This window comes from Meles meles, chromosome X, assembly GCF_922984935.1.
Source record: "Meles meles chromosome X, mMelMel3.1 paternal haplotype, whole genome shotgun sequence".
NCBI lineage: Eukaryota > Metazoa > Chordata > Mammalia > Carnivora > Mustelidae > Meles > Meles meles.
Window position 1 is genome coordinate 72,360,783 of NC_060087.1, and position 144,179 is coordinate 72,504,961.

Below are 144,179 nucleotides of genomic sequence, written 5' to 3' on the forward strand. Positions count from 1 at the left end.
GGAAATCTGGACTTTAACCCATTTAGATCTTCTTGAAATTCATTTTTTTAAGAGTACTGAATTAACTTTTTTATGTCACTTTATTCTTGTTCTAAACAGTTCTGGAACGGTTTAGATATAGGCAGAGGCTTTAGAATTTTAAGTTTCATATATGATGCTGTGATATACATAATAGGAAGGAGCAGATTTTCCATACAGATTACATTTCAGTTTTTGTAGGTACAAACATTGAAATAAAAAATGGTAGACATATAATATTTGGGGAAATGTATTACTTAATATTTGTGGTCAAAGAACAAAGTTTATTAATATATACTTACTGCGTAGTTTGTGCATAGTATTCATGTGAAAATAAATGTTATTCTTAAAGCCTGTAGAGCAGAGAATCAGAATTTTAAGCATACTTAAAATGTAAGAAATATTTTCATATTGTTGCTTTACCTTTGTACATGATTTTGGAGTCTAGCATATGTTAGTAAATAGAGAAGTACACAAAATTTCTGGTTTGAAGTTGTCTTCCATTGACTCAACAGGAATCAAAAGTATTAAGATTTTATTTTTTTAATTTCTAAAAAGCCCTTTCTATAAAATAATTCAGCTGTTTTCTGTTTCCTCTTATTTAATTCTAGATTTCATATGCTAATTTGTTTTAGAAATATTGCTATTTTATTTAGAAATTGTTGCTTATGTGAGCTTATTTTATGAGTACTATGTATTTTATGTTTTGATTTTTTTCTGTTTATTGACTGGGTGTTAAGATTTAACTTAAAATGTTGAACGTAATGGAAGATGATTTAATCATTTCCCAAACTGTTTTAATTAAAACCCTATGGTTATTAAGTATTTCATATATAAATTAAAATTTCCAAATAAGTTTTTATATGGTTATGATCATGTAATGTATATGATCTCATATACTGGTTTTTTTTCATGAATCATATCACTTTCAATAGTTGCACAATAATTCATTAAGTGAATATAGTGGATAGGTGATTAACACATTCATGTTTCACTTATGCTTAACATCCACTAAATGTCAGTTGTACTTTTTGACTAAAATAGTTTCTTCTTTATATTTTACAGTGGATGATGTTGGGGAAAAATTAGAGCATATGGGGAACACACCATTAAAAATCGGAGGTGATGGTTCACAAGAAGATGTTAAAGAAGATGCATTTGGTTCAGAAGTAATAAAAGTGTATATATTTAAAGCTGAGGCTGAAGATGATGTTGAAATAGGTACAAATCTTAATTTATTTCTATAATAAAAATTAAAACTAATTCTTATCTTTACTGGCAACTATTCTAAAATTGTCTTTAAAGTGCAGATTTTTTATAGGTTTCTTTGGGGATGGAATATTAAAAAATTGTATATGAATAAAAAGGAATGCAGAATATGTCATTCTTGGATTCTCTCAGCATAAGTAGACTATTACAGTTGGAACTACAAAAACAAATGAGTGGAGAGGATTTGATTTAGAGTAGAAAGTAATACTGAGTGTTTAAGGGTATGCTAGAGGTAAGCTGCTTAGAAATCCTAGTTCTGCAATTTAGCTGAGTATTGGTGAGTTACTTAACCTCCTTCTGTCTCAGTTTCCTCATCCATGAAATGGCCATAATGATAGTAACTACCTCATAGGGCTATTGTGAAGATTAAATGGGCAAAACACATGTTAAAGGCTTATATAGTGCTTGGCATGTGTATAATGTGTTAACATTTGTTTTTATTTCTCAGTGGTTACTGAAATTTAGAGTGTTATTTTTAAGAAAATTCTCTTGACACTTGGAAATTTATATTGGAATATTTTGGGGAATACTTTTTTCTAAAGGAAATTGCTCCTTTTTAAAAAAATTTTTGAAGATTTTATGTATTTATTGGAGAGAGAGACAGAGAGTAAAAGAGAGAGAGCACTAGTGAGGTGAGGGGCAGAGAGAGAAGCAGACTCCCTGCTGAGTGGGTAGCCTGATGCAGGGCACCATCCCAGGACTCCGGGATCATGATCTGAGCCAAAGCACTTTAACCAACTGAGCCATCCAGGCACCCAGGAAAATATTTCTTATACATCATTCTTACTAATTTAGGAAATTATTCCATGATACTTCTCTATTTTGATATGTGATTTAATTTTTAAGGTGGAACAGAAATTGTCACAGAGAGTGAGTACACCAATGGACATTCTGTAGCTGGAGTGCTTGACCAGAGCCGAATGCAGCGGGAGAAGATGGTTTACATGGCAGTTAAAGATTCTTCTCAAGAAGAAGATGATATTAGTAAGATATCAGTACAAGGGCACTGTAGTGACTTGTCAGTAGCTATCATGAATTCTTTTAAAAAAATAGATTAGGCAGTCTTAGAAATACAAGCACTATATAGGAACTAAGTTCAATAAAAGAAGTCTGACCTTTGCTGTAATTATTTTAAAAGGAAATGGTCCTTTTGTCCAGTCATGCATACATGTATTGTTCAAATCAGCAAACATGAAATACTATGTCTCAGATTCCAGGGATACAGAGATAAATAACATATGGTTCCTGACTTCATTAGTCCCCACAGATATATATGGAATTATGGGAAATCTATTTTGTGTGTTATTGGATATGTTGCATACATGCTAACACTCACAACTCATCTCTGAGGTAGGTGGTATTATCTTTGTTTTATGGAAGGAAAAAATGCTCAGGGATATTAAATAACACAAGATAATTTCAATATTAAGTGAGGAATGTAGGATTTCAACTCATATCTGCCTAAATACTGCCAGTGTACTTTCCACATGGCAGTGAACACTGTTGGCCTCTCTCTGGATTTAGCAATGGAAGGGTTAACTGGTGGTTCTCCTGTCATTGAAGGATTGGATAAGTAAGTATTCTTCCAAATAGGTGAAGCTGCCAGAATATTTACTTATTATGCCTTTGATGGTCTCCAGGTAGTTGCTGTTTAAGGTTTCTTGGGGCTGAGTACCATAGGGTGAAAATAACTCTTCAGATTTCCTTTCCCGCCATGCTGCCCATTTCCTTACGAAGACATGTTACTCTCTGCCTGCTTTCTTTTCACCTCAGTGTAGGAATGCAGTCCTTCCCTAAGGCTTCTTCTGTCTTCTTGACATGCTGAGAAAAAAACTATTTTGTTTTGCCTTAGAAGGGCAAGAGCCTCCACTTCAGTACGTTACCTGGATGATACTCAGTTTTACCTATACTGTACTCTGATCTCCACTCCTCAGATTTCCTTCCCTAGAAGCCATGGGAAGCTGAATTCCAATCCCAAACATGAATAATACACCACAGTTGAAAATATAAGAACAAGTAAGTCTAGAGGATTTGATTGAAGAGGAAAATCATTTCTATTGGCCTCTAAATTCTTTATTATTATTTTTTTACTCATTGGTTGGTAAAGGGGCACAAGGGAAGGTGGGAGACTGAAGCTGAGGTTAGCTGATGCCAGAATTCCTTGGGCATGTGGCAAATTTTAATCAGTGTCTCTTTCTCATCAGTTGAAAGAAGGGAAACTTGGAAGAACAGGGATACTTTTTCTCCACATTTTTTCCCACATTTCTTCCATAGTGAATAGAAGATCCCAGGATGTGAGTCAAAGGAAAAGCATAAATTCAAGCCAATTTTTTTACTTAACAGCCTAAATCTAAGTGGGTTATATCACATAAAATACACTAAATGACCCTCTAGGTTTAAATTTTTTACACCAATACTATATTCTTTAAAAATGAGTCTCACTTAATGCTTTTTTTTCTCAGTAGGGTCTCTGAAAATCCTGCCTCTTAAAAGGTGTCCACATATTCGTGAGCACCAGCTTATATATGTATTGTGCGTGTGTGTGTGTGTGTGTGTATGGATATATATTACATATATATGTGATTTTAATTATTTTTATTTAATTTTTTTCAATTACTAGTATTTTTTACTACTTTTCTTTGCATGTACACTACTGCATTTAAGTTACAGAATGTGGGGTAGCAAGGACCACTTTCTAGTTTTGATTCTATGGGAAATGCTTTCTGAGTTCCAAAGAACAATCAGGCAGAATTATGGACTGCAACCTTTTTTTACAAATTTGTAATGCCCAATGGACTGTAAAATCAGTCGGTATATTTCAAGCGCACATGTTTTATATAACCTAAAAGTCCTTTTCATAGGCTAGGTTCTAAGAATAAGAGTTTTGATAAATGATTGTCTCCTAGTGGCACTAGTCTCCAAAGTGCCTAATGTCATTTTTAAATTAACCAAACTGAAATCTTGACAGTTGAAAGATTTAAATTGTTTGGAATTTTTACCCATTTATTAAATATTTGGGGTTATAAACAAGCAATTATTTCTAAAATTTAGGTTGCGCTGAAATAGCAGATGAAGTTTACATGGAAGTCATTGTAGGGGAAGAGGAAGGAACTTCTCTCCCTGAGACTCAGCTTGAGGACTCTGATGTTAATAAAACAATTGTCTCTGTTGTCTGGGCTGCGGCATATGGTAGGACACTGGTATTTTTTCACCTGATAAGTACATATATCTATTTGATCAGCCTTTAGGTCATTAAATATGCTGTGCTCATGCCCCCCCATGAGTTGACTAATATTATAAAATGTTTTGCTGTGGACTGATTAATATCTAGATACTTTTACATGATTTTCCTACCATATAGCTTGTTATTTAAAATAAACCTTGCTTAATGCATTGTTTTTCAGTAGGATTTATTTAAAATCCTACCTGCATAAGTGAGTACCATAAAAATTTTTATTTTCTAAAATAGGAATATCCTTTGAAAATTGGTCCTTCCCTTTTTTCAAAAACTTATTTCATGTTTTAGCAACACAAATAAGATTTTTGGGGTTTGAAAAACAGAAATCCAGGTATGCTCTTGTACAAAGTATCTAATGGAAGGTTAATTTATCAAGTTTTTTTTTCTATTTTACCTCATTCCTACTTAATTTACAAAAGGTCCAGGTATACTCTTTACTTTGAAAAATTTTGGTGTTCCAATTCATTATCTTATCTCGGTTTTTTCAAAGGTTCATTCGTTCAACAGTCGTTTATTGAGCATCTTCAATTTTGAGTGTATTCTGCAGAAGTATCTACTCAATTTTTTATTTAAAATGTAAGATTGTTCTGGATGTTAACAGTTCCAAGGATGCTAACAGTAGCCCTTATTTTCAGTGCGTGAAATTATATCTAATCTATGGGAGAGGAAGAACTCAACAAAAAAAAAATTTAATCCAAGGAACAGTGGTCAAAGTAAGATTTTTGTAGATTAAGATGTGATCCACTAGTAATCATTATACTCAGCATGTAAGTTTTTAATTAGTTTTTTTTTTTAGGAGATGAGAGAAGAGTTTCCCGGAGGTATGAAGATTGTCAAGCATCAGGTGAGAGAGCATTATATATGAGATATAAGTTAAATAACCAGTTTTATATACTGCTTGGAAAATAAGCAGTTACTGGTTTGTGTGTAAAGACACTCTGACTTGCCTGGTCATATCTTATCTAGTTAATTACATAGGAGTTTGCTGTTTGGGGCAGTTGATTTTTTTTACAGATGTGATGTGTTATTCTGTGAACACAGTTCATTTTAGATTTATCTCAAGGTAAAAATGTTGGGCAACTTACAACATGAATCATAAAAGGTTGTTATGGAGAAAATTATAAAATGGAAATTATTTTGAAAAAAAAAGTAAAAATTACCCATGATATAAACCCTTGTTAATGTCTTCCTTGGGACAGAACTATTTTCTTAATATCTGTGGCAACCAGTAGATGTACATAACTGTTAAATAAAACCAATGTGTCAGCTTCATTTTTCTTTTTAGTTATAATACATACTCCATATAGTGTTATTCCATGGTTGATAGTTCTTTTTATTTTCTTAAGCAAAGAGACTTTTTCTCATGATAAAATGTCTGACTCTTCTGTTTCTACCTTTAGGAGATACTTGACTCTAAATTTAAATGTAGATGTCAGAGGAAATGATGAGAGGCATACATCACAGCCTATAAGCTAAATGGCTTTGCAGGTCTACATTTTTTTTAGATATTTATTTATTTACTTATTTATTTATTTTTATTTATTTATTTGAGAGAGATCAGGGGGAGGAACAGAGGGAGAGGGACAAGCAGACTGCGCTCAGTGCAAAGCCTAACACAAGGCTTGGTGCAGGGCTCGATGGGGGGCTTAATCTCACAACTCTGAGATCCTGACCTGAGCTGAAATCAAGAGTCAGATGCTTAATGGACTGAGCCACTCAGGTGCCCCATGGGTCTACATTTTTAAACTAAATTGCATGGCATAACAGATTGGTGAGAACTGAGATTTTATTAAGTACTTTATTCTGTATACACTGATGCCACTGAAAGTGTGGTAAATTGCCTGCCACATCTATCTTAGTCTTTAATATCAGTCTTTTTTTTTTTTTAAAGATTTTATTTATTTATTTGACAGATAGAGATCACAAGTAGGGAGAGAGGCAGGCAGAGAGAGAGAGAGGAGGAAGCAGGCTCCCTGCCAAGCAGAGAGCTTGATGCGGGGCTCGATCCCAGGACCCTGGGATCATGACCTGAGCGAAAGGCAGAGGCTTTAACCCACTGAGCCACCCAGGCGCCCCTTTAATATCAGTCTTAATACATTTTACATTAATTAAATTATCATAAGGCATATATACAAGAGATATATTTTTTGTTATATATTACACATTGTCACCATGACTATATTGGTTCACTGACACATACATATTTCTTTGCTAAGTCTCTTTAACTTCATCAGCCTTCACTGGTGAGAAATTGATCTGATGCTAATATTTTGTTTTGGCCATAAAAGTCTCTCATGTTATATTCACCTTATTAGTTTATTGCTTTAGGATAAATAAATCGAGATATTTTAAAGTTAATTTCACATGATATCTTATGTATAGTGTTTACAGATTTTGTATGTGTGTGTAATTGTATGTGTGTGTATAAAGGTATAAAAGAGAGAATATGGATATACTTTGTGAAATTTAGCACCACAATGGCAACTTAATGCCATGTCATATCTAGTAATTCATCTAACCAGAAGCAAATAGTATAAATATTATGTAGTTTAATAGTGTATCAATTTTTTTCCAGGAAACGCCTTGGACTCAACATTAGAAAGCAGAAGTAGTACAGCAGCACAGTACCTTCAAATTTGTGATAGCATTAATACAAATAAAGTACTTAAACAAAAAGCCAAGAAGAGGAGAAGGGGAGAAACGAGGCAGTGGCAAACGGGTAAAATACTACTACTTTCTTTTATGAATATTGCCATGATTTGAAATGTGGAAGTCATTTTTTTTATAAGCAAAGGAAACAGAGTCAGTTTTTACAGTGTAGTCCCACTTCCATATACCTGTGTTTGATTTAAATAGTTGGTTTTTTTTTAAATACTTGACTGGTATATAAACTGTGTTTGTTTGCTCTTTACCCAGATGTGAATTTTCAGGTTGGTTTCACAATAAAGGGTGCCTATTTCTAGTTTACAAAATGTATATAAAATGTTGGTAGGTGAGTAATCTATAGTATAAAGATGCTTAGGACGTTTTAGTGAGTTATTTCATCATAAGTTGCTTTTAATGTACATTTTATCCTGCAAGATTTTATTCTACTAGTACAGTTCTCACATTGTGAATGCCAGCTAATTTTAGCACCTTTATTGTAAAACCCTTTAAAACATCTGGCCAAATGTCACAACTTCCTTTTTTTTTTTAAATGTAGCTGTTATAATAGGCCCTGATGGACAGCCCCTGACAGTATACCCTTGCCATATTTGCACAAAAAAGTTTAAATCCAGGGGATTCTTGAAAAGACACATGAAGAACCATCCTGATCATTTGATGAGAAAAAAATATCAGTGTACAGATTGTGACTTTACAACTAACAAGAAAGTGAGTTTCCATAACCACTTGGAAAGCCATAAGCTTATAAACAAAGTTGACAAAACCCATGAATTTACAGAATACACACGAAGATACAGAGAGGCTAGTCCACTGAGTTCAAATAAACTCATATTAAGAGACAAGGAGCCGAAGATGCACAAGTGCAAATACTGTGACTATGAAACTGCAGAACAAGGACTATTAAACAGACATTTACTGGCTGTTCACAGCAAAAATTTTCCTCATGTTTGTGTTGAGTGTGGGAAGGGCTTTCGACATCCTTCTGAACTCAAGAAACATATGAGAACCCATACTGGTGAGAAGCCATATCAGTGTCAGTATTGTGTCTTCAGATGTGCAGATCAGTCAAATCTGAAAACTCACATTAAGTCTAAGCATGGTAGCAATTTACCATATAAATGTGAGCATTGTCCTCAAGCATTTGGTGATGAGAGGGAGCTTCAACGCCATCTGGATTTGTTTCAAGGACATAAGACACACCAGTGTCCTCATTGTGACCATAAGAGCACCAACTCAAGTGACCTTAAGCGGCACATCATATCTGTCCATACTAAGGATTTTCCTCACAAATGTGAGGTCTGTGAAAAAGGTTTCCATCGTCCTTCTGAGCTCAAAAAGCATAGCGATATCCATAAGGGTAGGAAGATTCATCAGTGTAGGCACTGTGACTTTAAAACATCAGATCCATTTATTCTTAGTGGTCATATCCTTTCAGTTCACACAAAGGATCAGTCATTGAAGTGTAAAAGGTGCAAGAGAGGGTTCAGACAACAAAATGAGCTCAAAAAACATATGAAGACCCACACTGGAAGGAAGATTTATCAATGTGAGTATTGTGAATATAGCACTACAGATGCATCTGGCTTTAAACGACATGTGATATCAATACATACAAAAGACTACCCACACAGGTGTGAATTCTGCAAGAAGGGATTCCGAAGACCATCAGAAAAAAATCAGCATATTATGAGGCACCACAAGGAGGCTCTTATGTAATAAGGTCAATATAAAGAAGGAAGCTATTTCAAGAATATGATATGCTACATGGGAGGAAAATTTCATGAACTGTTTCATGTAGTTCCAAAGCTTGATAATAAATCATAACTTTACATTCTTTGTATTAGAGATCTTGAAATATTTGAATTGACGGGGGATCTCATAGCCCTTTGAAAATTACTTAAAGAATTTAAGAAGCACCATAGAATGGTTGCAGAAAAACTCTTAAGTGTCTATTTAATAGTATTATATGCATAATTAAACTACAGAAGGGAAAAGCAAAGACAATGACTTTATTTGGCTGATCACACTAGAGATAAATGTTTCCGAAGAAATCATAATCGAGTTTAGCAATGCTTTGCTGTGGCAAGCAAGTCTCACTTCAATGTGATTTTCGAAATGAGGTGGGGCAATAAAATGCAGTCATCCATCAGTCACTTAGTCATTGATCCTTTTTTACGGTATCTGAAAATTGAATTCCAGAAATGGCAAAAGTTTTGTGTATTCATTAAAAGAAATGTCACTGAAAAACAGCTTATATTAATTCAATGCTATTAAAAAGAATTTCAGAGCTGCTAAGATTTTATCACAGGATAGGATGTTTAAAATACAGCATTCTTTGCTGAAGTCTAAGGTGAAGTCTGAGATGAAAGTTCCCTTTTTTCTGATGTTGAAGTTGATTTTTCAGTATGGCATATATGACAAAAGTATTTGAGTCAAATGTGGCTTTCTAAAACAGATGCAGCAGTAGTGTTGCAAATAAAGTTAGCACTATATTTCTTAATGGTCTAAAGATTAAATTGAGAGAACACAGTTTTCTTAAAAAACAATGTTTAAAGTTTCTTTTTAGGTCAGTCTCAGCAAGTAGGGTTGGTTTAGTCTTGCTTGCTCTAATGTTTAATGGTGCAATTTTATGCCATTATTGAAAATTTTGATTTTTAAAATCTATATACCATATTATTAACATGCATTTTCAACGTGAGGCAGCATATATGCAGTATTTAACAAAACACTGTGTTGCCAATAGAGTTTGGAGGTGGATATTCAGTTTACAGTGTATAAATTTAAAATATGCATCCTTTTAACAACGCTTTGTGTTAGCATGCTGCAAATCAAAATGGCGCTTAATATAAAAAGCTGGTTTAGGGAAATTTAATGAAAATCTTGTTCATAAATGTAATGCATATGATGTGTACTTTTAAGTTATAGTTGCTTCATGTTTACACTCAGCTGTTCAACATAATTAAAATGTAATTTTACTTTATGCTATATTGTGGCTTTGTGTTTGAAATAATGTTCTCCTTTCTGTTTCTGCACCAATGAGAATCTGTTCCTTGAGAATAAATTTTTTATCTTTCTTCACTTCAGAATATTAAATTTGGAAAATTTAAAATAGTGTGTTATGTGGCTGTAAATGATGTACACGCTGTAAAATAAGATTGTCATTGTTATGTGGGATTATTATTTCTAAATGTTACTTATTGAAATGAGCATACAATAAAAAGCATTTATTGCACTTCAAGGGTTTATGAATTTATTTAAAGTTTGGTGTAGTGTTCACTCTTTATTAAAAGGCTTTCTTCCTAAAACTACTCTTAGGTAATTTGGTCCATAATTTAATGTCTTGTAGATTTTGTGCATTAACAACATGAGCTAGAAACTTAAACAATTATGATGACTATGGCATTATTATTCCTCAAAACTGTATATTTCTGCTAAAACTGTGATGAAATACTATAAAGGTTCTCATTTTAAGACTTGGGATTTAGTATTATAGAGAAAACTAGAAATTCCTTTCCTGCTTAAGTAACCCAAACCTGAGAAAATAATCTAATTATGTTCCAAATAGACCAATACACATTCAAAAGGAAAAGCATTAAATCAAGTGTTTAGGAAAGATTTCTGCAAATCAGCATAAAAATAATAGACTATATTCAAATCATTTAACATTCAATAGAATTCATGAACCTAGATATATATAGCCCTATTGCTTAAAACTGTCAATTGGGCTAATTATTCCTAAATGATCACTAACAGAAAAAGAAGAAATCTTTTAGCCACTATATGTTAGACCAGTGCTTTATAAGCTTTAAGGTCTATGGAGTTCACCTAGTAATCTCATTAAAATACATTTTTTTTTTGTTTCAGTAGGTGTGGGATGGGGCCCTCAATTCTGCATTTCTAGTAAGCTCCCATGTGTTACCACCATAGGATTAAAAATGTGTTAGACAAAATCCCCCAGTGTAATTCTGGTACACTTCATCAAGTTTGCTTAAACAGATAACTATGGCTAAGTGGATACAGGTGATCCATACTGAAGACATGGGAGGCATGAGTGGCAAGAAGAAGGCATATGAAGATCTTGTGGAAGAGCATTCAAGGCAGAGAAACATGCAAACACACATAACCTGAGATGGAACAAGCTTTGGCAGGACTTTGGTAAGGGAGCCTGACTGATAAGAGATGAGACCTGTAAGAATTTGGAATGGGAAACTCAGAGGATTTTAGGAAAGGGAGTAATGTGGTACAACTTACATTTTGAAAATCACTCTGGAGGCTCTGTGAGGAATGCATTGCAGAGAAGCTGAGGGAAACAGAACCATGTGAAGAGGCTATTCCAGTAGTTACAGTGTAGCTGGAGAGAAATAGATGGATTTTCTTTCTTTTACTTATAAATTGGGTCTAAGGGGCACCTGGGTGGCTCAGTCAGTTGAACCTCCAATTCTCAGGTTTTGGCTCTGGCCATTGTCTCATGGTTTGTGAGATTGGTCCTGCCGTCAGACTCTGTGCTCAGCACAAAGTCTGCTTGAAGATTCTCTCTGCCCCACCCCCACTCATGTGCACACTCATACGCAAGCTCTCTGTCTCTCTCAAATAAATAAATCTTTAAAAAAAAAGTAAATTGGGTCTGGAAAACCTCAGCTAAGATACAACAGATAAGAATTCAACCCATGTTACAAACAAAGATTGTCTTAAAAAATACAGATTTTTACCAGCAGGTCAAAGTGATGAAATAAGGAGAAATAATTTGGTAATTACTAAAAAAATTGTTTTTCCAGAACAGTTCACAGTCGTTATGTGGAGATGGATTTGTCTGGTTGTCACTTCTAAATGGCCTATACCACGATGGAGAGTAAATTATTTGAATTGTTACTCGCGTAGGGCTCTCAAATTCAACCCATGTCTCATACAGGACAACTACCAGTTTGGACCTTGAACTTCCCTTAAAGAAATGTATAGTATATATCCTATATATATCATATATAGATGATAGATAATATCTATTGCAGAAAAATTTTAATCATACAAAAAATATAATGAAGCCCATATAACTATCACCCAGCTTCAACAATCACTTTTTGGCCAATTTTGACTCATTTATATTCTTCCTCATTCTTCCCTTCACCCACCTACCCCTGATTGGCTTAATTTGAAGATCCCCTTCTCCCAATGGCTTTAATGTGAAGTAAATCCCTGACCTCCTTTTAAAACATTTTGAAGGAAAACAGCACAATTTTTAAATATGCCTACTTCCAGGAAAAAAATTAATCACTCCCTGTGAAGGTAGAGGAACAAAAGAATCCACTTATTCAGATCTTCCCATTTCCTCTGTGAGAATCAAGAAAAAAACTGGCTAGACTTGGAATTCTGTTCAGTAAGTTTCTTAAGACTAAGAAAAGACTTAGAGAAAATGCAGAACTAAATTAGAACCTTAGACTATCATTTGATTAGAGAATCTTCCTGGTTTTATTCAGCCCTATTCTATCATTCCAAAAGAATTAGCTTTGTAAATTTGATACTGCTTAAGAAAGTTCTCTTAGGGGGTGCCTAGTGGCTTAGTTGTTAAGCGTCTGCCTTTGGCTCAAGTCATGATCCCAGGGTCCTGGGATCAAGCCCTGCATCAGGCTTCCTGCTTACCGGGAAGCCTCCTTCTTCTCTCACTCCCCCTGCTTGTGTTCTCTCTCTCACTGTGTCTCTCTCTGTCAAATAAATAAATAAAATCTTTAAAAAATAATAAAGGTATCTTAGAATCTTGGATCCTAGAATAAGACTGGATATTGTTAATAGGAATATGGAGGCCTCACAGAAGAACTTGTATAATTTGTAGGGTCAAGGCTCTAGTACTACATATTTCAAGCAAAAAAATGTTTTCATATGCCTTGTTCCAGTTGCTATGCCTTTGTTTTAAGCATTGTCCAAGTAACTATTCCAAAGGGAACTCTGCTCCATTTTAAAATCTAGACCAATTGGCCATATTGAAACTATCTCTTTTAACCTATAATGTTATGTCCTAGTCACCATCCATTTGAGCCCAAAACCTTGTCATCCTAGATCCCAGCACCACCTACCCACCATACCCTGATGACTGGCTCATCAGAACCCTTTAGGAAACCGTCTGAAAAAGCTCATATATTCTCCCATTTTAAGAAATTGGTCTGCTTTGTTATATCTTGGCGCGTAGGAGCTAGGAGTGTAAGATGCTGATTGTATTAGCATACCAGGTACTGAATCAAAGCATATCGCAAAGGCTATCCCTTAATGTAAAGGATCTCTGGAACATAAACTTTAATAATGTAATTATTTTAATGTAATGGGAGGGGAAACCAATTAAGACCCTAGACTTAATATCTCATCTACAAGAGACCAATTCAAGATTACCAAGACTTCTGGTTATCATGTAGTTATGTTATATAACAGTTCCAGTGTTACTTTGTAGATGCAAAAGAACTATGTGTTATTTGTCACTAAATGTTAATGGTTTTATTAAGACAGACATAATTATTTATTAGAATCTTTACTTTCAAAAAGATTAGTATTTACTATTTTATTTTATTTTTTATTTATTCTAGGATGAACATGAAATATAGTTTTTATTGGATAAACGATACTATGGAAATCCAATAAATTTAATGATGATGTGGGGGAGAGGCACCTTGCTGAGAAGTCTTTTCACAGCATATTATTTACTTTCAAAAGAATTATGTCTACATGTCATCTCTGTAGATTACAATAATGGAAAGAAGTGAGAACGGCTTTTTGTTAGGGTGATATAAATTGGGTTGTGAGATAAAGATTTTAAGGCTTATTTTGTTCTTTTTGTACTGTTTGTGTTAAGAAAACGTATTACAGTTAAAGCACCATTCACTACAAGAGGGGAAGAATGATTCATGGAATCACATTTGAAACAATGAGTTATGGAACTCAGAAGACTAGGTTTATAATTTGTAAATTACATGTAATTTACACGCATCATGTAAAGCAGAGACCTGCATCAGCCAGAGGTCTATGTTACAGTGTTGTCTCTAGTAGTCTACATCAGGTATTTTTAAAAATGTTAGAGTGGTGCTTGGTAGTTAACATATAACTTCCTCATGAAAATACACAGCTAGGCTAAAAATATGTTTCCTACTAGCACTTTCACAAAAACCACACGAATACTTCACATATTTTATTTATTTATTTATTTATTTATTTATTTATGAGAGTAAGTAAGAGAAAGAGAGCACAGGAGCAGGGACAGAGGGAGAGGGAGTGGGAGAAGAAGACTCCCCTGATGAGCAGGGAGCCTGACAAGAGGCTCGATCCCAGGACCTTAGGATCATGACCTGAGCCAAAGGCAGATGCTTAAATGACTGAGCCACCCATGCGTCCCTTCACATATTTTATTTAGACACTTAAATTATCTTGCATGTAATTACAAGCCTCCATTTTATTTGATATCTAAAGCAAAAGATACTGGAACATAAATTAGATAAACAGGTATTTCTCACCTGATAATATCTTTGTAATTTTCAAAGATAAGCTGTCTGAAACTTGTGAGAGGGAAAAAATCACTACTATTTCTACTGATCTAAACCATACATTGGAAAAGGAATACATACATCTAAGTTTGTTAAGTATAATGAGCACCCTGTTCAAAACCCATTCATTATGCATGGATCAAGTGAGTCACTGAAGTATTAATTTTTTAACTGCCCCCAAATTTGGACATTGTTATTTTTATTTAAGAACATTTTGAGAAAATCACACTTGTTCTAATTTTCAAACAGTTATGGCCGCGATTTTCTATCAGGCTACTAAAAACTTCCATTTATATCAAATGGAATTTATATCAAACTTCCATTTATGTTCTACAGTGTCTGGAATTGATGTTTAAACAAGCAGGTTGTTACTATTGCATACTATTGAATACTATTGAATGCTATGGAAAAATGTGATAGAAAATCCTCATTAGTGGCTGGAGAAACTGTTATCTGCAGAAAAGTGTGGCATTATTTTGTTACATGTGTAGTTAGCAGGGGAGAAACTGTGCTGTTGTTCCTACACCAAGGGAAAAAATGTAAGGACGGTATAGCTTATGAAGAATATTAACATTTTTTATTACAAAATATTGATAAAATTGGAATTGTATTAATCCAATTATAGAGCTCATCATTTTAGTAAAAGTATTAAGATAATAACATAAAGCTCTTAGCTTCATATCAAGGACAATTTGAATATTTATATAAGAATATTAAAAGCATTTACCTCATTTGATATTTCACCAATTTTAACTTTAACCATAGGGGTTGAAATTAAGAAATTTCTTTCTTATTTACTAATGTATTTGGAAAATATTTTTTTTCATGTGGCAAAGTCATTAGAACCCAATTAATCAACCAACTTCTAAGTCCATTAAATACTATAAAATCTTTTTCTCCCAAATAGGATTCAGGTATCAAGTATTTGCTCTTGCTCTTTTTATTCCCAAAGCCTTAATGCAACAATTCAATATTACATGTTGTATACTTCTATTAAAAAGCCTGCCTTCCTTCTACCCACTCCTACAATATAGTATTACATATTTCTAAGGAAGTGGATGGACTCATTTGAAGATGATATGCTTTGAAAGAACAGATTTGCCAAGCCAAACCACTGATATGTTCTTAGAATCACAGTAGTATAATGTGTAACTTAGTGGATTTAGTTATTTTTAAAGATATTATCCTACTTCCCTGGTAAATGAAATTAACCATCACCTTTGATTTAATTATGTCTCTAAAAGGTATAAATAGCATGTAATAGAGCATCTCTTTTAGTCACAGAGTTTAATGTGAGAAAAGCAAATGTAAGCTGTATATACAATATAGTTAACTTTTAAAAAAATTCAATAGTTTTGCCTCTTTTTTTGGTTAAAAAACTGTATTTACTTTAAAACTTATAATGGAATAACTTGTAAAATCTCTACCCCAACAAATTAGTTCAGTGTCTAGGAAGTACCCTAACTGAAAAACAGTGCATTATGTTCTACAGTGTCTGGAATTGATGTTTAAACAAGCGGGTTGTTACTATTGCATACTATTGAATACTATTGAATGCTATGGAAAAATGTGATAGAAAATCCTCATTAGTGGCTGGAGAAACTGTTATCTGCAGAAATAATTCATTCCATTAAATTTACTGGGTAGTAGCATGGTTCAGAATTTTGATTGACCATTAGTTATGGAAAGTCACAAAGTACTTATGTAGATGCACAGAAAGCTCCTTTGAGTGGAGGATCCATTCATGGCTAGAAAAGGGAAAAAAAGTTAGTTTAAAACTGGTTCATAATTCATTTAAGATATTCTTGTTATATATACACAGTTATGGGAAATGATTTAAGTTGATATTCATAAAACCAAAGGAAATGTACTGCACTTTTGTGGTAATTTTTTTATATGTACATTCTGTGAAACGATGGTTTATCTGACTTTAGTTAAGATATATTTTTCAATGACTGAAGGGAAGGTTGAGTAAGTTTCTTCCTTGTGTCTTATTTAGAGGCTAAATATGTCTAAACATATCTGTTAATAAATATAAATCTACCATCTGTGAACTTATTAAAATATATTTTGAACTTCCTCTCAGTATCTAGTCCCTTCCAGATATCAAGTTTGATGTTTATTGCTGCACATTTTTAATGGAGAGAGAAATAATGACTATTATTCTGTAGACCCTTCATTTGGCAATTCCTCACATTGATGCACATGTGGTTAGTAGTCGCAGTTGCTTCCCAAACTTAAATTTCAGTATCAAATCTCTGAGTGACAAATTTTAAATCCTATGCTGACTTTCCCTTGCTGCCCATCTGGTTCTTGGGCCAAGTACCTTTATCATTTAGTTAGTAATAAATAATGATCAGCTAATGTCCTAAGAAATACAACACATGTCAATGCTAAAATTATTTTTGGGGAGAGGTTATCAAATGTTGGTTGCTTTCGTTGATGATAGACAACCATATAACCAAGATTGATGGCTTGATTGTAATTAAAGAAGGGGTTCGGATCTAAAAACATTTTGAATTTTTTTGTTTATTCAAATATTTGAGCTCTCAACTAAAAAATCATTTTTAGAGTGAGTTAACAGACTTAATTTTGTTAACTACACATCTACAGTAATTTATTAACAATATCTGTAATTTATAAACAATATCTTTTATTAACTATAAATCTGCAATTTAAAATTTCTTCAAAAGGTTCTGCAGAATAATTGACATTTGTATATTTATCTATTTTTCCTCATGGCATTCGTAGGCATTTTAAAACTTATTAAAGTATAGTAAATCTATAGGAAAAGTGCACATATAAGCATATAACAATATGAATTTTCCCAAACTGGACACACATATGCAACCATTACTCAAATCAAGCAACAACACATTAGTATCCTAGTAAACCTCCTTATACTCCCTTCTAATCAGTACCTGCCCTCAAGGATAACCACTTTCTGATTTTAATAACCATAGATTAGTTTTACCTGCTTTTAGTACTTAAGCAGTTTTTAACATAACAAAGGCTGCTGTTTTCAGTGTTAAAGTTAGATTCTGTGTGGTTTAGAGCTGCCATCTTCAACATTTTTTATGTCCATTACACTTGAGGGATATCATACATTCCCATCATTATCAATGGTTTCTGTTAGAATCTCTTAGCAGTAGTATAGGAGGATACAGTTAGGAAGAAAAGACCCCAAGGTGATTCTGTCATGTTAGAGTTTCTCAAACCTCAGCAGTATTAACATTTTGGGCTGGACAATTATTTTCTGTGGGAGACTGTCCTATTAATTGTAAGATCTTTAGAAGCATCTCTGGCTTTTAGTCACCAGATGCCAATAGTACCCATCCCCCAGTTGTGAAAACCAAAAATGTCTCCAAACATTGCTGAATGTCCCCTAGGAGGCAAAAATTGCCTGATAGAGGGCCACTACACTGAGGTGAATATATTCCCTATTTGATGTTCACTACTTTAAAGGTTAACAGGGCAATAAGTAAAAGTTTTAGTAAAGTAGCATTAAGTCCCTTATAAGAAGATGATTTTAGTAATCAGCACCACTTAGCAACATATTGGTCTTAAAAAGATGCTAAGGTCCATGTCACTTGGTCATCCTGGAGGATGTTATAGAAGGTAGATATTAGAATACATGACCTTCATCAGCCTCACTATAACTGTGGGATTTAAGGCTGGAGGATCTTAAAATCTGTTGAGAAAGACAGACATACCTCCTCACTTCTAAAATACCGAAAATTTTCTATCTATAGTAAAAAGTACCACATTCGAGACTGAAAGACAAATTCTATTAAAACATGCCTCTTCTCCATACACCACTCTTCTTCATAATTGTCTATAACATTTTCTACCTGCTTTAGAAAAAATTGGGATTTTTTTGGAAAATTTGAGTAGAATCAATTCAAAAACAATTATATTACCTGTGTATGAATCATTCTAAAGTTTCTTAATTCATACTACATATCAGTAAAGAAAACATGGGGAAATTTTGAAGAGAAAAAAATGAACTGCAAGATTTTAGTTCACTTTAATATTTTACCACAATTTCTGAGGGCTGTTATAAATAGAATATATATAAATTTCTATTCTTAATAGGACTAGAAATACACAAGGGAACTTACACAAGTCCATTTGTCTTCTGTTTTCTCAATCACAATAGTCTGTGTGTCACTACCTGGTGGTATATATTCATAGTCATCATAAAGGAGGCCTAGGATTGGATATTGTGTCCTGTACCTATACAGAAAAAAGTTAGTTTACTGCCTGCATAAGAAAATGACTCATTCTTTTTAAGTCACTCCTAGTTTGATTTTCCTTATTAAGTCAAGCTCTGAATGACTTTTAACTCTAAAAAGAAAATACTTACAAAGCTTTACTACCATTATTTTAAAAAGAGTAAGAGTACTGCTTCTGCAATAAGGGAGACTAGCAGCACAAGACAATGATCTTAGAGAAGGGAACCAAATGCCATGAGCCCTCTAAGTACCTACCTCACTACCTAGATATTTTCTTGGTCACAGGATAGAGAAAGTGGAGCCAAATAAATCCCTTCTCTCTCACAAAATTGAAGTGACAGAATTTCAAGTAAAGCTATGCCAAAGCACCTGGTGTGGGGCAGAATACCAGACAGAAGACAACTATATAGATAAAGGTCAAGAGTCCTGTAGAGGGTTCTCCACAATCTTTGGATGGCTACTGATTAGGGTAGGAATATGGAAAAACTACTGAAGCTGCAGAAAGAATCACTGGAAAGGAGGAGCCTGGAAATCCCTGGAGTTCACATAATGAAGTGAATAGCTTGTGTTTCACTAACCAGAGTGGAAAGACCTCCTAATGCAGGGGGGGCATCAGGAAGAAGCTACAGAAGAATACTGTGTTAGCACTAGGGTGATGTTAGTCCTATACTGCAGGTTTTAACAGTTTAAAAGTAAGACTTGAAAGTATTACAATGTATCCAGGCAATTTTGTCTCAGAATAAAACCACAGAACACTTGCAGTGAAATAAAAAAATCTAGAACTAAAGTATGTAAAATTACAATACATGGCATTGAATAAAAAAATTAGTAGTCATGGAAGCAAGAAGATATGACTGGTAATGAGGAGAAAAACAAATTAGTAGAAACAGAATAAGAAATGACAGATAAAAGAAATAAGTAGTCATGGTTGCATCTATTAAAATATGTATATTTTTAAATGTATACTCAAGAAATTAGAAGAAAGTATGAAAGCAATGAGGAGAACAATGGAGGATATAAAGATCTACTTCGGACTTCTAAAAATGAAAATTACATTGTATGGGATTAATAGCAGAATATGCCTGCAAAAGAAAATATTACTGAATTTTAAGACATGAAGAGAAATTATCCAAAATAAAACACAAGAAAAAAAACCTGGAAAAATATACAGAGTATGAGTTACCCATGGGGAATATTAGCTGCCCTCACATATGTGTAACTGAAGTCCTACATGATTGGCAGGAGACAAAACATAATTGGAAAAATAATGACCAAATTGTTTCTAGATTTTATGAAAACTTTTAACACACAGATCTAAGAAGTTCAGTGAACCTCAAGATAACGAATGATGAAGAAAAACAGGCAAAGAAAAAGGACCCAAGTAAATAATGAGATAAGAAAGAAGTAACACCTGACACCACAGAAATAAAAAGCATTATAAGAGAATACTGTAAACAAGATATATGCCAAAAAAATTGGACAACGTGGAAGAAAAAATACCTAGAAACATACAATCTTCCAAAAACTGAATGAAGAAGAAATAGAAAATCTGAATAGACTGATTACTAGTAACAAAATTGGATGAGTTGTCCAAAAAATAGCAAAAAATAAAGTCTAGGGAGCATCTGGGTGGCTCAGTCGGTTAAGATTCTGACTTTTGATTCCACTCAGGTCATGATCTCAGGGTTGTCCAATTTTTTTCAATTTTATTTTTTATTCTTTGTTTCCTCTCATCATATTTTATGTGTGTGTATATATATATATTTTTTCTTATTTTTGAATATAGTTTCTTTTAATAAGCAGACCAAAATAAACCCACAATCTAGTTTTGTTTGTTTGTTTTGTTGTTATTATTGTTATTTTTTTCTTTTTCTTTCTTCTTTTCTTTTCTGGACTAAATGATGAGATGAAGAAATTCACCCCCAAAAAGGAATAAAAGGTTTTACTCATAGTCAGGTATTTAATGAATACAGATATAAGTAAGATGTTTGGGCTAGAATTATAATTATATGGTTACTAGCTGCGTTTGAAAAGAGCATAGAAGACACTAGAGAATCCCCTATGGTAGAGACAAAGGAACTAAAATCTAATAAAGTTAAAATAAAAAAAGGTATAACCAAGATGCAGCCCCAAGAGGAGGCCATAAAAACAAGAATATATGAATCTGAAGAGCAAATCTGTAATATGGGAGATAAAATTGTGGAATATAATGAAGCTTAAAAGAAGAGGGAAAAAAATTATTAGATCATGAACACAGTCTTAGTGAACTCAGCAATTCCATAAAGTGAAATAATGTCAATATTAAAGGAGTCTCAGAAGAAGAGTGGGAAAAGGGGGAAGAAGTTTAATTTGAACAAATTATAGCTGAGAACTTCCTTAATGTGGGTAAGGAAACAGGCATACAAGTCCAAGAGGCACAGAACTTAACTCAAAATCAAGAAAAATAGGTCAACATCACAACATATTATAGTGAAACTTGCAAATTGCAAAGATAGAGACAATATTAGAAAGCAGTTTTGGAAAAGAGATCCTTAACCTATAGGGTTAAGCAGTAGACCTGTCCACAGAGACCTGGCAGGCCAGAAAGGACTGGCATGATATACTCAACATCCTAAATCAGAAAAATATGCAGCCAAGCATACTTTATCCAACAAAGCTATCATTCAGAATAGAAAGAGATGAAGAGTTTCCAGGACAAAGAAAAATTGAAGGAATTTATGAACGCCAAATCACCCCTACAGGAAATATTAAAGGAAACCCTTTTAGCAGAGAGAGAGACCAAAAGTAACAGACTAGAAAGGAACAGAGACAATTTATAGGAACTGCAAGTTCATAAGTAATACAATGCCACTAAATTCATATCTTTCAATAATGACTGTGAATGTAAATGGACTAAGTGCTCCAATAAAAGACACAGGATTACAGAATGGATAAAAAATAAGACCCATCAACATGCTACTTACAAGAGACTTATTTTAGACCCAAGACACCTCCAGATTGAAAGTAAGGAAGTGGAAAATCATTTATTATGCTAATGGACATCAAAAGAAAGCTGAGGTACCCATAGATTTTAAACCAAAGACTATAGTGAGAGATGAAGAAAGATACTGTATCATAATTAAAGGTCTATCTAACAAGAAGATCTAACAATTTTAAATATTTATGCCCCTAACTTGGCAGTAGTCAAGTGATAAACCGATTAATAATAAAACAAAGAAATTCATTGATAATAATACAATAACAGTAGGGGACTTTAATATCCCACTCACAGCAATGGACAGATCATCTAAACAGATCAACAAGGAAATAAGGGCTTTGAATGACACCCTGGAACAGATGGGCTTAACAGGTATCTTCAGAGCATTTCATCCTAACTCAGCAGAATACCTATTCTTCTTGAGTGAACATTGAACATTATTCAGAATAGATCACTTACTGGATCACAAATCAGGACTCAACTGGCAAGAAAAGACTTGCATAAAGACAGATGAAGAGATCAATGGAGAAAAACTGAGAATCTACAAATTTACCCTTACCTTTATGGTCTTTTGATTATCGACAAGGATGCCAAGTTAATTCAATAGGTGAAAGAATAGCATATTCCACAAAAGATATTGGGACAACCAGGTAGCCCCATGCACAAGAATGAACTTGCACTCCTACTTCACACCATAGAAAAAAATAACTCAAAATGGTTCGTAGATCTAAATGTAATAGGTAAAAATATAAAACTCAGGAAAGTACATGGGTGCAAATTGTCATGACTTTGGGTTCGGCAACAGTTTCTTAATATCAAAATGATATCAAAATGATATCAAAAGCACAGGTAAAAAAAGAAAAAAATAGGTGAATTGGACTTCCTCAACTTTAAAAACTTGTGCTGTGAATGATACTATCAAGACAGTAAAAAGGCAACCCATAGAATGGAAGAAAATATTTGCAAAATCATATCTCTGATAAGGGACTTGTATACGAATATATAACTATCTCTTGAAATTCAACAGTAAAAAAACAAATAATCTAATTTAAAAATGGACAAAGAATTTTCTCCAGAGAAGATCTATAGATGGTCAATAAGCACATGAAAAAATACTAAACATTATTAGAGAAATACAAGTGAAAACCACAGGAAGATGCCACCTCCCATTCTTAGGATGGCTATAATCCAAGAGATGTTGGGGAGGATGGAAATAAATTGGAACCCTCAATACACTGCTGGTGGGAATGTCAAATTGTGTAGCTGCTTTGGAAAACAGTCTAGCAACTCCTCAAAAAGTTAAACAGAGTTACTATGTGCCCCAGCAATCCCACTTCTAGGTGTATACATAAAGTGTTGCATATCTGTGAAATATAATATTATTTAGTAACAATAAGCAATGAAGTTCTGACACATGTTAAAACATGGAAGAATCTTGAAAACCTTATGCAAAGTGAAAGAATCCAGTCACAAAAGACCACATTTTGTATTACATTTATATGAAATGTATATATTTATATGTATCATTTATATGAAATATCCATAGTAGACTTTTGCTCAACCTATTCCTAAAGAGTCACTTTCTATTTCAGTTTGCTAAATAGCTGGGATGTAAAGCTGTGGTCAGATTGTCACTGTGAAGGGAGATGCCTAAGAATGATGTCTACATAGGAAAGAGCAGAGCCAAAGATAAAGAAGGACATATTTCTGAACATGTATTTTGAGTACACAAATCCATCTGGACATCAAAAAACAAGAATTAAGTGAATTAACTAATTCCCAGTTTAAGTTGGGTTTGTCATGTGCAACTGAGAGAATCTTAACTCAAATGATTGGGTAAACAATAAATTATTTGTTTTTCACATACATTGTATTTGATATATTGTAAATATGGGAAAGTTGTGCTACAGAATTTTATTTATCATAATAGCTATGTCTATATGTAAATATTCATCCTTCAGTAGATTTACTGTCCTGCAGAACAAACTCTGTCTTAGGGTATATATATCAATTAAACATGCTACAACTTGGATTAAATAATAACTAAAGCCATATTTGCAAATGACAATACAGACAAAAGGTTGATATCCAGGATCTATAAAGAACTCCTCAAACTCAACACACACAAAACAGATAATCTATCAAAAAATGGGCAGAAGACATGAACAGACACTTCTCCAATGAAGACATACAAATGGCTATCAGACACATGAAAAAATGTTCATCATCACTAGCCAGCAGGGAGATTCAAATTAAAACTACATTGAGATACCACCTTACACCAGTTTGAATGGCCAAAATTAGCAAGACAGGAAACAACATGTGTTGGAGAGGATGAGGAGAAAGGGGAACCCTCTTACACTGTTGGTGGGAATGCAAGTTGGTGCACCCACTTTGGAGAACAGTGTGGAGATTCCTCCAGAAATTAAAAATAGAGCTTCCCTATGACCCTGCAATTGCACTACTGGGCATTTACCCCAAAGATACAGATGTAGTGAAAAGAAGGGCCATCTGTACCCCAATGTTTAGAGCAGCAATGGCCACGGTTGCCAAACTGTGGAAAGAACCAAGATGCCCTTCAACGGACAAATGGATAAGGAAGATGTGGTCCATATACATGATGGAGTATTATGCCTCCATCAGAAAGGATGAATACCCAACTTTTGTAGCAACATGGACGGGACTGGAAGAGAATATGCTGAGTGAAATAAGTCAAGCAGAGAGAGTCAATTATCATATGGTTTCACTTATTTGTGGAGCATAACAAATAACATGGAGGACATGGGGAGATGCAGAGGAGAAGGGAGTTGAGGGAAATTGGAAGGAATGATGAACCATGAGAGACTATGGACTCTGAAAAACAACCTGAGGGTTTTGAAGGGGCGGGGGGTGGGAAGTTGGGGGAACCAGGTGGTGGGTAATAGGGAGGGCATGTATTGCATGGAGCACTGGGTGTGGTGCAAAAACAATGAATACTATTATGCTGAAAAGAAATTTTAAAAAGTGAAAAAAAATCATTTAAAAATTTGAAGGGGCAGGGGGTGGGAGGTTGGGGGAACCAGGTGGTGGGTAATAGGGAGGGCACATATTGCATGGAGCACTGGGTGTGGTGCAAAAACAATGAATACTGTTACGCTGAAAATAAATTTTAAAAAGTGAAAAAAATTCATTTAAAAATACATTACTTTTTAGTGGTAATAGTAGTCCTTCCACCACTGGAGGGTTGGTTATGAGATGAATATATTTCTTGTCTCAACTTTGAGAGTTCCTTACAAATAAAAGACAATACAATTATTTGAAAACAGTAGAAATATGGGGTAAGAAGTATGTTCGATCATTTAACAAGGTTACTAAGAATACTTTTTCACTTCCTGTTTAGCTTGGACATGAGAATGTTCTAATCATACCTGTTGAAAACTATATATTATTGCTTCATGGTACCTAATAAGTTACATAATATGCCTGGTCAAGAATTCACTAACTGGTATAGGATTTCTATATTTAAGGGATAACATGATATTGACCTGGCCTGATTCTCAAGATAAAGATGAAAAAGTTCTTTTCCTAGGAAGCTTGAAAAGTATAGTCATAGCAGAAAAGTACTGAACCTTCAGTATGGAAGCAGGTATTGTTTCCTAACAGAAGGTTTACCACAGATCATTACTGTAAGCACCATTAGTTCGATAACAGGGGTATAACATCAGCCACCATGTTTTGGTAGTTCCTTCCTTTAGTACCGATTTTATAACAGATCCTGGGCCATATGCTACAGATACAGAGAGGAATATAACACAGTCCTTCACTGAAGCAACTAATAATAAAGAGAAAAGACCTCATAGTCTTTCTGGGAGTTTCATTGCTAATGATATATATCATTAAAAATATTAAATTCATGGATGAGGACATGGAGATGCAACTGGGGGGTTAGGGGGACAGGAGAAGAATAAATGAAACAAGATGGGATTGGGAGGGAGACAAACCATAAATGACTCTTAATCTCACAAAACAAACTGGGGGTTGCTGGGGGGGAGGTGGGGTTGGGAGAGGGGGAGGGGGTTATGGACATTGGGGAGGGTATGTGCTATCGTGAGTGCTGTGAAGTGTGTAAACCTGGCGATTCACAGACCTGTACCCCTGGGGATAAAAATACATTATATGTTTATAAAAAAAAAAAATTGGAAGGGGAGGTGAACCATAAGAGACTATGGACTCTGAAAAACAACCAGAGGGTTTTGAAGGGTCGGGGGTGGGAGGTTGGGGGAACAGGTGGTGGGTAATAGGGAGGGCACGTATTGCATGGAGCACTTGGTGTTGTGCAAAAACAATGAATACTGTTACGCTGAAAAAATAAATTTAAATACTGAAAAAAATATATTAAATTCATGGGATGCCTGAGTGGCTCGGTTGGTTAAGGGTCTGCCTTGGGCTCAGGTCATGATCCCAGGGTCCTGGGATCAAGTCCTACATTGGACTCCCTGCTCAGCAGGGATTCTGCTTCTCCCACTCCCTCTGCAACACTTCCTCTTCATTCTCTCTCTTCTCTCTATCTCAAAAAATCTTTAAAAAATATTAAATGCCCGGGACGCCTGGGTGGCTCAGTTGGTTAAGCGGCTGCCTTCAGCTCAGGTCATGATCCCAGCATCCTGGGATCGAGTCCCACATCGGGCTCCTTGCTCGGCAGGGAGCCTGCTTCGCCCTCTGCCTCTGCCTGCAACTCTGTCTGCCTGTGCTCGCTCTCTCTCTCTCTCTAATAAATAAATAAAATCTTTAAAAAAAATATTAAATGCCCAATAACACTCTTTTTTTTTGTTTCAAGTCTTGGTTTCACTTAAATTATATATCCTAAAATATGAACCTTCCACTTCTTCACAGTCATTTATATTCTATTTCATGAATAAAGTGAGTTTTGGGAATGTGTCCTTCTCTAGTTCATGGGAAGTATTTATCATACTTAGCTGAGTTCTCTCCATCCCTACCACTTCCCTTCTTACCTCTGACTGACGCTTTATAAGGGAATCCTTCTCTTCCAGCAAGCTTGTCAGTTCATGAAGCTTGAATTGGAAATCACTGCAATTTCCTTCTCTTCTTGAAACATCTTTTTGGTACTGATTTAATTGAGTCTAGTGATTTATAAGAAAGGAGAATTATTATAAATCTGATTTATGAGATAGGTAATTGAGTTCCAAGAGGTTCAGTGACATAAAGTCATACACCAAGTTATGAAATGAAGAACAAAGTCCCAATTGTTGTAAACTTTTGTATAGTTTGATGAATATAAAATATGAATAAAAATGCCAATTAGGCATTTCTCATTTTTTAAAGATACCTTTTACTGTTGGGCTAGGCATTACTTAAGTAACAGTCCTAAGCCACAATAATTAAAATAAAGCTAAGAAAATAGGTACTTTAGATTTCTTCAAATACCAATTGAAGAAAACTCACTAGTAACTAATATTATATTGTGATTTGCATTTCACAAAATATTCCTCCTGCATGATTTATCTCAATTCTCACAGCAGCCCTGTGAAATATTATGAAAATCTTTATTTACAAAACAGGTAAATGAGATTACCAGAGAGAGGTTACATTATATACAGTCCCACAACTAGTCAGCAACATAACTGCAACTCCAACACAGGTATTCTGATTCCAAATCCTGCCCTTTTTCTTTTTTACTACATCATGTATGCATAGATGGCTGTTAAGTTAAAGTGTTATAAGTAAAGTTGGAATAAAAAAGAAACAAGTGAAGGAAAACTGCTAGAAAATATAGCAGGCTTTTGATCAGATTATATTTTATATCATTTTGGTTTTTGGAAAAAATTCTACAGTGGTATTTGGAGAGAAATCTATGGTTGGTTTTTCCATTAAATATTTTAGTATATTTAACTATATTTAGGGATCAGTAAATTAAGAGTTAGTCAATTTAATCTAGAATTATAAGGTAATATATACTTATTCTCACGAACATCACCCTAATTTTGATTAACCTAAATTAGAAAACAATTTAGCAATATTCTACACACAGTAATATATATTTAAACAAATGTTTCTATGTCATATTCCTGACTCTACCTTCAGTTGATTTTTCCTTGGAACTTTAAATTTGAAACCATCATTATCTTATTAGAAAATTTGTGCTGACCTGTGTATTTATGCACTGTAGGATCAACATACCCTTAGCTTGCAGATCTCTCTATCCTTTTCCATTCTTAAATTTTTTACCATCTCCATGTAATGGTTGCCAATCTCATCCATTTTTGTCTGCAGCATCGGGCCTGTGCAAGTCTCAGAAACCTACATAAGGCAAAATAACTTTCTGTAACTAGATTGTTATGAAGGACATACATATTATATTATAAGACTTATTATTAGATGAAAACTACATGATTAAATGAGACATTGAAATAATAAGAGTGATTTTTAGGAATTGCACTATACACCTCAAATGACAGTGAGATGAGACATAACTACATATAAGATCAACAGAAAGCAGTCCATGTGTTTTCTTTTTTTTTTTAAAGATTTTATTTATTTATTTGACAGAGAGATAGAGAGAAAGCATAAGTAAGCAGAGCGGCAGGCAGAGGGAGAGAGAGAAGCAGGCTTTTGGCTGAGCAGGGAGCCTGATGTGGGACTCGATTCCAGAACCCTGGAAACATGACCTGAGCCAAAGGCAGCCGCTTAAACAACTGAGCCACCAAGGCACCCCACCAGGTGTTTTCTTTTCTTTTCTTTCTTTTTTTTAAAAAAATATTTTGTTTATTTATTTGACAGATAGAGATCACAAGCAGGCAGAGAGGCAGGCAGAGAGAGAGGAAGGGAAGCAGGCTCCCCGCTGAGCAGTGAGCCCCATGTGGGCCTCAATCCCAGGTCTCTGGGATCAAGACCTGAGCCAAAGGCAGAGGCTTTAACCCACTGAGCCACCCAGGTGCCCCACCATGTATTTTCTTAAAAGGAATAAGAGTTACAATGGTGTAACTAAGGTAATAACATATATTTAAAACAAAATTTTAATACCTGTATTCTAAGATTTTTATTCTCTTGTTCTAAATTACGCTTACAGTATTCCAGTTCTTTTAGTCTATATTCCATGTCTGATAGTCTATGTCGAAGAGAGAGATTGTTTTCTTCCAATGCTTGGCATTTTGAGGTTGAATCTTGAAGTCCTTGCTATAAAGAAGACACAGGTAGGTAAGACAATGGGATTTTACTTTTTTGGAGGAGAGTGCTCTCTTAGTTGATTAATTCAATGAAATAAAGAAAATATTTTTCCATGCTCAGTTTTCTTATATATTTACCCTTAAATGGTAAGTTCAATCAACCATGAAAGTGATTCTTGCCCCTAGTCTGATATGCTTGAGTGAGAAGTCATCAAGACTGAATGAATTTTCAATGTTCCAATTTTGCAATCTGATCCTTGGTACTCTTCAACAATATTTTGCCTTCTAGTAGTCACTAATATGAGTATATACCTGATTATTTATGTGGAAACAGAAAAAAACTGAGACTGTCATGGGAATGAAGATTAGGAAGGGATCAGCCTTAGAGTCTCATTTCAATTTCTTGTAAGTCATCTTTGCTCAGACATCTGGAGAGTATTTCTAGGGTTAATTTTCTTATTCACTGCACAAACGTGTTAAGACCAACAAAACCTTTTTTATCAACACATTAGTAGATTAAATGAATGAATGAACTTAGCTTTTCATTATTTATACAATTCTTGTCACCCAACAGCACAGATAATTGTGGATTAGTATATACTTTATATCTAAAGTATACGAGGTTGTCTGTTTTTATGGGAGAGTTTTAAGTCAATGGAAATGATCCAAGCCACTCAATTCTTATATGAATAAATCGTTCCAGCTACTGTATTTTAGTTCTGTCTGGATTGTGTTTCATACTTCAGTGTGTCAGTAATTCTGCATTTGAAAAACTATTAATCTAGTTTATCATCGATGAAGATATCAACTTACCTGCTGCTGGCGGTTATTTGCTCTCACTGATGCTAAGAGTTCTTCATACTCTTTGATTTGAGTTTCTTTGAATGCCACATCTTTCTCAAGTCTTACCTTGTCATTTTCCAGTGACTAGAAGCAAAATCAGTTGTTAAGATTCAGAATTACAGAAACTTGTCAACAGTTACATAATACAAAGACTAGTTTACATTAGAGGGCTTAAATAAGCACTTCTTTCACTTGCAGTTTCCTGATAAAACAGAATTCTAATAAGTCAAGCAAAATATAGGATCCAAATGGATGAAACTTTAAAAACCTGCATTCTTAGAAACCTTTTTTATGAATTGACTCATTCTAAGTTCAATGAAACAAAACCTTCAAATATTTTAACGTTTTGCCTGAACCTACAGAGACTCCTTGTTAACTCCAGCAGGTGGTGAATTTTGAAATTAGATTCTAAAGGTTTTCATCCGAACCCAGAAATGAAATAACCCACTCCAGTTTTCAGGGAGTTATTTATTATATGGAAGGCATTCCAAATGTATTTAGCTTATGGCATCAAGAACACCAACAAAATGAAAAATTAAAAAAGTTAACTTCTTGGAGGAAGAGGTTGTCAAGTATTCACAGAAATTCAGAGTGTGCTTTATTATTACAGAAAAAAGTGAAATTCCCATTCAGTGAATTAGATTATTCTAATTTTCCAGGCTACGTCCTGGCTATAGGTATTAAATTACCTTAGTGGTAAACTAAATAAGTATATACCTAACTTTATTTTATTTTGATATTGGAGAGCTCTCATCTCCTCTTTCAACCTCCATTAACTGTTTCAAGAAAATAACTATATCTGGGTGAGCATATTATTGCATTGTATTAAATTTTGAAATTTAGACTAAATGACTTCATTTCTATGTTAGGAAGTTAGGAACTAGGAAGGCTTTGGAAAGAAAAATCAAAATAAATGTTACTGTCAAGTCATTTTGAAGATGTCCAAGCTCCTCCCGTAAGTTACTGAATGTGGACAGCACTAGCCGGAGTGATTTATCAGACATACCCCTCATCTGGAAGAAGAAAAGGATTGATGGTTTGTATTTACTAGCATTTATAAACAGTAGTATAAGTGAGAGTAATCTTATTTTTCCATTACCATAAGCAAACTTATTAAGTTTTATTTTTTGTATAGCAATATTAGAATAGTGATACAAGGCATTTTGTCAATAACATGCATAAGTAATCTAATCAGTATTTCTGAAGACATCATAACTATGTAATAGAAAAGAGTCTATTATTTTTTCATGATGAAGTATCTTTCTCATAAGGCAGAACTCTGTCAGCAAATTCTTAAATTTGCTTTTATTCTTTATTTAAAGATTAGAAAATATGAGGCAGTCAACCTTCAAATAATAAAATGTATATCTTTAAGTGTGCTGCCAAATGTATGGATTTTTCCTGAGATGGGAGGAATATAATACTAATTAGGTTTAACCTTGAAGTATAGAAACATCCCAGATTTTAAAGAGGAGTGAGCAAAGTGCTTTTACTAGATGAAACTCGCTTATTTAAAAAATGGTTTAAAAAACAGGCAACTTAATTTCTGGAAAGATGGAGTAGAAATACTTTCCCCTATTCCTTCTAAGTATAACTGAAAGCCCTGGACATTACTATGTATAAAACAAACATGAAGAGACTCAGAAAGTTGGAAAGAAGAGGGAATTCTGGTTAGGAACATTGTGACCCCCAAAATGACACAGAAGTGAGTTCCTGGGTTTTCTTTTTGCTTCATGTATCACACACTAGTGCTGGAGAAGTCAGTAACCCAGAAACACCACTGGATGCAGACAACAAAATTCTTTAGAAAAGCCTGCTCTCTCTAGTTAAAGGACCATGAAAATAGCAGCCCAGCAAGGCATAAAACTTTTAGATAGTAATCACTCTATTCCAACCAAACACCACAGAAAATAACCTTCAAATATATACTTCCACCCAAACCATCAAAGGCCAAGAAGGGAACCCTCACTAGGCTCTGAAAAGGTCCACCAACATCATTTACTAGGTTGTTGTTCAGGTTGGTGTTAGAGAAGGCAGAGTGGAGAGATAGGACTTTCACCCCCACCAGGAAGAAAAAATGAGACCCCAAGCACTGTAGCTCAGTTGAGAGTATGAAAGGAACCTAGGCTTTCACCTTATCCAGTAGTAATTATACACTGTTCTGTCTCCCTGCTGGGGTGATATCTGAGTTTTCTCAATGAAGAGTCAAGACTTTCATCACTGTACAACAGAAATGAGGCCACTCACCTTGCAGTGTCAGTGAAGGCCAACTCAGAAACAGTAAAAAGACACCCCTCTACATTCAAACCAGGGTGAAATCAGTGGGGTCCTCATAGAGAACCACAATTTCTACTCTTGCCCAGAAGGAAGAAGGAGCTCCTTCCCTGACTGGTGTCAACAGAGGCTGAAAGGGGAACCTGGACTTCCACCCCAGCTGGCAGTAACAGGCAGTGCCCCTATGTGCTCTTTTGTTTCAGTATCAAATCAGATCTACTAAAACAGAAGATTTTAATAAGATTCAGAGTCATAACATAATACTCAAAATGTCCAGGTTTCAATTTAAAAAAAATCACTAGTCATTCTAAGAAGCAGGAATATCTTACCTTGATAAGAAAAACAATTAATAGATGACAACATCAAGATAACAGAACTGTTAGAATAGTCTGACAAGGATTTTAAAGCAGCCATCATAAACATACTTCAATGAAAATTTACAAACAGACCTAACAATAGAATGTCTCAGCAACAAAACAGAAAATCTCAGAAAAGAAATAGATGTGAAGAATAACTAAATAGAAATTCTAGAATTGTAAAGCTTAATAACAAAACAAAACAAAAACAAAAACCTCAATGGATGGACTAAAAGGCAAAATGGAAAGAACAGAATGAAGAATCAGTAAACTTGAGGACAGAACAATAAGAAAGTTCTTCATCAGAACATCAGAGAGAAAATAGAGTGCAAAATAATTGAATGATCCTCTGAGACCTGTAAGAATATAAGGCATATCTAACATACATGTCATGAAAGTCCTAGAAGGAAAGAAGAAAGAGTCTGGAACTGAAAAAGTATTTGAAGAAATAATGTCTGTAAATTTCTCCAAATTAGCAAAAAGCACAAGTACAGATTCAAGAAGTTGATGAAATCCTGAACAGGATAAAACCCAAAGAAATCCATGCCCAGACAAATCAGTCAAACTTCTTAAAACTCAAGATCATTTTTAAATTCCAAAAGCAGCAAGATAAATCTTAACTATTGGTAATAACAATTCAAATGACAGTATATGTTTCATCAGAAATCTTAATGGCCAGAGGGACATAGGACACCATTTTTAGGTGCCACAAGAAAAGAATTGTCAACTACAAATTCTGTGTCTAATGAAAATACCCTTTAGAAATAAAGGGGAAATCACATTACCAGATGAAGAAAACAGACAAACAAAAAAAGTCACTAATAGACTTACCCTAAAAAAATGGGTGAAGGAAGTTCTCTGAAGAGAAAGAGGTGACAAAGGAAGGAATTTGGAGCATCAAGAAGAAATAGAATCATAAGTAATAATGTGAGAAAACAGAGTAAGTTTTCCTTCTCTTTCATTTTCTAAATTATATTTGATTGGTTGAAGCAAAAAACTGTAACAGTCGATCTCAATGCACAAAAAGGAAATATTTAAGAAAACTATGTTATAGTGTGGAAAGTAAAGAGTGATAAAGGAAGCAAAATTTTCTACAGTTCACTGAAACTTACAAAATGTTGAACACCAATACACTGGGATAAATTATGGGTATATAATGTAATTCTTAGAGCAACCACTAAAAAGGCTATACTAAGAGATACACTCAAAAGTACCAGAGAGAAATAAAAATGGAATACTAAAAACATTTTCAACTAATACACAGGAAAGCAAGACAAAGAAAACATGAAAAAAAAAACCCAGAACAAACAGAATACAAAAAATAAAAATAGCAGAGCTAGCCGCTATATATCAATAATTACAACTTGGTCTAAATACACCAGTTAAAAACAGATTTACAGAGTGAGAAAAAAATTTGATCCAACTGCAAGTGTTCTATAAGAATCTAACTTCAATTATAGTGAAAGTTTAAAAATATATAATGAAAGTAAATTTGGGGAAAAAAGATACCAGGCAAACATTAATAAAAGAAAGTAAAAGTGCTATATTGATATTAGATAAAAATGACTTTAGAGCAAAGAAAATTACCAAGAACAAAAAGGGACCATTACATAATGATAAAAGGGTCAATCCACCAAGAGAATATAGCAATCTAAACATTTATACACCAAACAATAGAACTGCAAAATGTATAGAACTGCAAAAACTGATAGAACTGAAAGGAAAAAAAGACAAGTCCACAGTTATAACTAAAGATTGGTATAATGCCTCTTTCAGCAGCTAATAACTATTTGGCAGAAAATGAGCAAGAATATAAAAGAACTCAGCAACCCCACTGACAAAAATGTCTAATCCTTTCATGTGCCCATGGAACATATGCCAAGATAGACCATGTCCTTGACCATAAAACAAAACTTAACTATTACAAAAAAATTGATCTCTTATAAAGTATGTTCTTACCATAGTGGAATTAAACTAGAAACCAGCAGTAGAAAGACAACAGGAAAATCTTTAAGCACTCAAAACTAAATAATATACTTCTAAATGATCCACAGGTCAAAGCAGAAGTCTAAAGGAAGTTAAATAGTACACAGAACTGAAAGAAAATGAAAATCATATCATAATTTGTGGGACACAGCTATAGCCATGCCGAGAGGATATTTATAGCACTAAATGCTTACATTAGAAAACGGAAAATGTCTTGAATCAATAACCTAAACTTCTACATCAAGAAACCAAAGAAAACAACATATGAAAAACAACAAAGGAAGGAAATATTACAGACAAGAGCAAAAATCAGTGGAAGTGTAAACAGGAAAATAATAGAGAATATCAATAAAACTGAAGTCTCTTTCTTTGGGAAAAAAAAGATAAAATTGAAAACCTCCAGCAAAGTGACAAAGAAAAAGGAAGACACAAATGACTAGTATCAAGAATTAAATAGGGGATAGTAATACAAACCCTGCAGACATCAAAAAGATAATAAGGGAATACTATAAACAACTATACACTATAAATTTGACAATATAGATGAAATAGACTACTTTCTTGAAAAATACAAGTTACTACAACTCATCCACTATGAAACAGATCATTTGAATAAACCTATACCTATTAAGGAGTTGAATTTGGAATTTTTTAAAACTCCCCCCAAAATCTCCAGGCCCAGATATTTTTACTAAAGAATTTTACCAAATGTTTAAAGAAGAATTAATACCAAATCTATATACATTCTAGAAAATATAAAAGAAGAAACACTTCCCAATTCATTTTATGAAGCTAGTATTCTCCTGATACCAAAACCAAAGAGAACACAAGAAAAGTATAGACCAATGTTTCTCATGAACTTAGATGTCAAAATCCTCTGAAGGAGTTTTTCAAAGAAATAGGCCTTGAATGCACTTTCAATAGAAATCCCACCACCTTGATATTAGAGATAATATCAAGGATGTCTCCAAGATTCAGATTCTGTGAAGCATATGTGTTTCCTACACCACTGTCTTCTTATAATACATACCGCATTCTACTAAAAATATTTTATTTAAATTTCATAAAAATGACATCAGGTCTAATATTGGACCTTTGTTGGATGACCAACAAAGGTTTAAGACAAATAATTTAGAAATTGGCTTCACTTAAATAGAGCTAGGTTATCTTTACAATCCTTTCTTGCAAAAAAGATGTACTCTTTAGCCATATTCCCTTAGCATCTATCTTCTTCTGTTTCTTCCTTCATTGTAAGGGAATTCACTGCTCCAGTAATCTCTATCATTCAGCAAATCAGAAAAAGCAAGGCATTGGCCTCTCCCATCTCTTACCACAAGGGGTGGCAGTGTGGGGGTAGAATGGAAAATAGAGAAGACCAGAGCAAAACTATAAATTAGAGTCAAGTTGTGCTATAGCAGTGAGGAGAGAATAAGGCCATTCCAGAGCAGGGAACAGTATTTCTAGAATGCTTACCTGAATGTTATTCAATGTAAGTGAAAGTCTGAACAAACCATAATGCAACACTTTTTTAATCAAAGTATAATCAACTTTTGTGAAACAGGATTTTTATTGAGAACTCTCTTTTCTTATTTAAGGGAAGCATCCTTGGCTAGTGGTTTGTCATTGTTGATCTCACACTCACTCTTGACCCCACCTTACCTGCAGAATATAACGAATTTGTTGTTTTGTAAACTCTGACAATCCTTTAGGAATCAAGGATTCAATGTCTTCTGGCTGTAAGAAAAGAGAAGGTTATACATTTAACAGATACATATTAGTATCATTATCATAGGACGAGTAGTTTATAGACTTCTGTGCAGCAGAGCATATTTTTAGGAGCATCAAAAGATTATTTCACTTTCTGGGCAATAGTTGCTACCAACTTCCTTTTTAGCCTTATCAGTTCTTACTTTTAAAAGTTAATTATACTATATACACTATGGAAAGAACCTTGATTTCCAGGCATTTTAGGGAAAAGTTTTGTGCAACCAACCAGATATTCCATTTCTACATTTTTAAAAAAGCAATTTAAAAAACAATAGGATGGTTCTCAAATCCCATTAAACACTTTATTTCAGTGTATCAGTCAACAACTGGAAGATTTGTTGGGTGGTAAATATGATATTTTAAAGGCTGTTGTTTTAAAATAATGTAAATTTGGAGAAATAAAATTGAGGACTTATTGATGACTTACACTGAACAATGATAACTTCTGAAAAATTAAGATGTTGCCACAACATTGAGAAGATTTAACTAATTTGGGGGGGTTGAAGAAACACAAATGTATTATCTCATAATTCTAGAGATTAGAAGTCAGTGGGCTAAAATTAACATGTCAGCAGGACTGCATTCTTTTGGTGGGCTCTAGGGAAGAATCTATTTCATTGCATTTTTGTTTCTACAGGCTGCCTAAATTTCGTGGCTGGTGGCCTCATCACTCCAACTTCAGCTTCTCTTGTCATATCTAACTCTGAACCCCTGTCTCCCTCCTTTAAAGATTAGTGATTACATTGGAGCCAACCACATAATCCAGGATAATCTCCTTACTTTAAAATCCTTAAATTAGTCACATTTGCAAAGTCTCTTTGCCATGTTAAGGTAACATATTCAAAGATTTCAGGGATTAGGATGTGGACATCTTTTGGGGGGGGCATATCCTATCTTCCAAGTCATCTTATTGCCCTCATTCTGAAGCTCATATCTATACAGTTCCCTTTGTGAGGTATAGATCCAAGAGAGGGAGATTCCAGTAGAGGCAGGACCTCCCCCTCCACTTCCTCCTTGGATGACTGACCGAGAATTCATATCCTCAGGCCATATCTTTCCCTCTTCCACAGGGAGTGACCTTTCTCTATGGCTGTTGCAAGACAAGTTCATTACAATATCATCCAGTACCTCTGACTTCAGTATCTCTCCTCCAAACCATAGGATGATGTCCTTACAAAAGCACAGATTGCTGGGCACCTGGGTGGCTCAGTTACTTAAGTGTCTGACACTTGATTTGGGCTCAAGCCATGATTTCGGCATCCTGGAATCAAGCCCCACCTTGGTCTCAGTGCTGAGTGCAGAGTCTGCTTAAGATTCTCTTTTTCCTTCTCCCTCTGCCCCTACCCCCACTCATACACATGCTCTCTTAAACAAATAAATAAATTAACACACACAGAGAGCCAAGTACTAAAGCTAAGATATCACAGTCACTTATCTCCACAAATCCCATGACTACCCCACCAAACATCATTGTCTCTCTTTTTTTTCATTTGAGTGCAATTAACACGCTGTTATGTTAGTTTCAGGTGTACAATATTCAACAGCTGTACACATTTCTCAGTGTTTATCAAATTAAGTGTACTCTTAAGCCCCTTTATCTATTTTATCTATCCCCCCACCAACCTCCCCTTTGGTTACAAGTTTCAACTACTTTTAAGTGAGAAGCTAAATTGAAGTCAGTGTTTCTTAATGGCAATCTAGGGCTTTCTGAATTATTGTAATGAATACAGTCTATCACTACATTGGAAATAAAGAAAAAAATAACACAAAGGAGGCCACTGTGGTTTTTTATTACATTGAAATCAGTTTTCTTTATTTGATTACTTATTCCATTAAAAGTAATTATTAACAAAAAGGACACATGTAATAGAATTAATACTTGAAAAAATGTACTTTAAGTTGTTCTCTATTTGGCATGGGTCATATAAGGTTTCAAAATATACTAAAACTAAATTTTTTTAAAGGTTTTATTTATTTATTTGACAGAGAGAGAGAGAGAGAGAGAGAGATCACAAGTACACAGAGAGGTAGGAAGAGAGAGAGGAGGAAGCAGGATCCCTGCTGAGTGGAGAACCTGATGCGGGGCTCGATCCCAGGACCCTGAGATCATGACCCCAGCTGAAGGCAGTGGCTTAACCCACTGAGCCACCCAGGTGCCCCCTAAAACTAAATTTGCTACTGATTTAGTTAATGTAGACTTAAATTTTCTAAAGCAGAGAGTATTTGGTCAATGAAATTTTAAATGTTTTGATAAGCAAAGACAAATTAAATCATAAATAACAGCTGATAAAACATTTTGCATGGGGGCACCTGGGTGGCTCAGTGGGCTAAGCCTCTGCCTTCAGCTCAGGTCATGATCTCAGGGTCCTGGGATCGAACCCCACATCGGGCTCTCTGCTCAGCAGGGAGCCTACTTCCCCCCTCTCTCTGCCTGCCTCTCTGCCTACTTGTGATCTTTCTCTCTGGCAAATAAATAAGTAAAATCCTTAAAAAAACTTCATAAAAAACATTTTGCATGAATAATTATTACTTTTATTATTATCATTTTAAAGATTTTGTCTGTTTATTTATTTTAAAGAGAGAAAGTCAGTGGTGGGAAGGGGAAGAGGGAGAGGGAGAACCTTAAGCAGGCACTACACTGAGCACAGAGCCCAATGTGGCTATCAATTCCATATCCTTAAGATCATGACCTGGGCTGAAACTATGAGTTCAAAGCTCACCAACAGCCACCCAGGCAACCCAGTGATTATTACTTTTTATAGCCATTACAAATATATAAATAGTTATATCATTTTCAAGGTAAAATAATCATGTTTTTCACTACTCTGTGTTTCCAGTCTAATAAAGTTACCAAACTAAAAAATATCATTAGTGAAAATATTATAATCTGCTTTGTTATCAACTATATTTGATTTTCAACTATTTTTGCACTTACTTCATCTGTAGACTCAAAGTCCTCTTTGCTGTAAGAGTGAAAAAAAGATAAACAATCTTAAGAAAGTGTATGTAATGATCACATATAAATGCTAATGTTCAAATTATTTTATCTTACTTTTTAATATATCATAATAGCAACATTTCAATTTATAATTCAAATAATAACTTTTAAGCTAACTAAATTGGAACTTGACAAAACTAAAGATAATTTTCCTGGAACTAGCTAATCTATTAAAAATAAACAATATCAAAACAACAAACCAAAAGAAAATAGAAAATCTGTTACTGCCACCCATTAGCACTTGTCCATTTGTGGATAGATGTACAAGTCCTTGACACTGGCAATAATGCTACCTGAGTGAATGAATAACAATAATAGTTGTTCTCTATTTCCACCTCCCGTTTCTCCTGTATTGCTCACTTTTAAGGCTGAGTCCAGCTTCTCTCCATAGAGTCTCAAAGTTATTCATACCCTTTTCATCAAAATCAAAACTTGCAAGACAAGGCTAACTCATTCAGTCTACACTACTATATATATATATATATTACTATATATATATATATATGCATATATATATATATATATATATTTATGGCAGTGAAGAAACTTAAAAGGTATCTGAATGTTTACATAGGTACAGAGCCTCAGAGAACATGACCAAAATTCTAGTGGGATAATAGAACTTCCAGGATCAAAATGAATGTTTGGGCACCAGGGTTGGAAGATCTTTTGTGAAGTCATGTTAAGTAGGCAAATGCTGCAAGAGAATTGTTAGTGATTATGCCAGTCTGGCACTTGCTCCTTTAGGGAATAATGAAAGTGGAAAAAGATACAGTTCTAGTGTCAGGGGCAAGAGACAGGCCTTTATTTCTGCCTACTTGCTCCATCTGGGCTTAATTGAAGTACTGGGCACAAAATATATGGTCAACACCTCAAACAACAGTACACATGTTCTGACAGCAAGGCAGAATATTTTAAAGATGGTCTTATAAAGTCAGAGGTATAGAAGTGCCATATGTTCAGTATAAGAGATAAGTTATCTTAGAGATATATTAGGACATTATCTCCTACCTTTACCTTCTAAGTAGGTGTTTATGAGTAAGATATTGCTTACAGAGATAAGAGGGTAATTCACTGTACAGAACATCTTGCATATGTTAAAAAAAAAAAAGACTAATGTGGAGGAATATAATGGCAGATTCAATTTCCAGAAGCATGACTACATATTTGCTGTTGTTTGATGTATGTATGTGGCATTCCTGTGTTGCCCAAAAGAGAAATTGTGGGGAGGTCCTAAGAAATATAAATAAATAAAGTATCATATACTTTTTGAATGTTTTACTAAAATAATGGCATGCATATACTGGGAGTTACAACAAGTTAAAAATATGAATCAATGCAGTTTTAGTCATCTTCCATTACTACTAACTGGAATTATCACAGTATTAATGGAACTTTATGTTAAAAACTTCACTTCCCGGGGCGCCTGGGTGGCTTAGTGGGTTAAGCCGCTGCCTTCGGCTCAGGTCATGATCTCAGGGTCCTGGGATCGAGTCCCGCATCAGTCTCTCTGCTCAGCAGCGAGCCTGCTTCCCTCTCTCTCTCTCTGCCTGCCTCTCTGTCTACTTGTGATCTCTCTCTGTCAAATAAATAAATAAAATTAAAAAAAAAACCTCCACTTCCGATGCCAAGATAGTACACATGTCCCTAGTCATTTCTTTCTACAAATAAGAAACCTGGTGGTGGGTATTAAGGAGAGCATGTATTGCATGGAGCACTGAGTGTTATACGTAAACAATGAATCTTGGAACACTACGTCAAAAATTAATGATATACTGCATGGTGACTAACATAAAACAATACAAATTTAAAAATAAAATAAATATTTTTATTAAAGTAAAGTAAAACAAAACAAAAGAAAGAAATAAAGCAATAAAAAATCAACAGTACTTAATACTGCAATGTTTTAAGGTAACCAGAATGGTTTTGTGAGACAACCTTCCCTAATTCTGACCCTGTACCCACTCATTGCTAAATCATAACATGGAAAAAGAAGAAAAATGGGGAAAAAAGGAGAGGAAAAGAGAGTGAAAACAAAGGCAGCAGAGCAAGGAAGTGGAGAGGCCAATGTGGCTCACATCTCCATTCTCACCAGGGGGTGGTGACTAGAATTACAATGAGTAGGGCAAAAAAATAAAAACAACAACAAAAAAAACAGTAGCAGGAGAGGAGGGGAACATGGCAGCAGAGTAGGAGGATCCATGAACAAAACTAGATTACCATCACATCATCCTAAACATCCTAGAAATCAACTTGAGGACTGACAGAACAGATTTCACAACTAAAGAGAGACAAGAGGTCGCATCAAAAAGGTAGAAAGTATGGAGATGTAGTTTAAGGGAGAAATGGATTCTGAGTGATATGGAGGGCCAAGCCATGGTCACAGAGAGGGGTGAGAGAGAGAAAAAAAAGAGAGAGATAGAGGGGAGCACACAGGGAAACCCACATGGAGAATATTTTCCCAAAGCCGTTGGCTTGGAAAATGAGAAGGGCTGAATTTAGTCAGACCTTACAACCAGCAGGGCTTAAAGCCTGGTTTTAAAGGACAGCAAGTTTGGCTGATCTAGAGCCCTGAGATTACTGCTCTGCTCCTGGAGAGAAGAGAGACAGACAACCTACAGAGCAGCTGGTATGGCAACAAAGATCTAAAGTAAGCCTGGGGCACACAGTAGGGAGATTATACACTCCTCTCAGAGCAAGTTTCTGAGAGGCAGCTTTCACATAGAGGCCTCTCTGTGAAGAAAGGAACAGGCTGACACCATTTCTTACTCCCACCCCAGCATAGACAGAGAACCACATATATATATAGAGAGAGAGTAAGCCTCTCAGCAAGAACACTGGTTGCCTAAATTGCTTATACCAAACTTATCTGCCTGCGTTTTGGTGGAAGTGCCCTTCTAAGTTAAGCATACCTCAGTACCAGCATTGAGGGCCTCTTCTCCAGAAGACCAACCTAAACCCCTGCTCACACCACATCTCTTAACAAGAGATAAGCAGGGCCTTATTCCTGGTAGAGTTGGTTCAGGTCTCATTTTATCAGCAGACCAGATCACACTGAGTAAAAACTCACCACATTCAGGCCAGGTACTAAACACTGTGCAGAGCAGTCAATGAGAGCCTATGCATATGACTGGCCTGAAGGATACCATAGCCAAAATATCACAGCAGAGTGCACACAGCATATAACAGAGACACTCCCTAAAGTGCTAGGTCTTGGGCACAAGAAAATCTCTTCTTCATAAGGCCAATAATTTCAGGAACAGGATACATAACTGGCTTTTCTAACACAAAGAAGGCAGACAGTTAGATGAAATGCCAAGACAGAGAAACTTATCCCAAATGAAAGAACAAGATAAGGTCACAGCCATAGATCTAAGTGAAACAGATATAAGTAACATGCCTGATAGAGACTTTAGAAAAGAATGCAGGACATCAGTGAGACCCTTACTGCAGAGATAAAAGAGTTAAGGAAGACTCAGTCAGAGATGGATAATGGAATAAATGAATTGGAAACAAGCCTGATGCAATCAACAGCAGGATGGAAGAAGCAGAGGAATGAATGTGTGACCCAGAAGGCAAAATAGTAGAAAATAATGAAGATGAACAAAAGAAAGAAAGAAGAATTAGCAGAATATGAAAATAGACTTAGGGAATTCAATTTCTCCATCAAATTAAATAACATTCATGTTATAGAAGTTACAGAAGAAAAAGAGAGAAAAAGGGGCAGAAAATGTATTTGAAGAAATAATAGCTGAAAATTTCCTTAATCTGCAGAAAGAAACAGACATCCAGATTCTGGAGGCACAGAGAAGTCCTATCAAATAATCAAAAGCAGCCCAACACCAAAACATAATATAGTTAAATTTGCAAAACATAGCGAAAAAGAAAAAAATCTTAAAAGCAGCAAGACAGAAGTCCTTAATATACAAGGGAAGACCCATAAGTCTAGTTGCAGATTTCTCAACAGGAACTTGGCAAGCCAGAAGAGAGTGGCATGGTATATTCAAAGTGCTGAACGGGAAAAATCTGTAGTCAAGAATACTCTATCCTGCAAGGCTAACATGCAGTATAGGAGAGATACTTTCCCAGACAAAAAAAAAAATTAAAGGAGGTCATGACCACTAAACCAGCTCTGCAATAAGTATTCAAAAGGGCTCTGAGTACAAAGGGGAGACTAACAGTGACAAAGACAAGAAAGGATCAGAGAAAATCTCCAGAAACAATGACAAAAAAGTAATAAATGCATATAAACCAATAATTATTTTGAATGTAAATGGACTAAATGCTCCAATCAAAAGACTCAGGGTGTCAGAATGGATTAAAAAACAAGACCCATCTTTATGCTGCCTATAAAGGCCCATTTTAGATCTAAAGATACCTCCAGATTGAAAGCGAAAGGATGGAGAAATATTTATCATTCAAATGAGTGTCTAAAGAAAGCCCAAGGAACAATACTTATATCACTCAAACTCAACTTTATTTTTTAAAAGATTTTATTTATTTAGTTGACAGACAGAGAAAGAAAGAGATCACAAGTAGGCAGAGAGACAGGCAGAGAAAGAGGGGGAACCAGGCTCCCTGCTGAGTAGAGAGCCCAATGCAAGGCTCAATCCCAGGACCCTGAGATCATGACCTGAGCCAAAGGCATAGGCTTAACCCACTGAGCCACCCAGGTGCCCCTACACATTCAATGCAATCCATGTCAAAATACCATCAAAATTTTCACAGAGCTGGAACAAACAATCCCAATATTTGTATGGAACCAGAAAAGATCCAGAATAGACAAAACAATCTTGAAAAAGAAGAGCAAAGCTGGAGGCATCACAATTCTGGATGTCAAGTTATATTACAAAGCTGTAGTGATCAAAACAGTATGCTACTGACACAAAAATGGGCAAATAGATGACTAGAACAGAATAGAAAACCCAGAAACGAACCCACAACTATATGGTCAATTAAACTTCAATATAGCAGGAAAGAATATCCAATGGGGAAAAAAAGACAGTCTCTTCAAAAAATGGTATTGGGAAAACTGGAGAGCATCATACCAAAAAAAAAAAAAAAAAGAAAAAGAAAAAGGAAACTGATCACTTTCTTACACCAACCACAAAAAACGAAATTCAAAATGCATTAAAGACATAAGGACATAAGTGTGAGACCTGAAACCATAACAATCCTAGAGGAGAACACAGGTAACCTCTTTGGCATTAGCCATAGCAACTTCTTTATAGAAATGAATCCCAAAGCAAGAGAAACAAAAGCAAAATTGAGGTTTTTTTTTAATTGAACCATTTGGACTTCATCAAAATAAAACGTTCTGCAAAGCAAAGGAAACAATCAACAAAATAAAAGGCAGAATATAGATTAGGAGAAGATATGTGCAAATGACATATCTGATAAATGTTTAGTACCCAAAATATGCAAAGAACTTATGAAATTCAACACCCCAAAATGAATAATCCAATGTAAAAATGGGCAGAAAATATTATCAAAAGTAACCAAACTATGGAGAGAGTTCAAATGTCCATTGACTGATGAATGGATAAAGAAGATGTTCCACATATAATGTTCCATGTATAATGCTCCATATATTGACAGATGAATGGATAAAGAAGAGGTGGTATGTATAAAATGGAATATTGCTCAGCCATAAAATGAATGAAGTCTTTCCATTTGCAATGACATTGTTGGAGCTAGATAGTATTATGCTAACAGAAATAAGTCAGTCAGAGAAAGACAAATACCATGTTATAAGAGAGAGGGGGAAGCAGGCTCCCCGCTGAGCAGAGAGCCCAATGTGGGGCTTGATTCTAGGACCATGAGATCATGACCTGAGCTGAAGGCAGACGCTTAACCCACTGAGCCACCCAGGTGCCCCTTAAACTGACAACTTTCTAATAGAATGTCTTAATCACCAAAATTTTAAAAGACCCTCTCCACCGTGGAGTGTTTATTAATGTGCGGACAATATCTTTCTATTTCTTTTGTGTGTGGAGTTTTTTAGGTACTCTAAGAATTAAATTCAAGGCTTTGTATTGCTTAATCACATATTTAAGTCATCTATGTATGTTTATCAAAACCCTCAATGAAAGAGTTGTTCCAAAACCACAGATTACATGTTTACTGGGATAATCATTATGAAATAACATAACTTCCTTTGCTCAGTTACTTTGTCTACTTCTAATTAGTATGAAACTAATAAATTTGGAATATATTTAACTCTCATTCTATAACCCTTTATTGAGTAACACTTTGTCAAATCCATGTGCTCTGAATCACAAATACTGTCTTACTTTATTTCCCCCTTCTTCTCCCCCTTCCTATATGTTCATCTGTTTTCTTTCTTAAATTCCAATTATGAGCGATATAATACAGTATTTGTCTTTCTCTGACTGACTTATTTCACTTAGTGTAATACACTCTAGCTCCATCCAGTCTAGCTCCATATATATATATATATATATATATATATATATATATATATATATCTCATGTCTTTTCTATCCATTCATCAGTCAATGGACATTTGGGGTCTCTCCATAGTTTGGCTATTGTTGATAATGGTGCTATAAACATTGAGATACACGTATCCTTCATCTTCTGCCTATTTTTAACATTATTTATTTTTTGTGTGCTGAGTTTCATAAGTTAACTATAACATATATGGTTACCAGAAGGGAGGTGGGGGGTGTTAAATAGGTGATGGGGATTAAGGAGGGCACTTGTGATGAGCACTAGGTGATGTATGGAAGTGTTAAAACACTATATTGTATAACAGAAACTAAAGGTACACCATGTGTTAACTAACTGGAATTTAAATAAAAACTTTAAAAAGTTAAAAAAGACATTCATATAGTCCATAAATATTTATAGAGCACCACACTAAACTAGTCACCATGCTAAACACCAAGGAAACCAGGTGAATAAAACAGCCCTCACAGAGCCCTCTGAATTCTAAGAGTAGTGAGTGTTATGTATTGGATGGAGTAGATAGTGGTAAAAAGAAACAATAAATAAAGAAGAGAGCTAGAGTACTCAAGAATTGGGATCTTGCTAAGTGGGAGGGACAAGAAGATAAGAAGGTAAGGCACTTGAGGATGATAGTATGAGAATGGTTGCAGTCATGAATATGAAAGCAAGGAAAGTTAGAGAGAATGGAGCTAAACATGGAGAGAAAGGAGTGTAATAAATAGAGAGGAAAAAAGCTAGATAAGAGATTAAAGATCTTTAAGACACAGAAGAATTCAGTTAGTGAAGTGTAAACTAGAAAAAAATTCTACCAGCATTCCTTTATCCTACATATTTTTCTGAATTTGTAGGGCTCTCATAGAATTTGCCTTATAGTTGGCCATATATAGGATGTGACTGTGTAGTAAAAGACAACTTTTATAACTTATGTAGCTTATGGAATTCATTTCATGATATAATATGCTCTCATCTATGCATGAATAATTGATAAATTATTTATGTGTATATATTTAAATACATATAATTATTTAGTATATAATCATAAAACATACATATTTATATAAATATGTGGATACTTATAGAATTTGTTTAATTTTTATAGGTAATGTAATATATTAAAATAATACATAGCACTTTTTCTAATATACAACACTAAATGTATATTAAATTCTGGTCTTTGTACATTGAGCATAAATCAATGGAAGATGAATAGTAGTGTATTGACAATGGATTGCATCTTATATCATCAGTATAATATCTTATAACAGGTCATAGTATGCCATATATTTTTTGAGCTCCCTGTCCAAGAGGTTGCATTTGCCATCAAAGTGTGTTACGAAAGAAAGTTCACAGAATTCTTTACTGATCCTAAAAGGACTGGTAGGATCTCTTTTGATGATTTTCATGATGTACATTAACTCTTAAAATGAGACATTTGATCAGATATGCTCATATAGTTACCCTATTTCTCCATTAAAATAATAGAGTTTGGGGGCACTTGGCTGGCTCAGTCAGTGGAGAATGCAATTCTTGATCTTGGGGTTGTGAGTTTGAGCCACAGTTGGGTGTAGCGATTACTTAAAAATAAAACCTTAGGGGTGCCTGGGTGCCTCAGTGGGTTGAACCTCTGCCTTCAGCTCAGGTCATGGTCTCAGGGTCCTGGGATCGAGCCCGGCGTGGGGGCTCTCTGCTCAGCAGGGAGCCTGCTTCCCCCGCCCCTCTCTCTGCCTGCTTCTCTGCCCACTTGTGATCTCTGTCTGTCCAATAAATAAATAAAATCTTTAAAAAAATTAAAAAAAATACTGGAGTTCTGCTGTGAACCTAAAACTGCTGTAAAAAATAAAGTATATTAAAAAATACCAAAGTATCATAAAATATTTGATAACTACAACATCAAGGCAAATGATATTATATATTTACAGTACCTTCCTCCAATTCTCTGCAAATGTTCTAATAAACAATAATACAGATCTGTATTTTTACGGCTTAGATCAGCAAGTAACTCTCCAAAATATTTGGGGTCCAACTTTTCAGGGCCATCATCTTGAATTATCACCTGAAGAAAGCATCAAGCACCATTATAAACAACATTAAGTATTTCTAAGTTGATAGATGTTTTGATGTCAAATGAGAAAAAGTTACATAACCTATTAATACAAGTAACTCATTACAAAGTCATCACATGAGCTAACCCACTAAATTTTCTTTACAACAGGTATTTTCAGCATGAGAGGAATTTAAAGGAAAAGCAACATTACAATAATATTTTCAATTTTATTTCACTAATCCAATTGATCTAATGAATGCAAAACTTGAATAATTTATATAAAATTATATATATATATATATATATATATATATAAAACAAGTTAATCAAAATCTTTAAATTGCCCATTATCACCATATGGCTTACTCTTCTGTTCCCTGTTGGAAAAGAACATGTGAATTATTTGAATTATACTGACATAAAATAATTAATTTTATTTGGACTTGCATCTTCTCAGTGAAAGGCAGCTTAATTTATTAGCATATATTAAAGTTAGAGTAAATTAATTTTTTTAATTTTTTTGACAGATAGAGATCACAAGTAGGCAGAGAGGCAGGCAGAGAGAGAGAGAGAGGAGGAAGCAGGCTCCCTGCCAAGCAGAGAGCCCTATGCGGGGCTCGATCCCAGGACCCTGGGATCATGACCCGAGCCGAAGGCAGAGGCTTTAACCCGCTGAGCCACCCAGGCGCCCCTTAAATTAACCTTCTCAATTCAATATGCTTTTATGTATTTCTTCTTATATTCCCTCCAGTTATTATTTGGACCAAATATCTAGTCAATTTGACATGGGAAAGAGTAGCTAAGGGCCAAATGTAGATAAATAATAGACTTCGAAGACATTTGAAATCCTAAACACAAATTACTATGTACAGTGTCCTAAATAAGACCTATTCTATTGGCTTCATGTAATTTGGTACCAATCTTTTAAAAAATGCTGACCACCTAGTTTTCCATCTCCAAAACACTACTTACAGGTTAATAACTTAGATTGTATTCCATACAATCTAATATCTAATCTTGATATTGCATGTGGGACAAAAGTTGTCCTATAAATGCATTTATTCCTAGGTATATATATGACAAATGGACTTCAAATTTGATCACTATTACTTCATTTTCAACCTGTCCTCTGAAGCAGACCTAAAAAATCATGCATGCTGAGGCAAATGGAAGATTTGAAAATATTGCAAATTAAACAAAGATGAGTTTTCATAACCATGTCTGTGATATGATAAGTCATTTTTATAATAAAGATAAATTGGGGCATGTGGATGGCACAGTCAGTTAAGCATCCAACTCTTGCCTTCAGCTCAGGTCATGTTCTCAGGGTCATGAGATCGAGCCCCATATTGGGTTCCCCAACATGGCTCTCTCTTCCTTCTGTCCCTCCTTTCTACTCACTCTCTCTCTCAAAACAAAAATATAAAATAAAATAAAAAGTACAGATAAATAGAAAAGGTCATATTCAAAGTACAGTATAGTATCTTCATGTTTTCATTAAGACACATATATTTTTCACGTTTTGAAAGTATGAATACACTAGTTTTATCTTGTACATGTATCCTTTGAAGTTGGTTTCTTAGAGAAGTAATGATTGCCTCCTAAAGAAAGTAAAGTGTCCTATATAAAGGCATGAGTAGATAAAATGGTAAAGTCAATATCATATAATATGTTTACATGTCATAGAATTACTAACTTGGGAATATTCAATACAAAACCTTCAAATGCTAACACATAGTAACACTTTCTATTTCCCAACATTTTCTCTGTTCCAACCATAGGGGATTTCACTGTCCTGGGCACGCATTATGTTATTCCTGTCTTTAGTCTTTACCCACATTTTTCACTCCTTGGAATACTCTTTCCTTCTTGCTGTGTATCCAAATCTTACCCACACTTTGAAAACCATCTCAAGATTTAATACCATCATGAAAACTGAAAGTATACCAGCTAACAAGATAGTTCAACTTAGCTCTCTGTGCTCCATTATATTAAATTGTTTTCATATTATTTTATGTATATAAAATACATATTGTTCTCTCAAGACCCTCTCCCTACCCTGAAAAGGTAAACTTCAGAGTAAAGAATGAGGGGCACATGGGTAGCTCAGTCAGTTAAGCATCTGACTCTTGGTTTTGGCTCAGGTCATGATCTCAGGATTGTGAGATGGAGCCTCCTCATTGGGCTCCATGCTCAGTGCAGAGTCTGCTTAAGATTCTCTCCCTCACCCTCTGCCCCTCCAACGCTCTCTCTCTAAAATAAATAAATCAATAAAGTCTTAAAAAAATAATGAGTAATACTTTTTTGGCTCCCAAACCTTTATTTTAGGAATTAAAATGCATAAAATTAAATGAAATAACTTCCAGGAACAATATTTCATTCTATTTAGGCCATGATATTTTTAAGAAAAAAGTTGTTTGGAAATTTGTCACATCATTTGAGGGTGAATTGATAGCAGAATATCAATTTTGCTAAACCAAAATTTTAAGGGAAGGAAAAACTTCAAAATATGCAACATTCACAATAAATATATTCAACCCAAACATAATAAGGTATATAGAGGATATGAAGAAAATAAAGGGTTAGAGTGACTGCCCAAACTTCAAAACAAAATTTTACAAGAATTCTTTAGGAAGACAACCCTTATAGATTTGTGTTAATGACAATAAAAATTGACACAAAAATCTGGTTGAAATAATTGGTAGATTACATTTTAGTAGTTGAACTCAAAAGGTATATGAAATTTGCAAAAATTGTGAATCCTAAGCAAAAATTCTTTTTAGAAAACATGTTTCTAAAAAACTTTTCCATAAATTACAATCTGCAGGGCACAAATCAGTAAGTGATATTATTAAATATGGCACTTCTGAATCTTATACACCAGACATCTGGATAAAAATCTTTTAAATTATAACAGCAGCGTAAACTGATGAATTTAACTGTTTCTGCTTTACTTGTGTACTTTGCTGGGTCTCACAGCAAATAATAGAGTGTACCTGATTGGAAAAACACTTCTTGGACAAAAAGATCCATTTCTAGCAAGTGCTGTGCAACTGTTGTTGACAGAAAACACACACACACACACACACACACACAATGAAGGGCACGAGTAAATCAGAAATTGCAAGCATGTTCTATTAGTTGTGTGCATAGAAAGTAAATGTAGCTAAACATAATTCATAGAATAACTGGCTCTAAGTGAGGATATAGGATGCTGGCTGATCATCCTTTAGCCAAGGACAAATATTATGACATATAAGAGATTTTAGAACTACTTTGTCAGGATATTCAAGAAAAACATGAGAGCACTCATACATGTTAAAAAGGCTGACTGAACACATGAAAATAGTTTATTTGCAGAAAGCTGCTAAAGAAATCACCAATTATGTATGCCAGAGGTGCAACTATTTTTCACATGATACCTGCTGTGAAGATGCTACCATTCTACTGCAGAAAAAATGCTAAATTATTGTTCATGTGACATAAGCTTAGATGCAGATGAAAATTCAGAGGTAATTTTGTTATCTGAAAAACCAGACATAGAAAGATATTTTTTCCTTTTCTTTTTTCTTCTTTCCTTCATTCCTTCCTTCCTTCCTTCCTTCCTTTTCTCTTTTTAAATTTATTATTTATTTTTCAGAGAGAGAGAGAGCGCACAAGTAGGGAAAGCAGCAGTCAAAGGGAGAAGCAGGATTCTTGCTGAGCAAGGAGCCCAATACAGGACTTGATCCCAGGCCCCTGGGATCATGACCCAAGCTGAAGGTAGATGCCTAACCAACTGAGCCACCCAGATGTCCTATGACAAATTTTTCTTAAGTGATGATATTAAGTTGAAAATAAAGAAAGTATCAGAATGTTTTAATTTTGGGGACCATTTTTATAAATTATAACTATTGATTCAATCTTCAATCCAGAAACTGAAGGGGAGAGAGGTCTTTTAGTTACTATCAAAGAGTAAAGTTCAATAACACTGTAAGACCATTAGTGGTACCATATACTACAGCTAGGTAAAAATGTTTTTCTTCATCAATCTAACTTGAGAGAGAACATCTATTTAGTACTGCAAAGTGTAACCACATTTTGGTAACCACAAAAGCAAGTTGATCACAGACTGAAGTTTTTGTTTCTATGTTATAATAATACTGAAGCTGTAATAATAATTTATAATTTTAAACAAATCAAGATTTATTCTTATTTCTTAGAAGTTAATCATATGATGAGAATGCTCATCTTAGCTCTTGACTGAATAGCAACTGGCACTAAGCAGTTAACCATAATGTGTATTTGCTACATTCTAAACTCCACAGGAAAGCTATATTGAGAAAGTTTGTTTTCCTAGTAGCCAAATATATCCAATGTGGAAAAAAAATTAAAATCCAGTTACAAAGAAATAGCAAGTTCAATAACAAGGATTATCATTTATCACTCTTGAGACTGACAATAATTTCTAAACCATAATAATCTATACACGGAAATAGATAAGGATATGATAAGATGGCCATTCTCTTATGTTGCCAATACTTTTTAAAAAGCAATTTAATGATGCATATCAAGTATCTGTATCAATGTTATATAGTTTGGAACAGTAATTTCTCTTCTAGGAGTCTACAGTACACATACCTCAAAGCCGTAGATAAAAATGTACTAGATTATTATGCTTGCATTACTTACAGAGGCAAAAATAAAAACAAAAGAACAATGGTTACATCTATGATGAAATATTAACTGTCTATAAAAATTATGTCTTGATAAGTGTGTGTATATGTTTATATATAAAGGCTATAATGACTTCATTAATGGATTAATCACATTATTTTTTGGTGATGGAATTGTGGTTTTTCCTATAGTTTATGCTTATGTGTATAGTTCCAAACGTTTCACAAAGAACATGTATAGATATACCTCACTTCAATGAACAGAGGAATAAAATGAGGATTGCGAACAACAGTAAGTCAGCCACCTACTTTGTGTCTATCTCTCTATTCACAAAAGTGCAAAGATGATAATAGGTGGAACTACTGGTTTTCACATTAGAAATTCTCTTTAGATCAATGTTCTCAAAAAGAGTTAGAGGTGGTGGTGGTGGTATACTTGTAATTTTGGCAGATCTCTCTTTGCCCATAAACAGTGCTTCCTTTCCAGTTGTTATATGCCACATTTTCCCCCATTAGTTCTTTTATTTTTCTGTAATTTCAGTGACTTTTTATACCTTATTTCTGCCTTTCTTTTTTCTGCTGCCTGCCCTGCCAGAGCACTGAAATAAGGTTTGTTTTCTTTGGGCTGTTGGTGTCCCTCTCCCATACTTCTTAAACCTGCCAAATAAGAGTTTTTCCAAGTTCTTTATTTTCTGAGTTTGCAGATTCTTTCCATTCTGTCCTTATTTCCTCTGCCAAATGAGTTAACTGCTGATTTCTCTTATCTGTGAAGAGATATCCCCTTCTTCTAGAAACTGTAGCAATCTTAGCTTTCATTGGCTTTTGTAATCTTCCTTTAAAATATAAGCTTCCATGTTAAGACTTAATCTCAGCTTGCCAGCATCCATTACCTTTCTTTTCTGGATACTTTAAATATAAAAGCTCTGAGGACCAGGAGCCCAGTCAGGAAATGCAGCACAGACAGTGAAGGCCCTGGACCCTGGCCCATCAGCTTCCCAACAGCTGTTTGTGTGCCTGCGGGCAGCAATTGCTGAGCTCCTGTCACTCTGAGTCATACTTTTTGATATATCCCATAGTATCTAGCACAATACTGCTTGAACACCCTTTTAGTTAGTTGCTCAGTAAATACTCGTTGAATTGAAAGAAGTCATCCACCCACCTAGTTAGAAGTATTCCCAAATGCTAGCTGATTCTGGAAAGATTTTTCTCTTTTTTTTAGAGGTTTCTCAAAGAAGTTTACCAAGAATGGTTAAAGACAAAAAAAACGTAGGTAGCACTTCCTCCAGAATGTCATGGTGATGCCTTACATTCTCTCCCTAAGGGTAGGTTAAGTCTGATTGCAGCAACTAAACTGGATTCCTGGCCGAGTTAGAGACTGACATTTGAGGGTTTTTTTTTTAAATTTTATTAATTAATTTATTTGAAAGATGGAGACCACAAGTAGGCAGAGAGGCAGGCAGAGAGAGAGGGGGAAGCAGGTTCCCCACTGAGCAGAGAGCCCAATGTGGGGCTCGATCCCAGGATCCTGGGATCATGACCTGAGCCAAAGGCAGAGGCTTAACCCACTAAGCCACCCAGACCCCCCTGACATTTGAGTTTTACCCAGATTTCTAGAACTTGGCAGTCAGCTCTTTAGTGGTAGACCCCTCTCAGGAAATGAAGATCAAATTAGGCAACTCTTTATTCAAAATAATCGAAAATATTTTTTTATTTCAATTTTTACACATACATTTCTCCCATATGAAACATCTATATATATTTACCAAACTGGGAGTGGTTTAAAAACATGTTTTCCAATATGACTTTAAAATTCAAGGTTAACTGGATATAAGGAAAATCTAGCTGTCATGTCAGTGTCATTCTACAAACTTCAGGTTAGTTCATTGCTGTAAGTGGACAGATGATAACCTCTCCCTGCCTCTCTATGTGTGTCCCTTCCAAAACTATATCTTTCCCGAGTAGAAGAGGGCATTTCATTGGCCAATAATATTCAAGAGCTAAGCTCCCATTACAATCTCTAAACAACTAATTTGATATTTGATATTAGTATTTTGCATATTTTCCTCTTAGCTTCTTATAATCCCCTGTGAAATATAATGCTTTGAAAATCATTTTTTTTCCTTTCAGTATGATTCATTTGACAGAGTTATTTCATTATTTCAAACTGTCTTAAAATATTTCTTTCTTAGGGGTGGTTCAAGATGGTGGAGGAGTAGGAGACCTAAATTTTGTCTTGTCCTAGGACTTCAGCTAGATAGCTATCAAACCATTCTGAACACCTACAAACTCAACAAGAGATTGAAGAAAAGAATAGCAGCAACTCTATGAACAGAAATATGACCACTTTCTGCAAGGTAGGACATGTTGAGAAGTGAATCTGAGGTGATATATGGGAAGATAGGCCAGGGGGGAGGGAACTTCCCTTAGCCAGCTACCATCAAGTGATAGAGCAGTAGGGCATAAAATCAGAACTTTCATAAGTCTGCTCCACTGAGGAACATCACTCTGGTAGCTAAGTAGGGGGTGGAACCTTAGATAGAATAGAGTGGTCTCAGAACACTTGGGGTCACAGAAAGACTAGGGTTCCCTGAGTGTGGGGGGTCACAGAAAGACTAGGGTTCCCTGAGTGTAGCAGGTTGTCCCAGGTGTCAGAGCTTGGAATTTGGCTGTAAAGAGTGAATCAAGGAGTAGCCATAAACCAGGATCCGCACTATCGGGTGACTGACTCCCAAGCAGGGGTCCAACAAGCAGCAGATCGGGGGAGATTCCTCTTCCTCCCCTGAGAAGAGCAGCTTGGGGGCACACTGCAGGAATCTGCTGGATTTGGAGACTCTAAACAGGGCCGTGTGCCAGAAATAGAAATGCTTGTTCACAGGCTGGGTGAGCACAGAGTGCAGGCAGAAACCAGGGAGACAGGAGTGATTGACTACTTTTCTATGAGGGCTCACTGAGGAGAGGGGCTCTGAGATTTCAGCGCTGGGGCCAGAGATTGGGAGGTCAACATTTTCATTTTCTTCCTCTAAAGTTGTGTGGAAAACCTTCAAGGAACAAAAGCTATAGAGAGGGGTGCCTGGGTGGCTCAGATCATTAAGCAACTGCCTTTGGCTCAAATTATGATCTCCAGGTCCTGAGGATCTGGAGATCTTAATTTTAAGATCTTAAGCCCAACATTAGGTTCTCAGCTCAGAGGGGCCCCTGGTTCTCCCCCTGATTGTGCTCTCTCTGTCTCTGTCTCTCTCTGACAAAAGAGATAAATTAAAAATCTGAAAAAGAAAAAAAGCTACAGAGAGCAAACTGGAGCAGATTACTTAGACTGGCCCCTGGCAAGGGTGGTGCAATTCAACTTAGACCAAAAACATATGAGAGTCAATGCAACAGGCCCCTCACCGAGAAAATCAGCAAGAACATCCAGCCAAGATCAAGTTTACCAATCAATAAGAACTGCAAAATTCCAGCCACTAGGGGAATACAGCTGATGGAATTCATGGCTTTTTTACCATGATTATTTGTCTTTCAACTTTAATTTTTAAAATTTTCTTTACTTTTATTCTTATTATTTTTCTTTTTTTAAATTTTTCTTCTTTCCTTTTAAACAAATTTATGAATTTTTAATTTTTTTAATTTTCATTTTTACAGTCATATTCTATCTCTTCATTGTATTTAACCTTATTTTTTATACACACACACACACACACACACACACACACACACATATTCTTTCTCTAAAATTTTGGTATGCAGTTTATTCTAAAAGACCAAAACAGACCTGAAATCTAGTGTATGGCACTCTTCTATTCACCTGACTGATGACATCCTCTTTTTTAAAAATATTTCTTCTTTCCTTTTTCAACTAACTTCTTATCTTATCAATTTATTTTTTAAAATCTTCTTTAATTTTCATTTTTACAGTCATATTCCATCCCTTCATTTTATTTACCCTTATTTTTGTATATATATATGTTTTTCTTTCTTTAAAATTTTAGGATGCAGATTCTTATAACAGACCAAAATACACCCAACATCTAGTGTATGGCTTTGTTCTATTCACCAGCCTGATCATATTCTTGCTTTTTTCTTTTCCCCTCAGTTTTGGGTCTCTTATGATGTGTTTAGTGTGTATTTCTCTGGGATTATTGTTATACTTTTTAGCATTTTGTTCTCCCTTTCATCTATTGTTCTCTAGAGTGCCAGGGATCTAATCAACATGGACATTAGTAAGATGTCAGAACTAGAGTTCAGAATAACAATTATAAAGATACTAGCAGGGCTTAAAAAAACATAGAAGACACTAGAGAGTCTCTTTCTGGAGAATAATATCTCACACCAAGTCAAAATTTAAAAAGGCTATTAATGAAGAGCAATAAAAATAGAGGCTCTAACTGGTAGGATAAATGAAGCAGAAGAGAGAATTAGTGATATAGAAAACCAAATGATGGAGAATAAAGAAGCTGAGAAAAAGAGAGATTAACAATTACTGTATCATGAGGGGTGAATTCGAGAGATAAGTGATACCATAAAGCAAAACAGTATCAGAATAATTGTGATCCCAGAAGAAGAAAGAGAAAGAGGGGCAGAAGGTATATTGCAGGAAATTATAGCAGAGAATTTCCCTAATTTGGCAAAAGGAACAAGCATCAAAACCTCTCAAAGTCAATAAAAAATAGGTCTACACCCTGTTATCTAATAGTAAAACTTACAAGTCTCAGTGACAAAGAGAAAATCCTGAAAGCAGCTCAGGACAAGAGGTCTGTAACATACAATGGTAGAAATATTAGATTGGCAGCAGACCTATCCACAGAGACCTGGCAGGCCAGAAAGGACTGGCTTGATATATTCAGGGTACTAAATGAGAAAAATATGCAGCCAAGAACAGTTTATCCAGCTAGGTTGCCATTGAAAATAAAAGGAATGATAAAAATATTCTAGGACAAACAGAAACTAAAAGAATCTATTCTCACCAAGCCAGCCCTACAAGAAATACTGAAAGGGGTGCTCTAAGCAAAGAGAGCCCCAAAATAATGTAGACCAGAAGGAACAGAGACAATATACAGTAGCAGTCACCTTACTGGCAACACAATGGCACTAAGTTCATAGCTTTCAATAGTTACCCTGAATGCAAATGGGCTAAACGCCCCAATCAAAAGACACAGGGCATCAGAATAGATAAAGCAAAATAAATAAGACCCATCAATATGCTATATGCAAGAAACTCATTTTAGACCCAAAGACACCCCCAGATTTATTTTGAGAAATGATAATAACTAATGTATATTTAGTCCTTACTATGTGCCAGATATTGTGCTATGAGCTCTACATAAATATTAAGTGAAGCGATACTTTCTTATAACCACTACATAATATTGTCTCCCCAGATGACCTCTTATATTTGTCTTTACAGCTACTTTACTTTTTTAAAGATTTTATTTATTTATTTGACAGGCAGAGATCACAAGCAGGCAGAGAGGCAGACAGAGAGAGAGGGGGAGGCAGGCCCCCTGCTGAGCAGAGAGCCTGATGTGGGGCTTGATCCCACTACCCTGGGATCATGACCTGAGCTGAAGGCAGAGGCTTAACCCACCGAGCCACCCAGGCACCCCTACAGCTACTTTAGAATTATACTGTTCCTACCTGCATTATTTTGGAGTTTATTTAGGCTAGGACTTGAAACAGTAGGAGTTTGATTTTATTAGTGTGAAACTTTTCAAAATATGTCTGAATTTCAAGTAATAAATTTTAATCAGTCTGAGAAAAGAAAAGGTAAGAGCATTAGAATTGAAGAAGAGGTTCTTTTATTAAGAATAGAGCTTCCCTATGATCCTGCAACTGCACTACTGGGAATTTGCCCCAAAGATACAGATGCAGTGAAAAGAAGGGCCATATGTATCCCAATGATCATAGCAGCAATGGCCACAATCACCAAACTGCGGAAAGAGCCAAGATGCCCTTCATCAGACGAACAGATAAAGAAGATATGGTCGATATATACAATGGAGTAGTAGGCCTCCATCAGAAAGGATGAATACCCAACTTTTGTATCAAAATGGATGGGACTGGAGGAGATTATACTGAGTGAAATAAGTTAAGCAGAAAGATTCAATTATATGGTTTCACTTATTTGAGCATAAGGAATAACATGGAGCACATTAGAAGGAAAGGAAAAGTGAATTGGAAATTGGAAGGGGAGATGAACCATGAGAGACTGAGGACTCTAAGAAAAAAACTGAGGGGTTTGGAAGGGAGGGGAGTCGGGGGATGGAAGAGCCTGGTGGTGGGTATTAATAAGGGCACATATTGCATGGAGCACTTGGTATGGTGCACAAACAATGAGTCTTGGAACACTGAAAAAATAAAATTTTAAAAAATACGGTATATATACCATCAAAAGAAGGAAAAAAAAAAGAGGTTCTTTTGGCAAAAAAAAAAAAATGTCAGGCGATATGTAGAAGAATGAAACTCGACCATTCTATTATACCATACACAAAGATAAACTCGAAATGGATAAAAGACCTCAACGTGAGACAGGAATCCATCAGAATCCTAGAGGAGAACACAGGCAGTAACCTCTTCGATATCAGCCACAGCAACTTCTTTCAAGATATGTCTCCAAAGGCCAAGGAAACAAAAGCGGAAATGAACTTTTGGGACTTCATCAAGATCAAAAGCTTCTGCACAGCAAAGGAAACAGTCAACAAAACAAAAAGGCAACCCACGGAATGGGAGAAGATATTTGCAAATGACAGTACAGACAAAAGGTTGATATCCAGGATCTATAAAGAACTTCTCAAACTCAACACACACAAAACAGATAATCATGTCAAAAAATGGGCAGAAGATATGAACAGACACTTCTCCAATGAAGACATACAAATGGCTATCAGACACATGAAAAAATTCTCATCATCACTAGCCATCAGGGAGATTCAAATTAAAACCACATTGAGATATCACCTTACACTAGTTAGAATGGCTAAAATTAGCAAGACAGGAAACAACGTGTGTTGGAGAGGTTGTGGAGAAAGGGGAACCCTCTTACACTGTTGGTGGGAATGCAAGTTAGTGCAGCCACTTTGAAAAACAGTGTGGAGATTCCTCAAGAAATTAAGAATAGCGCTTCCCTATGACCCTGCAATTGCACTTCTGGGTATTTACCCCAAGGATACAGATGTAGTGAAAAGAAGAGCCATCTGTACCCCAGTGTTTATAGCAGCAATGGCCACGGTCGCCAAACTGTGGAAAGAACCAAGATGCCCTTCAACGGATGAATGGATAAGGAAGATGTGGTCCATATACACAATGGAGTATTATGCCTCCATCAGAAAGGATGAATACCCAACTTTTGTAGCAACATGGACGGGACTGGAAGAGAATATGCTGAGCGAAATAAGTCAAGCAGAGAGAGTCAAGTATCATATGGTCTCACTTATTTGTGGAGCATAACAAAGAACACGGAAGACATGGGGAGATGGAGAGGAGAGGGAGTTGAGGGAATCTGGAAGGGGAGATGAACCATTAGAGACTATGGACTCTGAAAAACAACCAGAGGGTTTTGAAGGGGCGGGGGGGTGGGAGGTTGAGGAACCAGGTGGTGGGTAACAGGGAGGGCACGTACTGCATGGAGCACTGGGTGTGGTGCAAAAACAATGAACACTGTTACGCTGAAAATAAACAAATAAAAAAAATGTCAGGATAGAAAAGCAGGAAACAAAATATCACTCCTTTGTGTGTATATTTCTTGTCAGCTTTGTACAGTCTAAGATTTACATTAACATTTGAGTAATACTCAGTAAAAATCAAAACCCAGTTGGATTAAAAAGTTTGGAGGGATAGGACAGACAGAAGTCAGATTCTCATACAGTGTTAAGATTTTACAGAACTATGCTTAACAATAAGTTGAAATTACCTAACCCTGAACTGTGATGTGCTAGTTAGAAATATTTTCTATTACTAAATCACAGGTCCTTGGGGCTCCTTAGCATTATTTGAACTGTTTTAATGTATGTTGTGTCATATCTTTTAGAGTTGGCTCAAATCCATGTTCTCATTGCTTTGAAAGGCCAAGATCAGGAGCCTCCCAAGAAAACAAGGATTTGGGTATCAGAATAATGGTAGTTCTAATGGTTGGAGGTTTTCTCTGTGATAAATATTGAATTGATAGGATACTTGAGATATAGGTATACCCATAACTACTCATCTGCCTGATGAATGAGATTGATCTTAAATGTTAATCTTAGATAATAGCTTTAGGTTTTAACATATAAACAAGGCAGGAATACAAGCTTTGCTGAAGAATAGTTGTTCCCAGGTACAAAAGATGTGATATTTCTCCAAAAAATTACAAAAATCTTTAAAGACTCTGTAGCATGCATCAATCAAATACCTTCAATCAGATTATTATTTGACTGTAATAATGGTGGGCAGTCCAACTTCTTATGTCTGATTTCAGGTTAAAAAAAAAAAAACAACCCTTTGATTAGAATTTCTGCCACAAACTGAAGGCAAGTCAACAATAGTTAGGGTGAAACCAGAGGCAGATTAGCATTCATTTTTCAGAAAATCTGTAGAAAGTAAGGGAAAGTAAGTTTCCCTTTATAATTTATAGCATTCATTTTTCAGAAAATCTGTAGAAAGTAAGGAAAAGTAAGTTTCCCTTTATAAAGGGAAACCATGGGCCTTACCTTACTCCTGCCTTGGAAATTTTTGCCCTGGTTCCATTTTGAGGTTTTGCTTATTATTTGTAGTCTATGATATTCCAGGAGTGGAAATTTCTTGCTAGCATCTACATTATATAAATTTTGATATTCAAAAATGATACTTTTAACCATATTTATAAAGTTCAGTGGTAGTGATTATAGAGCCCCTGCAGATAGTAGATATATAGCGGATCTCAACAAAGCCATCTGTATTTTCTTGCCTGGTGCCTCTAAAGCTTAATGACACACATTTACAAGAATGCTGCTCAGAACTAGGGATAGTTTGTGATCAAGGCATAAAACATAATCCAGTAGTACATAGCATTGGCTTAATTATAATTATTTCCAAAGTGTAACTGACTTAAGTGTGTACATTTTTCATTTACTTAGAAGGGTTGCTTAGCAGGTTATAAAGTACTTTGTCATGTTATATAAAAGTGATTATACATAAATATCTAACCCTCCAAAAGGTCATGAACATCTTTTTTTAAAGATTTTATTTATTTATTTGACAGACAGAGATCACAAGTAGGCAGAGAGGCAGGCAGAGAGGGGGGGGAAGAGAAAGCAGGCTCCCCGCCAAGCAGAAAGCCTGATGCGGGGCTCAATCCCAGGACCCCGAGATCATGACCTGAACTGAAGGCAGGGCTTTAACTCACTGAGCCACCCAGGCACCCTCATGAACATCTTAAGTAACAAGATCTGCTGTGTTTAGACCTTACTGAGTAGTAACTTTTTGCTACATGATTATGGAAAACGTCAATATTAATAAAAGGTTGCAATATATAGATCATTATCTTGCAAAGCTCATAATGATACAGTGACATTTATAGATAAATAATGTTACTGATTCATTAATTTTGCTTTGATTTGGGACATTTAATAGCTGTCAGACTGAAGACATAGTTAATCCTGGTGAAATTAAATGCATTTTAGCTATATCATTTGGCTAATAAGGTAAAAAAATTCATTGGTCTTGTCCTATGTTGTACCACAAGAAGAAATCCTAGCAGGATAAAAAGTGTCAGAATTTAGGTTCTGAAAATCCTCACTTCTATTTTAATCTCCATAGATACTTTAATAAAGAAAAGTTGCATTATACAGTACCTAATATGTAGAAAGTTTTCAATAAATGTTGACAGTGAATTGAATGTATTATACAACGATCACAATTCTAAAATAAGACTTTACTCATAACAACAGTTTTGTATTTGACATATAAGCCTAATTTAAATTTCTGTGAGAGTAAACATAGGCAGTAAAATGTTGAAAGAATGGAAATTGGAGCCAAAAGTGGGGCTCCCACTTCCTAGTTGGAGGTTAAGTATATCTTTTACCTCAACTCCAAATATAAAATGTAGGTAATTTAAGACCTATTTTATCAATTACTGGAGATATCACATTTTTTCGGCAAATTGTCAAACCATCATACAAATTAATGGTTTTATTTAACCTAAGGTAAATGGACAATTGGCTATTGGGATAGTAGGAGTAGAAGACCCTTGTAAATTTCCTACAAAACTCTCAGCTGCCTGAGAGTAAAGACACTGTCTTTATACCTTTCCTTAATTACACCATATAGGGTAGTACCTGAATATAGTAGATATTAAGTAAACATTTGTTGCAAGGTAAATAGTAAGAAAGTTGTTTGCAATAAAGGATGAAGTTGGGGCTGAATATTAAGTATTATAGGTGGAAAAGCAGTAGCTGAAAGAGGTACTTTAACAAAGTACAATGAACATGGACTTTAGTGAAACTTAATGAAGGTTGTCCTTACTCCTTTTTGGTGTGTGTGTGTGTACATTTTGACATTAAATGTTATAAAATAAGATGATTTTTTTCAACCAACCAACCAAGTGAAAAAAAAGTAGGTGGTTTAGATTGTCATTTTATAATGAATACAGGTGACTGAATTTATAATATTTTGTGAAAGCTTACATTATTCTTTCTGACTAGAAAATAAAATATTTAATGTTTTCCTATAATACAAGTGACTATCAAGAATTCATGAAGCTTTTTCTCATGGAAAATGGAAACTTTGTCACTAATCAGGTTCCCCAACCTTCTTTTCCCCCTATGGTTTTGAGGAAGCTCAGAGTGATGTTTTTAGCCCATTTTTACCAATGACATGGAAGTACTCTCATTTACATGTCATTTACCAATGACATGTGTACTCTCTTTTTCTTCTGGTTGTTTTTCTTCATTATATTTACATTGTCCATGACATCTTTTTTTTTTTTTAAAGATTTATTTATTTATTTGACAGAGAGAGATCACGAGTAAGCAGAGAGGCAGGCAGAGAGAGGAGGAAGCAGGCTCCCCGCTGAGCAGAGAGTCTGATGTGGGGCTCGATCCCAGGACCCTGAGATCATGACCTGAGTTGAAGGCAGAGGCTTAACCCACTGAGCCACCCAGGTGCCCCCATGACATCTTTTTCTATTCTATTACCTCTTATTTGTTCTCTTAAGCTACTTAAAAATTTTTTTAATGAAGTGAGATATATACCAAAGAAATTAATTTTAAATAAATGTGTATTTTTTAGTACATAACTTCTTGGTAACATCTTTGCTGGTACTTTTTTCTCCTTTCCATTTCTCTGTCATTTCTATATCTGTCATTTTTAGTATATAATTTATTCAAGAAATGGAACCACATCTTTATGTAAGGTAAGCCATTGGAGGAACTTCTTCTTTTAGAAGAGGTAAGATATGTAACTAAATAACTTTAATGTAAGGAATAGATTGAGTAATTAGTAAGGGCTAGAAAGAGAGTCACAGACCAAATACTAAGGGAATTATAAGAAGGAAACTTAACTTTCAGCCATATGAAGGAGGTTATACACAGGAAGAATCTTCATACTATGACAACTGATTGGGTTTTGAGTGGCAAAGGAGAAGGAAAGTAAAAAGAACATCGAATTCTAAGCTTTGTGATTAGGACACTGGAAATATTAATATAAATAGGGGACATAGAATGAAAAAATTATGGAGTCTGTTGGAGGTGACTGTGGAACAGCCAAGTAGAAATGTCAACTTGTCCCTTAAAATGATGAATTAGAGCTGTGGAAGAAAGTTTTGGAAGTTGTTCATATAAAGATAATCACATGCAGGTGTGCATAAAAATGTTGCAGAAGTCAAGAATTTATATCATATAGTCAAGGGAGAGGGTGTAGAGAAAGGAGAAGGAAACCATGGATGGGTCCTTGGGGAAGATCACCTGATGAAACAATGAAGAAGAGCCTGAGAACAAGCATCAGAAGCAGCAGTACAGTATAATGGGAAGAAAAAAAATATCAAGAATAGAATGGATCAACAATGTCACATGCTATCAGGCTGGAATAAGATAAGAACAAAGAAAAGGAAATAAAATTTGTAACTTGGAGGTCAATAAAAGCATTTTTAGGAGCAGGTTGAAACTAGAATCTGCTTTTCAAAGTGTTAAGGAATGTGTGGGTACTGAGAAAATGGCCATACTGAGCATGCTTTCCTCCTTCAGGAATTTTGCAAATTGAAGGGAATGAAAACATAAGTCAATAGAATGGTAGAGTTACTAAGGGAGTCACCTTAAAGACATGATTAATTCTTGGGGCACCTGGGTGGCTCAGTGTGTTAAAGCCTCTGCCTTAGGCTCAGGTCATGATCCCAGGGTCCTGGGATCAAGCCCAGCATCAGGCTCTCTGCTCCGTGGGGAGCCTGCTTCCTCCTCTTTCTCTCTCTCTGCCTGCCTCTCTGCCTAGTTGTGATCTCTATCTGTCAAATAAATAAATAAACCTTTAAAAAAAACAAAGACATGATTAATTCTTAATTCTTGAAAATAAAAATAATTAGAAGTTTGCTGAAAATGCAGAAAAAATTGAATAATGTGGGGCATTGAAGGAGTTTTCATAGTGAATTCAAATTGTGATTCTGAACCAATAGTATTAGGATAATCAGAGAACTTGGAAATGCAGATTATCCAGTCCCAGCAATCTCTACTTAAACAAGCCCTCCAACTGATTGTGGTGCACAATAAAATTTGAGTTCCACTGGCCATTCTCAGTAGAAGGTAAAATCACCTACAAAGAGAGAAGAGCAGTGGAACCCAGAATACGAGGAGGGTAGGAAAGATAAGGATTAGGTATTGACGACTGTGGTAGTAAGTCTATTAGAGTGATTAAAAAGAATGTCTAGCAAAAGAGGGAGTCCAGTAAGATAGAGATAATCTGTTTTAGACTAAATTGGCCTAGTTTGTGGAATTTCTTTAAGTCACAAAGAAGTCAAAATCTAGGGGCAGAGAAAGGGGATGGTAGCTACCCAAAGTAAGGAATCAGCAAAATGATGACAGTAATCAGAGATTAAACAGAGAGTAAACAGATTTTAATGGTTCATAGAAAAAGCATTGTTAGATTGGATAACAGTGGAGTCCAGCCTGGCTTGGAAATGAGGGCTGGAGAGCTTAATGAGGGTGAGGTTCAGTAGGAATGAGGGAGTAAGAGATGAAGTAAGAAAGTGATGATAAGAGAAACAGACATTAAATAGTTTCAACTGATGAGTTTCAAGGAGTAGCAAAAGTCTGTGAGGCCTGAAGATGTAGTGTAAATGAAGAAATTGAGGGTGATAAAGAACGAGGAGGACAGAGTGTGAGGAATATCACTGATATGAGTGATGAAGTTCTCTTAGATGATTCCAGGGCAGGAGTCAGCAGGAAGTAGAGAGAAGATTGTAAACCTACCAATGAAACTGTCAAAATATGGGGAGAGTAACTCGGTCAATAATAGTGACAATTCAAGCCAAAACATATGCTATATATGGTTTGCAGGGTTTTAGAGAAAGGAGATGGTTGATCAAAAAAACCCAAACCACCTGAATGTATAAAACTGTATTGAGAAAAGAATTAGCAATAGATATTTTTAAAAAATGAAAAAAAAATTAGGGAATTATTAACACCAGCAAAAAAAAAAAACCTAGTTGTATTAATAAAAGAAGTAAAATAGTATTAACACCAGCAAAAAATCCAGTTGTATTAATAAAAAACAAAATCGTACACAAATTGGTTCAGCAGTAAATAATATTTCCATAACAATAATAATATAAACACTGAATACTGCTTTAGCTAAGAAATGGGGATTTAACTATATTGGGATGTTGGAAGGGATGGAAACAGATGGATGAGGGATTAATAGAACTAAAACTTTATATACCTGGAATTATCAACAGATAACATGCAACACTGATACATCAAGAAATAACATTAGAATTTGCATACTATTTAACTGTATGGAAGTAAATACCAAAGGAAAACACTAAGAGTTGAAAATGGTTGTCTCTGAGGAATGGGTATGAAAGAAAAGGGTTGAGATAAAGAATTACTAAAATATGCTTTTTAGTGCTATTTGAATTTTTAAGCTACATACATGCATTACTTTGACTTAAAACCATTAAAAACTGTTTTTTGAAAATAACAATTCTTGTTGGCCACAAAACAGAGTTTAAAAGTGTGCCAGTGCAGGAAATAACAGACAGATAATGGAGTTTGGTAAAGACAGGCCCAAAATAGATACAGATTAAATTTTTGGAAAGAGTAAGCATCAGATTATTTTCAACAATGGAGATGAAGAAAGCAAGAAATATGAAGGAAGACTTTAACCACTTTTTAATGAGAGAGGAAACAGGCTGAACTTCTGAGTTTACTGAGCGAACCAGACCAGAGATTTCATCATTAGTGAATGACTTATTTTAAATAAACACTGTAGCAAGTTTTATGTATACTTGCCAGAAAAAGCACCTGACACTAAGATCTGTGCTATCTTGATGATGACAAAAATTGAATTTTCAAATCATGAAAGAAAAGCATTAAAATTGGAATATTTTCATTGGCAATAGCACTATTCAAGAGAAAAAGACTATTCCTTTTGCATCTTACCATGACTCCAAAAGATTTCTTGGCAGCTTCAAGCCAAGTGGAAAAGGGTTGCACATATAATATACATAGTTTTTTTTTTTTTTTTTTTTTTTTTTTTTTTCTCATTTTATTTATTTTTTCAGCGTAACAGTATTCATTCTTTTTGCACAACACCCAGTGCTCCATGCAAAACGTGCCTTCTCCATTACCCACCACCTGTTCCCCCAACCTCCCACCCCTGACCCTTCAAAACCCTCAGGTTGCCCCAACCTCCCACCCCTGACCCTTCAAAACCCTCAGGTTGTTTTTCAGAGTCCATAGTCTCTTATGGTTCGCTTCCCCTCCCCAATGTCCATAGCCCAGCCGTAGCAACATCTTCCTAGGAACAACAGCAAAGGCAAGGGAAGCAAGGGCAAAAATGAACTGTTGGGATTTCATCAAGATCAAAAGCTTTTGCACAGCAAAGGAAACAGTTAACAAAACCAAAAGACAACTGACAGAATGGGAGAAGATATTTGCAAACGACATATCAGATAAAGGGCTAGTATCCAAAATCTATAATATACATAGTTTAATTTTTCTTATAAACACCAACTGTATGGCAACTTGTAAAATGAGTTCAGCTGAGCTTTTCCTTGTCATTAACATATGTAAAATTACGTTTCTTTTTTTAAAATTTATTTATTTGACAGACAGAGATCACAAGTAGGCAGAGAGGCAGTCAGAAAGAGAGAGAGAGGAGGAATCAGGCTCCCTGTTGAGCAGAGAGCCCAATATGGGGCTCAATCCCAGGACCCTGGGATCATGACCTGCACTGAAGGCAGACGCTTTAACCCACTGAGCCACCCAGGCGCCCCTGTTTCTTTTTAATGGCAGGGAAATGACCACAATGTGTTATTCTTAATGTTCCCAGGGAAGGAAATGTGATTGAAAATAAAGAAGTGTAATTGCTAATGTTTTGAGTTTGAAGTCAAAATGATAATGTTTTATGGAAAACATACATAAATTAGTTTTATAAAAAATATTTTGAAGCCAGGTTTTTGGATACTTGATTTTTAGAAATATTTTAATGATTTTTGCTTAGTGGAAAGAATTTTAAATGTGATTTAGTTTCATTTAAAAATATCATTACATGAGCACTGGGTGTTATATGTAAGTGATGAATCACTAAATTCTACTCCTGAAACTAATATTACACTATATGTTAACTATCTAGAATTTAAATAAAAACTTGAAACAAACAAAAATCATCTTAAAAATGTAAAAATAAAATTAAAAAAATAAAAATATCATTACAATGGGAACCAATGTCTTCTATTGATGTTTTTAAGGATTTGGAGCCTGGAGGTGGAAAACAAAGAAGGCATAGAATCAAATATTTATTTGAGCATCTACTATGTACTTGGCTCTAAGCTGAATACTTTACATATTTTATTGTCTTTAATACAATAAAGGGGGAAACTGAGGTTCAGTTATGTCAATATGTCAGTTATTTACTTATTTGAGAGAAAGAGAGAGCATGTGTACAGCAAGGAGGGGTAGAAGGAGAGGGAAAGAGAAACTCAAGCAGATTCCATGCTCAGCCCAGAACCCAACATAGGATTGATCTCACAACCCTGAGATTATGACCTGAGCCGGATCCAAGAGTTGGATGCTTAACTGATTATGCCATCCTGGTACCCCTCACCTTATGTATTTTTTACATGTTCACCCCCATGTTTATTGCAGCATTGCTTACAATAGCCAAGACACAGAAATAAGCTAAGTGTCCACTGGTGGATGGAAGGACAAGGAAGATGTGGTACATACACACAATGACACATCATTCAGCCATAAAAATAGAATGACATCTTGGCATTTGTGACAGCATAGATGGACCTTGAGGGCAAAATGCTAGTTGAAGTAAGTCAGAGAATAGCAAATACCCTAAGATCCCATTTATATGTGGAATCTAAAATAACAACAAAAACCAAAAACCCAAATTCATAGAGTGAAGAGACGGTGGAGATGTAGGGGTGGGGGTAGGTGAAACGGGTGAAGGGGTCAAAAGGAACAGACTTGCAATTAGAAAATAAATAAGTCAGAAGGATTTAATATATAGCATGGTGACTACAGTTAATAATACAATATTACATGTATGCAAGTTGCTGAGAGAATAGATCTTAAAAATTCTCATCATTAGAAAGAAGTTAAAGAAACTGTAGAAAGTGACAGATGTTAATGAGACTTATTGTAGTTATCATTTCACAACATATATAAATATCAATTCATTATGTTACACACCTGAAATATAATGTTGTATGTCAATTACACTTCAATTTTAAAAACTACAATGTTCACTGTGTTTTTTTCCTTTATTTTAATTAATTAATTAAATTTAATTTTTATTTAAATTCTAGTTAGTTAACATATAGTGTAGTATTCATTTCAGAAGTAGGACTTAGTATATAACTTAGTATATATAGAACTTACATATAACACCCAGTGCTCATCACAACATGTGGTCTACCCTAATACCCACTTAGCCCATCCCCAACCCACCTCCCCTCCAGCAACCTTCAGTTTGTTCTCTATAGTTGAGTCTCTTATGGTTTGCATCCCTCTCTCTTTTTTCCCCTTACCCTATGTGCATCTGTTTTGTTTCTTAAATTCCACATATGAGTGAAATCATATCATATTTATCTTTCTCTGACTGACTTACCTTGCTTAGCATAATACACTCTAGTTTCATCCACATCACCACAAATGGCAAGATCTCATTCTTTCTGAGATTACACCACATTTCCCTTATCCACCCATCAGTGAATGCTTGGGCTCTTTCTATAATTTGGTTATTATTGATAATGTTGCCATAAATATCAGGGGGCATGTGCCCCTTCAAATCAGTATTTTTGTATCTTTTGGGTAAATACCTAGTAGTGCAATTGCTGGGTCATAGGGTAGCTCTATTTTTAACTTTTTGAATAACCCCCATACTGTTTTCCAGAGTGGCTGCACAAGTTTGCTTTCCCACTAACAGTGCAAGAGGGTTCCCCTTTCTCCACAACCTTGGCAACATCCGTTTTTTTCCTGTGTTGTTAATTTTAGCTGTTCTGACAGGTGTGAGGTGGTCTCATTGTGATTTTTATTTATATTTCCCTGATGATGAGTGATGCTGAGCATCTTTTCATGTGTCTCTTAATCAACTGGATGTCATCTTTGTAAAAACATCTGTTCATGTCTTATGCCCATTTTAAAAATAGGATATTTATTTTTTGGGTATTGAGTTTGATAAGTTCTTTGTAGATTTTGGATACTAACCCTTTATCAGATATGTCACTTGCAAATATCTTCTTCCATTTTGTAGTTTGCCTTTTAGTTTGTTGATTGTTCCCTTCATTATGCAGAAGCTTTTCATCTTGATGAAATCCCAATAGTTCATTTTTGCTTTTGTTTTCCTTACCTCAGGAGATGTCTGCTAAGTTGCTTTGCCCAGTGTCAAAGAGGTTGCTGCCTATGTTCTCCTCTTAGATTTTGATGGTTTCCTCTCTCACATTTAGGTCTTTCATCCATTTTGAATTTATTTTTGTGTATGGTATAAGAAAGTGGTCCAGTTTCATTCTTCTGCATGTTGCTGTCCAATTTTCCCAACACCATTTGTTGAAGAGACTGTCTTCCTTCCACTGGATATCTTTCCTGCTTTGGCAAAGATTAGTTGACCATAGAGTTATGGATACTTTTCTGGACTGTCTATTCTGTTCCATTGATCTATGTCTCTTTTTTGTGCCAGTACCATACTGTCTTGATGACTACAGTTTGTAATAGAGATTGAAGTCAGGAATTGTGATGCTTCCAGTGTTGCTTTTCGTTTTCAAGATTGCTTTGGCTATTCAGAGTCTTTTGTAGGTATATACAAAGTTTAGGATTGGTTGCTCTAGCTGTCTGAAAAAATGTTGTTGGTATTTTGATAGGGAATGCACTAAATGTATAGATTGTTTTGGGCAAAGTGTAGACACTTTAACAATATTTGTTCTTCCAATCATTGAACATAGAATGTTTTTCCTTTATGTCATTTTCAATTTATTTCATAACAGTTCTAAATTTTTCAGAATATAAATCTTTTATGTCTTGGTTAGGTTTATTTGTTTTCACCTTATGCTACCTCCAAATTACAATTTAACTCTAAAAACAAACTAAAAATGGCCAATCCTTAGTTTTAAGAGAGTCTGACTTATATTTGCTCTATAACTCTTTAAAGAGACTCTCCTGCCCATGTACAGAGACATTTAAATGCCAAGGAGTCTAGGGGGTGCCTGGGTGGCTCAGTCTGCTAAATGTCTGCCTTGAGTTCAGGTCATGATTCCAGGATCATGGAATCAAGTCCTGTGTTAGGTCACCTGCCCCACAAGGAGTCTGCTTCTCCCTCTGCCACTCCTCCCACTTGTTCTTTCAATCTCTCTCTCTCTCAAATAAATAAATAGAATCTTTAAAAAATAAATTTCAAGGAGTCTAGTTGCAAGAACTCATTTTCTTCCCTTCTTTATCTATGGGATCTGCACAAACAGATTACCCTGTCTTCAGTCTGATCAGGAGTAAATCCTATGCAATCCATATAAATGGAATTAATAGCTCTACTTCCCAGGGCACTATCCTGTTTTCAGCAGAAAAACCAGAAAAAATTAACCTATACAAAACCCTCCAATATTTAACAAAGCTACATCAGCATCTCAAACTGAAGCATAAATAATGAAATAAATTGTTAGTTATTCAACTCTTCCCATTTTAAAAATAGACAATATCTAGTCTGGTCAAATATACTATTAGTTGTACTAAGTTAGTAAAAGGATATCATAGCATCACCACTGCCACTGGACAAGATCCTTAATCCTGTGATATTGTTCCCATCTCTGATCATTGTCCCCCACTCCATTCTTATTTATTTATTATTTCAAAAAAATTATTAACATATAATGAATTATTTACCCCAGGGGTACATGTCTGGGAATCATCAGGCTTACACATTTCACAGCACTCACCATAGCACATACCCTCCCCAATGTCCATAACCCAGCCACCCTATCCCTTCCCCCAACCCCCCAGCAACCCTCAGTTGTTTCATGAGATTAAGAATCTCTTATGGTTTGTCTCCCTCCTGATCCCATCTTGTTTCTTCTCCTCTCCTACCCCACACAACCTCTCACAACCTTTTTTCCTACCCCTACCACACACTGCCTCTCAAATTCCTCATATCAGAGAGATAATATAATAATTGTCTTTCTCTGGTTGACTTATTTGGCTTAGCATAATATCCTCTAGTTCCATCCACCTCATTGCAAAAGGCAAGATTTCATTTTTTGAAATCTTATATATATATATATGATGGAATACGATGGAATATCTATATCTATATCTATATCCATATCTATATCTATATCTATATATACACACACCACATCTCCTTTATCCATTCATCTGTTGATGGACATCCAGGTTCTTTCCATAGTTTGGCTACTGTGGATATTGCTGATATAAATATTCAGGTGCACATGCCCCTTCAGATCACTACATTTGTAACTAAGAATACTTATTTTTAGTTAACTATGATATTATATGTGTGGTATAAGAAAGTGGTCCAGTTTCATTCTATTGCATGTAGCTGTCCAGTTTTCCCACCATCATTCATTGAAGAGACTGTCTTTTTTCCACTGGATATTTTTTCCTGCTTTGTCAAAGATTAGTTGACCATAGAGTTGAGGGTCTATTTCTGGGCTCTCTATTCTGTTCCATTGATCTATGTGTCTGTTTTTGTGCCAGTACCATACTTCCTTGATGATTAGAGCTTTGTAATAGATCTTGAAGTCTGGAAGTGTGATGTCACCAACTTTGGTTTTCTTTTTCAACATTCCTCTGGCTATTTAGGGTCTTTTCTGTTTCCATATAAATTTTAGGATTATTTGTTCCCTTTCTTTGAAAAAACTTGATGGTATTTTGAAAGGGATTGCATTAAATGTGTAGATTGCTTTAGGTAGCACAGACATTTTCACAATACTTGTTCTTCCAGTCCATGAGCATGGAATATTTTTCCATTTCTTTGTGTCTTCTTCAATTTATTTTATGAGTACTTGATAGTTTTCTGAGTAGAGATTCTGTGCCTGTTTGGTTAGGTTTATTCCTAGATATCTTATGGGTTCTGGTGCAATTGTAAATGGGATTGGCTCCTTAATTTCCCTTTCTTCTGTCTTGCTCTTGGTGTATAGAAATGCAACTGATTTTTGTGTGTTGATTTTATATCCTGACTCTTTACTGAATTCCTGTCTGAGTTCTAGCAGTTATGGAGTGGAGACTTCTGGGTTTTCCACATAAAGTATCATATCATCTGCAAAGAGTGAGAGTTTGACTTCTTTGTCGATTTGGATACCTTTCATTTCTTTTTGTTGTCTGATTGCTCCCTCCCTCCATTCTTATTGTTATTACTCTAGCTTAAGTTTTACACCTGAAATAGCTTCTAATAATCCCTGAAATTTTTCTCTGTGTCATTTTCTTAAGTTGTAGACTTTATAGTTTATAAAGAACTTTCAACATATGTTTTTATTTAGACTTTACATCAACACTGTGAGGTAGACATTACTATCTAAATTTTATGGATGAGGATATTTCTGAGAGATTTGGTATTTATTAAAAACATACAGTTTGAAAGGTACAGAGTCTGAAACTGGAACCCAGTTCTTCCTCCTCTGAAGCTGGTCCACTTTCTGTTATGTCACCCATACTTCTCCCTAGCAGGCTCTTAGTCCATTGCTCTATTTATGTTTACACTATTGATAAAGGGCTCCCCACATTTCTCTGTATGAATACTGGCTCTACTGTATGATAGCTGTGCAAACCTTTACAATTAACTTATGAGTGATAAATCTCTATTTTTATGAATAGGAAACTGAATCAAAGCAAAAAATTAGACTAAACTGTATGAAATTGTTGCTAGTTGACCAACTTTGCCCTATAAAAATGACAATTTTAAATGATTTAACTTAACTGAATAAAATGTTTTTAAGCATTATCAATGTAAGATGTTCAACACCATCTGAACCATGTTTTAGTGTAGTCCTAGATAACAGAATATTTCCATAGATGAAATTCAAAGAAAATATAATTTTAGGGTTTCTTTAGAGTGGAAAAATATGGATTTTAAATCTTTTATGGTTATTTTGGCCAATATAGCCAAAGTACATATTTCAAAGTTTTAGTTCTTAGAAATAATCTCGTGTATATTTAATATAAAATAATCAAAACTCTTGTGTGTGCAAGCTTCTACTTTTTTTTTTCTTATTCTTTTCCTTCTATCTTTTAGTAAGAGCTTCCTATGAAAGAGGTCAATTTAAGCAAGCTATTCCTTACTGGGAAAAAAGAACTGAAAAAATACAAATGATGACTGATTCCCCACTGGTTCAGTTATTGTTGTTAGTTTTACCAAGATACAAGATTTTTTTTTTCCTTTTAACTCTTGTATAACAGATGTTTCCAAGATTCCAAAGTCTTCAGAATATAAATTAGTCATCAATGATTGTATCCTAAGAGATTTCTCCTTAGCAACCAACCTTTAGTTTCTATTTTGCTGATGTAATATACAATAAAATCTATACATTTTCTGACTCGAGTTAATATAACATATTTTCATAGAATGTATATAGGAAGCAATTGCCAGTTTGCAAAAAGTGACCATTATAAGCTTTAGATAATATTATTTCCAATTCATTGTTCATTTAAATACCATTCCCCATGAAAATATTTAATGTCGCACAACCATTGAACCCATTTTAGAACTGAGGATCAGCTAGAAATTAAGTATTCATTTAACAATTTATAATTTTCCTCATAGATTTAATGCATTAATAGACCTGAATTATTTTGTCTTCTGAGAGGAAGTAGAAAATTTTGTTTTAAAAATGGTGTTAATGAAACACAAATACCTCAATATTTTGGTGAAAATTCAATGTGGGTGCCTATACAGTGAAGTGAGAAGGATTTAAGAGTTACTTCAGTTTTATAAGGAATCAGTTGATTGATCTTACCTGATCATGTATATGGCTTGATCCACCACTGCACAGTTCATTTCCAGTGTTTGTAGAAATTGAATCACTTCCTGTGATGGTTTGGATTTGTTGGCTAGAATGGGATTGTTGACAATGAGGAGAGTGGATGATCCGAGGTTCTTGGACAATGTGATGATGGCATTGGACCTGTGGATAGTATTCCTAAAACACACATACATGCCAAAATAGCCACTGAGAATACAAATTACTAATTGAGAAAAGCCCACTGAGAGCATTTGTAAAAATTTAATATGTTCTTTCACAAGGTCATTCAATCCCTAGGATTTGTAGCTTTAGTATATGGTATCTATATTTTTCAAACTATTTTATTGGGAGAAATTTTATTGAATTATATATATATATATATATATTTTTTTTTGATCAGGTGGCTGTGACCATCCAAATACTTACCTAAATTGGCCAGGGAATTGCATGTTCTGATTAAATTAATATTCCATTTATACTTAACACTAAGACTACAATGAATATTAATTACTCTTTGATGATTCAACAGGCACTTCAGCATCTAATTTCATAACAATATTATCATACTGAAGATATAGATTGATATAAAATTAGAAAATAATATAATGCAGTGATTTTCAATATCAGGAAGCTTATTAGAATCACAGTGGGGGCAGGCAAAATTCTTATGCTTATGAAAATCAAGCACAAATTAAGAGAAAAGATTGGAAAACAGTGACTGAACATTCAGATCTAGAAAAAGGGGATCCTAACTAATTCTACCACTTACTCTGTGATTTTGGGAAACTATGCAATCTTTATGAGCCTTAGTTTTCTCGTTTGCAAATATGGAGATAACATGTGTCTCATTGGGTTGCTGTGAGGAGTAAATGAGTTAATGTTTATAAAGTGCCTATTACAAAGTAGGTGGGTAATAAATATTTATTATCATATTATTATTTTCTTATCATTAATCATCATCCACCCCACTAATTTTGCAGGTGACAAAAAAACCCCTAAGGTCCAATTAGCAATAATCGCGCCTCGGATAAACCTCATTGGCTACGATACTGCCGTCCAGAGAGGTAAGATGCTTTACTCATAATGACATGACAATTTCTTGGAAAAATTGGGATTTGAATTGATAATTTCTAGCTCAAATTTCTTTCAGAACATAAAGCTGACTTTTTACTGTCCTCAAAACAGTCTGGAACTTGTTGCTTTTAAACTAAATCTTTACTATCTGCTTGTTCATTTGTCTTGGCTTTTTTTTTTTCTGATAAAGTATAAGTCACAGAATAATAAAGGATATCAGGTTTTTTCAGGTTTGAGGATTTCAGGCATATTTCAATTTCCTAAATTATTCTGTTATTATTCTACTTTGATAACAGGCATCTGAAAGACAGTGTTCAAAAAAATTCTCTATTTTGAATCAGAATGTTACATTCAGGGGTGCCTGGGTGGCGCAGTCATTAATCGTCTACCTTTGGCCCAGGTCATGGTCCCAGGGTTTTGGGATTGAGCCCCGCATCAGGCTCCCTGCTCAGTGAGAAAACCATTTCTGCCTGTTCCACTCCCCCTGCTTGTGTTCCCTCTCTCACTGTCAAATAAATAAATAAATAAATAAATAAATAAATAATTTTTAACAAGAATGCTACATCCATGCACATATGTTTAGCTTTGGAAGTACAAATTCAATCCTCTATTTCCTTTTGACAGTGGAAAGCTGACCTGCATTAATAAAGTAAAGCAATTCAAATCTTATATTTCTTTTAACATGGAACAATTTCAAACTATATTAAATGAAAAAAGCAAGGTACATAAGAAAGAATATGCTATGCTCCCTTTTATATAACATTTTCAAATATATACATATGTGTATATTTACAAATATATACAACTTCTTTTAAAAACATAGAGCAAAAATCTTTTAAGTGTGACTGCCCATGGGAAGAGGAACTGAGAGACAAGAGGGTTAGGATAGAGAAGGTTTGTTTTGTTTTATTTTTTTGTTTTTTGTTTTACTACTGTATATATTTTTATTCTCTTTTTATATACTTTTTGGACCTTTTTATACTTTTTATGTTTTGAAATTTTTAACATGTATACAAATTATCTTATGTGTACAAAATTATTTTGTAAGAAAAATATATGAAGAAACATATTTTACAAATAGAAACCACCTTAGTAACAATTGATAATAAAGGTCATAGAATCTGTTCATAGAATCATTTTCTCCAGGATCTTTTCAAATACGACGCACTTTATATGCTAACACTAAGATCGGTACAGTTTAGAAGTCAGACTGTGTACTATCAGCCATTTATTTTGGTACAAATTATAGGGGTGAATGTATTATCTGTTCTTTTATGTTACAAAATACCCTCATACACTGGATTAGAATAAAGTCAGAATGATGGGCTAAGAAAACCTTCACCCAGTGGGGAACTTGTACACTACTGCAATAGAATTCTTCCTGAAAAAAAATTAATGCAAGTTACTCCTAACTTTGAAGGACATATCAGCATAGGACAATGAACAAAACAAAACTCATTTCTCAATCATCTTTCTTTATTAATATATCAGTTGACTCTTAAATAGAATGCTGACAGTCTATCTGGGGTGTCTTGTGGTTTTGCTCAGTCTATCTGGCCTCTGAACCACTCATTAGTATCACTGAAGTCTTAGCAGATTTTCTGTTTCAATTATCATACCTGATTACTAAAATTATTGTTCTAAAGCATAATATTCATACATTACTCATATTTTTGAAGTGTACCACAAGGTAGATTTTTAATGTATAAAAATCAAACATTTCTGAATAATCATATATTTTGTCTTTTTTTTTATGTTATGGAATATACATAATTCTTTTTTTTTTTTCCATTTTATTTATTTTTTCAGCGTAACAGTATTCATTCTTTTTTCACAACACCCAGTGCTCCATGCAAAACGTGCCCTCCCCATTACCCACCACCTGTTCCCCCAACCTCCCACCCCTGACCCTTCAAAACCCTCAGGTTGTTTTTCAGAGTCCATAGTCTCTTATGGTTCGCCTCCCCTCCCCAATGTCCATAGCCCGCTCTTCCTCTCCCAATCCCACCTCCCTCCAGCAACCCCCAGTTTGTTTTGTGAGATTAAGAGTCATTTATGGTTTGTCCCCCTCCCAATCCCATCTTGTTTCATTTATTCTTCTCCTATCCCCCTACCCCCCCCATGTTGCTTCTCCATGTCTTCTTTGATAGAAAAAAATATACAGAGTACAGTTCATATGAACTACATAATTATCTTGCAACTGGCACCAATTTACCACCCTTCCATGACAAAGACCTATGTTTTGGGCAGGTTTTATCTCCTAAGAGCTAGTCCTATTTGAACTAGTCTTATGTAACATTAATTATTTCATCAAGACTCCAGCTTTCCAGCTTGTCCTACTGCATCTCTATCACTGAGGAAACTCAACTAGGTCAAGGCAATTGTAGTTTGTTCCATATGCGTGGTTCCTTTTACTCTGGGTAGTCTCTCATGGCAGTCCCCAAACTCCCAAATCATTTAAGTCACTAATAAAAAAAGTGTATGTAAAAAGGTAAATATTCAAATTAATAGTAAGTAACTGTATTGTTCTTTCAAAGGAATTCTTCTTTAACTGTTCCATGTGTATAGCAATGAGAATGTACAGGATATTCAGCATTTTCTTCTAGGAACCAAGATTCAGAAAAGTATTTATCCTTTTTTTTTTTTTTTTAAAGATTTTATTTATTTATTTGACGGAGAGAGAGATCACAAGCAGGCAGAGAGGCAGGCAGAGAGAGAGGAGGAAGCAGGCTCCCTGTGGAGCAGAGAGCCCGATGCGGGGCTTGATCCCAGGACCCTGAGATCATGACCCGACCCGAAGGCAGCGGCTTAATCCACTGAGCCACCCAGGCGCCCCAGTATTTATCCTTTTTGAGACAAGAAATTAAAAGGAGCATGAAATGATGTGTCTCAAAAATTTCTTACTTTTTAAAATGTGTCAGATTTATTGTTTTCTTAGTCTAGTTGGATAAAGGACAGATGTTATAATTTGATAGCTTGAGGAAAGTGCCCCCTTAAAGAACTGACATATTTGATAAAATTTTTCTATTTGGAATCATAATGTCCAGAAATATTCTGTTGTTCTTCTGAAAGATATGTGTTCAATACATACCATAACAAACCTTCTAATATATCCAACTTTCTAAGTAGATCAGAGTCTTAAAGGTCTGGATTTATTTTATTCTGAGAGTTTACACTATTTTTATTTTTAAAAAGCATCAAATAATTAATAATGTATTAGTTACTATGAATCTGATAACAACTGCCCATAAATACTCATAAAAATATGTTCTTATTCCAAGAAAATTTAAAAGAATTTAACATATTGTAATGTTTCTTTTGCATATGATAAAAATGATTTTGTGATAAAATTCATTTGATATTATTTAACTGCCTGTTATAGGTTAAATTTTGTCTCCCCAACAAAATGCAAATGTTAAAGTCCTAATCCTTAGTACCTCAGAAAGTGACCTTGTTTAGAAACTGGGGCTGCTCCTTTTTTTTCCCCTTGAAACAAGGCTTTTATAGAAGTAAGACATTAAAATGAGGTAATTAGAATGGGTCCTTATCAAATATGACTGGTATTGTCATAAAAAGGGAAAATTTGGACACAGAGACAGACTTGAACAGAGAGAAGATGATATGAAGACACACAGGAAGGATCCCATGTGAAGATAAAGGATTAAAGTTACGCATCTACAAACCAAGTAACACCTGAGACCACAAGAAATTAGGAGATAGGCATAGAAGAGCTCCTTCCCTAAAGGCTTCAAAGGGAGCATGACCCTGACAACACCATGATTTCATACTTCTGACCTCCAGACCTGTGAGACAATAAATTTGTGGGGTTTTTAAATTAATTAATTAATTTTTTTCAGCATAACAGTATTCATTGTTTTTGCACAACACCCAGTTTTCCATGCAATACGTGCCCTCCCTATTACCCACCTCCTGGTTCCCCCAACCTCCCACCCCCGCCCCTTCAAGACCCTCAGGTTGTTTTTCAGAGTCCATAGTCTCTTATGGTTCGCCTCCCCTTCCAATTTCCCTCAACTTCTTTCTCCACTCCATCTCCCAGAATGTGATACTTTGTTACAGCAGTCCTAAGAAACTAACACACTGTCCCATTTCAAGTATGTCCAAAAGACAAGTCCTAGACTCTGTCTGGGCTGGATATGTTTGTATCCACTTATAAGATCAATGTGAAACTTCTGCTGGCTACAGTAACAACCCTGCTTGTACGTCTAGTATCTTTACATGCTATGGAATTACCATTGCTCTGCTACAGTTCTGAATGTTGTACTTGGTCTCCAAGCTGAATTAATGAAATTTTTAAAAATGTGACTTGAGGAGTCCTGGACAGATCCTAAGATGGCGGAGAAGTAGCAGGCTAAGACTACATCAGGTAGCAGGAGATCAGCTCAATAGCTTATATAAACATTGCAAACACCTACAAATCCAACGGGAGATCGAAGAGAAGAACAGCAATTCTAGAAACAGAAAATCAGCCACTTTCTGAAAGGTAGGACTGGCGGAGAAGTGAATCTAAAACGACGGGAAGATAGACCGCGGGGGCAGGGGCTGGCTCCCGGCAAGTGGCAGAGCAACGGAGCACAAAATCAGGATTTTAAAAAGTCTGTTCCACTGAGGGACATTGCTCCAGAGGCTAAACCGGGGTGAAGCCTACGCGGGGTCAGCGTGGCCCCAGGTCCCACAGGGTCACAGAAGGATCGGGGGTGTCGGAGTGGCACAGAGCTCGCAGGGGTTAGAACCAAGAAGCCGGCTACAGAGACAGAGCCAAGGACTGAACTCTCAGCTCGGGGATACCTTGAACTGGTCGCGGGCTGGGTGAGCTCGGAGCGCAGCTGGAGGCTGGGGATACGGGAGTGATTGGGCGCTGTCCTCTGGGGGCACACTGAGGAGTAGGGCCTCAGGCTCTCGGCTCCTCCGGGCTGGAGGAGGAGTCCTCCAGAACTCTAGGGAAAGCATTCAGGGAACAGAAGCTTCCAAAAGCGAACCCGAGCCGATTATTTAGTCCGGCCCCGGTAAGGGTGGTGCAATTCTGCTTCAGGCAAAGACACTTGAGAGTCACTACAACAGGCCCCTCCCCCAGAGGATCAACAAAATATCCAGCCAGGACGAAGTTCATCTATCAAGGAAAGCAGGTTCAATACCTAGGACAGCAGCGGAATTCCAGAGGAGGAGGAAGCAAAGCACGGAACTCATGGCTTTCTCCCCATGATTCTTTACTCTTGTGGTTAATTCAATTTTTTTGTTCAATTTTTTTTCTTTCTTTTTTCTTCTTCTGCTAAATTTTTAAAAACATTTACCCTTTTCTTTTTTAACGTTTTTTGACTAGTTTATCTAATATATATATATATATATTCTTTGTTATATTTTTTCTTTATTTGTTTTATTTTTTAAATTTTTTTCTGTTTTTTTCTGAACCTCTTTTTATCCCCTTTCTCCCCCCCACAATTTGGGGTCTCTTCTGATTTGGTTACAGCATATTTTTCTGGGGTCTTTGCCACCCGTTTAGTATTTTATTTGATCCTTCATATCCTCTTATCTGGACAAAATGACAAGGCGGAAAAAATCACCACAAATAAAAGAACAAGAGGCAGTGCTGAAGGCTAGGGACCTAATCAACACAGACTTCGGTAATACGTCAGATCAAGAGTTCAGAATGGCGATTCTGAATGTTCTAGCCAGGCTCGAAAAAGGCATGGAAGATATTAGAGAAACCCTCTCTGGAGATATAAAAGCCCTTTCTGGAGAAATTAAAGAACTAAAATCTAACCAAGTAGAAATCAAAAAAGCTATTAATGAGGTTCAATCAAAAATGGAGGCTCTCACTGCTAGGACAAATGAGGCAGAAAAAAGAATTAGTGATATAGAAGACCAAATGACAGAGAATAAAGAAGCCGAGCAAAAGACGGACAAACAGCTACGGGAACACGAGGGGGAGAATTCAAGAGATAAGTGACACCATAAGACAAAACAACATTAGAATAATTGGGATTCCAGAAGAAGAAGAAAGAGAGAGGGGAGCAGAAGGTCTATTGGAGAGAATTATTGGAGAGAATTTCCCTAATATGGCAAAGGGAACAAGCATCAAAATCAAGGAGGTGCAGAGAACCCCCCTCAAAGTCAACAAGAATAGGTCCACACCCCGTCACCTAATAGAAAAATTTACAAGTCTCTGTGACAAAGAGAAACTCCTGAAAGCAGCCCGGGAAAAGAAGTCTGTAACATACAATGGTAAAAATATTAGATTGGCAGCAGACTTATCCACAGAGACCTGGCAGGCCAGAAAGAATGGGCATGATATATTCAGAGCACTAAATGAGAAAAACATGCAGCCAAGAATACTCTATCCAGCTAGGCTATCATTGAAAATAGAAGGAGAGAAAAAAAGCATCCAGGACAAACAACAACTGAAAGAATTTGCAAACACCAAACCAGCTCTACAGGAAATATTGAAAGGGGTCCTCTAAGCAAAGAGAGAGCCTAAAAGTAGTAGATCAGAAAGGTACAGAGACAATATACAGTAACAGTCACCTTACAGACTAATAATGGCACTAAATTCATATCTCTCAATAGTAACCCTGAATGTTAATGGGCTAAATGCCCCAATCAAAAGACACAGGGTATCAGAATGGATAAAAAAACAAAACCCATCTATATGTTGCCTACAAGAAACTCATTTTAGATGCGAAGACACCTCCAGATTTAAAGTGAGGGGGTGGAAAACAATTTACCATGCTAATGGGCATCAGAAGAAAGCTGGGGTGGCAATCCTTATATCAGATCAATAAGATTTTAAGCCAAAGACTATAATAAGAGATGAGGAAGGACACTATATCATACTCAAGGGTCTGTCCAACAAGAAGATCTAACAAGTTTAAATATCTATGCCCCTAACATGGGAGCAGCCAACTATATAAACCAATTAATAACAAAATCACAGAAACACATCAATAATAATACAATAATAGTAGGGGACTTGAACACTCCCCTCACGGAAATGGAGAGATCATCCAAGCAAAAGATCAACAAGGAAATAAAGGCCTTAAATGACACACTGTACCAGATGGACATCACAGATGTATTCAGAACATTTCATCCCAAAGCAACAGAATACACATTCTTCTCTAGTGCACATGGAACATTCTCCAAAATAGATCACATCCTGGGTCACAAATCAGGTTTCAACCAGTATCAAAACATTGGGATCATTCCCTGCATATGTTCAGACAACAATGCTCTGAAGCTAGAACTCAATCACAAGAGGAAAGCTGGAAAAAACCCAAATACATGGAGACTAAACAGCATCCTTCTAAAGAATGAATGGGTCAATCAGGAAATTAAAGAAGAATTGAAAAAAAAATCATGGAAACAAATGATAATGAAAACACAATGGTTCAAAATCTGTGGGACACAGCAAAGGCAGTCCTGAGAGGAAAATATATAGCGGTACAAGCCTTTCTCAAGAAACAAGAAAGGTCTCAAGTACACAACCTAACCTTACACATAAAGGAGCTGGAGAAAGAACAAGAAAGAAACCCTAAACCCAGCAGGAGAAATCATAAAGATCAGAGCAGAAATCAATGAAATAGAAACCAAAGGCAATAGAAAAAAATCAATGAAACTAGGAGCTGGTTCTTTGAAAGAATCAATAAGATTGATAAAGCCCTGGCCAGACTCATCAAAAAGAAAAGAGAAAGGACCCAAATAAATAAAATCATGAATGAAAGAGGAAAGATCACAACTAACACCAAAGAAATACAGACAATTATAAGAACATACTATGAGTAACACTACGCCAAAAAATTTGACAATCTGGAAGAAATGGATGCATTCCTAGAGACATATAAACTCCCACAACTGAACCAGGAAGAAATAGAAAACCTGAACAGGCCCATAACCAGTAAGGAGATTGAAACAGTCATCAAAAATCTCCAAACAAACAAAAGCCCAGGGCCAGACGGCTTCCCAGGGGAATTCTACCAAACATTTAAAGAAGAACTCATTCCTATTCTCCTGAAACTGTTCCAAAAAATAGAAATGGAAGGAAAACTTCCAAACTCATTTTATGAGGCCAGCATCACCTTGATCCCAAAACCAGACAAGTATCCCACCAAAAAAGAGAACTACAGACAAATATCCTTGATGAACACAGATGCAAAAATTCTCACCAAAATACTAGCCAATAGGATTCAACAGTACATTAAAAGGATTATTCAGCACGACCAAGTGGGATTTTTTCCAGGGCTGCAGGGTTGGTTCAACATCCACAAATCAATCAATGTGACAGAACACATTAATAAAAGAAAGAACAAGAACCTTATGATACTCTCAATAGATGCTGAAAAAGAATTTGACAAAGTACAACATCCCTTCCTGATCAAAACTCTTCAAAGTGTAGGGATAGAGGGCATATACCTCAATATTATCAAAGCCATCTATGAAAAACCCACCGCAAATATCATTCTCAATGGAGAAAAACTGAAAGCTTTTCCGTTAAGGTCAGGAACACGGCAGGGATGTCCATTATCACCACTGCTATTCAACATAGTACTAGAAGTCCTAGCCTCAGCAATCAGACAACAAAAAGAAATTAAAGGCATCCAAATCGGCAAAGAAGAAGTCAAACTATCACTCTTCACAGATGATATGATACTATACGTGGAAAACCCAAAAGATTCTACTCCAAAACTGCTAGAACTTGTACAGGAATTCAGTAAAGTGTCGGGATATAAAATCAATGCACAGAAATCAGTTGCATTTCTGTACACCAACAACAAGACAGAAGAAAGAGAAATTAAGGAGTCAATCCCATTTACAATTGCACCCAAAACTATAAGATACCTAGGAATAAAACTAACCAAAGAGGCTAAGAATCTATATGCAGAAAACTATAAAGTACTCATGAAAGAAATTGAGGAAGACACAAAGAAATGGAAAAATGTTCCATGCTCCTGGATTGGAAGAATAAATATTGTGAAAATGTGTATGCTACCTAAATCAATCTACACATTTAATGCAATCCCTATCAAAATACCATCCACTTTTTTCAAAAAATGGAACAAATAATCCTAAAACTTACATGGAACCAGAAAAGACCTAAAAAAATCAAAGGAATATTGAAAAAGAAAGCCAACGTTGGTGGCATCACAATTCCGGACTTCAAGCTCTATTACAAAGCTGTCATCATCAAGACAGCATGGTACTGGCACAAAAACAGACACATAGATCAATTGAACAGAATAGAGAGCCCAGAAATAGACCCTCAACTCTATGGTCAACTAATCTTCGACAAAGCAGGAAAGAATGTCCAATGGAAAAAAGACAGCCTCTTCAATAAATGGTGCTGGGAAAACTGGACAGCCACCTGCAGAAAAATGAAATTGGACCACTTCCTTACACCACACACGAAAATAGACTCAAAATGGATGAAGGACCTCAATGTGAGAAAGGAATCCATCAAAATCCTTGAGGGGAACGCAGGCAGCAACCTCTTCCACCTCAGCCACAGCAACATCTTCCTAGGAACATCGCCAAAGGCAAGGGAAGCAAGGGCAAAAATGAACTACTGGGATTTCATCAAGATCAAAAGCTTTTGCACAGCAAAGGAAACAGTTAACAAAACCAAAAGACAAGTGACAGAATGGGAGAAGATATTTGCAAACTACATATCAGATAAAGTGCTAGTATACAAAATCTATAAGGAATTTAGCAAACTCAACACCCAAAGAACAAACAAACCAATCAAGAAATGGGCAGAGGACATGAAAAGACATTTCTGCAAAGAAGAAATCCAGATGGCCAACAGACACATGAAAAAGTGCTCCACGTCACTCGGCATCAGGGAAATACAAATCAAAACCACAATGAGATATCACCTCACACCAGTCAGAATGGCTAAAATTAACAAGTCAGGAAATGACAGATGCTGGCGAGGATGTGGAGAAAGGGGAACCCTCCTCCACTGTTGGTGGGAATGCAAGCTGGTGCAACCACTCTGGAAAACAGCATGGAGGTTCCTCAAAATGATGAAAATAGAACTACCCTATGACCCAGCAATTGCACTACTGGGTATTTACCCTAAAGATACAAACGTAGTGATCCAAAGGGGCACATGTACCCGAAAGTTTATAGCAGCAATGTCTACAATAGCCAAACTATGGAAAGAACCTAGATGTCCATCAACAGATGAATGGATAAAGAAGGTGTGGTATATATACACAATGGAATACTATGCAGCCATCAAAAGAAATGAAATCTTGCCATTTGCAATGACGTGGATGGAACCTGAGGGTATCATGCTTAGTGAAATAAATCAATCAGAGAAAAACAACTATCATATGATCTCCCTGATATGAGGATATGGAGATGCAACATGGGGGGTTAAGGGGATAGGAGAAGAATAAATGAAACAAGATGGGATTGGGAGGGAAACAAACCATAAATGACTCTTAATCTCACAAAACATACTGGGAGTTGCTGGGGGGAGGTGGGGTTGGGAGAGGGGGAGGGGCTTATGGACATTGGGGAGGGTATGAGCTATCATGAGAGCTGTGACGTGTGTAAACCTAGTGATTCACAGACCTGTACCCCTGGGGATAAAAATACATTATATGTTTATAAAAAAAAAAAAAGAAAGGATGAATACCCAACTTTTGTAGCAACATGGATGGGACTGGAAGTGATTATGCTGAGTGAAATAAGTCAAGCAGAGAGAGTCAAGTATCATATGGTTTCACTTATTTGTGGAGCATAACAAATGACATGGAGGACATTGGGAGATGGAGAGGAGAAGGAAGTTGAGGGAAATTGGAAGGGGAGGCGAACCATAAAAGACTATGGACTCTGAAAAACAACCTGAGGGTTTTGAAGGGGGGGGGTGGGAGGTTGGGGGAACCAGGTGGTGGGTAGTAGGGAGGACACGTATTGCATGGAGCACTGGATGTTGTGCAAAAACAATGAATAGTGTTTTGCCGAAAAAAAAATTAATTAATTAGTTAAAAAAAAAGAAAAAAACAAACAACAACAACAAAAAAGATCTGAGTCCTAACCCTGAAAAAGAAAAAAATGTGACTTGAACTACAGTTTACTACACTTTTACAGAATAGAGTATTGTACATATCTGTTCATACATAGTGTTCACTTAAAAATTCCCTTGATATATTCTTTTGCATTTTTTCAAGTTTTTATTTAAATCCTATCTAGTTAACATGTAGTACAACATTGGTTTCAGGAGTAGAATTTAGTCATTCATCACTTACATATAACACCCACTGCTCACCACAGCAAATTCTCTCCTTAATGACCATCACCCACTTAGTCTATCCCCTGCCCACCTCCCCTCCATCCATCTTCAGTTTGTTCTCTATAGTTAAGAGTCTCTCATGGTTTGTTTCTTTGTCTTTTCCCCCCTTTCCCTATGCTCCTCTGTTTTGCTTCTCGAATTCCACAATTTAGACAAAGTTATAATATTTCAAATTATAATTTTTGTGAGACCATTTCAAAAGAGACATACAAAGCATTGGGACATTTGTATTATATTCAGTTTCTGCCATTAATTTTGTATGTGACTTGATACATTTTTTTTAAAGATTTTATTTATTCATTTGACAGACAGAGATCACAAGTAGGCAGAGATTCAGGCAGAGAGAGAGAGAGGGGAAGCAGGCCCCACATTGAGCAGAGAGCCCGATGTGGGACTCGATCCCAGGACCCTGGGATCATGACCTGAGCCGAAGGCAGAGGCTTTAACCCACTGAGCCACCCAGGCGCCCGACTTGACACATTTTTACTTTAGTTTGCCCTTCAGTAAAACAGGGACAATAATACTTCACATGGATAGAATGAATATGAAAGTGTTAAGGATGATATGAAGGACTGTAGACATAATAAGTTATTATTGTGACTCATAGAGGCCTTGATGGGCACTTGACAATTGATTGTCACTTTCACTCTATTAAAATGCTGGTAATTCAAAAGTATACACTTAATAAACTTTAAAACAAATTTTACATACCTGATCCGTATTTAGCTTCTCTACTTTTCTTATTGTTTTTTCATAAATAACATTGTTTCCCGGGAAGAAATGGCCTCCTCTTAGGAATGGAGAAAATGGTTCCTATAAAGACAATAATGATTATGTTTTTGTCTTAGGCGAACCATAAGAGACTTTATTTTTTAAAAAAGGAAAAATATCTTTCTCAGCCCCTTCCAATTTCCCCTGAAACACTTTGTTAGGCCTAGTAGAAGGTAGTAGGAGAGACCCAGATTACTCTGTTTAAGAAAACAGGCTATCTTTGTTACTATTTCTTTACATCTTTCAAAACTTTATTGGGCTGTCATTCTATTTTCCTAGTGTGCTAACTCAGAGTTTATTAAAAACTAGATATTTGCTTAAGTTAAGGTTCCTCTGAGACTATGGACTCTGAAAAACAACCTGAGGGTTTTGAAGGGTCAGGGGTGGGAGGTTGGGGGAACAGGTGGTGGGTAATAGGGAGGGCATGTTTTGCATGGAGCACTGGGTGTTGTGCAAAAACAATGAATACTGTTACGCTGACAAAATAAATAAAATGGGAAAAAAAATAACATATAAAAAATAAATAAAATAAAATAAAGTCTCAAACAGACAACCCAAATGTCATACAAAAACTTCCAGAGGGGGCGCCTGGGCGGCTTAGTGGGTTAAAGCCTCTGCCTTCAGCTCAGGTCATGATCCCAGGGTCCTGGGATCAAGCCCCGCATGGGCTCTCTGCTCAGCAGGGAGCCTGCTTCCTCCTCTCTCTCTGCCTGCCTCTCTGCCTACTTTTGATCTCTGTCAAATAAATAAATAAATCTTAAAAAAAAAACTTCCAGGGAACAGAAAAGACTTTTTCCTGTTCTTAAGGTAAGATACAGTGAGTTTCCTCTGAGATAGACAAGCATTAGGTCAACTTCATTTAAATTGAGTTCACTGGCAGGTTTCGTTCTTTGGAAAAGTATTATTGGAGATATGTAAAATAAACAATTCATCACTGAGCTGTGATTTAGGTAAAACTATATTAAAGATTTTTTTTTCCTGGAACTTAGCTTTGGTGCCCTTGGAGTGTACAATTCTTACTTGTGATTATAACCAAGCTAAGGCTGTCTGTACAACATGTGTCTTGAATACTGAAAACAGAGTAGAGTCATTAAGTGCCAAGGTATCCCCATACCATCAACTAAGTTAATGCAGGATTATCCAAGTGCTTAAAAGATATCAGCCAATGAAATAAAGGCTGGTGACATGTCTAATATTTGAAAGAAATCAGGGAAGGACTAATAAGAATCAGATCAATAGTTTAAATATTTTTATTTATTTATTTGACAGAGAGAGAGAGAGAGATCACAAGTAGTCAGAGAGCCAGGCAGAGAGAGAGGAGGAAGCAGGCTCCCTGCCGAGCAGAGAGCCGGATCCCAGGACCTTGAGATCATGACCTGAGCCGAAGGCAGAGGCTTTAACCCACTGAGCCACCCAAGCACCCCAGATCAATAGTTTAAAACAAATGCAGGGGATCCTGGGTGGCTCTGTCCTTAAGCATCTGCCTTCGGCTCATGTCATGATCCCAGGGTCCTGGGATTGAGCCCCGCATCGGGCTCACTGCTGGATGGGAAGCCTGCTTCTCCCTCACTCACTCCCCCTGCCTGTGTCCCCCTCTCTCGCTGTGTCTCTCTCTGTCAAATTAACAAAATCTTTAAAAATAAAATAAATGGAATATTACTATATTTCCTATCCTTTCAGTTTTCATATGAGTTTATTTGTATGGGGAGAGTTATGGTTGTTTTGCTACAAAGATTAATTGCATTCATTTGTTTTTATAATACAGGGGAACAGTACAGAAGGGGATTGACCAAACCTGCTACTAGTTAATGTGTTTAAGACCATTTCAAAATCAAAACATGCTAACGTTTTTGTCGTCTGGTATTGTAAAAACTCTTAAAACAACTGGATGAAAACATTGGTTGTTGAGAATGAAAGACGCTTTTAAATCCAAAGCTATATACTTCTTATATTCAAGTTTGAATAAAGGGTGTTTTAACTAAATGTTCCTGGAATGTTTTGGTGAAACAAATATGTAATTGATTAAATTTTGCTAGCTGATGAATTTTTAAATCTAAAGGTAGATATATTTAGAAGGATTCTCCTAGAAGCTCTTTTGTTTGTATGTCTTTGTGAATAATAAAAAAAGACTTTTTGTAGTTATTTGCAATCATATAACACATGTTTGAGAGCTTACTATGCACAATATACTTTGCTATGTTTTTTTTGACCATTTACTGATATATTTAGTACTTACAATTATATATAAGTCTAGCATTACAATAGCTTCAAACTGTAACACTATAGTCATTATATCTTATTTAATGTCAACATAACTGATATCAACATACTTTAGCTTAGTACATATTATTGGTAATAACAAAGATTAAAAATATAAAAGGTGACTTGACTGAAATATGCACATTTATGTAAATGTAGGCTGTATATCAATGATCTGTTTTTTAGAAAATGGCTACACTTTCTTTACCAAAAAATACATTTCTTTTCCTCATTTTCCACTTTGCTATTTTGAAATTCTTTTTTTATTATGTTCAGTTAGCCAACATATAGTACATCATAAGTTTTTGTTGTAGTGTTCAATGATTCATCAGTTGTGTATAACAACCAGTGCTCAGTTTTATAAGGAATGAATCACACTTAGCTTATTACCAGGAACACTGAATATTGATCAGTATTCACCAGACTGTAGCCAGCAGCCTATTTTTATAATGTCCTCAAGCTAAGAATGATGTTTAGATTTTTAAATGACTACAAGTACAAAGAAGGCCAAAACCTTATGGTGACAGAAAAGCCTAAAATATTTACTATATTGCCCTTTACAGGACATTTTTTTTGATCCCCAGTATAGATAATATATGAACATAAACATCTATGATACAAGGTAGAAAAAAGCTAGCCCCTGTAAAAGGTACAGAGAAATAAGTTATGGAATGGAATTCAGAAGAGGAAAAATTGAATTCCATCTGGCAGTGCTCAGGTTAAGTTACTTGCCTCAGGTGGCATTTGAGAAAAGATTAAAGTGGGCCTTGCATATGAGGAAATGGAAGAAAATGGTACTCCAAGTGAAGTAAACAAAATAAGTCATGAAACCAAGCCTGTAAAAGTGTAAATTACATCTAAGGGACACAAATGAGTCCTTGAATGCTTTTAAGAATAGACTGAGGTGGGGCGCCTGGGTGGCTCAGTGGGTTAAGCCTCTGCCTTCAGCTCAGGTCATGATCTCAGGGTTCTGGGATCGAGCCCAACATCGGGGTCTCTGATCAGCAGGGAGCCTGCTTCTCCCTTTCTGCCTGCTTCTCTGCCTACTTGTGATTTCTCTCTCTGTCAAATAAATAAAATCTTTAAAAAAAAAAGAATGGACTGAGGTGAACATAAATCTACTTCAGGGAGATTTGTTGGAGAAATGAAAAAGTACAGGTGAGGAGACCAGTTAAGAGATTATCTTAAATCACGAAGGACAGTACTTTCTAAAGATGACTCTAATATCTTAAATCTGAGAAATCTACTACATAGCTGATGGTGTCAAAAACAAAAACAAGGAAAGTTGAGACGTTGAGACACATTGAATTTTATGCCCTCCTGGTAAAAATCTAGGTCTGATTCATGTTTTTATTCCTTATAACACTTAGTAAATATATAGTGCATAGTAATCCCTTAAACATGTATTAAATTATTGCAAAGAATTAGCAAAGAGACTTTTACCAAAATGCACAGGAAGGCATTCAGGTTATAAATGTCCAGCACACACATGAGTGGAGAATTCATGGCTACAGTTCTAGTTCTAGATTTCAAATCATATGCTTAGAAGTTCTTGTTAAAATCATACAATTGCTGAAAAGCCAAGTGAATATCAAAGACATAACTATATAAGTCTTAAAGATTATGAGAATCAGAAGAGAAAAATGAAATAAAATCAAGAGAAGAAGAATTTCCATAAAGCAGTGGAGGGGTGAGTGACAGTAAAAATGCTTCAGAGATTTTGTTATTAATTGGTTGATATAGTTGGCTGCTCCCACGTTAGGGGCATAGATATTTAAAATTGTTAGATCTTCTTGTTGGACAGACCCTTTGAGTAGGATATAGTGTCCTTCCTCATCTCTTATTATAGTCTTTGGCTTAAAATCTAATTGATCTGATATAAGGATTGCCACCCCAGCTTTCTTCTGATGCCCATTAGCATGATAAATTGTTTTCCACCCCCTCACTTTAAATCTGGAGGTGTCTTCGCGTCTAAATGTCTATGCTACCTAAAGCAATCTACACATTTAATGCAATCCCTATCAAAATACCATCCATTTTTTTCAAAGAAATGGAACAAATAATCCTAAAATTTATATGGAACCAGAAAAGACCTCGAATAGCCAAAGGAATATTGAAGAACAAAGCCAAAGTTGGTGGCATCACAATTCCGGACTTCAAGCTCTATTACAAAGCTGTCATCATCAAGACAGCATGGTACTGGCACAAAAACAGACACATAGATCAGTGGAACAGAATAGAGAGCCCAGAAATCAACCCTCAACTCTATGGTCAACTAATCTTCGACAAAGCAGGAAAGAATGTCCAATGGAAAAAAGACAGCCTCTTCAATAAATGGTGCTGGGAAAATTGGACAGCCACATGCAGAAAAATGAAATTGGACCACTTCCTTACACCACACACGAAAATAGACTCCAAATGGATGAAGGACCTCAATGTGAGAAAGGAATCCATCAAAATCCTTGAGGAGAATGCAGGCAGCAACCTCTTCGACCTCAGCCGTAGCAACATCTTCCTAGGAACAACGGCAAAGGCAAGGGAAGCAAGGGCAAAAATGAACTATTGGGATTTCATCAAGATCAAAAGCTTTTGCACAGCAAAGGAAACAGTTAACAAAACCAAAAGACAACTGACAGAATGGGAGAAGATATTTGCAAATGACATATCAGATAAAGGGCTAGTATCCAAAATCTATAAAGAACTTAGCAAACTCAACACCCAAAGAACAAACAATCCAATCAAGAAATGGGCAGAGGACATGAACAGACATTTCTGCAAAGAAGACATCCAGATGGCCAACAGACACATGAAAACGTGCTCCACGTCACTCGGCATCAGGGAAATACAAATCAAAACCACAATGAGATATCACCTCACACCAGTCAGAATGGCTAAAATTAACAAGTCAGGAAATGACAGATGCTGGCGAGGATGTGGAGAAAGGGGAACCCTCCTCCACTGTTGGTGGGAATGCAAGCTGGTCCAACCACTCTGGAAAACAGCATGGAGGTTCCTCAAAATGTTGAAAATAGAACTACCCTATGATCCAGCAATTGCACTACTGGGTATTTACCCTAAAGATACAAACATAGTGATCCGAAGGGGCACGTGTACCCGAATGTTTATAGCAGCAATGTCTACAATAGCCAAACTATGGAAAGAACCTAGATGTCCATCAACAGATGAATGGATAAAGAAGATGTGGTATATATACACAATGGAATACTATGCAGCCATCAAAAGAAATGAAATCATGCCATTTGCGACGACGTGGATGGAACTAGAGCGTATCATGCTTAGTGAAATAAGTCAATCGGAGAAAGACAACTATCATATGATCTCCCTGATATGAGGACATGGAGAAGCAACATGGGGGGGTAGGGGGATAGGAGAAGAGTAAATGAAACAAGATGGGATTGGGAGGGAGACAAACCATAAATGACTCTTAATCTCACAAAACAAACTGGGGGTTGATGGGGGGAGGTGGGATTGGGAGAGGGGGAGCGGGCTATGGACATTGGGGAGGGGAGGCGAACCATAAGAGACTATGTACTCTGAAAAACAACCTGAGGGTTTTGAAGGATCAGGGGTGGGAGGTTGGGGCAACCTGAGGGTTTTGAAGGGTCAGGGGTGGGAGGTTGGGGGAACAGGTGGTGGGTAATGGGGAGGGCACGTTTTGCATGGAGCACTGGGTGTTGTGCAAAAAGAATGAATACTGTTACACTGAAAAAATAAATAAAATGAAAAATAAATAAATAAATAAATAAATAAATAAATAAATGCTTCAGAGATGTCAACAGATGAGAATTCTAAAGTGGATTTGATTCAGACTACTACAGAACCATTGGATCTGACTACTGAAATTAGTGAAAGAAGGAGTAATGGAAAAAAATTCTAGAGTCATAAAACCTATATTCAGCTCTGCCTTTATCACCCACCTGCCGTGGAAATGTAGGAAAGTCATTTACCTTCTCTGAGGCTTAGTTTTCTTATCACAGAGATAGTAATGCAGAATACTTTATACCAAGCAAAATAATGTATTTTCAACTACCTTTAATCTGTGATTTTAATGTACAAACGATATTTGTTTTTATTAAGATAATACTTTAATTCTGTACTGCATTTTAAAAAGTTAATGAAAACCTTGTTAGAACTATTCTAAGATGTCAAGATAAAGCATATACAAAAATAGGCTTATTGAAGGCAAGGACTGTATTCATCTTGAATACACAATAGTGAATGAACAGATGACTGGATGAGGAGAGATGATATGAATATTTATCTTAAGGATTTAAGTACCCTCTAACAGGGGAAAGCAGAGCAAAAGAAAATTTCTCTCTCTTCACTATAAATGCTGAATCAACATTATTTTTAAGAAGAAAAATGGTTTGGGTCCTAACAGTGTTGATTCTCTCCAAAATGTGTGTTGGACTTATTATTTTAAATAACTTACAGAAAAAATTCCAAATTTAGGGAGCTATTTTCCCCAAATATTTAAAGAAGTAAAACCAAATTTTAGTATATATAAATATATCATTCTTAGTAAAACAGTTAGAAGTCTTAGATTTTTCACAAATGAGCTGTTAGACAGCTTTACTATTTTGGCAGCTTATTTTTTTTAATCTGCACATTTGAATTGGTGCCAGAGCCACCCTAAAAATTAGTAGGTGTCTTCAAAGATGGTTGATTTTATCATTTTAATTGTTACTTTTAGAACCTCTGGCTGTAGTTCTTACATCTAACAAAGTACATAATCCCCAGCATCTACTTTGCTGTTCCCAGGCCATGAAACCTTGCTGGAGAAACTTAAAAAATATTTGCTGATTTGGCTCAGTACAAATGCAAGTTATCAAAATTTAAGTGCATCTCTAACCTTCATGGTCATAGTTGTATTTATCAAATTATCTATAACTGTGGTTGCAATTTTCTTTTCAATTTCCTCAATCCCCTATGCTCACATTCTTTCATTCTCCTTCTTATTGAGAAAACAAAGACCTATTCAATGAGATTCCTTCATCTTCCTCCCTACCTCAAAAACCTCTCTTCAATTTCTGCTCCTTCCATCTCATTACCAAGAAAGACAAACTCCTCCTTTTATCCGGAAGTCACTTCTCTATACCTGGAAACCTATCCCCTCTTGTCTTTTCCAGAATTGTGTCCATTTGTCCCCTTGCCCTGTGGCATGTTTAGTCTTACTACTGGTTCTTTTTTCTCTGCCTGTAAATCTCTCAGATCTCCAAGATTCTGTTTTCTCCTTTAGCTACCATCCTATCTGCTTCTTTTGAGCAATATCCTTCTTAGAAGAGTAATCCTCATTTATTTCCTCTACTTCTTGATCTATTCACCCATTAACTTTGCACATCTGGGTTTTGCTTCCAAAATTATAAGGAAACTCTCAAATATCACCATTACTTAATGGTCGAACTCTTTATTCTCAAACTTCATCCTCATCCTCTTTGGCCTTTTGGCTATTTGAGACAGTTGACCACCCCTTTTCCCTATTTGTTTCAGTTACTCTGTGTTCACATTTCTTTCTGACAACTTCTCTGCCCATGAAAGTGGTTCCTTTTTGTTTCCTTAACAGCATTAAGGAAAATGACTTTCCTTAAATGACTTAAGCTAGGCATTTCTCAAGGTTCTGTGCCTCAACCCTCTCCATTACCCATCGGGTTTTTCATTCGTTCTCACAGCTACAATGACAACCTTCAAAGGAATAACTCCCAATAACTCTCTATCTCAAATGTGACATTTCTCCAGGTCATTTATTATTATTATTAAGTAAGTTCCACACCCAGTGTGGAGCCCAATGTGGAGCTTGAACTCATGACCCTGAGATTAAGACTTGAGCTCAGATCAAGATCAGATACTCAACGAACTGAGCAACCTAGCTGCCCCCTCCAGGTCTTTTTTTTTTTCTTTTTAAAAGATTTACATTTTTTTTTTGAGGGGGGGAGAGAGAGAGAGAGAGAGATAGAGAGAGCAAGCAGGGGGAGGGACAGAGGAAGAGGGAGAGAGAGAATCCTGAAGCAGACTACCTGCTGGGCATGGAGCTCTACATAGGGCTCAATCCTAGGACCCTGAGATCATGAACTGAGCCAAAATCAAGAGTCAGCCATTTAACCAACTGAGACACCCAGGCGCCCAACTTTTCTTCTTTTTTTTTAACTCCATATTCAACATAAGTAATCAAATCTTTTCAAAATTAACCCCAGAATAACTCAGAAAAGACAGTAATAGATTTGGAGTCAGAAGACCTGAACAAGTCAAATTTATTTAAGATTTAGTTTCTTCATTAGTAAAATGATACTACCAACAATGTTAACTGTAATAATACCTTAAATATCACAGTAAATCCTTCTCTGATTCTCCAAAACAAATGCATTGTTTCCAACTCTTAGAACTTCAATAAGACTTCATCTGTAATTTTCTTGTATCATCTATCATACTCCCCACCATATATTTTGCATGGCTATTTGTGGACATATCTTATTTCCCTTGCCAAGAGGAACTGTGAACTCTTTTGTTACAGGAACCATGTCTTGTTTCCTTCCCTCCAACCATATGAAGGCTGTACAGTTTCCTCTCCATAGCAGGAGAAAATTGATAACTAGAAAATTAATAAAATAGCTAGAAATTAATAAAACTTATTACTATCAATTGGATTCTCTCTACTGGCAGAACAAAAATATTTTCTTCATTTCTATGTCAAGTTTTATACCAGAATACATGAATACTTTGACTAAAATGACAATAAATGGAGCATAAAGAAGATCACAAAGCAACCAAAAATTTAAAAAGGCTCAACAGAGGTAGAAGGAAATAATAATGAGAAGTAGATTGAGATCAGTTCAATTACAAGGAGGAAAAGTGAAGATTAGGCAAGCAGGGAGGTGAAAGAGGATAAAGTTGTCATTTAGGAGGCTCAGTTTATTACAAATATTGTAATTAAGCTAGAATCTTCTCCTGGGGGGACTTAAAAGAACAAACAAAAAGGCATATACTTAATTAAACAAAATGAGGAATATATTTAAATAGGATATTCAAGCTGCTCTGCAAAATCAGATTATTTTTGTTTACAAAGCATAGGGGTTGAAATTTGTTTTATTCCTCAATAACAGAAAGAGTTAAAAGCTTTAAAATAATCATTGCCCTTTGCAGGGAGGGGCGTCCCTAAGAAACCATTTGCTTCTTTGTAGTTGAACACAGACTTAATAATAAGCTTTTACATGGGCAGGCTCAGCGTTACAAATATGTATTTCCATACATACTTCTAATTTCTCTGCCTTTGTATTACACTGTCACAGGGAATGATGGGGGAAAGTTGGTATGTAGATGAGTCTCTGAATCCTATTTCATCTATATCCTCAATGTATCTTTCCTAGATGAGAATTGTTCAATTTCTGTTCCCACTCTGTCAATTTGTAACTAAATGCTTTGATGCTAGTTAAAAGCTTAAGTTCAAAGAAGATTGGACTTTGTTTTGTTCACTACTCTATCCCTAATTCTTGGAGCGATTTTTAGTACATAGTAGACAATTGATAGATATTCATTGAGTAAGTAACTTCTTTGTGCTTCTGTTTTCTCAACTTTTTAGATTTAAATGGGATAAAATATGTAATTTCTTAGCATGAAGCATATATCCAATAAATATTAATTCTTCCTTTTCTCCATTAACTTAAGAATAAGAATTTATCCAAAATCACATAAGAATCACTGGCAAAGAGTGTTGGAATTCAAATTATTTGATATTTAAAAATTATTCTGTGAATATATGCTAGGTAAACACAACAACTCACATTATGAAAAAAAAGTGCTATCCAGAACTAATTCTTTGAAACCCAGGGATATCAAATGTAATATGCATCCAAGTACACATATTCCCCAGCTTGTAGGTGAAAGAAAGAAAAAGGAGAACAAGGGAGGAAGAAGGGGAAAGGGTAAAGTGTCCATGTCATAGAAAAATGCACATTCTCATCTCACAAGCTCTCTTTATGTCTCCCTTCCCCAACACACCTTTGAGATTTGTTGTTTAAACATCTGATTCTGCAAAAGAAAGCACAAGCAATTGCTTTAGTGTAATCACATTCGGTTTTGATACTTATAATGGATATGTGAAAACTGAAGCAAGTGTTCAAAATAATCATCCCCCCACCACAGATTTTACATGCTCATATGTTCACACATGCATACGTACATAACTAACTCCCTTTGTAGCTGAAGGGACATGAGAAAATGATTTTAAAATAAATAAAGAAAGAAGAGGGGAGGACAGAGAGCAAAAAAACAGTTCACCCCTCCACCCATGCACCCGGAGTAATATCAAGTGTGTTACCCTAATTTAATCCTTTGCTTTCCACAGCTGAAGCAAATAATTGATTTTATTTTGTGACAGAGGGGAGGATTCTTTCTTGCAATTGTGGAGAAATAAAATAAAGAACAACACAAAGAATTGCTATATTATTATCTGTGGCACACTCTTTCTATTTGTGAAACTTTGTCCTTATAATCCCATAGAACATCCTGTTGCAGCTAAAGAGGGGCTGTATATGGTTTTGCATGTGTGTAGAGGAAAGCTTTTTACTGTAGGAAAAGTTTTCTTAATTTACTCCTCAAAATGAGATAGAGAATAATATAATAGTTTGCAAAATATAAGGTTATATATTTCAGTAGAAAATATAACTATAATTTTCAAAAGACCTTATTGCTAGGCACAAAAGTTCATAGCATAGGCAATAAAGGGATTGAGACACTTTTGAACTTTTGATTTTTCATTTTCTTCCTCTTAGCCCATGTCTCAATGGCAAATCTAAATAAACTAAGGACTCCAGCCTCTGATATAATAGCTGATAACTTTTATGTGAAGTCTGTGAAAGAACTTTGTCTTTTTTCCCTTTGGTTCAAAGGATCCAAATCCTTTGTAGTATAAAGGTGGCACTATAGAAGTAGAAATATTTTATAACCCAAGAATGTCCATGCTGCTTGGAACAATTGCATCACTAAATCAGAGTATATGGGCACATAGTTCTCTGGAATTAAAAATGACTTTTTAAAATAATGATTCAAAGGGACACATGCACCCTAGTGTTTATAACATCAATGTCCACAATTGCCAAACTATGGAAAAAGCCCAGATGTCCATCGGCAGATGAATGGATAAAGAAGATGTGGTACATATATACAATGGAATATTACTCAGCCATCAAAAGAGTGAAATCTTGCCTTTTTCCATGATATAGATGAAGCTAGAGTGTACTATGCTAAGTGAAATAAGTCAGTGAGAGAAAGACAAATATCATATGACTTCACTCCTATGTGGAATTTAAGAAACAAAACAGATGAGCATAGGAGAAGGGAAGGAAAAATAAAATAAGATAAAAACAGAGAGGGTAGCAAACCATAAGAGACTCTTAATTTAGAAACAAACAGAGTTGCTGGAGAGGAAAGGGGTAAGGGGAAGGGATAATTGGGTAATGGGCACTAAGGAGAGCACTTAATGTAATGAGCACTGGATGTTATATGCAACTGATAAATCACTAAAAAAATTTAAAAAATAAAAAAATAAAATCCTTAAAAATATTTTTAAATGATTTTTAATACTAAATATTAGAAATTAACTTTAAAACTAGAAGAAACTCCCAATGATCTGATTTTAGGGATGTGGTAACTAAGTCACCCTTCTCGTTTAAGCTATCAACTTCTAAGGAATTATAGGTTGGGACAAGAGTTTGTGTGATATAGCTCACCTGTTCAGGTTTTTGCACTATGTATCTCCTAATAGTGGTCTGTGGATAAGCAGTGACTTTCACTGTTGGAGAATGGAGTTCCTGTAAAGAAAGATAAAAGCTGCATATAATTATAGTTGCCTAATGACCCTGAAGCCATTAATAATAATAGGGAGCAATTTTCAAAGTGAAATTTTAAAAGCCATTTGCATAAATGATGACAAGAATTTATGGTTCTAGTTAACTTCAATCTTGGAAACATACATGAAAGCAAGTGCTTATGTGTTCAGCACTGTGCTAGGTATTTCTATTAAATACTCATTTCATGGTAATTCATCACACATTCCAAGCTATAGTTGATGAGAGTTTCAAAATCTTCATTGCATTGTAATGCCCCTGCAATATTAGAAGAAAATATAGCTTAACATTTATTATCTTATAATTTTTAAAAATCAAAGAGACACAGAGAGAAAAATGTGTGTGTGTGTGTGTGTGTGTACTTAAACATTTAAATCTTCAGTGTGGTGATGGCAGAGGGCCATAAATAACATTAAATGTGAGACAAAACACTAGAATAAAGTAATTTGTAAACTTTTGATGGAAAAAAAGTCAATATCATTAATATAGAGTTTTTATACTTCATTAAGAAAAAGATTCATACTAATAGAAAAATGAGCAAATGGCATGAGCATTTATAAAACAAAAAGAAATGCTTAATAAACAACAAGAACTATTCAACCAAACTAAGAATCAAATAAACATAACAAAGGTACTATATTTTAATTGGAAATAAATTTCAAATAATAATACTGATGAAGGTACACTAAGAGGAGCACTTTCCTATGGAGAGGGGAAAGATTAATCATCTATAGGCTGAAATATGTAGCTACTAAAATAATGATTTTGATTAATACAAATTTACATGAAAAAGCTCATAGTATTATATAAGGTTAAGTGATAAATGAAGATATAGAACTGCATATATGGTATGATCTCAATTCTTTATTTGAATGGAAGAAAATGTAAAATGCTAATAATACTATCTGTGGGTAAGGGAAGGGATCATGAGTGATTTTTATTTCTTCTTGTCTACATTTTTTATGGTTTCAAAATACTCTACAATAAACATATTTGTATTATCATAAATAAAACATGGCAAATCCAATTTTAAAGCCTTCATTATGAAAAATAACAGCTAATGCAATTTGCTGCCTGGATTTGAATGTAGTGAATATCTCTGTGATTTAAGTGCACTTACTTTTCCAAGGTAATCTTGTCTTGGTGATCTTGTAGAGCTCTATTTCTATCGCTGTTGTAGCCTTTATCCCACTTAGGTTTTGCTGTGTATGGGATCCATGCTAGTCTGTGAGCTCTTTGAGAATAGTAATTGGATCTAATACATCTTTGTACAATATTTGATACATAGTCAGTACTCAGCAATTGTTTGCTAAATATATGCATGACCCTACGGTTACCTGGGTGGTCAGTGGCTTAAGTGACTGATCGGATTTCCCAGGGTCCTGAGATCCATCCCCACACGGGGGGGGGGGGGGGTCCATGCTCAGCAGGGAGTCTACTTCTCTCCTGCCCCTGCCCCACCCTGCTCCCTGCCCTGCCCTGCTCCCTACCCACTCCTGCTCTCTGTCTCTCTAAATAAATAAATAAATAAATAAAAGCATGACTCTAGCTGACTCACCTCTAGGCTAGGCCAAATTGGGAAATGGTAGACAAATTTTTGATAATCTTATTTGTTTTCCATAAGATCAGATTTCCTTGCTGTACTAAAGTCTGGAGACCAGTTTTTGTCCCGTTGTTCCCTTACTGTTCAAGCTCATACCTTGGTACCTCCTCTGGGCAGGCCTGCTTTCTTAGAACACCATCTTTCTCCCTCCTAGCCTCCAAGTGCCGCTTCCTTTATACTCCTGTCCTATGTAGTAACAAATTTAGGATGTTTTTTTATTTTACTTTCTTACGATTCACTTTTTAATAAATGGTGACTAGCTCATTAAACACATATTTGTTAACATGGTATTCAATTATTATTATAGGTACCTTTTGGAGATATAGTGCCTAAACTCCAGGGTAATCTTAAACGTGAGATTATTAAGTTGTAAAAACTGAGGGAACTAGATCCTTGCATATCTTTCAAATCATGTACCTTTCAGAAGGTCTAGTTATGACACTGTAAGCTTTTCTCTCTGAATGCAAACTGAGAGTACTATCACTCACAAAGTCAGGTCCTTGACCAATCCAAGATCTAAGTAGTTTATTTGTGGGGCACCTGGGTGGTTCAGTGGGTTAAGCCTCTGCCTTCAGCTCAGGTCATGATCTCAGGGTTCTGGGATCGAGCCCTGCATTGGGCTCTCTGCTCAGTGGGGAGCCTGCTTCCACCTTTCTCTGCCTGCCTTTCTGCCTACTTGTGATCTCTTTCTCTGTCAAATAAATAAATAAAATCTTTAAGTACTTTACTTGTGCTAAACTCAAGGGACCTAAAATATAGATAATTACTGGAGATCCTTGACTAAAAATAAACTACACTCAAACTAAAAGCAATTAGATAGAATAGACAATGAAACTGAAAAATCTCAGTTCATAACATTTTTTTCAGCACCTGTTTCACATTCCTTTAATGGGTTGAGCTGATTATCACATATGAGAATCCCCTTTCTAGTTTTGTGTTCCTGACATTTTGTAAATGTGTAAAGCCTTAGGAGAGCTTAAAGATTACTTAAACATATGAGCAAGGCTTACATAAAAAGAAAAGTAATCTAATCCATAACTTCTTTTACCTGTTCAGTATTCGGGGCTATATGTACACCGCTTGGAGGGCAAGTAGATATTTTCAGAGTTGGAGAATGGAGTTCCTGTTGAGAAAAAAAGGGAGGTTCAGAACCTGTTACTAAGCCGTGTCATTTGAATATCTTACCTTCTTTAGGTATAATTTCCTTTAATCTTATAATAACCCAGTTCGTCAGAAGAACTTCCAAAGAGCACAGTACTGAATTCCTTTGTCAGCTTTGCTAGTAAACTAATGATAAAATAATTTCTTGAATACTTTCATAAGAACACATTCTTCTTGTATTTCTAGGTTACATCCTTCTTTTCTTTTTGAGATCTCTGCTAATATATATCCCAATGTTATTATAGGTCTGTAATTTAACAAGATGCAAAACTTATCAGCACAAAAACATAAAATGCAAAAATTTTCTAACCATGATAGAAAACTACCTTTGAGAACTCAACTAAGTCTACTGCCCTGAAAATGCAAATCAAAACTACAATGAGATATAACCTCATAACTGTCAGAATGGCTAAAATAAAAAACACAAGAAACAACATGTGTTGGCAAGGATGTGGGGAAAGAGGAACCCTCTTATACTGTTGGTGGGAATGCAAACTAGTGCAGCTACTCTGGAAAATGGTATGGAGGGTCCTCATAAATTTAAAAATAGAACTGTCCAGTGATCCAGAATCAATCACACTACTGGATATTTATCCAAAATTACAAAAATATTAATTCAAAGGGATACATGCACCCTTGTGTTTATAGCAGAATTATTTAAAATCACCAAGATATGGAAGCAGCTCAGGGTCTACTGATTGACCAAAGAATAAAGAAGATGTGGTATATATATACAATGGAATATTATTCAACCATAAAAAGAATGAAATCTTGGAATTTGCAACAACATGCATGGAGCCAAAGAGTATAATGCTAAGTGAAATGTCAGTCAGAGAAAGGTAAATACTGTATGATTCCACTCATATGTGGAATGTAAGAAACAAAACAAATGAGTTGGCAGGGGTGGGTGAGAGACAAACCAAGAAATAGACTATTCACTATAGAGAACAACCTAATGGTTACTGGTTACTGGAGGGAAGGTATGAGGGGGAATGGGTTAAATAGGTGATGGGGATTAAAGAGTGCATATGTGATGAGCTGTGGGTGATGCACGGAATTTTTGAATCACTATATTGTACACCTGAAACTAATATAACCCTGTGTGTTAACAAACTGTAATTAAAATAAAAACTTTAAAAAAAAAGACTACTGCTCTGAGATTACTTCAGCCTAACTTTTAATTATGGTTTGTCTGATCTGCTTCTAGTGAAATTTCAAAGAATAGGCTCTGATGTTAAAAGAAAATAGTCTAAAAAAGTAAGAGTATGATTTTTAATAATGATTAGATAAAAGTCACTTTGTTGATTATGCTGACATTCTTTACATTTTTCCCAAATCAGTGAAACTGTAGCTTTATTAGTGTGCGAAGAGTTGATAGCATTAGCCAATCTCTTCATACATCACTATAATTTACAACCAATTGACAGAACTCCAGGATATATTTCCATAATAAAAACAATTTTTTTTTAGAACAAGGAGACTATTGAAAATCAGAATCACAGACCTGCAAGGGAAACACCGGCAGATTCATATGGAAGTACAGCTATAATGTAGGTGTAATGTGCTGTTCTTAAAACAAGTTGCCAAATATTTTGCATGCTGTGGTTTCTTTTTTGTTTTTCTTCTGGTTCACCTTATAACATTTCATCTTCCCTTTCCCTGTTACATCAGCAGTAATACTGCAAGCTTAATACTTCAAGGCAGCTTTTGAATATATTCTCAGATTTCCTGCTATAGCTGAGAATTTCTCAGACAAATGCAGAGAATTAAAGATTGTAGGCCAAACAGGTATATGGTCTTCAGCTCAGGACAATGGTTATAAATACAACCAAGTACAGGTGGGTTTGGCCCACAGGGCCAAGAGGAACAGGTAAGAAAGAGAAAGAGAGGGAAGAAAGAGAGGGAAGAAAATAAAAGGTGTTTTTTATTTATGCAATAGTACATGAATACATGTTAACATAAAAATGTATACAGATAAAGTCAAAGATCTTCGCTTAATCATTCTCCCTTTATCTAAATCCCCTACCCAGAAATAACCTTTATTATCTGGTATACCTTCACATAAATATGTATCTATAAATAATAATATTTAGATTAAGAGTCATTTATCTCACAAAACAAACTGGGGGTTGCTGGGGGGAGGTGGGATTGGGAGAGGGGGAGGGGGCTATGGACATTGGGGAGGGTAAGTGCTATCGTGAGTGCTGTGAAGTGTGTAAACCTGGCGATTCACAGACCTGTACCCCTGGGGATAAAAATACATTGTATGTTTATTAAAAAAAAAATTTGGAAGGGGAGGCGAACCATAAGAGACTATGGACTCTGAAAAACAACCTGAGGGTTTTGAAGGGTCAGGGGTGGGAGGTTGGGGGAACAGGTGGTGGGTAATGGGGAGGGCATGTTTTGCATGGAGCACTGGGTGTTGTGCAAAAAGAATGAATACTGTTACGCTGAAAAAATAAATAAAATGGGAAGAAAAAAAATAATAATATTTATTGTTTTTATTATTCTGCAGTGCAAGTAAATATTTTTGTATTATAAATTAGATATGCCTATAATTATAATTAAATTATAATTTACATAAATGTTTTGAGCCTTCATTATTAGAATTGGTCTAGGCAAATGTAGCTTTTCCAATTAAATGCTCATTTTTGCTGCATCTATAGGATGTCACACCATATTTTTTGTTTTGTTGTTGAACGTAATTCTACTGTTAGATTTGACTAATTCTTATAATAGGAGGCTAGATATATGATTATTTTTATTATTTATTATCAAAAGTAACTTTTGAGTGCCTGAAAACAAGAGATCCTCCCAAAAGTGTATGAAAGAATAACCCTGATTAAATAACTTAAACTGAAAATCCAGTAGAGTTTTTTCTTTTTTTTGGTAGATTACATGATATATTTGCAGAGTGTATTCACAGGACTCCAAACTCAATAAAACATTGAATTTTTCTTTAATATTCATATTCAATTTTCTAGAAGGCTCTACTTTTTCTGATTAAATATGAAGCATAGTATTGAGTTTTTTATTCCTGTGGCTCATATTTGCTAAATACCTAACTATAGTCTTACTGGCAACTTTCTTTAGGTAGAGTTCTCATACAAAAATAATTTTGTTTATAATTAGGTGGGCTCAGGCTTATTATAAAATCCAGGCTGCTTTTCCCACACTCTCTAAGGTAATGGTTTTCAACTTTGTAAAATTGTATCGACCCTCTTCCTCCTTTCCTTTTCTTCCTCCTCCTTTTATAAAGCACATATGGCATTACCAATTTTAATATCAGAGTGGATTAAAATCAGTCTGATTTTTGGGATAATTTCACTACATCATCTGAGATAATTGTGCATACCTTGGTATACCAAATCAGAGCTGGGAAGCTCTAGTTTTCCTAGAGAGAATTCATAAAACTGCATTTTATTTCTGTTTGTTAAAAAGCAATGTTTTTCAGAATTAACAAATAATATAGAATGCAAATAGCTCCAATTTCTCAGTTACTTACCTTAGTGAAAGAGCTTTCAAGTAGCTTAGTGAAGGGTAGAAAGAAGAGAAAGCAGAAGCTGGAGAGGTGTTATTCTCCTTTAGGTAGAAGAAAAATCTTAAAAATTTAAGACATACTCTGAATTCCAGGATTATTTCAGGACAAGGCCTTGAATATTAGAACAGAAACTCTTTTTGTTCATATATATATGAACATATATTTTTGTTCATATATATATGTTCATATATATATGAAAGTATATATATATATGTATATATACTTTCTACTCTGATAATAGAATATTAGAAAGGGGAAATCTACCAAATGATTTGCTGTAAGGGTAATCATCAAATGACTTGTTGAAACCAAAAAATATAAACTTGTTTATACTGAAAATACTTTAGTATTGAACTAAGGCTAATCAAGGTTGATAGCTGATATAGTGAAACTATCAAGAGCTGGTTTCTAAACAAAGACATTTATTAACTAGGTCTTATAACTTGGACAGGTTATTTTGACATATCTGCATCTCAATTTCTTTATTTGTACAACAGAAAAATAATACACAAAGCCTATTTTTATGTGTACACTGTGCAATTTATACAATGGATGTAATAATGTTTTTCTACTTAATTTCTGAAATTTCAGTGAGTAAATAATGTATGTAAAAGAATTTTGAAAAATAAAAATACCATCTGTTACTGTGAGGCATTATTTTTACTGGATTGGTTACATGTATAACTAAGTAATTTGTTCAATACTTGTTGTGTAATAGTATTAGAAGGGATATAAAGCATAGATAGAATACACTATCTGTTCTCACCAGGCATATAATTATTTAAGGAGTAAAAACTATTATTGTAAATAACAATAGAGTATTATAAGAGCTATGAAGAGCTTACTATGAGAGTTTTGAGGGCTAAGAGATGAGTTCAGCCTGGGACAATTTAAGATTTCATCACAAGGTTATACCTGAGGAAAGTTTTAAAAAATTGGTTTAATTTCAGCTCATTTAGAATGGTGAGGATGGGGAGATAAGACATTTCGGGTGTAAGAGTAACAGGAGCAAAGGCATATTTATGGAACTTCAGTGCCTATATTTAGAGAACAACAGTTTACATTTTGGCTGAAATAGAATATTAGAAGGGGAGTCCCAGGAAGTAAGGTCCCTAGAAGCCAGATAATGAAGGGATCTGAAAGTCAGACTAAGAAATTTATAGACACTGAGTGTTATTGATGGTTTCTTCAGCAGAAGAGTGATATGAGGTATTTGTAAGGAATTTAAGCAACTTTTCTAAATAATATGGTCTTAGATTTAATTATGTTTGTGAATATTTTTAAATAATTTTGGCTGAGTACTGAGAAGTAGTAGTAGTTTTTATGAGGGGATCTTTGGGCACACAACTGATATACTAAGTCAATTATAGGGTAATTGAGCAAGATTCAATAAATAAAGTCACTTTACCTAGACAGATTTTAAGTAGCAGGGGATGTAAATGAAATATCTTTATAAGCAGACTACTAATTAGCGGCTTCAAACTAATTTGCTTAAAAGAAGCAACACAACAAGATCCCAGGGAAATAATGTGATGACAGATCAGAATCACTAACCCTTTAACATAATTTGCCATAATAAGTGATGATAAATATTTGTTCATAGTGGAAAAAAGTATAAATCAAATATAAACAACTCAAGTCCAGATTCTTAATGTGACCCAAGGACTAAAACAGAAAACTAATTGGCCTATTAACTAGCTTCCTAATATTTACTTTATGTGTTTTTCACTTTTTTTTTAAAGAAGGAATTTGTGCCCTACTTTCCATTTTCTGTTCAAAGAGAAGGCATTGAAGAGTGAAAATCACAAATAATCATAAACATATATCGTTATTAATGCCATTGCTTAAAGCCACATTCAGGCATTTTGCAAACCATAATAACAAAGGGCAAGGGAAGAGGGAATGAAAGAAAGAGAGAAGAGAAGAAGGGAGAGGGGAGAAGGGAAAAGGAAGATGGGAGAAAGAGCAGGAGAGAGAATTTCCAGTTCCATCCCATTCCCCAAAACATTTATTTTGATTTGTCTTTGATTTTTGATTTTTAAAGATTTTGATTTCTAAAAATCTTAACCCTCAGTTAGTGTACAGTCTATGGTGGAGGGGAAGAAGGACCACATCTGTAATAAATTACTCAGTATTATAAGTACATTACAGTTAAATAGTAAAAAGTGATACTATCTAGGAGAACACATTTGAGACAGGAGGTAGGAATGGAGTATTACATTGAGGAGAGGGTAAGAAGATTCAGGACTGGAGAAGATGTCTTTAAGAAGAAAATTTTCCAGATGTATTTTAAGGGATAAGTAGAATTCCAGAGAAGATGTGAGGGAAGTGTGGCTGTTGCCAGTGTGGGGAATGAAATGAACAAAAGCAGGGGTGGAAGAGAGGCAAAATGCTGAATTTCTTCAAGAAAGAGCAGTATAGCCATTTGTATGTCTTTGTTGGTGTTGGTGCAGCCACTTTGGAGAATAGTATGGAGATTCCTCAAGAAATTAAAAATAGAGCTTCCTTATGACCCTGCAATTGCACTACTGGGCATTTACCCCAAAGATACAGATGTAGTGAAAAGAAGAGCCATCTGTACACCAATGCTTAGAACAGCAATGGCCACGGTCGCCAAACTGTGGAAAGAACCAAGATGCCCTTCAACGGACGAATGGATAAGGAAGATGTGGTCCATATACACGATGGAGTATTATGCCTCCATCAGAAAAGATGAATACCCAACTTTTGTAGCAACATGGACGGGGCTGGAAGAGATTATGCTGAGTGAAATAAGTCAAGCAGAGAGAGTCAAGTATCATATGGTTTCACTTATTTGTGGAGCATAACAAATAACATGGAGGACATGGGGAGATGGAGAGGAGAAGGGAGTTGTGGGAAATTGGAAGGGGAGATGAAGCATGAGAGACTATGGACTCTGGAAAAACAACCTGAGGGTTTTGAAGGGGTGGGGGGTGGGAGGTTGGGGGAACCAGGTGGTGGGTAATAGGGAGGGCACGTATTGCATGGAGCACTGGGTGTGGTGCAAAAACAATGAATACTGTTACGCTGAAAAGAAATTAAAAAAAAGTGGAAAAAAAAAGAGCGGTATAGTGTATCCAGGACACAAGGTGGGAGGAGGTGGGTAGTGGGAAATAACATAGTAAAGGTAGAATAGACTATTCTTTTTTAAAAAAGATTTTATTTATTTGACAGACAGAGATCATAAGTAGGCAGAGAGGCAGGCAGAGAGAGGGGGAAGCAGGCTCCCCGATGAGCAGAGAGCTGGGATCATGACCTGAGCTGAAGGCAGAGGCTTTAACCCACTGAGCCACCCAGGCACCCCTAGAACAGTACTACTCTAAGGAGACACTTTGATGTCATCGAGGTGAGGAGTTTGAACCTACCTTTGGAACTTGATAATTAAAGTTTTTGAAAAGATTCTGTACCACAAAGTAAATGACATTTTATTGCTGAGATTATTAATCCCACAACAAAGTAAAAATTGATTTTATTTCTTCATAATATTTTTATCAAAGTTCTCCTAAAGCATTGATGAATTTTTAACTAACTAAAAATTAATCAACTTATTACCCAGTGCTAGAGCCTTAAATATTTTGATACAAAACAATCAATACAATTCATGAGAAAATATAAAAAAAAAAGAATTCTGAACAACAGCAAAAATTCTGCCTTCTTGATAAATAACAAATTGTTAACACTTGAAATGTTCGTTATATTATTATCTAGGCCCTGGCTTGTGTCAAAAGATTTTAAGTCATTCATAATAGAAGCATATACATGATCATGAAGTAAAAATAAGAAACAATATCAGATGTTACTGTGTAATATAAATAAGAGTCAAATGTGTAGACCAGAAATATATAGCATAGCATGGAGGTTACAAGCATTGACCTACAACCAGACTGCTAGATTTAAATCCTAGTTTTATCACATACTAGCTATATGAACTTCAGTAAGCCATATAACATCTCTGTGCTTCAGTTATCACATCTGTAAAGATGAGAATGATATTTGGACTTTACTTACTAAAGTTTAAAATTAATTCAGTGGGTTAAGGAAAATAGGAAGTTCCAGAGAGGTTATAAAAAACAGATCGTGTCCCCCAAAGAAATAAAGATGTATTTTGATTGAGGATGGTCATTTTTTATCTTTTTCCTTTTCTTAACCACTTGCTTTGCCAAAAAGTGAGGTTCTGGGAAAATCACATAGACAAATAGAAAAATAGATACATACATAACAATCTTTTATTTAGGTTTATAAATTTCTTTTTTAAAGGTTTATGAATTTAATTCTCTTTCTTCTAAAATAGTCACTCTAAACTTTACTTTGAGAGTTTGTACCTTCATTTTTATTTCATTTTTATCTATCCATTATAGCTGATCATGTAAATTGGCAGCACTTTAATCACATATTTGTGCCATCATAAATTTCCTTGAATGTGATGATCTTAGAGGTAATTCTGTCTTCAAATGTGTAGCCTGACTGTATAGATTTGCAGTGTCCAGTAGAACACTCAGCAATTGTAGAAAAGTTCTTCATTTGTGTTGTCCAATATAGTAACCATCAGCTACATATAGCTGTTGAACAGTTAAAACGTGCCTGGTTCAATGAGGAAGTGAATATTTAATTTTATCTGATTTTGATTAATTTATATATAAATGGAAAGCCTCATGATACCCTATTAGAAGTGTAGCTCTAAAGGAAACATTAAGAGGCAGATAGCAAGGGGGAGGGGGCTATGGACATTGGGGAGGGTATGGGCTATCGTGAGTGCTGTGAAGTGTGTAAACCTGGCGATTCACAGACCTGTACCCCTGGGGATAAAAATACATTATATGTGTATTAAAAAAAAATTGGAAGGGGAGGCGAACCATAAGAGACTATGGACTCTGAAAAACAACCTGAGGGTTTTGAAGGGTCAGGGGTGGGAGGTTGGGGGAACAGGTGGTGGGTAATAGGGAGGGCACGTTTTGCATGGAGCACTGGGTGTTGTGCAAAAAGAATGAATACTGTTACGCTGAAAAAATAAATAAAATGGAAAAAAAAAGAGGCAGATAGCAAAAAAGTTTTAATGCCCAGTGTCATTGCATTTTAAAAAGAAAAAAATAAGCACAAACTAAAAAAACTCCATCTCAAATATTAAGGTTCAAGTTCAAGGACACTAAGAGAATGGGAACTTCCAAATTACTCTTTCTAAGGAAGACTTATGCCAGTAAACATTATAAATACATTCCTGCCATTCCAATCTTTTGATCATATACCATGAGTTTGAGAAAATTGCTTTAATGGTTTTCCTCATTAGTATTTCTTAGCTAGTAGAACCCTAATAAGCCTTTCAAGCATACGTCTTTATGTAATCTTTCCAGTATTAAAAGAACACTCATTTTATAGCCTATTTGTTCATTATCTATTAGCCTATTTTGTCTGTGCAACTAGGGACTTTTGTTGGCCATATTTTCACAGCAGTGATAAAAATGGAAAGCATTAATGAGTGTCCAGACAGTGTGTTCAACACCTTCACATGTTAACTCATTTAATGCTCACTAAAACCCTGAAGGAAGGTATTATTGTTCCCATTTTACAAATGAGGACACTGAGGTCCTGAGAGGTTAAAATGTATTCTAGGTTCTATGACACTATGTGTCAGACACTATGCTGTGTGTTTCCATTGCATATTATCAAATTTGATTCCAACAATGAACCTACAAGTTAGGTATTATTGTCTCATTTTACCAATTAAGCAAGAGATACCTGTAACTAGCAAGTCCCTGAACCAGGAATTAAATCCAAGACATTCAAAACATAAACCTACACTCTTAGCCACTACACTAGACTGTTTCATAGTTTGGATCTGCTAAAGTCTACCTCATCACTGCTCATTTATTATTTGCAACTCTCTATGAGCTATTCCCCATAGACTCATTTGTATGGGCATTTTCTCTGCACAGTGTTTTCTGTGACTTATCTTTATACTCTGCAAAATATGAACCTCTGCAGCCAACACCTATTATCTTTCATTTACTATTGATAACTCTTATCAAGGAGTTCAAGTCTTTGGTGCAATAAATACAGGAGAAACAGCAAGATTGCTGGGAATGAGAATTAGGCAATAGAGATTACATACACAGTATAGGACTTTGTTCTCTAAATATTTGGAAGCTTGTTGAACATGGAACATGCATGTTGTCTAATTTGAACTTTAAAACTTTGAAAAACTAATAAATAATATAATGTTTCAAGACAGTCTTTTTTTAATTTGTTTATTTTCAGTGTGACAGAATTCATCATTTATGCACCACACCCAGTGCTCCATGCAATACGTGCCCTCCCTATTACCCACCACCTGGTTCCCCCAACCTCCCAACCCCCGCCCCTTCAAAACCCTCAGGTTGTTTTTCAGAGTCCATGGTCTCTCATGGTTCATCTCCCCTTCCAATTTCCCTCAACTCCCTTCTCCTCTCCATCTCCCTATGTCCTCCATGTTATTTGTTATGACTGAGAATCACCGAAAGTAATAATAGTGACTTAGGAACAGTTTAGGACCAATAGTTTCAAAAGAGACAATATCTTGGGGTGCCTGGGTGGCTCAGTGGATTAAAGCCTCTGCCTTTGACTCAGGTCATGATCCCAGGGTCCTGGGATCGAGCCCCAGGTTGGGCTCTCTGCTCAGCAGGGAGCCTGCTTCCTCACTCTTTCTCTTTGCCTGCCTCTCCCTACTTGTGATCTCTGTCTGTCAAATAAATAAATAAAAATCTTTAAAAGAGACAATATCTTTAAATACCAACTGACATTTTTTTAAAAGATTTTATTTATTTATTTGACAGAGAGAAAGATCACAAGTAGGCAGAGAGGCAGGCAGAGAGAGAGGAGGAAGCAGGCTCCCTGCCAAGCAGAGAGCCCAATGAGGGGCTCAATCCCAGGACCCCGAGATCATGACCTGAGCCGAAGGCAGAGGCTTTAATCCACTGAGCCACCCAGGCACCCCCCCAACTGACATTTATGCTGACAGAATTTGCCAAGGCAAACTGCCATTTGAATACATTCTCTGAATAGTTTAAAAGTTGCTTTTGTTAAAACTTTTCAAAACCAATAACATGGTTAAATACCTGCCTTAGGTTATTGTTCAATGTTGTTCTGAACTTTGTACAGGAAGAAATATAAATTATAATGATTTTTTTTAGATGAAACAAACACTTCCTTGATTTAGGATAAAATCTGTAACTCTATTCTCATGTTAAGAAAGCAATAGAATGTACTAGAAATAGAACTTCTTCCCTTCATTTCTTTCCTCCAAAAGAAATCTCTCATTTAAGAGACTCATTCTTGGGGCACCTGGGTGGCTCAGTGGGTTAAGTCTCTACCTTCAGCTCAGGTCATGATCTCAGGGTCCTGGGATTGAGTCCCACATCAGGCTCTCTGCTCAGCAGGAAGCCTTGGTTCCTCCTCTCTCTCTGCCTGCCTCTCTGCCTACTTCTGATCTCTCTCTGTCAAATAAATAAAAAAAAAATAGAAAAAAAATTATTTAAAAAAAAAGAGACTTATTCTTTCTCTTTTCCTGAAGGAAACCAGGAGAGAAAATAAGTATACAGTCTCTTTGCAGTACATGCTTTTTGACTTTAGAAGTATATAGGGTGCCTGGGTGGCTCAATAAGTTTAGTGTCAGTTTTCAGCTCAGGTCATGATCTTAGGGTCCTGGGACTGAGCCCTGCATTGGGCTCCCTGCTCAGCAGGAAGCCAGCTTCTCCCTCTCCCTTTCTCCCTGCTTGTGCTCTCTCTTTTTCTTTGTCAAATAAATAAATAAAATCTTAAAAATAAAATAAAATAAAAATAAAAACTAGAAATATATATGCTCTGTTGGAAATTAAAAAAAAAGATGTAGCTTCTGGTGTTAAAAAATTAGCTCAAATATACTTATTTATAAAAGTTTTCACTTTTAAATGGGGTTTAACAAACAAAAAGCAGAATCAGACATAAATACAAACAACAAACTGATGGTTGCAAGAGGGAAGAAGTGACAAAATGCGTAAAGGGGAGTGGGAGATACAGGCTCCCAGTTATGGAATGAATAAGTCACTGGAATAAAAGGCACAGCATAGGAGTTAAGGTCAATGATATTGTAATAATTTTGTATGGGAACAGATTGTAGCTGTATTGTGGTGAGCATAGCATAATGTATGGAGAACTTGAGTTACTATTAGTAGGCCTGAAACTAATGTAACATTGTGTGTCAACTATAGTCAAATAAAAAAAATTAAATAAAAATAAATGGGATTTAAGAGCATGACAAATCTCCCAGTTGTTTTACCATGAATTGTCAAGAAAAGAAATTTGGATCAGGGCAGATAAAGGACCAGTTCACCTCCTTTCCCCTTGCCCTATCTCCCTTTCCCACCTTGTCACACACACACACACACACACACACACACACACACACACACAGAGGACAGCTCGTGAATGTCATGGCCTGAAAACAGGCCCAGCAATTTATCAAACCTCCCTTAAACAAGAGACAATTGGCATGGGCATTTTTACTCAGCAATTAGTTACATTCAAGATTTCTATAGCTTTTAACTGCAAGCATAAAAGAGCTGACCAAAGCTGAAAACATGGGCCTTGGGCCTTTTTATCCTATGACCTCATTCTTTTTTCTATAACCTACTTCCCTGAACAATCATTCACTTTTAGTGACCACACCCTTGAACAACAATTTATCAAAGCAACACACTCCTCCCTGCAGAACAGGAAATTTTTCTGATAGTGTATAGAAATCCTGGCACAGCAAAGAAGCTCTCCACAATCTTTGTAACCAAAGAAAAGGGAAAAAAATCATGTAAACAAAGATAAACCCAAGCTGAGTAATTGTTGATAGCAGAGGCTGTCAGCAACACACATAAAAACACATTCTCCCCAGCTGCTTTCTAGAGTTAAATTTGGTTGTAAGTTTTAACTTCAAAAATGGTAACCCACATGACACACAGATTATAAGATCCCTTCTTTAAATAAAACTTGTTTTGTTCAATAAAATACTGATGCCCAAAGCAGAAAATAATATTAAAAAATGAAATATAGACATATGGAACACTTACAGACCAGGTCCTGCACATCTATGCTCAAAGTCGACTCTCCCTGGGATAAGGCAGTGGTATTTATCCAAATAATCACAGTGCTTTCTATGTAATAGGCACTTAATAAACATTAAATTCAAAGAAAGATTGCTATTAAAAATATTTTATTTTGATTCAATTTTCTCTCACACAACAGAATTCCTTTGCATACATGGAAAATATTTTGAACTTCATGAAAAGCTTAATTAGTGGATGGGAAATATATATGTTGAGTGATTTTACATCAATGGTATTCATTAAGGCAGTATTTCATTTTGAGTTAATGATGGTAGGGTAATATTTAAGCTTTTTTAAAAGGTTGAGTGGTAAGTTGTTTTATTTCATTTTATGTAGTATCTAGAACTTCATTTATTTATAAGACTGCATTTAGTTTTAAAATGCATCCATGCCCTTGATTACCCCATGTTTAATTTTACCTGTCTATATGGATAAACCTGGTAATTTTAATCCTAGAATTAATTTAGACAATTTAACTAGCAACTATTTTCTACATTCATTCATATATTCATATATGATACATACATACATTCATACCATACATACATTCATATATTTTCTCTGTTCTAGCAATCAGATAAAATAATAACCAAGAGAATAATAAAGTGTATCTATTAATTATAGACAAGAAACAAAGCAACAGTATATCTGGAGAAATTTAAAATATGTTTGTATTTATAAATACCATTGTAGGGCACAAGAAGGCAATAAAGGAAAAACATACTAAAAAGCCAGAAGAAATAGGGGCACTTGGTGGCTCATTTAAGCCTCTGCCTTCAGCTCAGGTCATGGTCTCAGGGTCTTGGGATCAAGCCTGCATCAAGCCCCCATGGGGGGGGGGGTCTCTGGTCAGCAGGGAGCCTGCTTCCCCCTCTTTCTCTGACTGCTGCTTTGCCTACTTGTGATCTCTCTCTCTCTCTCTCTCTGTCAAATAAATAAACAAAATCTTCAAAAAAACAGAAATAGAAAATATTAAAGTGCTGCAAAAAACATTTAGTTAAATCTAAAATGTCTACTATATAAGCTAAAATTAAGATCAGGAAACAAAGAAAAGTGACACCAATTTCAGTTTCTCAAAGGGAACATATTGTACTACTGAAAATTATAGATTTTTTATATTTTATTTTATTTTATGTAGGCTCCATGCCCATCATGGGGCTTGAACTCAGTTTTAAGATCAAGAGTCTCATGATGTATCGACTGAGCCAGCCAGGTGCCCCAGTTATGTATATTTTTAAATCTTATGAATTATCTGAATGTTATCTAAACACCAAAATGCTAACAGACAAAGTAAAAGTTTAACTGAATTTATGATAGCCAACAATTGATTATAATACACGTTTTCCTACCTGCAAGGATCACAAGCTCTAGCGTCAGAATAGTTGCTACATACCAACTCAAAATGTTTCTAAAACATGTCATATTAAAGAGAGGCTTCATTAAAACATAAAACAAACAAACAAAAAAGGGTTTTGAGTAATATGTACTATTTGCTTGTGCTTGTCATGGCATATAATAAGGCTGCTGCCTCATCTTACCCATTACATTAACATGAAGGTAATTTCAGATCAAATCTAAATTCTGCTTTACACAATACCATCCCGCCAAGAAACAAAGAGAAAGAAAAATAAAATAGAAGGGTTTCTTCATCACATTATTTATTTGTGACAACTGTCTCAAAACTTTCTTGCCAAAATATCTTTTAGTGGATTTCTGAATGCCGTTTGAGATCTAACTCAGTTTGAAATTTTATAGTCAAATTTTCTTTCTCTTGTTTCACTAAGGGAATGAAACTTCTTGGTTTGTCCTTTACTATCCATCACCTACCTCATCTTCACACAGCCCTTATTTTTCTTTCTTTTCAGTTATAACTTCAGACTTCAGAACACTCCATTCCAATCTCATATCCCAGTTTTTGTGGCCATATTTTCTGTCCCTAGGGTTCTTTATAAACTCCTCTATGGGGAACTGTGCCCCAGGATGGAGATAGTTTTATAAGGATCACTTTAATAATTATCAGGTAGAAAGAAGAAAAAGTCTTGTAAAAAAGCTTGATCAGCTTGGTCCTGAGATGACTAAAAAAGGAAAGTTGAACTAACTACAATACAGGGCTCTTAAAACTTGTTCTGTACTCAGTATTTGTAACTTGTTAAATTTCTGCTGTTAAATTTTTATCTGTCTTTTTAGCAAGTTGACAAGAAAAGAGATTAATGTTTTAAAATAACTATTACAGATAGGGTGATTTTAACATTTCTATAATAATGGTAACTAGTTTTTGTATTGTTTTGGAACTACTAAGGAACATAGATGACACCCACTTTGCTGTTCATTAACAGCCTAATACTAAATATTGGAATGTACATTCACATTATTATTTATCAGTTATGCAAAGTAGTATTTTTCCCTTTGTATTTTTCTTTCCTTTGACTTCAATACAGGTGGAGTTTTTGTTTGTTTGTTTGTTTGTTTGTTTGTTTTCAGTTAGGAAATTACTGACAGTAAATCCTGAATTTTTTCTTCATATTTTTTCCCTCAAATTGAGCTAAGCATGAAGTATTAAAATTGTGGCCTTTTTAATTGTGTTATCTCTGTCTTTAAAAATTCTTTTAAAATAGTTTTATTATATACTTTAGAAATTTTGCTTCATATCCTATTTTAAATTGTGGTTTTGGGAAAAATTACCCATATTATTCCAGATTGGTAAAATAATGGAACATCAGATAATATCATCGCAATGGTTACTTTTTAAATTCTTTACAGTATAAATTTTATCTTGAAAACATAATTTTAGCTTGGACAGATGTTTCCAGAAAGCTTAAAGTCATGCAAATTTAATGTAAAGGGATTCAAAGAATGAAAATAGACATTTAGCTCTTATTTTATAGTCTTGCAATGTTCCTTTACATTCATTGACAAGATTATTAGCGCAGATACTGGTGCTAAAATAACCCCTTTAAAAATAACTGTACTTCATTTTAAAGAATGTCTTAAAGTTTTGCTTTTTAAGCATTTATATAACAATTGATTACATCTTGCCTTCCTCAATCCTATATATATTCTTTCAATCCTCTTTCTACCAATATTCATGAATTATTCACTTTGGCTGTTTAAGAACCAGTGTGTCATTTTCACAAGATGAAACACATACAACAATTTGAACAGATATTTGTGCATGTCGCTTACCCAGCAACAGCATACTATTTGCTGAACACAAATAACTGTTCATTACTCCATATAAGCCATTATCTCTGAACTACCATATTCCATCTAAAAAATCTGTTTACTTCTGAAATAAAGTGAATCAGTGGGAACTAGTATATAAAAGTTATTGTATTCAAGTTGAGGATTGCTTTATGGTAAGAGCAAAGGAATACCCCAGATCAGGTATTACAATCAAATCCAACAAAAAATGAATCATTTTATGCTCTAGTTAGATCATAAAACTCATTGGAGCCATTAAACAACCACAGGCACTAGTAAAGAAAAGAACAGCAAGAGATGGAATTTAAGTGACCATACATTGCTTCAATCCACCAAAAGATAACATCCTGTAGAACAGAGGCAGAGAAGCAGAAAGAAAATATATGTGGTTCAAGATATCCACTCTCTATAAATCACACAGAGTTATTTTAATGGTACCTGAGAATGGTTGCTCCAAACCAAATTTTGGTAGGAGGAGGCAGTTTTGAGAGGAGAGAGCACTTCCTGTGAGCTGATGGGGTCCAAGGCCTGGACAGCTTTGTTCATGGGCCCACTGTAGGTCCTCACTCTCTCGTACACTATGTTTTTTTCTGGTGGGTGCTGGGTTTGGCTTGACTGATGGTAGCAGTGGTAATGTTGGGGCTGGCACTGCAGCACCTCTGGGGGCTGTGGAGTCTCACAGCTGCTGCTGCTCATCTCACTCCAATAGCTTGAGCTCATGATGTTCTCAGTGGTCAGCAAGGTACTCCACAGACGCTCTCCCTATGGAACAGAGAGAGAGGGAGAGAGAGAGAGAGAGAGAGAGAGAGAGCGAGCGCTGGTGAATAAGGGTAAGAAGGCAAGCAGGCACAAGTAGAAGTCATTTATCAACTCCCTCTGCATGCAGTGGTGCCCTGGAGAGGTTAGAGTTACCTGAGCAGCAGCAGGAACAGGTCTGGCAGCTGCAGAGGAGGCAGCAAAATTATTTGAGTGCAAATGAAAAGTAGAGCCACCCTGTGAGATTGCTCCAGGAAATGGTACTGACACGCCCCTCAGGGGTGGATTCACCTGGCAGCTTTACTCGCCAAGAGCGGCCCTGCTTTGCCACAGAGATACAAGGCTGCATTCAAGTAGGTAAGGGAATCTGGAAAGAATAGAAATGAGGAATTTTAGGGCTGAAGCCAGAGCTTCCAAGTCCACAGTCTTGGAAATTCATTTAACTGTAAATAAGCATACAAAGACATGCTTGTGTCTAAACTTACTAGAGAAAAAAGTCACAAACATCACATGAAAGTGACTTTCCCATGGTTCTTAAGCTTACTAAAGAGAATTATGGGCATGGATATTATCTTTCCAGGGTCCCAGACCCTATGACCCAGCAATTGCACTACTGGGTATTTACCCTAAAGATACAAACATAGTGATCCGAAGGGGCACGTGTACCCGAATGTTTATAGCAGCAATGTCTACAATAGCCAGACTATGGAAAGAACCTAGATGTCCATCAACAGATGAATGGATACAGAAGATGTGGTATATATACACAATGGAATACTATGCAGCCATCAAAAGAAATGAAATCTTGCCATTTGCGACGACGTGGATGGAACTAGAGCGTATCATGCTTAGTGAAATAAGTCAATCGGAGAAAGACAACTATCATATGATCTCTCTGATATGAGGACATGGAGAAGCAACATGGGGGGGTAGGGGGATAGGAGAAGAATACATGAAACAAGATGGGATTGGGAGGGAGACAAACCATAAATGACTCTTAATCTCACAAAACAAACTGGGGGTTGCTGGGGGGAGGTGGGATTGGGAGAGGGGGAGGGGGCTATGAACATTGGGGAGGGGAGGCGAACCATAAGAGACTATGGACTCTGAAAAACAACCTGAGGGTTTTGAAGGGTCAGGGGTGGGAGGTTGGGGGAACAGGTGGTGGGTGGTGGGGAGGGCACGTTTTGCATGGAGCACTGGGTGTTGTGCAAAAAGAATGAATACTGTTACGCTGAAAAAAAATAAATAAAAAAAAAATATTACTCATAGATGATGTATGTGATTTTTGTAAAATAGTAGGGTTTGAAAAGCAAATATGATGGGCCTGGCTTTTGAAAAGCTTAGCTACCTAAAACACTGAGGTAAAATAGATTAGTAATAAATTTATCAAAATGGGTATACAGAACTATCTTAGAATATTAAACAATATAAGTTATTATATTGCATGTAAAGTTATTATAACTTATATACCAAATGAATTTCATCAGCATCAGCAGTAATATTTTTATATGTATAACTAATCTTGTACTCCACCTCTTGTTTTATGGGAATGATGTCCAGGTCTATCTCAAGTCCTAGTCCACTATTGAAGCTCATGGTGTAATGTCAAAGGGTAGAAAGTTAAATTGAAGTGACTTGAGTCTTTTTGCTTCTGCCTTCTCTATGATCGAAGAGAAGTATGTTCATATGGAAAGAGTCAATAATCATTGGTCAGAGAGAGTTGAAGCCCAAGATAATGAGATATTATATGAAAGCACCTATGTTTTACTAAATGAGTCCAAGTCACTTGATCTAGCAGAACTCCATTCCAGTCTTCTGACAGATCTTAAAGATGAGCTTGCTTAACTGCTGTTGGGAAACTTTAGACTGGGAAATGTTTCCAAATAACAGATATGAAGAAACATTGTTTTGATTTAAAAAATGAATGGTAAAGCTTACAAACTGAACAGTTTAGTCTAACATCAATTCAGTCAAAAGTATCAGATTATCAGCTATCTGATGATACACAAACTTAGAATAGAAATTCGTGATCTCTGAAAGACCTTTGGTTATCCTTTATCCTGGTTTCTGAATCTCAATCCTTTAGTAAATTTTAACTGTGTATAATTTGTGGATAAATTTTAACTGTACATAATTTTGCTCAGAACTAATTTCAATGTTCCAAGAGCCATACTAGAGAAAATGAGACTTCATTTCTAGACAAAGTAAATCACTCCTCTGTATGATTTTTTAATGCAGTTGAACAGAAACCAAGCTTCAGTGATTCTGGCAGACCCCCAGGGATATCTGACCTTTCCTGTAAAAAAGGTAACTTTACAGTATCATTTCTCAAAGTATGTCTTGAATAACACCAGAGTGTTATACTTAGAAAAGAGAAGTGCTTTGCCTCCAAATGAGTTTAAGAAATACTTGGTTAAATATCATTTGAGAAATAGCTTTATTGACATAATTATAGCTTTTCATAAGCTAATATACATTATGATCTAAATAGATAATGTAATGTGTTGAGTTTTTCAAGTTTTGTTGGTGATGTAATATATTTTGAGTGGAATAACTTCAGTTACTTATATTCTTCAGATGTTTTCTTCTTTATGCTTTTTTCCTCCATATGCTCTAAACTAAACTCGTAAAGCAGGTGGGAATTCACACCTAATTTATAATTCTATCAATATCACAAAAAATATTAAAGATCATTTGATCAAGCCATATCACTATACTAGTGATACTTGAAGTGAGGTCCCTGAAACAGAAGCAGTAGCTTCACCTGGAAAAGTTTTACAAATGCTAATTCTTGGGCCCCACCCCAGATCTCCTGAGTCAGAAATTCTGGGGTGGGGCTCAACAATCTGTTTAACAAGCTCTGCTGATGATTCCAATGCACACTACAGTAAATCTCTGAGTTATATCAGTATGTTTTGGACAGGCTTGGATAAAAGAGGAAGATGGTAGTGCCAGAAAGATGAGACTTTCAGTGTATTAGGTAAAAACTCACAAGCAGCTCAGGTGATTAAAAGTCTATAACAGACGTGAGCTACAACCCTTGTTAAGAGTCAAACTGTTTTATATATAAGGAGAAGTTAGAATGAGAATGAACTATGGTATAGTACATCAGTTATAGTTATCTAAGTTATCTGATGTTAAACATAAAATATTTTTATTTTAATAAAAGGAGAATATTGTAGTATACCAAAAGACCATATAGTGTTGATGAGTGTAGCTTTGAAGTCAGATAGACCTAGATTTAAATTTTAGCTCTACTACGTATTAGCTCTATGGCTTGGTAAATCATGTTACTTCTCTGAGCTTCTGTTATTCTCAGTGAAATGGATAATAGCCTGTAACAAAGGATTTGTTGTATGAATTAGATAAAATGCATGTAAAGTGTTTATCATGGTGTCTGGTACATAGTAACTACACAATAAATGGCAGTTCTTAAACATTCTGCTCCAAATTTGGTTTGGGATAAAGGAAAAAGAGCTTGTTATGGATTTGCCAGTGGAAATTTGCTTAGAGTAGAAAGTAATATATGAGGCAGACTGGACTTACAAAAGGGAAAAAAGTGGGGAAACTTTAGTTTTTGGTAACTTAGTCACAGAGAAGCCCCAATCAACTTAACAAAAAGGAGAAGGTATAAAGAAGCTTGATTGTAAGGCAATCATTTATTTAAAAAGATTGGCTTGGATGAAAGAGTTTAGTTAGGGGATAAAACAAGTCTTTTGGGGGCACCTGGGTGGCTCAGTGGGTTAAAGCCTATGCCTTCTACTCAGGTCATGATACTGGGGTCCTGGGATAGAGCCCCACATCAGGCTCTCTGCTCCTCAAGCAGTGTTTCTTCCTCTCTCTCTGCCTGCCTCTCTGCCTACTTGTGATCTCTGTCTGTCAAATAAATAAATAAAATCTTAAAAAAAAATCTGTTCTAGATATAGGTGTGCAATGTAGATAAATTATAAGATTTTATTTTCTTGGGGGGAGTGGCTATTTTCATTAGAGGGGGATCCATTAGAGTATCTTTAATTATCAACATCTTTTTATTGAAGTATAACAACCAGAGCATTATATTAGTTTCAGGTGTACAATATAACGATTCAACAATTCTATACATTACTCAGTGTTTATCTAGATAAGTGTACTCTTAATCTCCTTTATCTATTTCACCCATTTCCCCCACCTCCCTTAATTCTGTGTAAAAGTACCCAAATAAAACAGAAAAAAGGAAATAATAAATATAAGAACCGTATAATGCTAAACAAAATGTCAGTCAGAGAAAGACAAATAACATATGATTTCTATCATATGTGGAATTTAAGAAACAAAACCAATGAATGTAGGGCAAAAAACTGAGAGGCAAATCATAAAACAGACAATGTAGAGAACAAACTGAGGCTTGCTGGAGGGAAGGTTTAGTGGAGGATGGTCTAAATGGGTGATGGGTATTAAAGAGGACACTGGTTGTGATGAGCACTGTGCATTTTATGTAAGTGATGAGTCACTAAATTCTACTCCTGAAACTAATATTACACCACATGTTAACTAACTGGAAATTAAGTAACAACTTGAAACAAACAGACAAATAAAAAAGTACTGAAATCTGTAAAAGAAAAGCAAAAGAATAGAGAAGAATCATAAAACCAAAAGATGGTGCTTTGAAAAAGAATAATAAAATTGATAATCCTCTAACAAGATAGACAGAAAAAGAAAGTACAAATAACCAAAATCATGAATAACACTACTGATTCCACTTACATTAATAGGATAATGAAGTGCCCTATGAACAACTATGCACATACATTCTCCAACTTAGAATAAATGGACCAATTCCTTGAAAACCACAAAATACCACAGCTCACTCAAGATGATATAGATAATCTGATCAACCCTACATATATAAACCAACTAGAATAAATAATAAAACTTCCAAAAAGAAAAATGTTGAATTACACCAAACATTTAAGGAAAAATTAATACAGTCTCTATACAATCTTTTCCAGAGAATAGAAAAGAAAGGAATACTTTATAATGTATTTTGTGAAGTCAGCATTACCCTGATATTAAAAAGGCAATACAGGAAAACTACAGAAAAACAACCCTCATGAACATAAATTCAAAAATCCCCATCAAAATATTAGTAATTCAAATCCACGATACACAAAGTGAATAATATATTATGGGCAAGTGGAATTTACTCCAGGAATGCAAGACTGATTCAATGTTTGAGAATCAATCAATATAATTCACCATATTAACAAACAAACAAACAAAAAAACAAAACATAAAATTACCTTAGTGAATGCAGAAAAAGCATTTGATGAAACCCTACATCTGTACCTGATAACAAGTCTTAGTAAACTAGATAAACAGAAACTTCCTCAATCAGATAAAAAGCATCTATGAAAAACTTAAAATACCTTACTTAATGATAAAAGACTGAATGCTTTCCTCCTACAATTAGGAGCTAGCAAGAATGTCTGTTCTTGCCACTCCTATTTAATATCATACATGAAGTGTTTGTTGGTGAAATAAAGGGAAGAAAATTATATAAAAGGATTTCACATTTGAAAGGAAAAAGGTTAAACTACCTCAATTTGAAAATGACATGATTGTCTATGTAGACAACTCTAAGGACTCTATAAAAAAACTCTTAGAACTAATAAGTGAGTTTGGGAAGACTGCAAGATACAAGGTGAAATACAAAAATCAATAGAATTTTATATACTAAAATGAATAATTGGAAGTTGAAATAAAAAAACTGATAACATTCATAACCCTCAGTGAAATGTTGAAGCAGGATGCCTGGGTGGCTCAGTTGGTTAAGCAACGGCCTTCGGCTCAGGTCATGATCCCAGAGTCCCAGGATTGAGTTTTGCATCAGGTTCCCAGCTCCACGGGGAGTCTGCTTCTCTCTCTGACCTTCTCCTCTCTCATGCTGTCTCTCACTCTCTCAAATAAATAAATAAAATCTTAAAAAAAAAAGAAAAAAAGAAATGTTGAAGCATATATCAAATAAAGTAATGGCTGCATACTGAAAACTGCAAAATGCCAATGAAAGAAATCAAGCAAGCCCTAAATAAATGAAAAAAGATCCTATGTTCATAGATTGAAAGATTCCATAGAGTTATGATGACAGTTCTCTCCAAATTGGTCTACAAATTTAATGCAATCTCAATAAAAATCCCAACAATATTCTTTGTAGATATACACAAGTGGATTCTAAAAATTATATGGAAAGATAAAGCTACTAGAATAGCCATACAAATTTTGAAAAAAAAAATTAACAAAGTAGGAGGAGTACCACTTAAGATCTACTAAAAATTGGCCTGCTGGGAAGATGTATGAGTAGGAGCACCCTAAGCTCATCTCATCCCCTGGATACAACCAGATAATACTGACATTTGTATAAAAACAAAAACAAAAATGACCTGAAGACTGGCAGAACAAACTCCACAACTAAAGGTAGAAGAGGCCACACTATAGAAGATAGGAAGGGTGAAGATGTGGTCTAAGAGTTAAACAGACCATCACCATCCACAGTAGGGAGGGAGCTGGTGGTACAGAGAAGAGCAAAAAACCCCAGACTTTATGACAATGAATTCCCATAATATTTGCCTTTGAAAGTGAGAGGGACCAAATTTCATAAGTTCTTATAATCAGTGGGAAAAATGCCAGAGGCAGATGAGAGGGAGAGTGATTTGCTCATCTCACTGTGCCCTAAAGAGACAGGGATCATGGGGTGATCCCTCCAGGAAAAAAGGACCTGGCCGGTGACATTTCTCCCTTATTCCCCCTGCATAAACAATTGCCACCCGCAAGAACTAGCACAGCACCAACACTCACCACCTGACTGGTGTGCACTAAACCCTCACCCTCTGCATTTCAGCAGATCCACCCTTCCCAGTCATACTGGCCTCAGTCTCAGCATTATGGGCCCCTCTCCCAAAAGACCGGCCCAAACTCTGTCAACACCATATCTACTGAATGTGTGTTTTGTGGGGCCTCAGTTCTGGCAGAAGCAGGGGTAGGTCTCATATCTCAAGCAGACCACTGCATACCTACCTAAAATGCACCCCAGCCCTCCTGGTGACCAAACATTGCCCACAACAGGCAAAAAGAGCATCTTCAGATAAGTAGGATGAATAAAAAAGAGGCAAAAGCAATAGCAGAGCACATACAACACACATAGGAGACACTGCCATAAGCTCCAGGCCCTGGGGAACCCGGGAAACTGCTATAGGACTTGTTCATAAAGCTATTATCATTAATAGCAAGAGAAGTAGCTCACTTTCCTAACACAGAGAAAAAAATACACAAAGTCAGACAAAATCAGACAGAGAAGTATCTGTCAAATGAAAGAATAGGACAAAACCACAGCAAGAGACAAAAGCAAAACAGATAAAAGTAACACACCTAATAAATAATTTAAAGTAATGATCATAAAGATACTCACTGGACTGGAGAAGAGTGGACGACATCAGTGAGAATTTTTTTTTAAGATTTTATTTATTTATTTGACAGACAGAGATCACAAGTAGGCAGAGAGGCAGGCAGGGGTGGGGGGAAGCAGGCTCCCTGCTGAGCCAAGATCCTGATGTAGGGCTTGATCCCAGGACCCTGAGATCATGACCTGAGCCGAAGGCAGAGACTTTAACCCACTGAGACACCCAGGCACCCCATCAGTGAGACTTTTAACAAAGAGATAAAAAAGAACCAATCAGAGATGAAGAACATGATAAATGAAATTACAAATACACTTGATAAAACAAGTAGCAGGCTAGATGAAGCAGAGGAATGAATTAATGAACAGGAAGACAGATAAATGGAAAGTCACCAACCTGAGAAAAGGAAAGAAAATTATGAAAATTAAGACGAGTTCTTAGTAACTCAGTGATGCCGTCAAGCATAACATTCTCATTATAAGGATCTCAGGAGAAGAGAGAGGAAGGGGTCAGAAAATTATTTGAAGAAATAATAGCTTAAAACTTCCTTAATCTGGGGAAAGAAACAGATATCCAGATCCAGGAGACACAGATATCCCCCTGCAAATTGAACCCAAGGAGGTCCAAACCAAGATGCTAGTAATTAAAAAGTCAAGAAGTAACAATAAAGAAAAAAAAATTAAAGCAGCAAGAGGAAAGAAGACAGTTACATACAAGGGAAACTCCATAAGGCTAACAGTGGGTTTTTAAGCAGAAACTTTGCAGGCTAGAGGAGTATAGGATGATATATACAAAGTACTGAAAAGGAAAAATCTGCAGCCAAGAATATCCTATCCAACAAAGATATAATTCAGAATAGAAGGAGAGATATATTCTTAGACAAAAACTAAAGGAGTTCATGACCACTAAACTAGTTCTACAGAAAAGTATTAAAGAGGACTCTGAGTGGAAAGGAAAGACCATAAATGAGAATACGAAAAGGAAAAAACAAAGCAAAACAAAGACAAAAACAAAAACACATAAAAGCAGTGAAAATAAATATTTCTATGAAAATCAGCCAAGGGATTAATAAAATAAAGGGATTAATAATATGACATCATATACCTAAAATGTGGGGTGGGGAGGAGTAAACAATGGGCCTAAACTTAAGTGGCCATCAACTTAATGTAGATTACTACATAAAGAAGATGTCATATACAATCCTAGTGGTAATCACAAATTAAAAACCTGAATAGATATGCAAAAAATGAAGAGAAAGGGATCCAAGTATCTTGCTAAAGAAAGCAAACAAACCATGAAAGAGACAAGAGAAGAAAGGATCAGAGAAAATCTATAGAAATAACAAAAAAAAACAAGTAACTAAAGAGTAATAAATACATCTATCAATAAAATAACTTTAACTATAAATGAAATAACTCCTCCAATCAAAAGACAGGGTGACAAGATCGTTAAGAAAATAAGATCCATCTAGGGGTGCTGGGTGGCTCAGTGGGTTAAACCTCTGCCTTTGGATCAGGTCATGATCTCAGGATCCTGGGATCGAACCCTGCATTGGACTCTCTGCTCAGCAGGGATCTTGTTTCCCCCCTCTCTCTGCCTGTCTGTCTGCCTACTTGTGATCTCTGTCTCTCTGTGAAACAAATAAAATCTTAAAAAAAAAAAGAAAAGAAAATAAGATCCATCTATATGCTGCCTACAAGAGACTCCCTTCAGATTTAAAGACACCTGAAGATTGAAAGTGAGGGGCTGGAGAAAAACGTATCATGGAAATGGATGTCAAAAGAAAGGTGGGGTAGCAATACTTATATCAGACAAAACAGACTTTAAAATAAACATTGTAACAAGAGACAAAGAAAAATACTATATAATAATAAAGGTGACAATCTAACAAAAGGATATAGCAATTGTAATATTTATGTACCCAACATGAGTCACCCAAACACATAAAACAGTTAACAAACATAAGGAACTAATAGATAGTAATACAATCATAATAGGGAATTTTAACATACCATTTATGCCAATGGACAGATATCCATGACCCAGGAATTGTACTATTAGGTATTCACCCAAAGGATACAAACATTGTGATCTGAAGGGTCACCTGCACCCCAATGTTTATAGCAGCAATGTCCACAATAGCCAAACTATGGAAAGAGCCCAGATGTCCATTGACAGGTGAATGGATAAGGAACAGATGGTGTGTGTGTATGTGTGTGTGTGTGTGTGTGTGTGTGTGTGTATACTGTATATCTATACCTATATGTATACCTATACCTATATCTATATAGGATGGAATATTACTCAGTGATCACAAAGGATGAAATTGTACCATTGACATCAGCACAAATAGAGCTGGAGGGTATTATGCTGAGTGAAATAAGTCAATCAGAGAAAGACAATTGTATGGTTTTATTCATGTGGAATTTATGAAACAAAGCAGGATCATAGGGGAAGGGAGGGAAATATAAAATAAGATAAAATCAGAGAGGAAGATAAACTATAAGAAACAAACTAGGGGTTGCTGGAGGGGAGGTAGGGGGGATGGGGTAACTTGGTGATGGACATTAAGGAGAACACATGATACAATGAGCACTGTGTGCTACATGCAACTGATGAATTACTGAGCTCCACATATAAAACTAATGATGTACTATATGTTAACTAACTGAATTTATATAAAATAAGCTAAAATTTAAAAGAAAATAAAAATCAACGAATGGTTTTGAATGACACACTGGACCAGGTGGATTTAGCACACAAACTCAGACCGTTCCCTCATAAAACAGCAGAATACACATTCTTTTCAAGTGCATATGGAACATTCTCCAGAATAGATCACATATTAGGTCACAAAACAAGCCTGAACAAATTAAAACAAAACAAAAATGAAAACAAAGTCATAGCATGCAACTCTTCTGACCACAATGTTATGAAACTGGAGATCAATCAGAAGAAAAAATATGGAAATAACCCAAATACATGGAAGTTAAATAATATGTTACTAAACAGTGAATGGATCAACCAAGAAAACAAAGAAGAAAATTGAAAAACACATGGAAACAAAACGGTTCAAAATCTGTGGGATGTAGCAAGTGTGGTTCAAAGAAGGGGATTTATAGCAATACAGGCCTACCTCAAGAAGTAAGAAAAAGCTCAAATAAACTATCTATGCTTACATCTAAAGGAGGGAGAAAAAGAAGAACATATAACACCCAAATCCAGCTAAAGAAGGAGATAATAGATTAGAACAAAAATAAATGATATAGAAACTAAACACACACACACACACACACACACACACACACACACACACAAACAGATCAATGAAACCAGGAGCTGGTTCTTTGAAATGACCAAAAAAATTGATAAATTTCTAGCAAGATTCAACAAAAAAAGAAAGAGAGAGCAATATCTCTCATGAATACAGATGCAAAAATCCTCAATAAAATATTAGGAAACTGAATCCAAAAATATATTAAAAAAATCAAACACCACAATCAAGTGAGATTTATTTCCAAGATGTAAAAGTGGTTCAATGTTCATGAATCAATGTTTTATATCACATAAATAACAGAAAGGATAAAAAACATATGATCATTTCAGTAGATACAGAAAAATCACTTGAGAAGTACAATATTCATGCATAATAAAAACCTTTGGCAAAGTAAGGTTAGAGGAAACATACCTCAACATAATAAAAGCCTTATATGAAAAACCCAAAGTTGGGGCACCTGGGTAACTCAGTGGGTTAAGCCTCTACCTTTGGCATGGGTCATGGTCTCAGGGTCCTTGGATTGAGCCCTGCATCAGGCTCTCTGCTCAGTGGGGAGCCTACTTCCCCCCACCCCGGCCTTTCTCTCTGCCTACTTGTGATCTCTATGTTAAATAAATAAATACAATCTTTTAAAAAAAGAAAAAAGAAAAAGAAAAACCCAAAGGAAATATCATACTCGTTATTGAAAAACTGATTGATTTCCCCTAAGGTCAGGAACAAGACAAGGGTGCTGACTCATTCTACTTTCTACTTTCTACTTTTATTCAGCATAATACTGGAAGTTCTAGCCACAGCAATTAGAATACATAAAGTAATAAAAGACATCTAAATTGGTAAAAGAAGAAGTAAAACTGTCACTATTTGCAGATGACATGATACTGTATGTATAAAATCCTAAAGACTTGACCAAAAGACAACTATAAGTGATAAATGAATTAAACAGTCAGAAATTTGCATTCCTATACAATGATGGAGCAGCAGAAAATTAAATTAAGAAAATATTACCATTTACAATTGTTCACAAAACAATAACATATCTAGAATAAAGTTAACAAAAGAGGTAAGGGGTGCCTGGGTGGCTCAGTGGGTTAAAGCCTCTGCCTTCGGCTCGGATCATGATCCCAGGGTCCTGGGATTGAGCCCCACATCGGGCTTTCTGCTCAGCAGGGAGCCTGCTTCCCCCTCTCTCTCTGCCTGCCTCTCTGCCTACTTGTGATCTCTGTCCGTCAAATAAATAAAATTTTTAAAAAAGAGGTGAAAGACCTGTACTCTGTAAATTATAAAACACTGATGAAAGGAAATTCAAGACAATACCAAAAAATGGAAAACCATTGTATTCTCATGGTTTGGAAGAAAAAATACTGTTACAATGTCTATACTATTGATCTACATGTTTCTTTTTGTGCCAGTACTACACTTTCTTGATGATTGCATCTTTGTAATAGATCTTAAAGTCCAGAATTGTGATGCCACCAGCTTTGGTTTTCTTTCTCAACATTCCTTTGGCTATTCGGGATCTTTTCTAGCTCCATATAAATTTTAGGCTTATTTTTTCCAGTTCTGTGAAAAAAGTTGATGGCATTTTGATAGAGATTGCATAGAATGTGTAGATTGCATAGGTAGCATAGACATTTTCACAATATTTGTTCTTCCAATCCATGAGCATGGAACATTTTTTCCATTTCTTTGTGTCTTCTTCAATTTCTTTCATGAGTATTCTGTAGTTAACTGAATATAGATACTTTGCCTTTTTGGTTAGGTTTATGCCTGGGTATTTTATGATTTTGGGGTACAATTGTAAATGGGATTGACTCTAATTTCTCTTTCTTCAGTCTCATTGTTAGTGTAGAGAAATGCAACTTTTTTTCTGTGCCTAGATTTTATATTCTGACACTTGATTGAATGCTTGTATGAATTCTAGAAGTTTTGCAGTGGAGTCTTTTGGATTTTCCACATAAAGTATCATATCATCTGCAAAGAGTGAGAGTTTGACTTCTTCTTTGCTGTTTCAAATGTCTTTTATTTCTTTTTGTTGTCTAATTGCAGAGGCTAGGACTTCTAGTACTATGTTGAACAGCAGAGGTAATAATGGAGATCCCTGCCATGTTCCTGACCAAGGGGGAAATCTCTGTTTTACCCATTGAAAATTATATTTGCTGTGGGCTTTTCATAGATGGCTTTTATGATATTGAGGCATGTACCATCCATCTCTACCCATGTAGAGTTTTAATCAGAAAAGGATGCTCTTTTTGCCAAATGATTTTTCTGCATCTATTGAGAGTATCATATGCTTCTTGTTCTTTCTTTTATTAACGTACTGTATCACATTGATTGATTGGCAGATGTTGAACCAACCTGGAAGCCCAGGAATAAAACCCACGTGGTCATGGTGAATAATCCACTTAATATACTGTTGATCCTACTGGCTAGTATTTTGGTGAGAATTTTTGCATCTGTGTTCATCTAGGATATTGGTCTGTAATTCTCCTCTTTGGCAGGGTCTTTGTTCTGCCTGGTGATCAAGGTAATGCCTCCTAAATGAGTTTGGAAGTTCTCCTTTCATTTCTATTTTTTGAAAGAGTTTCAGAAGAATAGGTATTAGTTCTTCTATAAATTTTTGGTAGAATTCTCCTGGGAAGCCGTCTGGCCCTGGGTTCTTGTTTGCTGGGAGATTTTTGATGACTGCTTTAATCTCCTTACTGGTTATGGGTCTGTTCAGGTTTTCTATTTCTTCCTGGTTCAGTTTTGCTAGTTTATATGTCTCTAGGAATGCATCCATTTCTTCCAGATTCTCAAATTTTCTGGCATATTGTTTCTCATAATACATTCTTAAAATTGTATTTCTTTGGTGTTCGTTGTGATCACTCCACTTTCATCCATGATTTTATTTATTTGGGTCCCTTCTCTTTTCTTCTTGATAAGTCTGGCCAGGGGTATATCAATCCTATTAATTCTTTCAAAGAATCAGTTCCTAGTTTTGTTGATTTGTTCTACTATTATTTTGATATCTATTTCATTGATTCCTGCTCTGATGTTTATGATGTCTCTTCTCCTGCTGGGTTTAGGCATTCTTTGCTGTTCTTTCTCTAGCTCCTTTAGATGTAGGGTTAGCTTGTGTACTGAGACCTTTCTTGTTTCTTAAGAAAGGCTTGTACCACTATATACTTTCCTTTCAGGACCGCTTTTGCTGTGTCCCAAAGATTTTGAAGACTTATGTTTCCATTTTCATTTGTTTCCATGAATTTTTTTCAATTCTTCTTTAATTTCCTGGTTGACCAATTCATTCTTTAGTAAGACGCTCTTTAGCCTCCATGTATTTGAGTTCTTTCCAACTTGCCTCTTGTTGTTGAGCTCTAGTGTCAGAGCTTTGTGGTCTGAAAATATGCAGGGAATGATCCTAATCCTTTGGTACCATTTGAGACCTGATTTATGACCCAGGATGTGATCTATTCTGGAGAATGTTCCATGTGCACTAGAGAAGAATGTGTATTCTGTTGCTTTGGGATGGAATGTTCTGAATATATCTGTGATGTCCATCTGGTCCAGTGTGTCACTTAAAGCCCTTATTTCCTTGTTGATCTTTTGCTTGGACGATCTATTTCAGTGAGGGGGGTGTTAAAGTCCCCTACTATTATTGGAGTATCATCAATGTGCTTTGAATTTGTTATTAATTGGTTTGTATAATTGGCTGCTCCCATGTTAGGGGCATAGATATTTAAAGTTGTTAGATCTTCTTGTTGGACAGACCCTTTAAGTATGATATAGTGTCCTTCCTCATCTCTTATTATAGTCTTTGGCTTTAAATCTAATTTATCTGATAAAAGGATTGTCACCCCCGCTTTCTTTTGCTGTCCATTAGCATGGCAAATTGTTTTCCACCCCCTCACTTTAAATCTGGAGGTGTCTTTGGGTCTAAAATGAGTTTCTTATAGACAGCATATCAATGGATCTTGTATTTTTACCCATTCTGATGCCCTGTGTCTTTTGATTTGTGCATTTAGCCCATTGACATTCAGGGTGACTACTGAAAGATATGAAATTAGTGGCATTGTATTGCCTGTAAAATGACTGTTATTGTATATTGTTCCTGTTCTTTTCTGGTCTGTTACTTCTAGACTCTGTCTGCTTAGAAGATTTCAATATTCAATATTCAATATTCAATATTCAATATATTCAATACATTCAATTGAATATTTATTCAATTGAATTCAATATTCAATATTCAATATTCAATATATTCAATATATTCAATTGAATATTTATTCAATTGAATAAATTGAATATTATATTGATATATTGATAAATGAATAAATTGAATATATATTCAATTGAATATTCAATATATATCCCTTTCAATATTTCCTGTAGGGCTGGTTTGGTGTTTGCAAATTATTTTAATTTTTGTTTGTCCTGAAAGCTTTCTATATCTCCTTTTATTTTCAATGACAGCCTAGCTGGCTATAGTATTCTTGTCTGCATTTTTTTCACATTTAGTGCCTTGAATATATCATGCCAGTCCTTTCTGGCCTTCCAGGTCTCTGTGGATATGTGTGGTGCCATTCTAATATTTCTACCATTGTACATTATAGACTTCTTTTCCTGAGCTGCTTACAGGATTTCCTCATTGTCACTGAGACCTGTAAGTTTTACTAATAGATGATGGGATGTGGACCTACTTTTATTGATTTTGAGGGAGGTTCTCTGTGTCTCCTAGAATTTGATGCTTGTTCCCTTGGCCATATTAGGGAAATTCTCTACTATAATTTGCTCTGATACAACTTCTTCCCCTCTCTCTCTTTCTTCTTCTTCTGGGATCCCAATTATTCTAATATTGTCATCTTATGGTTTCACTTATCTATTGAATTCTCCCCTTGTGGCCTAGGAGTTGTTTTTCTCTCATTTGCTCAGCATATTTATCCTCTGTAATTTGGTCTACTGTATCACTAATTTTCTCTTCTTCCTCCTTTATCCTAGCAGGAAGAGCCTCCATTTTTTATTGCACCTCATTAATAGCTTTTTAAATTTCAACCTGGTTAGATTTTAGTTCTTTTGTTTCTCCAGAAAGGGATTTTATTTCTCCAGTAAGGGATTCTCTAATATCTTCCATGCCTTTTTTTGTTTCCAGCTAGCACCTTGATAATCATCATTCTGAACTCTAGATCTGACATATTACCAATGTTTGTATTGATTAGGTCCCTAGCCATTGGTATTACCTCTTCTTCTTTTATTTTGAGGTGAGTTTTTCCATCTTGTCATTTTCTCCAGATAAGAATATATGAATGAGAGATTAAAATATTTAAAGTGTGGCAAAGACCCCAGAAACATGTATGCTAACCAAATCAGAATAGACCCCATACAGGGTGGAGAAAAAAGGGTTAAATATATATATATATATATTTATATAAATATTTATATATAAATAAATTTATATTTATATTATAGTCTAATATATATATATATATTAGACTGGTGAATAGAACAGAGCCACCCACTTGATTTTGGGTGTATTTTGGTCTTCTTGAAGAAACTACCTCCCATAATTTTTTTAAAATATTTTATTTATTTGACAGAGAGAAATCACAACTAGGCAGAGAGGCAGGCAGAGAAAGAGGAGGAAGCAGGCTCCCCACAGAACAGAGAGCCTGATGTGGGGCTCGATCCCAGGACCCTGAGATCATGACCTGAGCCGAAGGCAGAGGCTTTAAACCACTGAGCCACCCAGGTGCCCCACCTCCCATAATTTTAAAGAAAGCAAAACTTATATATATATACAAAAATAAGGTGAAACACAATGAAAGGATGGACTATGACTGTGAAGATGAAAATTTTAAATAAATTTTAAAAAGGAATTGATAAGTTGGTTGGAAAAAGAAAGAAGAAAAAAAAGGTAGGGGAGAGAATTTTGATCAACTAGAAGAAACTGTATCCCAAATTTTTTAGGAAAAAAAAAACCCTCTATATGTACAAAAAATAAGGTTAAATACAATGAAGGATAAAATATGAATATAATAATGAAAGTTTAAAAATATTTTTAAGAAAGGTATTGGTAAGATAAACTAGTTACAAAAACATTAAGAGAGGAAAGAAGAAAAGTTAAAAAATTAGAATAAAAATTAAAAAAAATAATTTAACTTTGCAAGACTAAGGGATCATGGGAAGAAAACCATGAATTCCATTCATTGCTTTCCCCCAGTTCTGGAGTTCTACTGTTCTCCTTGAACAGTAAGCTTGGTCTTGGCTGTATGTTCTTGCTGATTTTCTGGGGGAGGGGCCTGTTGTAGTGATTCTCACGTGTCTTTGCCTGAGGTGGAATTGCACTGGGTTTGCCAGGGGCCAGGCTAAGAAATCTGCTCGAGTTTGATCTTGGGAGTTTTTGTTCCCTGAATGCTTTCTGTAGAGCTCTGGAGGACGGGAATAAAATGGTGGCCTCCCAATCTCCACCTGGTGGAGCTGAGAGCTCAGGGCCCCACTCCTCAGTGCACCTCAGAGAAAAGATGTCAATCATTCCTGTCTCCTTGGTCTCTAGCTGCAGTTGAGCTCATCCATCCTCTGACTGAGCATTTCTGTCTCTGGAGCACAGCCCCATTTGGAGTCTGAAAACCCAGCAGATTCCTGCCTCCAGAGGAAGAAGGAGAGTCTCCCTGGGTCTGCCACTTGTGGTGTCTCTGCTCAAAGAGCAGTGGCTTGACTGTGCCTCGGCTCCGTCTCTGTGTTCCACTTCCCTGATCCAATACCTGGGAGCTCTGCCACACTCAGACACCCCCAATTTTTCAGGTCCTTAGACCACACTGTCCTTGTGAGGACTCCACTTCTGCTTAGCCTCTGAAGCTATATCAGTGGAGTAGACTTCTAAAAGTTTTGATTTTGTGTTCCACTGCTCTACCACTTACCGGGAGCTGGCCCCAACCCCTGTGTTCTATCTTCCTGTCGCTTTGGATTCAGTTCTCCACACGTCCTACCTTTCACAAAGTGGTCAATTTTCTGTTCCTAGAATTGCTGCTCTTCTTCTCTTTGATCTCCTGTTGAGTTTGTAGGTGTTTGGAATGGTTTGATAACTATCTATCTGAACTCCTGTGACCTGACATCATTTCAGTCTGCTACTCCTCTACCATCTTGCCTCTCTCCCATGAATGACTCTTTTAATGTACACCTGGATTTGATTTATTAGTATTTTATTGAGAATTTTTGCATCATGTTCATTAGGGATATTGCCCTATAGTTCTTTCTTTTAGTGCAGTCTTTGGTTTTGGAATCTGTTTAGTGCTGGTCTGGCAGAATGAGTTTGGAAGTTTTCCTTCCATTTCTATTTTTTGGAACAGTTTGAAAAGAAAGATATTAACTCTTCTTTAAATGTTTGGTAGAATTCTCCTGGGAAGCCATCCAGCCCTGGACTTTTGTGTTTTGGGAGATTTTTGATTAGTGATTCCATTTCTTTCCTGGTTCTTCCATTCAAGTTTTCTCTTTATTCCTGTTTCAGTTTTAGTAGTTTATGTTTTTAGGTATTTATGGACTTCTTCCAGATTGTCCCGTTTGTTGGTATAGAATTTTTCATAACATTCTCTTTTAATTGTTTGTGTTTCTATGGTGTTGGTTTTTATTTCTCCTCTCATTCATGGTTGTACTTATTTGAGTCCTTCCCCTTTTCTTTGTGATAAGGCTGGTTAGAGGCTTATCAATTTTATTTTTTTTTTCAAAGAACCACTTCCCACTTACATTGATTAGTTCTACTGGGGTTTTTTGTTTTGTTTTGTTTCTATATCATTTATATTTCCTCTAATCTTTATTATTTCCCTTTTTCTAATGGTTTTAGGCTTTGTTTGTTGTTGTTTTTTCTAGGTACTTGCAGTGTAAAGTGAGGTTGCATGTTTGAGATGTTTCTTGCTATGTGAGGTAGGCATATATTGGTATATACTTCTCTCTTTTGCTGCATCTCAAATATTTTGGACCATCATGGCTTCATTTTCATTTGTTTCCATGTATTTTTTATTTATTATTTAATTCGCTGGTTGAACAATTCATTCTTTAATAACATATTCTTTAATCTACATTCTTTAGTAATATGTTCTTTAACCAAATCTGTAACAGGAAGAAATAGAGAACTTGAACAGACTGATGACCTCTTTTAACTTTGTGGTCTTTCCAAATTTTTTCTTGTGCTTGACTTCAAGTTCCATAATGTTGTGGTCAGAAAAGATGCAACGCATGTATGATCTCAATCTTTTTGGACTTGTGGAGGCCTAACTTGTGACCTAGTACATCATCCATTCTGGAAAATGTCCCCTATGCACTCAAAAATAATGTGTATTCTATTGCTTTCAGATAAAATGTTCTGAATATATCTGTTAAGTCCATCTCATACACTGTGTTAATTGGAACCATTTTCTCCTTGTTGATTTTCTGCTTAGGTGGGGTGTTAAATTCCCTTGTTATTATTGTTTTATTGTCAGTGAGTTTCTTTATGTTTGTTATTGTTTTGTATATTTCTGTGCTCCCAAGTTGGGGGCATGAATATTTACCATTGTTTAATCTTCTTGTTCAAGAGATACCTTTATTATGACATAGTAATCTTCCTCCCCTCTTGTTACAATCTTTGGTTTAAAACCTAGTTTGTCTCAGGGAGCCTGGGTGGCACAATTGGTTAAGTGTCTGACTTTTCTTTTTTAATTCCAATTAGCCAACATAGAGCACATCATTAGTTTTTGATGTAGTGTTCATCAGTTGCATAAAACACTTAGTGCTCAACACAACATGTCTGACTCATTAAAAAAATTGATTTAATTAATTAATTAATTTGAGAAAAAAGGAGAGACAAAGAGAGAGTGATCAGGGGGAGGAGCAGAAGGGAAGGGAGAGGGAGGGGAAAGAATTTCAAACAGAATCTGTGCTGAGCATGGAGCCCAATGAGGATCTCAATCTCATGATCCTGAGATTATGACCTAAAGTGAAACCAGGATTTGGAAACTTAATCAACCAAGCCAACCGAGTGCCCCAAACATCTGACTCTTGATCTCAGCTCAGGTCTTAATAATAAATATATTTATAAATTATAAAAAACACAATAAGTAAATGTTTAATTTCCCAACAACCCTATAAGATAAGAAACATTGTAATCCCCTTTTACTTGTGAGGGAATTCAAGATCATACAGTGAGAAAGTGGTAGAATTTTGAACTTTCCCCTCTTATCAGATTTTTTTTTAACAATTCCCTGAACACAGTACATGTATTCCTGTCTTGGCATATTTGTTCATTTCATATTTTCTTACAAAAAATGGCCATTTCTTCACTCTAACAAAATTCTTTCAAACTTTTGGGATCAAGTTCAAGCTTTTTGTGACCATTCCAGTCCAGACTACTTTTTTCTTCATCATAGTCTTTCTTCATTCATAGACCCATAACATTTATCCTTATCATAACATTTATCCTTATCATCCATTTGGCATTTGTTGTAGGATACCCTATGTTGTTATAAATATATATGTTTATATATGTAAATATATATGTTGTTATAAATATATATATGAATATATATATATACACACATTCATCTTGTTACTTTAAGTAGATTGGAAGTCACTTGAGTGTTAAAACCATGTCATACACTTTGACTTGCTCTGCACCTAGTGCAGTGCTTGAGAAAGCAGAGTTTGAATAAATATTTATTGAAATATTTATTTCAATAAATAAATATTTATTGAAATGAGTAAATAATTACTCATTTATTTGTTCATCAAGTATTTATGAAACACAAATATATGTTGTTCTAAGTTCTGAGGAATTAAATATACAAAGATAATTAAAAGTTGTCTTCTCCCTGCTCCCAAGGTCTCATAGTTGGGAGGGAAGAAAAAACTTATAAGTGAAATATTAGAGTAATGCAATCAATGCTACATGTATGAGGTGCAATGGTATGATACAGAAGAATTTATCTTTGACTGAGGAGATCTAGTAAAGTTTCATGTGGTTGTCACATTTTGTTTAGTCTTAAAACTAGTTCATCAGGTACATGAGTTTTCCATTATGGAAAAAAAAAATATACAAAAGTCTTAGGGAAAAATTATTGTATGCTCTTGAATTGCAAATAGTTGAACACATTTGGAAATCAAGTTGTGTAGGGAGAGATAGGGAGATAAAAATAAAGTTATAAGTATGGGCCACATTATCAATCTGGACAAAGGAAATATGGTTTGAATTTTTTAAAATTTAAACACTAACATTTGTCCATTCAATTTGGCAATTGGAAGGTCCACTGTGACACTAGTGAAATAAGTTTCAGTGGAGTGATAAAGTGGAAGGCAAATCAAAAGAGGTTGAAGAGTGGAGAATGAGAGAGAAGCAACAATGACTTTAAACTAGTATTTCCACACAATGAGAAAGTAAGAGAGAAAGTAAGACACGGGAGGACTTCTGGAGAAGATGGCATAGTAAGAGGACCCTAAACTCACTTCATCCCTTGGACACAGCCAGATAACACATCAGTGTTTATAACCTAGAAAATAACCCCAAGACTGGCAGAACAAATTCCACAACTAAAGGTAAGGAAGAGGCCACACTGGAGAGGGTAGGAAGGGTGGAGATACCATTGGAAATTAAACCAAGAACATCCATAAGAGGGAGAGATGTCATGGGGATGGAGAGGGGAAAGAAACAGACCCCCACACTGGGAAGTCCCCGTGGGGAAGATGAATTACCATAACATTTGGCTTTGAAAAAAGGGAATGAACTTCTTAAGTTTGTACAACCAGTGTGACTTTAAACTTGAAATTTAAGAAAATCAGTGGGTTTGGCAAGGAAAAGCCAGTGGGTGAAAGGAAATGGAGTCCCCCAACTTTAACTGAAGGCACAATAAACAATCCAGGGAAATACAGCATCAAAGCAGCAGTTCAAAAAATATCTTAGGCATATGGGATGGATAGCTATTTACTAATCTCAGAGCATGTCCTGGAGGGATAGGAATCACTGGGGAACTCCAGGAACAAAGGAACAGTAAGGCATCATTTCCCTCCCTCATTCTCCAGTGTAAACACAAAGCCACCTGTGGGATTCTTGCTACGTAACTTGCTAGCACTGTTGTTTCCCAATTTCCCTAGCTTTGTGCTTCTGCCAATCCAACCTTCTGGACAGACTATCTCAATCTGGGCACTACAGCGTTCCTTCCACAGAGGAACAGTAGTACTCAAAGTTTGATAGCACCACCACACTGTGTCCATCCCAACTGCACCCAAGCTGTGGTTCAGCAGATCCACCGTCTCTAGTATGTCCTTGGCCAGAGCTGATAAAGGTGATGCCACAGGCCTGGCAGTGTGCAAGCAGCCATTACAATTTCCAGCATCATTCCAAAGTGACTACTGTCCAAGAGAGAGGGAAAGATAACCGCACACACAAGTCAGACAGAAACCACAAGAGTGGGCTAGAAGCAGACAACTAGTCTGACTGCAAGCCCCAACCACCAATGAAAACTTCTCAGAAAACAACGCAGGCAAAGCACCCTGCAGTTTGGTGCTAGTGATGTAGTTTTGAATAGTGTTAATGTTGGGGTCTGGAGTTGATGTCCAAGAAAGAATTCTTGAAACATCTTTGGTACAAAAAGGTGATTTTATTGACATCTTCATGGGGACAGGACCCATGGTCAAAAAGAGCTGTTGTGCTGGGTTTGTGAGGAATGGTTGATTATATACTTGGGAGTTGGAGGAGGTAAGAAAACAGGAGGTGTCTCAAAGGACTTTCTTATCCTAAAGATGACTCAGGATACTAGAGTCCTGGCTATTATCAATTTAAGGTTGTTTTTCCCCTCTAGCAAAGCATTAACATTAAGACAGTTGGGAGTTTCATGAAGGAACTTTATACTCTGCCTATCTTGAGTGTTTTTCAATGGGTTGCAGGTTATAAGGACATTTAATTTTATTTAAATTCCCTTCTGCCTTTGTTTCCCATATCACTAGTACATCTCTGGCAAATACTTGGTCTGACAGAAACACCTGTCCTGACACAACTCAAGCTAAAGGAGTCCCCAGACTGGCAAACTAACATCATAGGAAACAAACACTGCCCACAACAGGCAAAGAGACCCATTGCATATGACTGGACAGAACAAAAGAGCAGCTCAGCCACAATAGGAATGTGCATGCATCACACATAGAAGACACCCCTGGAGCACCAGGTTCTGGTGAACAGGGAATAAACACGGTAGGACACTAAAAAACCTCTTCTTCATAAGACTATTAATTTCAAGTGCAGGAGATGTAGCTGTCATTCTTAACAAAGAAACAGACTCAGAAATTTAGACAAAAGGATGAGACAGAGGAGTATGTACCACATGAAAGAGCAGGATAAAATCACAGTAAGAGATATAAATGAAACAGACATAAGTAATTTGCCTGACAGAGAATTTAAAATAATGACTATAAACATACTTACTGGTTTTGAGAAAGAAATGGAGGACATCAGTGACACCCTTAAAAATAATATAAAAAAAAACCAATCAGAAATGAAGAACAAAATAAATGAAATTAAAAATAAACTAGATGAATTAAATAATAGACTAAATGAAGCAGAAGAATAAATCAGTGACTGGGAGAACAGAGTGATGGAAAGTAATCAAGCTAAACAAATGAGAGAAAAGGATTATGCAAAATAAGAATAGACTTAGAGAATTCACTGACAACATCGAGCATAATAACAGTCACATTATAGGGATCCAAGAAGGAGAAGAGAAAGAAAAGGTGGCAGAAATTTTATCTGAAGAAATAACTGAAAACTTCCTAAGTTTTAGGGTCTGTGATCAAAGGAACAAGAAGGACACAAAGCAAAAGTCAAGCAAAGCTTTATTTTGCACCAAGCATTGAAAATCAAACCAACCAGTCGGGGCCGTCTCTTACAAAGAGGCGACCACGAACAGGACGTTGACCCCGACTACTTCCCTTACCTGACGACTCCCCCTAACCAACGACGGCTGCTACCCAACGACGGCCGTTACCCTATGGCTCCCCTACCTGACGACGACACTCCTGGTGGCACTGCTCCCTGATTGAGGCCGCTTCCTGATGATGACACTCCGGCAGTGCTGCTCCCCCTCGAGGCCGCTCCCCAGCTGGTGAGGCTGCTCTCGGGCTGGCGAGGCCACTCCTGATGACGACACTCCCGGCAGGGCTGCTCCCCCACGAACCGATGACACTGCTCCCAACAAACCAACGATGCTGCTCCCAACGAACCCCACCACTACCTCATAGACTAACCTTTATAGGGGTGACTGAGCCCAGCCCACACACAGGTGGCCAATAGGACTGCAACACACAGGGAAAGATGCACTGTCACCCTCGATCAGCAATACGGGAGGCCAATTGAATTTCAATCCACCACAGCAAATATATGTGTGCCGCACTGATTGGACGTCTCCATCCGGATGGCCTGCCCCTACATCCAGGGCCTGCAAGCAAGTTCTTCTGGCAGGGGCAGGGTCAATCCAAGCCCACACACAAAAAAAAAGGCTCCCTCTGGCCAACCAGGCCCCTACACTGAGTCCAGGCAAGGAAACAGAAATCCAGATCCAGGAGGCCCAGAGATTCCCCCCAACAAATCAAGTAACAGAGAAATTAAAATGTCTAAAAGTACTGATAAAGAGAGAATTTTAAAAACAGCAGAAGAAATAAGCTATATAAAAAGGAAACCATATAAAACTATCAATGAATTTCTCAACAGAAACGTCACAGT

General features: G+C 35.7%; 2 protein-coding genes and 1 pseudogene across 11 annotated transcripts in view; 1 reads left to right on the forward strand and 2 right to left on the reverse strand.

Moving 5' to 3' along the window:
• ZNF711 (zinc finger protein 711) overlaps positions 1–10,719 on the forward strand; it is a 25,803-nt gene extending 15,084 nt beyond the window's left edge. For 5 of the 9 annotated variants that reach the window (XM_045995465.1, XM_045995464.1, XM_045995463.1 and 2 more), the window contains 7 exons: positions 1,084–1,239; positions 2,134–2,271; positions 4,339–4,476; positions 5,161–5,238; positions 5,322–5,369; positions 7,101–7,244; positions 7,728–10,719. In XM_045995465.1, coding sequence (XP_045851421.1) covers positions 1,084–1,239; positions 2,134–2,271; positions 4,339–4,476; positions 5,161–5,238; positions 5,322–5,369; positions 7,101–7,244; positions 7,728–8,905 — 1,880 coding nt within the window. In that variant the 3' untranslated portion in view covers positions 8,906–10,719. The remainder of the gene's footprint in view (positions 1–1,083; positions 1,240–2,133; positions 2,272–4,338; positions 4,477–5,160; positions 5,239–5,321; positions 5,370–7,100; positions 7,245–7,727) is intronic. The other 4 variants (XM_045995468.1, XM_045995469.1, XM_045995471.1 and 1 more) reach the window with 4 other exon arrangements.
• Positions 10,720–14,554: 3,835 nt separating this feature from the next.
• On the reverse strand, positions 14,555–119,997 carry POF1B (POF1B actin binding protein). Of its 2 annotated transcripts, XM_045995770.1 has the most exons (18): positions 119,918–119,997; positions 119,444–119,767; positions 103,026–103,100; positions 100,258–100,338; positions 98,528–98,557; positions 88,196–88,297; positions 75,094–75,276; positions 47,699–47,829; positions 39,243–39,270; positions 36,200–36,274; positions 30,845–30,937; positions 29,895–30,008; positions 28,939–29,091; positions 28,096–28,215; positions 26,910–27,038; positions 25,104–25,186; positions 18,828–18,942; positions 14,555–16,454 (listed from the first exon to the last, which is right to left on the reverse strand). In XM_045995770.1, exons 2-18 carry the CDS (start codon positions 119,723–119,725, stop codon positions 16,449–16,451), a joined length of 1,800 nt encoding a protein of 599 aa, XP_045851726.1. In that variant the 5' UTR covers positions 119,726–119,767; positions 119,918–119,997; the 3' UTR covers positions 14,555–16,448. The 2 variants fall into 2 exon arrangements, with proteins under 2 accessions (XP_045851726.1, XP_045851727.1); XM_045995771.1 differs by lacking the exons at positions 14,555–16,454; positions 98,528–98,557 and having other exon boundaries at positions 18,789–18,942.
• LOC123935642 lies at positions 76,013–76,165 on the reverse strand (annotated as a pseudogene).
• Positions 119,998–144,179: the final 24,182 nt, after the last annotated feature.

Coding starts and splice junctions, on each gene's coding strand:
- POF1B (XM_045995770.1), bottom strand. CDS start 119,725: ATGAGCTCAAGCTATTGGAGTGAGATGAGCAGCAGCAGCTGTGAGACT. Junction 103,101..119,443: donor TTTGGAGCAACCATTCTCAG/GTACCATTAAAA, acceptor TTTTCTCAACAG/GAACTCCATTCTCCAACTCT. Junction 100,339..103,025: donor TAGCCCCGAATACTGAACAG/GTAAAAGAAGTT, acceptor CTTTCTTTACAG/GAACTCCATTCTCCAACAGT.